This window comes from Lissotriton vulgaris, chromosome 1_1 (assembly GCF_964263255.1).
Source record: "Lissotriton vulgaris chromosome 1_1, aLisVul1.2, whole genome shotgun sequence".
Taxonomy (NCBI): domain Eukaryota; kingdom Metazoa; phylum Chordata; class Amphibia; order Caudata; family Salamandridae; genus Lissotriton; species Lissotriton vulgaris.
Genome location: NC_141685.1, coordinates 1,303,688,458 through 1,303,832,636, shown reverse-complemented (window position 1 = coordinate 1,303,832,636; position 144,179 = coordinate 1,303,688,458).

Below are 144,179 nucleotides of genomic sequence, written 5' to 3'. Positions count from 1 at the left end.
AATGGCTCCCAGGGCTGGTTTGAACTGGACTAGGCACAGGGACACCAAGTGTGCCCCAGATGCAGACATTCAGGCAATTTGGAAGTGCACCCACCCAGCCCCAATACACTGAATCCTGTCTGGGAGGTGGTCACCCCTTCCTGTGATAGGATGCCTATTGTCCTGCATTCCCCTGCTCGAGCTTGGTCCAGCAGCAGGAAGGCAGAAATGTGTCTCTGGTCAGCAGCAACCATATTGTGCTGTCCAGGTCCAGAAGGCTGGTACCCCATGAAGCTCACTTTGGTAGGGTGGAATCATACCTCCTTATAATTACAAGGTGTTTGATACCGAACACAACATGTTTTATTGCAGCCATTTTCGAGATAGCATTTTACGCGAGCATATAATGCACCTCTACCATATCTCTGACTGTGTCACAGACAACCCGGGAGAATGGTGTCCAAAGGCTTAGGGGTGTCCTGCTCATGCAGGGACACCCTCTCATGTAAAACCCAGCACCCTGCCTTTAGGAATATTAAGGCCTGCTAGAGGGGTGACTGATAGGTTTTAAGTGTAGTGGCATATAGATATAGTAAACCTATATCTAAAGTAAGTGGTGCATGCACCATCTTACACAGGCTACAATGGCAGGTCTGTAGTTCCATTTTGCATGGCCTCTCATGGGTGGCATAATACATGCTTCAGCCCATGGGAGGCCTCTGGGGTACCTATGCCCTGGGTACAGATGTACCATATACTAGGGACTGACAATGGTACCACAGTATCCAATCTGGAGTGTACCTAAGTACATGACATACCATTTTAGGGAGAAAGAAGATAGACTGGGGCCCTGATTAGCAGGATCCCAGTCCGACTAGTCGAAAACAGTATAAGATCAAGCAAAAAGTAGGGGTTACCATAAGAAGCAGATCCTACTTTCCTACAGATTACATGTTGGCTCAGGAGTTTATACACCATTCTACCTCCCCGGTCTCTTCCCCCCTCTTTTATTTATACCCAAACGGGAGGGGGGGCCTGTGTGCCTGCCTAGAGTATAGGGCCTTGACTAAGGTGACCATAAAAAATAAGTACCCACTCCCATTAATTTCGGTCTTGTTAGATCAGGTGAAATCGGCCAAGATTTACACAAAGTTGGATCTCAAGGGGGCCTATCACCTCATGCTAGTCAGAGACGGAGCCAAATGGAAGACGGTCTTTCGCACCAAGTTTGGCCTATTCAAATATTTTTTAATGCCCTTCGGGCTATGCAATACTCTATCCGCATGTCAATTCTTCGTGAATTAGATATTACGTGAATATCTGGATATTTTCTTTATATTCTGTACAGACAATATATCCTGATATTCTCTCAGTCTGAAGAACAGCACATAGAACATGTTAAGAAGGTGCTAGACACCCTGAGATCTAATCACCTTTTTGTAAAATTGGATAAATGTGTATTTCACACAGCACAAGTGGAGTTCCTTGTTTTTATTCTGTCACCTGATGGAATCCATATGGATTCCAAGAAAATTAAATCCATTGTGAATCGGCCCAGTCCTACTTCAGTAAAGGAAGTACAGTCCTTCATATGGTTTGCAAATTCTTATCGACGCTTTAAAGATCATTTTTCAGACGTCATAGTCCCTATTACTTCTCTACTATGTAAAGGGAAAATATTTGCCTGGTCGGAACAAGCAGAATTTGCGTTTGTAGCATTAAAAACAAAATTCACATCAGAATCTATATTGAGACATGCAAACCCTTTACTAACCTACTATTTAGTGGCAGATGCTTCTCAATATGCTGTGGGAGGGGTAATATCTCAGAGACGAAAAAAACAGTATGTCTATATCCCATTGCCTACTTTTCCAAGACTGTCCCTCCAGCTGAACAGAACTATACCATTGGGGAAGGAGAGTTGAAGGCCATTAAACTGGCTTTTCAGGAAAGGAGACATTACTTGTTAGGTTCTACCAATAGCATTAAAATTTACTCAGATCAACGGAACTTGCAGTTTTTTAAATCTGCTAAAGCTCTTGCAAGGTGTCAAATTAGATGGGTATTATTCTTTAGTGAATACGATTTTATCATCACTTTCCATCCTGGGACACAAAAAGGAAAGGCAGATGCCTTATCCTGTTTGGGAAAGAAAGAGTTCTCACTGCCAGAGAGTCACATACCCATTATACCTGCACAGAAGATCATCTGTGTGGGAAAGAAAAACTACGATGAATCAACGCTCTTTTCCACTGAATTAACGGTTTACTGTCAACAGGAGATTGCACAGAAAGGGCTTTATAATCCTCTTCGGAGTGTGAGAGATGGGTTGATATATCATACAGAGAAACTAATAATTCCATCACACAACTTACAGCAACAGGTGTTACACTGGTGTCATGAATCCTCGTTGGCCTGCCACCGGGGGTAGAAAAGACATTGCAGACATGTCAAAGATGGGCAAACCGAATGTACCAATTAAACACTAGAACAATACTTGGGTTGTTTATTGGGAACCACTCACAGCACCTGGCTGCAAGCTCTCCCTCTAGCTGAGTTGCCTTACAGCAATAACAAACATTCAGCTATCAAAATGTCTCCTTTCTTTTTTCCTTGGGCTATCATCCGAGATTACTACCCTTACATATACCACAGTCTCTCTCTGAATTACCTGCAGTTAAGACACATCACAACAAATGCACAAAGATTTGGGCTAACACCCAAAGAGAGCTACAACAGGCTAAGGATTCCACGAAAAGACAGGCAGATAAACATTGTAGTTCAGCTCCTATGTATGCTATAGGCGATATGGTGTGGTTGAACACCATAAACCTTCAGTTACCCGGACCACGTAAACTACAGGTCCGCTTTTTAGGGCCTTTTTTGGTGGAAAAAAATCATCAATCTCCTAACTTTAGGACTCCTAAACTGAGAAAAATCCTAACTTTAAGACTTTCGGTATTCACAGAAGGCATTTAGGAGTTCTACAGTTAGGAGTCCTAACTTTACTACTCCTAAACTGAGAAAAATCCTAACTTTAAGACTTTCGGTATTCACAGAAGGCATTTAGGAGTCCCAAAGTTAGGAATCCTAAATTCTGTGAATACTGAAATGAGTGAGTGCCTTCTGTGAATACCAAAATGAGTAAGTGCCTTCTGTGAATACCAAAATGGTAGTAAGCTTAGGATTTTGTCTTAAGTTGTTCTGTGAATCGGGCCCTGTGTTTGAGGTGTATACCGAAGTGTCCTGTCCGGACTAAACACTAGTTTTGACTCATGGCACTTATGAAGAGGTGTCTTAAATTTTGATTTGACGTAATGGCAGAGAATTTGGGTGAGTGTGTTGGGGCGTTCTGTGAGGCACATAGAACATTTACTTTCTCAAGTTTCAAAACACGCAATAGTATAGCAGAGTGCAGAAGTTTCTCTAATCCTTCTATGTCTCTTTATTTTGTCTTTCTCAATGCATTAGAAACCCCTATGCTCCACATCATTCCAGGCTGGGTCAACACAGTGAATAGAGTCTTTCTGGTTGAGAGTATACATCAGAAAACCTACTCCTCCCTCAAGTTTAGTGGTCTTCCAGATTTCTGCATCCTTCTGGCTCCCTTGGGGGAATTATTTGTGGTAGTGAAGGCTTAAAATATTCACACAGGCCTTCCTTTTGTGGGAGACAGTAGGGCCATCTTCACTCCTGTGGATTATAGGAAAACCACATAGGTACTTATTAATACTGTGGTGACATTGCGCGATACAGAGCCAGGTGTTCTGAGTGTACGCCTGGAGATGGTGAACTTACAATTGGCCATAGAGACAGAGCTGGCCCTAGACTCTTCAACATTGTTGTTAAATTCACCGCGCCCTGAGGAGCCCAAAATCTCCCCTGTTTTTAGCAGTCGACGCTCATTGTCAATTTTAAGCTGGAATATCACTGGTATTCGTTCAAAGATCTTACTCCAAAGTGGCAGTCATTCATAAATACTTATGATATTCTGTTATTTGAAGAAACATGGGAAACAGCCCCTATTGGTTTTGGTGCTTTTGTTTCCTTTTCTTCCCCAGCATGGATTTGCTTCCTTTTCTTCCCCAGCAACTAACTCAGGGAGACCATCCGAGGGGGTTATCGATCTGGGTAAATCCATTACTCAAAGGAAGAACAGAAGCTCTCGTGGAAAGGGAGGGAAACGTTCAAGTAGTAGTATACAGTGGGGGGCTAGGATTTACACATTGTGAACTTCTATAATAATGATTTTCACAGTATCCCCTCCAAAAACTTTCAGGCTGTATACAATTACATGGTGGAGAAAAAGGTAAACACAGGGTGCCAGTTATACATTTGCCTGGCAGGGGACTTTAACGCCAAACTACCAATTAAAAGCAATGGTCCTATGGCATTGGGTGATATGGGAGGACATACATGGGGTAGAGAGCTAGAGGCATTATTATACCTTTCAGATGTGCACAATGCTCTAGAGCTAGCCGGTAGGAACAGTATAAGGAGTCCAATGTTCAGAGGCAGAAATTGCGCAACGATCCCCCGAAACCTGACTATTAGTCTAAACCATACCTCTATCATACTGACCCAATTCGGTGATCACAGTCTTATCGTAGCAGAGATCGATATTTTAGCCAGAGAAAGCCCTGTATTCACAATAGGCTCCAGTTAAATATACCCATCGTCCAGTAATATGAGAGTATGCTGGAAATTGGCTGACCCCATACAATTCCTGGAAAAGGTAATCATAGAGAACATAGACCTCGCAAGGACCTGTTTAGAACCACATAATGAACAGGGGAAGGTAGTTATTGCCTTTGAAGACCTGTGTGAGAAGATTAAAACAACTCTTAGCAAGCCTCTTAGGCCTGTGGCTCGAAGCCGTTGGGGGTTTGATTACGCATGTTCACTTACCAACCGTTCACTACACAGAGCCCTTTGTTAGAACTCTAGAGATCATGAAGAGGTGACCTGAATGAGGCGAAACTATGAAAACGTGGTCTCATGTAGAAGAAATGAGGTGATCTCCCAGCAGTGAAGGTTCTATCCAACAAGGCTCACACTAATGTTAGTCATTCATTTTGGAAAGCGGTGGCAAGCATGCATGCTTTTGATCAGCCAATGACCACCATTAGCTGTCACATAGAGAGGGACGTGTGGGTGGATCACTTTATGAAAATATATTCAGACAACCCTGTGAAAAGATTTTTTTTTTCAGACCAACTCCCTATCTCATTTAAAAAACTTAAATGCTATTATTGAAGTAACCGTAGGGATCACAGAGAGCACCGGCGGTAAATCTGCAGGCCCTGATGGAGTACCCATTGATTTAATAAAATGTAATCCATCGTTATGGGCTCCTTTAATTACAAATTTTTAGTGACATGACATTCTCTACTATGCCAAGCTCTTGGGTGGACTCCACTATGGTTCCTATTTTTAAAAAAGGTGACCGGGCCAAGCCGGATTGCTACCGCCCAATTTCTTTAATTGACATACCGGCCAAAATCTTTGGCAGCATTATATATAATAGGATTATAGATTGGGTACACAAAAAGAAAATTCTGGACACATGCCAATACGGTTTTCGGGCTGGCATTGGCACGGTGGAGCAATGCTTGACAATTGGCAAGTATACAGTGGCCAAACGGTCCTACCTTTACCTGAGATTGATGGATGTATCCATGGCCTCTAATTGTGTGAAACGAAATAAGCTTTGGTAGCATCTCCTTGGTTTTGAGATGGAAGGGACCCTTGTCCACATACTTGCTGCGCTTTATGCTAATACCTCCGCCAGGGTAAGTTATGGACAAAAAGGCGAATTGTCAGACACAATCAAGACACATCAGGGAATGCAGCAAGGCTGTGTGCTTGCACTGTTACTATTTATCCTTTATATTAACGATCTGACCACTGAGGGGCCGATTAGGATTGCGGTGAATCCACATCCTCCGGGCCGGCGGAAGCCACCGCCGGCCCGGAGGATGCGGATTCACCGCTGCGGTAATTGAAAAGACCCCCCGACACATTAGGATGGCTGGGGGGTCATCGGCGGACGAGAAGACCGTCCGCCGCTTGTCTGCCACGGTCGCCTTCCGACCGTGGCGGAAAACCTCTAATATGGTGGCGGTGTCTATCAGACGCCGCCAGCCATATTAGGATGAGCTTCAGGCTTACGGTCTTTTCTTTGGGGGCCCGTTGTGGGCCCCCAGGGTGAAGGGGGGTGGGGGGTGCGGATGGGGGGTACCTATGGTACCCCCTGCATTTGCATGCATAATGCGGCAGGCTCCGCGCGGTGCATGCATATTTAACTTTGCAACGGGTGCTGCTTAAAGCTGCACCCGCCGCAATGTTAAATATGCGGGGATGTGACCGCCTGATTCCACTGGAGGGACCCGGCTGCCTCTGCGGACGGTCCCTCCACCTCGGGGGTGGCGGACGGATGCAGGTCCGTCCGCCATCCTAATAGGCCCCTATGTTAATAGCCAGTACCCTATACGTCCCAAAGGCAAATGGTATTCCACTTCCTGCACTTCTGTATGCAGATGATGCGGTTTTAATGGCTCATACCCCAAAGCACTAAGAACTCTAGTCAACACTTTTGTGGAGTTCATGTAAAAGTTGGACCTCCTAACGAACTTTGGTAAATGTGAAATAATGACTTGTGAGACCAAAAGATGACATTAAAGTAAAATATCAAAACGTTCTGGTAAGCACAAAAACGTTCTCTTACCTGGGGGTAACTTTTTGCAAAACAGGATCCTGGGTAACACATATACAGCAAATCAGGGAGAAACTAGCTAGATCCTTAGGTACACTCCTTAGCCTGCCACCTCCAGCCAGGGGTTGGCCTCTGGTCTTGGTACTACAAATTTACACTGTGCAATGCTCCCCCACAGCTTCCTATGGGGCCGGCGTCTGTTACTTCAGTAAGAGACTGTTGCCATAACAGTATCCTCTTCAAATTTAATTTGCCACAGTGAACTTGGGCTGTCATAATTGAGCGGCCTCATACAAACCAAACCACCTCTGTTGTGGCTTTCTAACTGGTGGAATGAGGACGCTCCACTAACTAGGGCCATAATCAACGTGGTCTGAAATGTGGCAACGGCATGTCAATCCTGTGGCTGGCCTATGTGATAGGTTTCTCAACAAGATTGGATTCTCACACGCTTTTTCCGACCCCATTTCAAGTGCATCCATCAGTAAAAAAGAAGTTTCAATAAAGCTTTAAGCACAACTGCATAATGAGAGGGCTGTGAAGGAGTCGTGGAAAGTAATGAGTGAGAAATACCGTTCCTGAAATGTAGAGGTTACACCAGTTAGTTACATGAGGACGTGGGGACGCTCCTTTCTATTTAAGTTTAGGGAAGACACAGTAAAATACCCACTCTGTGTCCCAATAGGATACCAGACTAATCTAGATGTGATGGCATGCCCGTGTAGTGACGGTGCCACCCAGTCCATGTTCCACTTTCTCTTTTTTTGTAAATTTTATACATTATATACTAAACATTTTTTGGTCCCACTAATGAGAGCGAATAACATAAGATATAGTACTCAAGCCATTCTCACATTAAAAGACCTCTCAGACGACGAAATCTGTGCTGCTCTAATTTGCTTTCTTTGCACTGCCGTCCGATCGCGCAGAACTAGGAATTTTATTTAAAACATGAGAGGTTGTAGGGATTATAACTTGGAAAGGTAATTTGGTGATATTTATAAAGGATGAACTGTTCTTAATGTTTTCTTGTTTAAACCTTCACGGTTGCACCGTCAAATTACTAGTTATGAAATGCCCTGAACAATCAAGAATAGTAACAGGCTATCCAACCATTGGCGGCCACAAAGTAGGCTTCTCATAACGGAACTATAGTGCCTTGGTTACAACATTCAAGACAACTCTGATTAGCCACCAGGGCAGGGCATTGAGACACCTGATTTTGTCTTTTAAGTATCAAATTGTATTCATTTTAATGCAAGATAATAATTGTATGTTTTTAATGTGTACTTTTATGGTACAACCGAATAAAGATATTTTGATTTACAATACTACAGGTATTACACACACTATATATGCAAATTTCCTGCCAGGGTTATCACTGAAAAATAAAGAAAACTTTAATAAATTCTTTAGAACTATAGTACTAGTCTGAGTTCTCTAGTCCTAATAGCTAAATCGTTCTTGCAAAATATAACATTAAGTCCAGGGCTCTGGGTGCATGGTTCAGGGTTTGTAGGTGGTATCAGAGAACTGTTCAAAATTCAAGAAATGCCAGTGGATTGATGCTGCAGGGGAATCAGAGTGTCTCCCTATAAAGATTGAGAACTCTTTCAACTTTGGGATCTTACAGCAATAGTCTTGCTAGTGTTGCCTACATGGTCAATAGACGTGGATTTGGAAGTATACCATTAGGTGATGGAGGGGGTTTGATCTGGCTGTAATCCGCAACAAAGAAATTCACAATCCAATCCCGATGGGCTGCAGTTCACTAGCAGGATGTTCCAATCCAAGTTAATGACCTTTGGATCTGGGTTGCACGGATCAGCAGGGACTGAGGAGTCACTAAGTGTGTATTAAAAACACTATGCCAGTGGGAAATGAAAGTACATTTAGTTTTGCAGTGGAGTGTTATAGCCAAGCAGAGTCATTGCCTCAGAGAGGTCAGTTCCCCAAGACCTTGTTATTATAGCAGATGGTTACTTTCTCGTGGCGAGGGGACTTTTGAGGGCTTTGCTATCTGCTCAGCATTAAAGGTCTCCTAGACTTGTATTCAGGTCCTTTATAAGGCAGTACTTCCAGATGTAAAGTAGACTGACAATAACAGCAGGGACACAGACAGCTGTTCAAGCTTGCACCCAGACTTTGGGGATATGCAGCAAATTGCCCATTGTCTAGGAAGTCCTACAGTTCATACAGATTGGGGTCTTCACATTTCTGCTGCTTTCATTCAGTCATGGCAGTTGGGTAGAATCCTGGTGGAAATCATGGCCCTCACAGTATTTAAAGATTTGGTATCAGCTGATTATTCTAGCTGAGGATTCTTAGGCTTTCTCTCTTGCAGACAGAGTCAGATGTGGATTGCATAGGAATACCCAGGCCGAAAATGCTGTCACAAGTGTGCTGATGAGGGCTTACAATGGTGTGATAGGCTTTCTCAAGGGGCTGACGTGTGTTGTTGCTGGCCAGGCTTTCCTTCCTGCACCTTTCTGAAGAAGCTGCCTGACTACAGAAGGTTGTGTGGGCTCCTGGACAGTAAAATATGCACAAGGATAGTATGGGAGTCAGCCACTTTGTTTCCTGGCAGGCATTCGTAGATCATGTCCTGCCACACAGCCCAGTTTTTACGGTGGCCCAATCATACCTCAGATTGAATCCCCAGACGCCCAGGTAGGAGAATTAATCGCATCTATTAAATGAAGGTTTTACATTGGGGCACGACAGCCTCAGCTCTGAAGTACATATTTTCCCAGAAAGCAATAAATTTGCAGCCACCAGAAGTGCTGGTAATAGGGCCGAGGAGAATTCAGTCTCAAGAAATGATTGCAGGGGATTCTTTTTCCTGGCCCTCTGCTGAGAATCACTGGAGTTGATTAATGGGCAGCCTATTGGTTAGGGACCATCAGGAGAAGAGAGTCTGGGGCAAAACAAAAAATTGCAGGATCCGATATCTGATAGAAACAACTGTTGACTTGCGGCCTGCCATCGCTGAAATTCCTATCTACATGCCTAACAGCCTATAGTTAGCAGCCTAACAAATCCTGAACTGTATTTGTAAGTGTCTCCGGGTGTACTCCAATGATACCGAAAGCAGCATGCTGGGCTTCACAAAAACATCATATGTCGTAAAATAAAAATAAAATTCTCAGGGTACATCTAATTGCATATTTTTCCCTTGTTGAATATGCCTAGGCACTGTTTTGGGCCTCACAGCTCCTCTTTGTGAGTAGGGGCGCTGGCTCCATCGCGATGTCAGAATCGGCATCCTGGAGACATCACTGGAGGCATTAGGTTCACTCACTGAAACACCAAGGCCAGTTTCCTCTCATACACTTCATTGGACACAGATCATCATCTTTTCTCTGGCCAGGAGTTATATATCTATATCTATATCTATATCTATATATTACCTACTGGCGTTCGCCAGTAGGTAGTTATAGTTAGGATTATTTTCAATAGGAAAATCGCAACATTCTATTGGGAATAACTTTGGCGCCGGTTGAGGAATCTGCCTGAAAATTTCCTCAAATTTGCCTCGCGGCGCTCCGGTCCTTCCCTGAAAGTTTGGGGGGGGGGATTCGTCAAGCGGGGGCCGAGATAAAAGGGGGGTCCCAAAACGTGTTTTCCCCATGTTAATTTCCATAGGGAGGTCGACCTCACTTTTAGCCCGAACGGCTGAATGGATTTCCACCAAACTTGGCAAAATTGTAGGGACTGGTAGCCTGATGTGCCTTTGCTATGTCTCAAGATATGTGCTCCAGTGGATTTTGAGTAATTTAGGTTAAAAATATATATATATCTGTAAGCGCGCCCCGGTACGCGCACCGGGGCGCGAACCAGTGCGCTACGCGAGTTCGCGCGCAGAAAGCTGATTGGCTCTCGGGTGTCTGTAAACCTTCCAAACAGTCCGGTGGGGCTGCCATCTTTTGTCTCGGTAGGATCGAGACACAAGAGGTGGCAAAAACAAAGAGGGGAAATGACCAAAAGGGGGCAGGGTAGACCCCCCTGATCCCCTAGGTTTGATGTGGGGGCCATAAAAGGGGAAAACCTTTTTTCATATTTATTTTTCTATATGTTACATGTACAACAAATGTTTGTCTAGTGTGTTGTGATCCCAACCACCCTTTTCCTGATATCTTTCTTCACAGGTTTTTCTTCCAGAGTGGGGAGAAGACTACATTTTGTAAAGGGACACAAGTTTGTGTTTCCAATTATCACGGATCTAGGGTAGGGCGCGCCTTAGCGTGTGCGTACCACCCAGGTCCTTCTCTCTCTTTTTTCTATTGGTCCTGACGAAAACCCACAATCGCAAGAGGTTGAAACATGTAGACCTATGACCTAAATTTTAAATCACATAGCACACGTCGCTATTTTATTAACACTACACGTCTTGAACACCGGAGTCTACTTAATTAGACATAGGTGTCACAGTTCTTTTATTAGGATGTCCAGTCGCTCAGGAATAAAATCTTGAAGTGAGTAGATCTGGCCCCTTTTTAAATCACTTCCACCCCTTTTTTATCACTGCACATATAAACAGAGAAAAAATACCCGCTCCACTCTAATCAGGTGTCGTAGCACACCCTGTTGGCACTCGGCCTTCGGGGTGGGACCCCGAGGATGAAGCATGTCACCAACTAGGTTGGTGAGTGAGGGGTCTTCAAAAAGGACATGCTATGTCCTACGTAAAGGTTGGGCACAAGTCCTTGATTAAGCCTTAAGCTTTAGGCACAGAGACTTTCTCTGTTTTGCCTTTAGGGGGTACTCCTCCATTTGTTTTGTTATAATCTCCTATAGGGGACTAGGAGTTCCCACCTCACATTATAGTGAAATACCCTTACTCTCTCTTAGTGTTTTACTACATGTCCCTCATCTCTGCCATGTTTGTTACTAGGGAACCAAGTTGTGCCTGCATTAATCAAATGTGTTTGCATTGCAGACGCTGCACCTTCAACATTTGGCTCTCCAGCCCACCAAAGACATTAGAACCGTCATCCTCAGCAGCTATCATTTGAACACTTACCCTGTGCATTCGGCTGTGGACATTGCTGCGCTGCAACTGTGATTGGAGTCTTGGTGTGGGAGTATGCCCAGCCTGTGATGTATGAGGGTCAGGTTGGCTCTCCTCTTCTGTTTCAAAGGCAGGTAGTGATGGCACTGAGGTCCTGCGTCTTTTGGGTGCAGGTATTGGGGTTGCTTGGGCCACTTGTGTCTCCTCTCCTGACTGGGCCTGAGTCACCAGGGTGCCATGGCCTTCACCTTCATCAGACTCCTGCGCAGCTGCATTTGTGAAGTGAAACAGTGCAAGTTCAGTTGTTTTGTTGGACATGTATGTCACATTGCGCATTGTGTGGTTTGATTCATTTATTTAGTAACACACAGTGTCTGGATATTTCATTTGCATGTTGTACTTGAAAGCACCTATGCTGTTTTGAACCCTCCTTGCCATTCCTATTGGAGTTGCTGTCCGCTAGTCCCATAATGCATTTGTGTGTAGAAAGTAAAATGTGGCCTGGAGTAGGATTTGCAACACTAAACCTGATTTGACGTATGTTTTTTTATATTTATCATTGAATGGACATTTGCATGCATCTTACCTTGTGAAGTACTGGCCTATGCCGAAGTGTCTATCTCTGAGACTCCAGCTACAGCTTCAGGCTGCAGGGTTCACTCCACCATGACCTTCAGGGGTGTATTGTCTGTTTGGTTAGTGGTTCTCTGCCAGCCTTCTTGGCATCCGCAAACCTGGCAGCAACTTTTTCCTTGGCACGGCTCCGCAGGTCATACCAGCGCTTGTGCAGATCTTCGATAGAATGCTGTGTGGCCCCACTGCATTGATCCTGGATTGTATTCCAAGCCATATTTTACTTTTTTCAGGCTAAGGGACGTGGAGTGACTGCTTCCCAAAGAGATTATCATGGCTCTTTACAATGTCCTCAATGAGGCTTCAAGCTCCTTCTCGTTGAAATTCAGCTTCCTCTTGCGCTGTGCTGCCTTCTCACTTTTTCCAGAAGAAATTCTGGTATCCTTGCATAGGTTCAGTGTGAGAAAATACTTCCTTCTGCTGTGCTCCTACATTCTGCTTCCTCCTCTGTCTTCTCAGTACACAGGTGCCAGCATGGGCTGCATCACTTCCTGATTGTGAAGTCATCATTCTGCATTGAAAAAGCGTCTACTTGCGATTTGCTATTTGCGATTTGCTAAATGCTTATTTGCTTATTTTGCGATTTGGTATTTGGCAATCGCTAACAGCGATTGCGATTTTTACCGATTTGCAAAAATTAACATTTGTGATTACCAAATAGCGCTCCCTTAAAAATCGCTATTTGGTAATAGCAAAATTGAACTTTGATGCATGTGGCAGCAGATCTTTAAACACCTCAAAAGTAATAACGCTATTCTCCATGGGTTTTCATTTCAGGCAGAGTCAGACAACACAGGTGTCACATCAGCACAGAATCCTTTGGGCTGACTAAACTGGGGCAGAGAAAAGGGTTGAGGCCATCAGTCACAGCAATTCTACTCAACCTCCTCATTGTCTTATCCAGCAAAACCTAGGAAACTCCTTTAGCTTGTCCTTGAAAGAGCATATGGTTCCTATGGAATGCTAGATTTCCCTCTTTCTACCAGCCTTGAAGGGTTTAACATCAAAAAAAGGGGTCCTTCAACTGGTAGGCAGGGGGTATTTCCTACCCTTCTAAAGGACCTACCCCACATCACCCCCAACAATCCTCCCTGTTGCAAGAACATCTGTGCATTCTGCAACAAGAAGTGGCAGCCCTACTGCAGAAGAGATCAATTAAGTTGGTTCGAGAGCAGTAAATTGGGCAGGGGTGCTACTCTAAGTGCTTCTTGGTTCGCAAGCTGGTAGGTGGTCTTCATCCAAAGATTTACCTCAGGCTCCAGACCTTGTTGTTTCGAAAGGATAAGCTCAAGGTGTTATCTCTGGCTTAGGTCTTATTTGCGCCGGAAGTTGAAAACTAGATAGTGTCCTTCGCCTTGCAGTATGCATAATTTCGCATACCTATCCTGTAGGCCCACAGGAAGTATTTGCTTTTATGGTAGGGTTAACTAACTGGTAGGTCTATTACTTCAGTTCGGGATGACATAAGCACCTTGAGTCTTCACAGACGTGATGGCAGTGGTTGTGACTGTTCTTAGGAGTTTTGGGAATTGCTATATTCTCATACCTGGATGCGTGGCTGCTCAAATTTGGGTCATTGCAGACGTTGTTGTACCAGACAACAGCATCCCTGCTGTTATAGTTGGACAAATCTAACCTGGAGCCTGCTCAGTGCCTCCTGTTCATAGGGGCGATACTCGATTCAACATCTCTCTCAGCATTTCCTCCGACGATCTGGGACATTTAGGTTATGATTCACATTATTAGGAGGGGTCTCGGATTCAAGTCTTGATAGTTCTACACTTGCTTGGTCTGTTGGCTTTCTGCATTTTCCTGTTATAGTTCGGCAAGTCTCAACTGGAGCCCGCTCAGCGCTTCCTGTTCATAGGGGCAAAACTAGATTCAACATCTCTCTGAGTATTCCCTCCTCATCAGAAGATGTGGAACATTTAGGTTATAATTTACATGATTTGGAGGGGTTTCTGATTCCAGTCCTGATAGTTATGCACATGCTTGGTCTGTTGGCCTACTGCATATTCCTGTTCATGAGTGCTCTCCAGTAGTGCCTCCAGGGGCAGTGATTCTAGCATGGGAGAGACGGGTTCAACACCATACTTGTTTTCTGAAACCCTGCAGCAGACCGAGATTGGTGGTCAATGGGGGAGCACCTTTCTCAAGTGATGTTCTTCTGTCTTCTACCAGGCATTGCCACTGTGGGGGTGATTGCATCAACTATCAGGTAGAGTGCCCGCTGGGGGGAACTGGAGATCAGAGTGGGCGTTGCACATCTAACTGCTTGAACTGAGGGTGATTCGGCTAATGCTCAAAGCCTTCCTCCATTCCTTTCATGGTCAGTCTGTTCGGATCTTAATAGACAATACAACTGCGCTGAGGGATGTAAAAAAGACAGAGAAGTACAGTCTTACCTTATTTGTTGATAAGGGCTGAGGCTCTGTGCCAGGGAACACCAGCATGGGATATGTCTTGTCTCAAACCATATGTCTGGCTCTGTGAACAGAACCTGAGTTGGTGTCATCTTGCCGACCACAAGTGGCATCTTAACCTGAGATGATTCAACACATCTTTGCCCTGCAAGGTACCCGTTAGGTGGACCTTAATGCCACACATACAAATGCGCATTGATCAATGTCTATGCCCTCCAGTATCTATTGCAGGGAGCCACAGGGGACATGTTTAATTTTAAGTGGAGTTTTCTACGTCTGTACTTGTTTCCTCCCAAACCCTTGATTCCATGAGTCCTAGGTGTTAGAGCACCACTGATCTCCACAGGAGCAGAATCAGGCGAAAGCTTCCAATGGCTCCCTCTCGTTACCACCTGTCAACACTGAACAGGTCATACGAACAAGGGAGAAGGGGAATGGGATTGAAAGAAGAGACACTCCTGATTGTTCTTTGGCAGTACTTAACGCCCTTAGTATTAGGGATACTCCTTCAAAGTCTTCTCTCTGCTCTCATGGTGATATCTGTTCATCGTGAGGGAATACCTAATGCACACATACAAATAGAATATACTAAATACTAACAGTATTCTAATTGAACATCACTCATACTATACATTAATATTGCACTATATGCTCCTTAATCAGGAGAATTTTGCTTCTTTTCACTCAGTATAGTTCAATATAGTTTTAACGGTTCATTCACTTTTAGAAGTTTTGCAAAATGACTTTTACACATTTTGTAACAGAAGTCTTTTGAAAGGATACATAGATTTTTCCTAATCACCAACAATATCTACATAAATATTCTTTAGACGTGCCTTTGAAGTCCTTACCGCACCGATGGCTTCTGAGGTTCAGTGCCCACAAAAAGGAATGGAGGAAGGAGAAGGTAAGAAAGGATGACCCGCGAGAGGGAAAGGAACAACGAAGGATAGACCCTTACAAACCGGCGGTATTATTAAGAGAAGGAAACTCCTTGCCGATTCGTTGCTTCAAGAAGTGTACTGGAAGTTCTTAAGTTTCAATTAACCTGCGTGGAGCCAGAACACTTCTATGGCCGGGCCTGCATCTTGCTAAGACGCTAGTTTCTTACGTGTGACCCAGAAACAAGATTTGTATTTATTGAACTTACGTCTTGCTGAGACACTTCTCTCTTAATGAGATGCTTGTAACAGGGTTGCGTCTTGCTCAAACACTAGTCTCTAATAAGAGACCTGGAGACTAAGGTCGTACTGATCAAACTTGTGTTGTGTCAGAATACTTCTCTTCAAGACGAGCTGGAAGCGGACTCACGCTGACAGAGTCTGTATTGCCACTGCTTGCTCATAACCCTCGCACTGTGCCCCAGCCCCCACCAGCGTCTGTACACGCATGCATAGGACCTACCCCGGTCCCTTAAATGAACAAGCCAACACCTGCTTTAGTTCTCTAGTGGTCAGTGTTGGCCGCAGTTTTATTGCAATACATGCAAAATACTGTTTGTCATACATCATATGTAGTTCTTGCCATAAAATATTATTTAGTAATTTGTCATACATGGTCATAAATCATCAGTCCGTGTTTGCTGATCCCATCTGACGTCCGTTCCCTTTGGACTGGCAGTTCGTTCGTTAGTTCTTTTGGGTTGCCTCAGTGCTTGCTTTGCGCGGGTGTAGCTTCCTTCCCGGAGTAAGGACCATACTCGCCACCTTGTTGGTTTCTGTTTTGCCCTGCCAACCGGCGGGGGCTGGCCAGCGAGTGCCATCTCTGTTTGCTACCCCCTTTCTCGTGGGTTGGCCCCTCACCCTGCCGTTCGGCATCCCAGTGTGAGGGTGCCCATTCTTACACACCGCCCGACGGTGTGCCTCCGTAGCAACCATTATTTTCCTTATTCTCCGCCACGCCGCTAGGGAGGCTTACGTCTTCTTGCGGCTCCCCCCTACTGTCCGAAGATGCTCTCCTCACTTTTTGTCTTCGTTTTCTTTTTTTTTCTTTTTTTTTTTACTTGCACCCCACCAGTGCCATTGCGCCCCATAGGTTGCTCCAGAACACTTCCATCCCCTCTTCCGAGAGATGTACTCCATCGCCCGCATAGAGCTCCGGGCGGCCTGGGTGGATGAGTCAATGCCTCACGCTCTCCATCCCGTTGACTCTGCAGAACTTGCTTGTGGCTATGTTTAGTTTCCTCCTGGAGTTCTCTACCGCTCTCCTGGACTCAGACCAGCGCCATTCCCGTCTGCTGATGAGCTCCGACCAAATGACAGCCGTGTTCCGGAATGCTCTGGCCACTTCCGTGAGGTCCCTCTGGATGTCATGGATGAGCGCTTTCCTTCTCCTTCTCACCAGGTCGTTCCCCCCCATGTGGATGATCAAGACGTCGGGGGGCCGGGGCATGTCTGATTGCGCTTTCTTCAGCGCCGCTATCAGCTGGTCCCTTTTCATCCCAGGATTGCCCAGCCAACGGATGCACGTTTCCATTGGCCTTCCTTTCCGCTTGCAGCCTTGCTGCTGCCACCATACCTGCATCCTGGACACAAAAGAGTGGCCCACCACCAGCACCAGTCGCGGTCTATTCCCTGCCGATTTAATGGTCATAATGGTCAATTCTGTGCCGTTGGGGCCGCCCTGGAGCGAAGCTGACTGTCTACTGTAGGTGGGGCCTCACGTATACTTTGAATGCGCGGGACCGCCATCTCCCTATGGCTTTTATTCCCGCCTATGCCATCCCGTGTTGAGCTGCAGACGTGACAGCTCCGATCCTAAATGAGTGTGACCCAAAGGAGGCCGGGGGGAGGCCCGCCTTGCCTAGGGCCAAGCGCATCACAGTTGTGAATTGGAATTTACTGAGGTGGCTGTCGCTCTGGTGTTTGAACAGAGCCCCCCCCCCCCCCTACTGGTCTGATTAACATGAATGCCTGGAGGCAGCAGACTGCACAATATCTCGGATCCTCGATGCAATACATCCGTATGTTGTTCCCTACTCCTGCTTGATCGGTCTTGGAGCGCCGGAGCCGGATCCCCACCTGGGGCCCTCCTGGTGTTATGTCTTCGGCTTGTAGGCAGTCCGCTGCGGGTCCGCCCCTATTCGGGCCACCAGTTCGCTGATCCGGAAGGCCCCGAAGAATGCAGTGGCAAAGGCCGCTCTGAACAGGAAGAGCTCACAGGAATCTCTAGTGACACTAGCCAGGGCCTCCAACAGGAGCGCCAACTTGGAGAAATCTATGGGCCGTCTGCTGTCCCTTCTTGCGCCTTCAGCACGTCTCCAATCTTTCATGGCGCCCTTGACATAATGAGATGCCGCTGGGTCCTGCCCTGCTGCTAGCTTGGTGAAGTGTGTCACTGCTGTTAGGTGTGCCTGAGCCCAAGATCTCGATTTTTTGCTGTTATAGGCCCACAATATCGCGCCAGGATACTTTGTAGTAGCAGAGCGCGTAATAAAATGTTTTATAACATAACATAACATAACAATATGAAACTCTCCACTGCCCTGCTTGTTGCTTCCACATTTTCCAGGTTTTGAATCCCCCCTATCCGCATTACTGTGCTCACATACTTCTTGTACTTTTTGGCTGCCTCAGGGGCGAGGGCCTGGTTTACCAGCATGGTGAGGTCTACTCCCCCAGGTCCAAAAGGTGCGCCGGAAAAGGGGTCATGTCCTGCTCTGCCCCGGGCGCCAGCTGTCTGAATCTGTCCATCTGTGCTATCCACAAGGCATCCGCCATCTCGTTCTCCACCCTTGGTATGTGTCGTGCCCTCAGGTCTATGTTGCCCTCCAACTGCAATTTAACCAGGTGGCGCATTAGTGTCAGTAACTTTGGGCACCTGGCCGCCTTTTTTGTTGATAGTTTGCACCACTCCTTTGTTATCGGACCATATTGTGAGCTTCATATTGCGCAGGTCGTGCCTCCAGATAGCGAAGGCCACCACTATGGGGAATAGCTCGAGGTATGTAATGTTCCCGGTTCTGCCTGACTTGTGCCACTCGGTTGGCCATTGCCCCCTGCACCATTTGTTGCCCAGGATGGTCCCAAACCCTTGGCTGCCGGCGGAATCTGTGAACAGCGCAATCTGTTTGCACGTTACCCATCCTTCTCTCCAGATGAGCGACCCATTAAAGTTTTCTAGAAATGAGTCCCACATTTGTAGATCCTGCTTGACCCCCGCCCCCAGCCTTACATGGTGGTGTTTGTGTGTCATGCCTGATGTCAGCTGGGTCAGCCGTCTAGCGGAAACCCTGCCTGCTGGGATCACCCTTGCTGCGAAGTTAAGCTTCCCTATCAGCCCCTGGAGTTCACTGAGGGTTGCCTTGCTTTTTCCACATAGTTTTTTAATGTCCTCCCTGAACTCCTGCACTTTGACTTCCGGGAGCCTCGAGGTACCCGCTATTGAGTCCAACTCTATCCCGAGGAACGTTATGTTCGTCGTAGGGCCCACCGTTTTGTCTGCTGCTAGGGGGATGTCCAGTACCTTTGCTAAAGATTGGAATGCCGCTATTAGCCGGCCGCAATCGTCGGTCGCGGCCGGGCCAGAGAACAGGAAGTCATCCAGGTAATGGAGTTTCCCCCCTTTTGGGTGCCTGGCGTGAAGGGCCCACTCTAAGAAGGTGCTAAATGTCTCAAAATATGCGCAGGACACTGAACACCCCATGGACAAGGCCTTATCAAAATAGAGCTCCCCCTCCCATTAAAAACCCAGGAGGTGGAAACTGGTCAGGTGGACGGGCAGGAGGCGGAATGCCGATTCTATGTCTGCCTTTGCCATAAGGGCCCTGTGACCCGCTGCTCGTACTAGGTCAATGGTGTCATCCACTGTGGCGTAACCCACTGAACAAGCCTCAGGACTGATCCCGTCGTTAATGGATGACCCTTCCGGGAATGACAGGTGGTGGATTAACCTAAATTAGCCCGGCTCCTTTTTTGGGACCACCCCAAGTGGCGAGATCACTAGCTGTGACCGCATGTGGGGGGGCAAGGGGCCCTCTATCCTGCCCAGCATTTTCTCCTTCAACAATTTCTTGGAGACCACCCCAGGGTACTGGAGGGCCGATTTTAGGTTCTTGGCACTGCCTTGCGGTAGGGTGCCTCTAAACGGGATGACAAATCCTTCCTCAAAACCTTCTACTAGTATCGCTGCGTCCTCTTTGTTGTGGTATGTGTTTGCCAGTTTGCGCAATTGCCTCGTGTTAATGGGGGATGAGGCCAGGTGATATTGTTGGAAACCCTATGGACCCCGCTGCGCTCTTCTGCTGCCTCATTGCTTCTTTCCTTTCTCTTTTTTGTCTCTTGCCTGCTCGCCTTTGCGCTTGCACCCAGCTGCCGGGTGTTCTCCCCCACAACTGGAACAAATGTGTTGGAACTTGCAGGTGGACCCCCATGCGCATTCATTTGTTTCATACTTCCAGCATACGGCTGCCCCTCCCCGTGGTGGCGAGGCCTTCCATGCGCTGCGCGCTCTGCTCTCTAGGAAAGTCCTACTTTTACCCTTTTGGAAGGCGGCCCGAAAGGGCTTCTCGCTCCTCCCTGACCAGCTCCTGGTCTCCTTGGCAATCATCATCTTGTGGATGAAGCCAGACACATCCTCCTCATTCCATTCCAATTCTGGATGGGTCTGCATCTTTAAGCGGAAGCCTTTGTCATACTCTAGCCATGCATCCCCGGGGAACTGCCTTTGTGCATTATGTATGTTAGATTCTTATAGCCATAGGTCTGCCGCGCAGCGCGGGAATTTCTCGACAATTATGCAGGCCATGATCCCAAACGCGTCTAGCCAGTTATCAAAATTTCGTTCCTTCCTTTCTCGCCTCCTCTCCCTTCTATCTTCGTCTTTTTGTCACACGCTGTGAGGTCCAGCCTGTCCAACTGGATCTCCAACAATGTAAAGATGTCTATGAATTCTTTCTTCCAAATCCTCTCCTTGACTGACAGCAGTATCAAGCTTGCTAGCCCGTGGCTCTGGATGTCAATGATGCGGGACCAGGGGAGGGGTGTGCATAGGGTTCCTGTGCTAGAGGGGCGGTGGGTGAGCCGCCGACTGGGCCCCCCAGCCTGCCACTGGGGACCCTGCACCCCCTTGCCCCCCAGGCACTGGGCCTTGTGCCCCTAGGCGTGCTTGCCTAACCCACCCTGGGTCTATCAGGTGCCAAGGCAAGCCCGAACTTTCTCCTTCCCCTGGGTCGCTGTTACTCCCTTCACCCCGCATGTTATGCCCTTGCATGATAAGCGGAGTCATAGCTTTTATGCATTCCTGTACAATGGCGTTAATATGCTCACCACTTGTTGCTGCCGTCTCCATCCCCCCGGCGCTCGGTCTCGCTGTTCTTGGGTTGTCCGCAGGCGGGGGGGCTTTTCTTTTCTGCTGCGTTTTCTCAGTTGCCAAGTCTTGTAACTTGGCTGATGCTCTTCTTGGCCATTTACGCGTTGGCTCGTCTATTCCTGCTGGTGGCCGATTGCTTGGTCCCTCTCCTGCATCCAGCCCCAGGTGTGGCTGCAGCCACTCTGTTCCATGTATCTCGGAGGCCGTCCGGATCCATTTCAGCAGCTCCCCAAGCTCCCTCCTGCTGCTCATGTCGAGAGTGTTGGGAAAGCCTGAGCCTGTGCTCGCTCTTGTCCCGCTGACTTGCTGCTTGCTTCCGACGAGTGGTACTGCACTGTACCGCACTGTACTGCGCTGCTACCCCACTGCCTTCTTCTCTGCGGTCGTGGCTCCGCACGGCCTAGCTTCGAAGCAAGCTACGACCACGAGGTCCTCCGCTAGTGGCTCGGCCTGGTGCTGTAACGTTGGTGGGGCTCCCGCCGCCGAGCCTCCCGTTGACCGCTACTCCGCTGCTACTTTTTTCTGCGGTCCTGGCTCAGCACGGCAATGCTTCGGGGTAAGTGACGTCCACGCCGATGGTCTTTCATTCCCTCCCCTGGTTTGTTGAGTCGGGCAGCACTTCGCCCCGCTCTCCAGGTGATCTCCGTCGGGTTCAACGAGGTTCAAGATTCCAACGCCGTGCTGCCGCCGCCCCGGGTCCGAGATGTGTACTGGACTCGGGCGCGGCTCTTTTATGCCCCCATTTTTGCATACCCGGCTAGCTGGCCCATCTCTCCTATTGGGGGTTTGGCCCCCGCGATGCCCCCATTGGCCTGCGGGCCCGGCGCCTGCTTGGCGCAGCTAGCAGGGGGGTTCTGGCGGGGTGGCACGGACTTTCCCGCTTCAGGGAGTGCCCTGAACCGGTTTCTTTGTAAGGGGGTGGGGGGGGGGCGGCTCGCTTAAGGTGCCAGCCCTTTAAGCCCCCTGCGGGGGCGGCCTCTGCGACAACAGTTTCAGAGCAAAACGCTCAGAATGATAGTCTTCAAACATGAGCCAGGTGAACACTAAGAATACAATGCCATTCAGGATTCTTGGAAATAACTGTGACGGAGAGTATACAGGGAACTTTATTCTCCTCCGGACTTTTCTTGTTGAAGAGCGCAGAGAGGAGCTCTCGCATCTCCGATATTAGAGTTCAATCTTGCAAGCGTTCATTTACATCAAGATCAGTATTAGTTTAAGCTAAACGTGAGCCACCTTAAAATGGTCTTTTGAGCATCAAATTTAGAGATCTCTTCCAGTGGTTAGAACTGGACATTTACCCACCCTCTTATGGCTTAACTTATGACTTGCAAACAAATGATGGACAGAATGCTGAATAAATCATGCATGCACCCCCAGTCAAGAGATCTGGGTGAAATCCATCGTTCTTTTGCTCACCATGCCACCCCAGTTTAGACCCAGCCATATGCAAATCAGTCTTGACCCTGTGCCTCATGAGAACAGTCCAGACCAAATTGTCAAGCCAGGTCATCCCTGGACCGGAAACAAGCATCCCAGGATTGGTTTCTGGATATTACTCTTCATCAGCCAGGCTAGCTTGAATCCAGTCGCACAGTGAGCAAGAGACCCAAGTCTGGGCATAACCATCCCACTTAGGGTGAAGAGTGCTACACAAACAAATGATGGACGGAATGCTGAATAAATCATACATTCAACCCCAGTCAAGAGATCTGGGTTATATCCATCGTTCTTTTGTTCACCATGCCTCCCCAGTTTATACAAAGCAGTCTTGCCACTGGATTCAAGCTAGCCTGGCTTATGAAGGTCTCTAAATTGTATGCTCAAAAGAACATTTCAAGATGGCTCACATTTAGGTTAAACTCTCACGGGATTGAACTCTAATATCGGAGATGTGCAAGCTCCTCTCTGTGCACTACAACAAGAAAATTCCTGAGGAGAGTAGCGTTCCCTGTACTCTCCGTCACAGTTATTTCTCAGAATCCTGAATGGCATTGTATTCCTAGTGCTCACCTGGCTCCTGTTTGAAAAGTTTCATCCAGAGCGTTTTCCACTGAACTGTTGTGAGCAAGCTGTGGTGATACAGACTCTGTCAGTGTGAGCCCGCTTCCAGCTCATCTTGAAGAGAACATCTCTGACATGACGCGAGCTCGAGCAGTACGACCCTCATCTCCAGGTCTCTCATTAGAGACTAGTGCTTGAGCAAGACACAACCCTGTCAGCAATCCTGTTACAAGCATTGAATTGGAAGAGAAGTGTCTCTTAGATATCTGTTCCAGTGGTTAGGAACTGTACATTTACCCACCCTCTTATTCTTTGACTTATGGTTCATTTAAAAACAAAAATTGATGGACAGAATGCAGAAAAATGTGACACATTCACCCCAGTACAGAGATATGGGCCTAAATCCATTGTTTTTTTTGCTCACTATGCCACTATTCCAGTTTGAACCCAGCCCTATGCAAATCAGTCTTGACCCTGTGCCCAATGGAAACAGTCCAGCCTTAACTGCCAGGCCAGGTCCTCCCTGGACTGGAAAAAAGCATCCTAGGACTGGCTTCAGTGTTTCACCCCTCTTCAGCCAGGATAGCTTGACTCCAGTGACATGGAGAGCACTGGACCCACGTCTGGGTATACCCGTCCCACTCAGGTGACAAATGCAAAAACAACAATTGATGGACAGAATGCAGAACATTGTCATACATTCACCCCAGTACAGAGATCCGGGCCTAAATCCATTTATTATTTGCTCACCGTGCCATTCCAGTTTGAACCCAGCCATATGCAAATACGTTTTGACCCTGTGCCCAATGGAAACAGTCTAGCCAGAACTGCCAGCCCAGGCCCTCCCTGGACTAGAAACCGGTTACGGGACCCACATCTGGGCATACTCGTCCCACTCGGGGTGACAAATGCAAAAACAACAATTGATGGACAGAATGCAGAACAATGTCAAACATTCACCCCAGTACAGAGATATGAACCTAAAACCATTATTTTTTTGCCCACCTTGCCATTATAGTTTGAACTGTTGCATTGTCCAGCATTCTGTCCATCAATTGTTTCTTTTGCATATGTCGCCCTAAGTGGGAAAGGTATCCCCAGAGGTAGGTCCTGTGCTCACTACACCACTGGACTCAAACTAGCCTGGCTGATGAAGAATGATGCCCTAAAACCGGATCCAGGATGCTTGTTCCGGTCCAGGGAGGACCTGTCTTGGCAGTTCGGGCTGGACTGCTCCCATAAGGAATAGGGTCAAGACTGATTTGCATATGGCTAGGTCCAAAATGGGTTGGTGTGGTGAGCAAAAGAATGATGGATTAAACCCAGATCCTTGTGACTGGTGGGGAATGCTTGCATTGTCCAGCATGCTGTCCATCAATTGTTTCTTTTGCATATGTCGCCCTAAATGGGAAGGGTATGCCCAGACATGGGTCCCGTGCTCACTAGAACACTAGATTCAAGCTAGCCTGGCTGATGAAGGGAGATGCCCTGAAACCAGTCCCAGGATGCTTGTTTCCGGGCCAGGGAGGACCTGGCTCGGCAGTTCAGGCTGGACTGTTCCCATAAGGAACAGGGTCAAAACTGATTTGCATATGGCTGGGTCCAAACTGGGGTGGTGTGGTGAGCAAAAGAATGATGGATTAAACCCAGATACTTGTGACCGGGGATGAATGTATGCATTGTCCAGCATTCCTCTGTCAATTGTTTCTTCAACTTATGACTCAGCACACATTCTCTAGGGTGTATTAGAGCAATTGTAGCACCATTCCTGACACTGAGGAAGATCCGCCAGAACCGAGCATGTTATTGTCATTGCTCTGAACTGATTGAGAAGGGTGAGGTACATCAAACACCTGCTCCTTTCACGTTGTCTTCTGCTCTATCTTCCACTCTGAGTTAACCTCTTCTACCAAGCAGAGGAGCACGTGTTGAAGCGCAACCTCCAGAGCATCCACCTTCATGCCTGGAGATTGATTGTTTAGGTACTTTCCAGCTCCCACTGGAAGTGGTCAGTGAGATAATTTCTGTTCATCACCTTTGTAAAACATGTGTTGCTTGATGTGCAGAGAGCAGGTTGTAGATCATTTAAAAACATGTCTGTTTGTTTTGTGCTTTGGCCCAGCTAACAGGAGTGTGCATGGGGCACTGTAAAGCGTTACCTACTGCACTGTTCCGCCTTCCATTTCCTCCCAGATCAGCCATTGTTGTTTAAATCACCAATAATGCCCACATTTTTTAAAGAGTTGGTTCATCTTTTTCCTCCCATACCTTTTGCTATGCCTCAGAGTCTATTTAAGCCTCTGTGCAGCTGTCAGTTATGGCTTTTAACTTTCAAAACAGTTTTTGTAATAGCAGTTACTTTGGAAAGAAGTGTCAGCACCGCGTTACAAGCCCTGAGTGTACACCCACCATTCTGAGGCTTCCTCAGGGACACACAACTCCTTCTGACAAGAGCGTCTTTTCTTCCCAACGTGGTTTGTATGTATGTATTGGGATGTACACAGCACAAAACTAGCTGAAAATCAACTATATGATGTACATTATGTTTATTCGAACGGGATGCATTCTATAAGATTGTGTAGTTCGAGTGGGGATTACATAAATACATTTTACACACATTTTAGACAGATGAATATTAAGTGATTTGCCCAGAATCACATGATGATGAGTCTAACCCTAAGAGCTGGATTCACACCTAGATCTTCAGGTTCCAAAGGCTGTAGCTAAAGCTACTAGGCCACATCTCCTCCCACTCTTGTCCCATTACCATCTGCAGCAAGCCATTATCTTACCACTTATTATTATCCACCATAACCCACCAAGGATTAGGAGAGACTGCATTAACTTGATCCTAGATGTGCTACCAGCTCTTTCATCGACAATATCAAAAATTTCATACAGGATTATCAGCTTTTTGTAGGGTACAATGGCAGGGCCATACAGAAGAGCATGTGTTCTCATGGGATAATTATTTGCATCAAAATATCTTGTAGGGCCATGAGATGTTCAAGCTCATTCTACTGGATGAAAACTTCCACCTCTGCCCTGGCCAAGGATGTTCCTCTTACTGAAATTTTTCAAGCAGCAATTTGGGCTTTCCTTCAAAAGTTTGCCAAGCAGTATTGCCTGGCTTCTGAGGTGAGAAGGGATGGTCTTTTCGCACCGTTCAATGCTTCAAACGTTCCTTGCTTAACATCTTTCATACTCTCCGACTAGGAAGTAACTGCTTTGGAATCTATTCAACAGGCGACGAATCTGCTAGTAGTATCCATTATAAGAAAAAGTTACTTCCCTTTGGTAACAATCTTTCTTTCGGATAATCTGTCTGCCTGCAGATTCCCAGTGACACAACCCTCCTCTCTGCTCTGAAGTATGGTCAGGTTTGAGTATTAAGGATCCAAGTTTGATTTTCATTGCACTATGTGGTGTCAATGTCGTTTCTCATTTCAGCTTCAAAAGGCCTTAAAAACGGATGGGGAGCTGACCTCTTTGCACCTGGGTGGACGCTTTTTTGCTCAAGTAATGTCACCAGGATGCATTGAGGGGGAACCTTTACCTCTATTGGCACAGAGGAGCTATGCTAACAATTTCAGATCCAGGCTAGCGCTTGCGGATATTCAACAGGTGAAAGATTTTTATTGAAGGTAAGTAACTTTTTCAACAATAAATTTTACTAGAGGCAGTGCTGTTGCATTGTATGGGAGCAGCCCTAAGGCAGGCATCACGAACAGCAATGGGAAAGTACACATTTATTTGCTATTGGCATAAGCAAATAACTTTTTGTGTCAACATGTTAACGTTACCAACACAGAGCAGTGAAACATGTTTGCAAGTAAAACATGCCAAAAGGGTGCAATGAAATTTGAAACAAAAGGAGGTAGTTTAGTGTGATTCTAAAGCTGCCCGTGTCCATACCTGTACTTCTAGACTTTGCTTCTGTCCTGTTAGCTGTGAGAGCAGCAGGGCTAGGGCAGAAATCAGCAAATATATGCATGCAATTTCTGTCCCCCCAAAGCCATTTTGATTGCTGGCTTTACAACAGCATTTTATGTATCAAGAAGCTTGATTGCGACAGTGTACCAAACCCCTTCCATATACCAAAACACTGATTCACCCTCAAACACGTCTGTCTGATGGAAAATAAAGGGAACGCGCGTACCGCAGCTCCATGCAGTTCCAGCGTGTTTATTTTTGCCAAATGCTGCAGAACTCCCCAACGTGTTTCAGAGCAACCAGCTCCTTGGTTACAGGCCAGTTTACTCTCGCTCCCTCTTTCTTTTTAATACACCATGTGATACATGAACAATCAATGATGTACTCTCCTGTGACGCCTGGATATAGTGAAGCGTGTCGACCATTTTAACCTGCCTTTTTACCTCATCGGTTATAGCGTGCCAATATAAATATTTAGACGCAGATGTATCAAGCCTTTTGCGACTCGCAAAGGCCAAAATTCGCAGAATTTCGGCCTTTGCGAAACGTAAACTGCCTTTTTGCATGTTTTGGAATGTATTAAAAAATCGCAATTTAAGGAATCGCAAAAAACTTGCGATTCCTTATTTTGCCATAGCATTTAAGGAATCACAATTTTTGCGATTCCTTAAATGCTATGTATGTAGCAATTTCAATTTGCGAATTTTGGTTAAGAAATCGCAAATTACCATCAACTTGTTGTTGATGGTAATTTGCGAAGTCTTTTAAAAAAGCACAATTTGTCATTTGTTAAGGTGGCATGTGACGCACACATATGCCCATAGGGCATATATGTGCGCCATATGCACACACGTGTACATTTCAGGGGTGCAGCAGGGTGTCTTTGAACCCTTGAAATAATTCTCAAATTGCAATTAGCAAATTGCGAATTCGCAATTTGAGAATTACTTCACAATCATACCTATCGGCCTCTTGGCCCATAGGAATGCATGGAAAATTATTCCTTATTTGCGAATTCGCAAAATGCGAATTCACAAATAAAGAATATTAAGGAATCGCTAAAAAATAGCGTTTTTTTACATACATTCCATTTTGCGAATTCTAAATAGCGATTCGCAAAAAAACGCTATTTAGGATTCGCAAAATGGAATCTTGATACATCTGCCCCTTAGCCTTTTGTACTATTGCTATCGATTGCAAATCCTTAACAAGTTCTAAAGTGATATCTTAACATACACTTGGGTAAATACATTGCTTTTCAAAGGACTTTCCTGTGTACATCACACAATTGCGTATCAGAGTTCATCAAATAAGCCTTATCAGTCCACCCCCTGTATTGGAGCAGATGATGCTCTGTCCCCAGAGTTCTTTCAGACCAGTTGAGCCCTAGTGTGCAAATGTATGGGCCACTTTGTTGTCACCAGATTTACAACATAAAAAGGAAAGGTGTGTGAGGGGGAGGGGGTGGGTTGTGCTCTGTAGTCTCCCATTATAAACGCCTCCATAGTCTATAGCTTTGTTCGATCTTGAATAACAAATTATGCCCAAGTGGGCTACGGCACTGGATGTCTGCATTCCCACATTTTTAATATCCTGGAAACATAAAAAGGCAAACGGAAACATAAGATCGGTATAATAACATTATTTGTGAATTAATATAATGCATTTCTTTCACACCCTTTGCCCCTACAAAAACCACAACATACACCACACATATTAATAACACGTGTAATTAATTACACAATTTACATAATTATCAATTAAATAATTAATATAATTAAAATTCAATTATTAAATAATTATAATCAGATTACTTCCCACCCTATACCCCTACAAACCCCACAACCCACACCTAAAACTTAATGTAATTGTAAAAATGAATCACTCAATGATCACAATTAATTAGCAGTTAAATCATTCATATTAATAAATAATTAATTATTATTAATTTTCTTCTCACCCTGTGCCCCTTTAAACCCCACAACCTGCTACAGCACTAAAAATACAAATAAACTATTACATTAAATTAAAAAACAACAAAAAATTAACATATTATATTAAAAAAATATTAACCATAATTATGCAAACAATTTATAACATATACAATTAAAATATATACTAAAATGCATATAAATAATTTTAAAATGATATTATTAGCAACAATATTTTTGTAAACGATAGTTACAACATAGATATTTTTAACATCAATATTAACAACATACATATTTTCAACATCAATATTTCTTACTTTAAAAATGATATTGTCTACGATTTTTTTGCACACAATATTGGTGCATCACAATATTTGGCACTTGATATTTTTGCTCCTCGATAATTTTTGGGCGATATTTTGTCTGAATACCAGCCAATCCACCACATTGCCACAGAAGAAGGAGCCATTAGACACAAGGACAAAATGGGCACCAAACGCACACTCAACTGGCTCCACAAAATGGTGGTTGCCGCATGGCCAGCAAAGAGGATTAGAGAACAAAGACAAAATTATGGCATATGATAAACACACTCACTGGCTACACAAAATGGTTATCTCCTGGTGTCCAGCAAAGAAGGGGGCATGGATGGAAAACAAAAAAAAGTTGGCCTGTCATGCCTGAAGCACCTTTCCCCCAGAAAAAAACGTTATGTACCATTACAGGGAAAGGTTTGCGCAAACATATATTATTTACCAAAAATGGACTGCGCTTTATCCACCACTACTAAATCAGCAAGGCTAAAAACAAAAACTAAATACACTTTAAAAATGCCCCAACTATAAATATCCCAAGGCAACATCAATTACCCCTCAAAAACTATTAATGGTTGTAGAAAAATAAGTAAAACATAATATCAACCATGTCACTTATACAAAAACTCACAAAAAATGGTGGTAAGCACATGCAGAGCACAGTTTGTTATGGCTTTGCGCGAGAGCTAAAACTCACGCCAAACTATTGCAAAAAGCTATGTCCTGGGGGTGAGCAGCAGAGCCAGCCCTGGTGGGTGGAGGTCCCCAGGGCAATGTATGGCTCCAGGAGGGGGGCATGTAGCCTTCCATCCTTTCTTGTTTTAGGGCCTCACCCGAGGAGGTGGCAATCCTCGGGGCCTAGACCGGCCCGGTGGGTGGCCACGCGACTCCCCTCCCATTTCTAAAAGATACATTTGGCCCCTGGAAGGTGTGATCCCTGAGGCTCGGGGGATCCATGAGGCCCCCATGTGAAAAATAAAAAGCCCAGGGGAGGTGGTGGTCCCCGTGGCAGGGGGTCCCCCCATTGCCTTGGCTTGGGAGGTGACAGTCTCCGGGGCTGCAGGGGAGGCCATACAGGCCTCCCCACACTAATTTAATAAATAGCACTGGGGAGGCTGTGGGGGCAATGTAGGCCCCCACAATAGTTTACTATTGTTTGCCCATGAGAGGTGGTGATCCCAATGCGTGGGGTGCCTCAGGGGCACACCCCACATAAATAAAAAACACTGTCCCTGGGATTAGGCCCACCCGGGTGCTTCCTATAAAAGACGTGCGGAGCCAGCATGTCTTTTTTGTTTATTTTTCACAGGATCCACCCACTAATTTGCTGCAAACTTTTATGTTAAAAAATGCTTTAACCCCCGGCGGTGTCCCTGTAGGACCCTCCCCTACCATATCTGAGGGGTCTGGATATGCCTACCCTGCCCCCTTTTTTCTCTTTTAAAAAAATTGTTTCGTACTCGGCTTGAAGCAAAGTCCCCAGATGTCTGCCAACACATCCTGTTGAAGTGTTGGCAACCAATCCTATTTCAGGACGGGGACTGTGGATCTGCGATTCCACTGCACGGATCCGCAGTACCCAGATATCAATATTTTTTAAACTTAAATATCACTAAAAATACTGAATGAATGTACACTAAATCACAAAAAGCAAACTTTCTGGATCAACATCTAGCTTTCTGCCAAATTTTGTGTAACTCCAGTCAGTGGTTCGGGCTGTAGTCGTGTTCAAAATACTTATGGGAAGATGCATGAGGAAAATGTGCTTTGTGACCCCCCCCCTCTTCTTTTTGTCCCAGATCACCCCAAAAATTTCCACACAGCAGCTGAACCGACTAAAGCAAAAGTTTTTAAAATGTTGTGGTGATTCATAACGCGTTTCCAAAGTTATTGGCAAAACAAAAAATGCTCTTCCAATGGAAACTAGGTCCAAACTATGTAAATTTATATATATTATTTGTTGACAATAATCAGAACATAGCTATGCACACACAGTGGACAAAGCAGTGACTGTAAGACTGACACAATTACCAATACTCACGCAATGCACAGTTCACATTACATGTGGATTCATGAACGTACACCACATGGAAGGTCTCATAATTGTAAAAAACATACTGCATTATGTTACAATAAACAAATTGTTTTGGGATGGCAATGGGACCTTCATGGTGCACACTCCTATCCCATGACCTTCGTCTACAAATGCAGGTATCTGCTCTCACTGTGCCTGTACTTTTTTAATATACCCTCACAGCAGACCTGTGTGTATGAAGGCCTAGGTATGCTTTGTGAAAAACATCTGATTATGCACCTGCTCAGGACCGGGATGTCCACTACAAGTGGGTCCTCAAGTAGATGCTAAAAAATATTCTCTCTATCACTGGGTTATGTGTGTTACAGGCTGGTGTCAGCACATCTTGTTTTGTAGTGATCTGAGAGTGGCCAAGACTGATTACCAGCATCAATGTTTTGTCAGCCTGCTGGCTGACTTAGTTACATTTGTTCTGGTATTGATTAACCCCGAATTCTATTGCAAAGTCATGAGGACCTGTATGTCAAACTGTCTGATGTTGGTGATGGAATCACTCAGTGTATGCTAGCAAGAACCAATCAGATTGTCGCAGGTCTATGATTTAGAAGGTGAGGGAGCTTAAACAATTGCTGGAAGTGTATTGTTAACAATCATGAAGCTGCAGGGAGGAAATCTGTATTCTGAACTGGGTAAAAAGAAGATTGTATCTTCCTTAGAAATTAATGGAATTTTTAAAAGTTGAGGTGGATAGTCATTTTTCCAGTGGCATTGCTACTGCTGGCTTCACTTTGGGTAAGCTTACTCCCAGCCCGTACAGAGCGTTGTCTGTCTGATGAAGAACATTAGACTGCTGATGACCCCATTTAGGGCCCGATTATGACATTTGGTGGTGTGGGGGCAGGTAGTCTGCCACCACCGCACCTCTGCACCGCCTGGAATTGTTGCCGCTGGCCTGCCATATTACAAGTTTTTTGTAGTCTGGTGGCAGGCGGCGTGGTGGTTCCCCCTGTGGTGCCTTTGTAAACAGCACTGCAATGGGAACGCGACACAAGAGTCCTGCACGGCATGGACTGTAACATCTATGCTGTGCAGGAACTGGTGTGCATGCACACAGCGGGCACATGTTGACCCCCCCTGTGTTGATACACAGGCCACAGAAGGACAAGGGGCCTACTTTGTTTTGTCTACGCCAAGGGTTTTTATGATGGCGGAACCACCACGAGAACTCTGTGGAGAGGAAACTCTGAATATGCTTGGTGGGACCATGGCGGTTAGCCAATTTTATTGCACCCTTTGACTGCTGAGACACCGCCAGGGAACTGTGGTTCTCTGGCGGTGGCGGTCCCAGGGTGGTCCAATCACCCAAGTCATAAAGGGGCGGTGAGACTGCCGGTGCAGCGGTGGCTGGACTGCTATCACTGCACCACCACGAGTCTGACGATCCTCAGACCTCCAGATGCGTAATTAGGCCCTTAGAGTCAACAGTATGATGAAAAGTATTTTCTGTTCTTCAATGTTAGGATAAACTTGGCAGTCATGGACCAAAGAAAGGAGAATGCCAACACCACACTAGGAGAAAGGTTGGACAGTGTTCCTTGAGAATTTGTTTCTGAACAACATCAAAGACAAGTTCCTCTGAAGGCACTACAAGTTTAGTAGATGTCTGCTGTCTCTTAGGCAGCTGGTCATCAAACATTTACTATTTTAATGCAAATTAAATAAGGACCTACTTTAGGGTTTGGTGTGATGGATACTTTGTCCCAAACATCATGGATATCCTGTATTCATGATTACAAGTGCAATAAACTTTAATGTACATGTAAAAAAGCAGACTGAAGATCAGCAAGAATATCCTGACACCCAAACTCTAAATAAGGTCCAATTATATATGACCATTCTTATTAAATAGGATGAGTGGTTTGATGTCCTTTCTTTGAGAGACACTCAACTGAATATTTGCGACAGTGATGACAGTCTGGCAAACTCTAAAGACAGTGGGTGACTCTTTTTTTCAAACCTGTGTGCCAAGCTAAGGGCCTGATTTAGTGCTTTGTGGATGGGTTATTCTGACACAAACATGGCGGAAATCCCGTCCACCATAGTACTAGAGCTCTATTTTCTATGGCACGTGCAATTTGGTGGGCAGGGTATTCATCACATATGTGATGGTTTAAACGTACACAAAACTGTAAATCAAACACTTAAAATGTGGCACATAAAGTACAATCTGCTTTTAATACTGCAGACGTGACATCTGCCACTTTTGGGTCAGAGTATCAAATCCAAAAATGTTAAAATATCCTAATAATATATAAAATATTTTATGAAGTATCATTTTTGCCCTACCCCACTCCCTGCTGGGCCATCTAGCTAGTTATAGTTGGTCAGGCCCCCCACTTGCCAGGATATCTAGCCCTTCTGGTGTGAAGTTGGGATCCTGTTACCTGTCCCTTCAGCCATGATGGGTTCCAGCAGAGGAACATGAGCAGCAGTAGCAGGTAAGTGACCTCATTGGCTGGAAAATGTGTATTTGAATGTGAAGGATTTTTAATCAATGGACTCTTACAAGGTAATAATAGATTCCATCAATTAGGTTCCAGTTTATCCAAGGAGAGTCCTTGGCCACTGTAAAGGATAGGCACCACACTGTCTTACTAACCTGTCTTTCATGATGGATACGACGGGCACCAGTCATGCTTGGTCTGCCTTGAAAAACATAATTCAAGTTTATAAAAAATATAAAAATAATGTGGAAATGACTAAAAGTTGCAGAAACTGAATTCAAGTTTATAAAAAATATAAAAATAATGTGGAAATCACACACTTAAAACGTTTTTTTTCATAATATTTTAAAACTTATGTTTTTGAAAAAAGTGTGTATTTTTAAAACAAGTTAAAATAAATATGATATACTTTCGATACAAATATTCGCTATTTGAGAGAGCCTTAACTCAAACCACCAAAGTAATGTTGACTGTAATAAATTGCATTTATGTGTTCTAATCACATCTCAACTAGAACTCAAATTGAATGCAAGTCACAGGTCAATAGTGTATTACATCTATGATTTATCGATGTTTCTTCAACATATTGTTCTACCATGTGAATAGCATTATCACCAAGTATTTGCACTTCTGTCATCCAAACATGTCCATCAATCACCATAGGCAAGATTGAGAAGGACCCGGCAACTTAACGAACATATGAACTGACCAAGTCCGGATCTACAGACCATGCAGGAAAGACACACCATTAAGAAGTACAGGCTTAACTGTAACATAATAGAGACATTGGATCATCAATTTCAACCCAAATTGTTGCTGAATATCAGAATTCAGATTGTCATTCCACCTATTGTGAAAATCATGGCACTGTTACATTTCTGTGCAACTGGTTCATTTCAGAATACAGTGGGAGACTCAAATGGGATATCTGAGCCAACAATTTTCAGCTGTCTTGAAACCAGGTGCTGAATGTTATGTGCAGATGTATACATGAGTACATCCAATTTCCTACGAATATTGCAACAGTGAACAACATGAAGGCCATGTTTTATGGACTATTAGGCATATCACATGTGGTAGCTGACAAATTTGGTACTCATATTGTATTAAAGCCGCTTTATTGGTACCAAGTGTACCGCTATCAGAAGCATTTCAGCTCCATCATGTAAGTGATTGGCATTGCTGACGTCTGCATCCCCAGTGTCTGTGAAAGATGACTTGATGGTACTACACAACAGCAGTGTCTCACAGCAAATTGCAGCCCATGTCCGACGGAGGGCCTGGCTTGCTGATAAGTGTCACCCATCATGTTTCAGATATGATACCTCTTATGCAGAGGGCAGCCATACATCAGAAGGCTAAACTTAGTGTTTGTGTTCATGTTTTTCAGGTGACTCAGGTTGTCTTAGTCGTACCTGGCTATTGACATCTCTGAAGAACCCAACAACACGAGGGAAGAAGTGTGTTTTAATGAGCGCATGTGCAAATGAGGGGTCCTGGAAGCAACCTTTTGGGCTCTTGAAGGCCAGGATCAGCCTGGACAAGACCGGATGGTTCCTCCTCTACTTCTGGGAAGGTCTGCAAGATTGTGGTGCTCTGCTGTATGGTTCACAACATATTTTTTGCGGAGGAACATACTTTTTATTCCAAATGATGATTATTATTGCCAACCAAACAGTAAGCTTGGAGACATAGATCAGAAAGATTACAGTGTTGAGGAAGAAGGAGCTGACTTCAGGCTCAAACTCTTTGAAAACGTCTTTGCCTGATTGTAAAAGACTCTAATGAAAGTGCCATTTGATGGTCAGTGATTTGAGCATATCATCTTTGTTAATGAAAACCAATGAGATAATTGTTTCATTTTATTAGGTTTGTTGTGTGTTAAAGGGTACTGGTGAGATGTTGCATGGGAGAGAATAATGACACTCATTTTGTTGATAGTACAAATTGCATAATGGCCATGCTTAATGGCCAGTTTCAGTATTCATTTCTTGAGGAGACTTTTAAAAAACGTGTCTACAGTCAAAACCTTTAAGTGTAACGTTTGTCTAATACTCATGATTGTATTATCCTATTCCTTCCTAGATCATGCCATCCAGTCAACTGATGGGGCACTAACAATCCATTGGACAATTCTATGGACTATTTCACAGATACTGACTTTGGAGAGATCTGCGATGAAAGTTTGCCAGCCTATTGGTGGAATGGTGATGCAACTGTTTGCGGGACTCTTCATCTTAGTTATGGAGTGATGCCAATGTACATCAATAAGTGAACCACAAAAGTCCTTCTTACTAAACATTAGGTAAGTGAAAAGTGAAGTACTGTACTGAAAGAGTAATGGATGTAGGGATAATCCTTTTTAAATGAACAAAAAGCTCTCACTCCTCCTCGGGTAGCATGCGTCATAATTGGGCCTCTCCTTGCATCAGCATAGTGAATGCTGTTGTGAGCTACTACCCTCTAGGACGGGAGTTCTTCCGTGTTGGGTTGCTTCAAGACTGATTTGCCTATGGCTAAGTCTAATCTGTGGTAGACTTGGATGCGGCTCAGAGTAATTATTAAAGGCTGAGATTATTTCAAGCATCCCACCCATTGTTTTTTGTTTACTTGAGTGTGACGTCGTATGTCCCATCCTGACTGCGCCACTGGAACCATGGTGCACCCGATTAAAGAGTCCCAACTAGGGTTAAAATGGTCTTGAGTTCCTTGTGTTCTGGTTCAGAAAGGACCTGGCTTGGCAGTTTGGGCTAGACTGTTCTTATTGGAGCACAGTAAAGGCCGATTTGCATATGACTGGGTCTAATATAAAGTGGTGTGGTGTCAAAAAAATGATGGAGTGAGATGCAGCATCAAGTAATTACCAGTGGCCGAGATTAATTAAAGCATCCCACCCATCCCATTTTTCTGTACTACAATGTGATGCCATGAGTGTGATGGTATTGCCAGATATGGGTTCCATTTTAACTGTGCCACTGGAAGCAAGCTGTGCCTGACTGAAGAGCCCCAACTTGGGTAAAACTGGTCTCTGTCTGCTTGTGTTCCAGTTCAAAGAGGACCTGACTTGGCAGATCAGGCAACTGTTTTTACTGGCGCAGGATCAAGGCTGATTTACATATGCCTCAGTTTAATCTGAGATGGTTTGGTAGGCAAAAAACAATGGACTGGGATGTGGCCTATAGTAATTATCTGTGGCTGAGATTAATTCAACTTGCATAACTTGCATAATTTTTTGTACTACTTCGCTGCAGACAATATGAGGTCAGGCAAATGTATTGGTGAGGACACCCACTTGGCCTCCCAAAGTATTTTGAGGAACAATTGCCTATGATATATAAGATTTTAGATCTTTACAATAGGTGGATTGAAATTATTGCATTCACGGGGGACTTCATATTAAAAATTGAAAAGGAGTCATGAAATGAAGAAATTATTATCTTTAATTCCTAGTGTTGTGTATTTTCTGCATCATCTGCATCTACATGAGTGTAAGTACACGTTGTGATTTCTTTCTCCTTTTTCGGGTTTTTGGATGTCCAGCGCATTTAAATTATAGTATTGTTTGGACCCACAACTTGGAGACATATATTAGTTTGACCATTACTTTTTGTGATCCTAAAATATTTATTTTGTGTCTGGGTATGTTGATTGTAAATGGCATTAGCAGTGATGTGAAGTGTATATGGGTTGTGATAAAAATAATTTTATTAAAGTGGATTCCAAGAAGGAGTTACACAGACACATCAATTGAATTGCAATTGTTAATATTTACAAAGTATCAAGAATAAATTGTGCACATTATATTTCATGTAAGATTGTCAGAAAAGTAGTTAACATGGATGTTGGATGAAAAAGTAAAGATTGACCAACAGTTGTTTATAGACATTTTCCAGACAACAGTCTATGAGTGACTGGGAAATGTGTGAACATCAGGTGGATAAGGAGAATTGCTCAGATCTTCACATTAGGACCCCACTTTTTGCGTCTCTTGGAAATAGGTTCCTTGATGTTGTCCACAACCAGATCAGATGAACAACCCATTCTAGGGACCACTGGGGCAGCCTGAGTAGCAATGGGGTGTAATCAGTGAAAAGGTGACAAGTGCTATGAAGGGCAATAGTGCCCGGCTTCATCTAGTGATGCTAGTTGGAGATATGTCACGGACAGAGCTGACACCAGATCGGGTTTGACCATGGAAAGCAGCACCTAAATTGAATACTACTGCAGACAATGTTTTGAAGCCATCATGCACCACTCCAGAATGTAAAGTTTGCAGTCTTAGATGACACTCTGGGATATTATTCAGGGCCCTTATGAGTTGACACAGCTGATCATCCTGCAATGTGGCTCCACCCATCAAGTCTCTGCTCATGATGGTCACATTGTTACAGTCAATCTCTCTTTCAGCAGCAGGTCCTTCCCCAGCCTTTCCCAAGCCACTGTTTGACCGTGACTGGATGGCTTTAGGTTTATTTCCTTATGGCTGCACAGCAGATGTTGTGGATGTGATTGTTGCATGAGGCAGGACAAGGGTGGCCACAGATGTTGGAGGGGTGGAGCCACAGGGGGCTTGTGTGGCCACTGATGGTAATGGTGACAGGGATCTGCTGTATGTTCTGGCTGTTGTGTCCTCTGGAAAAGGTCTGGGATGCTGGGCAGCCAAATCCAGTGGGCCAGGATGTTGGTGGCAAGCGTAGTGTTGCTCCCATTGGAGACTTAAGGTGTTGTATTCTCAGGCAGAGTGGTAGATGCCATTGAGTGGGAAGAATCTGATCGTTAAGCATCACCTTGAAAAGAAGAAAACAAATGAATAATGTTGTCATTTTGTGATAATGATGGTGGTTATTATATTTGGTGCAATTGTATGCTATTCAACTTAGGCATTTTATAGATATGTGTAAAGTCAGACACCTTAGAAATTGTTTTCTTCACCCTACTGATAGAATGAGGGGTCTTCGGTTTTGTGCAAAGTGATATACCTAATCTATCTTGACTGAATTCCTGTGACTTAATGTCGCAGCTGTGATCTCTAGCTTGCTCCCTGCTACTCCTGCCATTTCCTTTGCAACTCCTGACCTCAGAGGAGGTCAATGTTTTGTTCTTTCCGAGGCCAGGGGTCAAAAAGTAAGTGCTAGGATTAGCAGGGAGCATGCTAGATGTCACAGCTACGTCCACTGACTTCTTTCAAATGACGTCCATGATGTCCTCTGTCTCCGTTTATTCTTTGTAGAAGGACATACAATCAGTGTAGTATGGTGCTAGTAGATAATATCTTACATCAAATGTGTTCTCTGTTACATTGTCATTCAAACTTTAACTGATGGCCTTGATATATTGTTTACAGCAAATACTTCCAATGCAGTTTGTTCTGATACTGTTTTTTACCATATGCATAATTTTATGCTGTTTGTTTGTAGTGTGTATTTTATGTTGTTAAGTGTGTGGCAGACTATTCCATAGATACATTTTCCATAGATGCTTTTATGGAACCAATTACTTAGCCGCATAAATTACAACAATTTTCTCGTATTCTGTGAGTTTTCTTTGATAGTGTTGGGTCGATGTAGTGTTATGAGTTGCATACCCTTCACATGATTTTTTAATGGCACTTATGTGGATTGTTAACATTTCATATAGAAACCAGCTTGATGTGTAACTCATCGTGAGATCTGTGATTTGGTTCCACGACGCAGCCTTGGGCTACTGGGCCTCAGCCTTGGAGACTAGGGCTGCTTGCCTCTTCTTTACTAGGGACTGTCCTACTATATGTTAACAACATTGAGCAGAATCCAACCCTTCCAGCAATTGGTTACAGTGTTGGCAATAGTGAGTAATCATGGGATTTGTATTTGTATTTGTATTTGTAGGTATACTTATAAAGCGCAAACCTGTCGGCCAAAGGGCATCCTGGCGCTTGCAATTCGGACAACCACACTTTACGCTGCTCAGACATTTCTAGGGAAGAGATGCGTTTTTAGCGCTTTCCTAAACGGAAGGTAGTCGCTATGGCTTCTCAGAGAGAGTGGCAGGGAGTTCCAAAGTTTGCCCGCTGCTACACTAAACGAGCGGCCACTCATCCTAACTTTCTGGAACCTCGGGACCACAAGCAGTTGTGCCGAAGAAGAGCGAAGGAGCCGCGGGGCCGAGTACCAGGCGAACATATTCTGTAAGGGCACTGGGCCCTGTTGACGTACCGCCTTAAACACCAGGCACGCCACTGTATACAGTACACGCAAATGCACCGGCAACCAGTGTAGGTCCATTAAAGCTAGAGTGGAGGAGCTGAAGTTAGGGCGAGAAAGAGCCAACTTGGCGGCCATATTCTGCACCCGTTGTAACTTCCCCAACAGATTTTTTGGGGCCTCCAGAAGTAGCGCATTGCAGTAGTCTAAACGACTCAGTATGGTCCCGCGAACTACTTCTGGCCTGGCCTGGGCAGGGAGGAGGGGCAGAACTTTACGCAGCATGCGTAGCAGCATCATGCACGAAGAGATGGTCTTATTGACGTGCATGTCAAGTTGTAAATTTGGGCCGAAGATCACCCCCAAATTGCGAGCTGACTCCGCAGCCGACACTGGCTCAGGAAAAGTGGCAGGCCAAACGTTCTCTGGGAGTGTCCACGGGATCCTGTCCATGGAGCAGTAAAGCACCTCAGTCTTTGTGCTATTAAATTGTAGGGAATTGGCCCGCAGACAATCAGCTGTGGCTGCCATACAGCAATGAAATGTCTCCAGCGGGACCGCGTTATTACCTTCCAGGGAAAAGACCAGCTGGGTGTCATCAGCGTAATTAAAAGCCGAGATACCGAAAGATTTTATGAGCTGGACCAAAGGGCGGAGGTACAGATTAAAAAGTATAGGGCTGATGGCCGAGCCCTGTGGAACCCCCTGGCCTACTTTCCGTGGCTCCGATCGAAATGGAGGAAGCGCGACGAGCTGCTGCCGGTTGCTAAGATAAGATACCAGCCAGTCTCTTGCCCCCTCTGTGACCCCGCACTCCTCAAACCTCCTAATGAGGGTCCGATGGCAGACCGTATCGAACGCGGCCGACATGTCGAGCAGCACCAAAAAGGCTGCCCGACCACTGTCGACACGCGAACGGAGATTGTCCAATACGGTTACCAGTGCGGATTCCGTCCCATGCCCGGGACGGAAGCCAAACTGTGTCTCATCGAACCATCCGATTTCTTCCAGGAAGCCTGACAGGGAGCGGGTCACCCATTTTTCCACGATCTTAATAGGAAAAGGGAGCAAAGAGATAGGCCTGTAATTGGAAAGACAGGCAGGGTCCAGCATTGGTTTCTTCAGCAGTGGTGACACGACTGCCAGCTTCCAGCATTCGGGAACAATTGCCAACTCCAGAGACTGGAGGCAGATGGAATACAAAGGCTGGAAAAGTTCCGCCTGAAAGGCCTTCCAGAATTTGGGTGGCAATGGATCGAGCGGAGAGCCCGATGACACTGTGTGTGCCATGCTGCAAAATTCCTCAAAGGAGGGACTGGGAAAAAATCTTAGTTGGGGTGGACTGGAAGGAGTATCCGGAGCTCCCAAACTAAGGACTGGATCACTCGGCTGGGGTCGACTGGGTGACCGGTCCGGAGCTCCCAAACCGGGGCCAGAGACAGCCGGCCGGGGTCGACTGGACGGGCTAACCGGAGCTTCCAAGCCGAGAGCAGGAGGGATTGGGTTTTTTAAGTCATCCAAGATCTTAGCGGTCTTCTCCTCGAAGGCACCTGCCAGGGAGTCACACAGAGCCTGCGACGCAAGGACCGTATTGGCCATGCACGCAGGATGGGTCAGTTCCCTGAAAATTTTAAACAAGGCTTGGGACTTATTGGGCGCAGGGTTCAGAGTGGTTTCTAGAAAGGCCGCCTTAGCCAGCTTAATCTGCGCCTTATAGCTCTGCAGTGCCAGCCTAAACGAGGCCCTCGCTGAGGACGAATACTGCTTCCTCCAAGCTCTCTCGGTGCGTTTGCAGCTCAACTTCAGCTGCCGCAGCTCTTCCGTATACCAGGGGCAGGCCCGGTTCATTCTACCTCGCGACTTGCGAAGGGGCGCAACCTTGTCTAACGTGTTAGTGATGGACCGGCTCAAGATGAGATAGCTTTCCTCCACCGAACTACTCAGGTAGAAGTTGTCTGGTAATAAGGAAGGCAGCGATGATGAGTTAAGTAGCCGGGACCAAGGTCTACCCAATTTAGCCTGTCCGGCGCCAACATCCCCCGAGGGATGATCCCCTATGCAGAGGGCGAAAACAACCAGTGAGTGGTCAGTCCAGTCTTGACATAGGATATCATTGACCACTACTAGTTGTGCGTCGGCAAAGACCAAATCCAGGGCATGACCCCCCCTATGAGTCGCTGATCGTACCAGTTGCTGAAACTGAATGTCGCCAAGAGCTTGACAGAGTGTCGTACACGCACCATCCAACGGGCCACCCTGCCACAGGTTGAAATCACCTAGGACCAACAGCTTGGAGTGGGTATTAAAGTGGTCATATATCAGGTCGACGAAGTCTGATAGGAAGGGTGCCGGGCCCGGCGGGCGATAACAAAGAACGCCCGTGAGCAATGTTCTCTCTCGATGTTTGAAAGAGAATCCCATCAGCTCAAAGCCCGAAACCTCTCTAATTTTAAGCTGGAAGAAACCCAGCGTTTCTCTATAGATGACACCAATTCCACCACCCCTATTCTTCAACCTAGGAGTGTGGATGATTTTGAAACCTGGGGGGCAGGCCATGCCCAGTTCAACCAGGCAGTCCTCCCGGGTCCAAGTTTCAGTTAAGAACAAAACATCAAGCCCCGAAGACTCGATGAGAAAGGCAATCTCTGTGTGGTGTTTGCAAAGCGACCGAACGTTAAGCAGTCCACAAGACAGAGAATGAGACGGAGGTAGGGCAGTAGCCTTCTGGGTCAAGGGCAACTGGCTCGGTCTCAGTTCCAATAGGGTTGCCCGAGAATAAACTAGGCGGGGAGGGAGCGGAGGGCCAGAGGAAGCGGCCCTATGCACGCCCGTTGCGCGAACAGGCGCAAACGGGCTTACCTCTGGCGCACCTCCGGCGTGCCCGCTGCGCGTGACCGCTGCGCGCTTGGTCATCCATCCTTTTATGGTATTAGACCGAGCAGGATTCCGCCTCCTGCGTCCCTTGCCCTTAGCAAGATGGCGCCCGAAGTGCTCCCAGCCTTCAACCCCACCCAAGATGGCGGTCGGACCCGCTAAGCTGTCTGTATCCCGCCGAATGCGGGTGAAATCCAATTAGGGTGCGAGTGAGCCTGACTGATTCCCCGGCCTAAGAAGCCGACACCCAGGTAAGCAGCGCAAATTTAATGAGCTCTTACAGCTCTGTAGCGCGATGACCAGCAGCGCGAGTAAGCTTTAAAATAAACGCAGTTAAAATGCATCAGCAGCAAAGAGCGCGCAGGCCAAAAGTTCTGACCTGTCTGCACCCCTGGTGGCTTAAATAAGCTCACCAAGTGCGGGAGTCCGCCTCCTGCGTCCCTTGCCCTTAGCAAGATGGCGCCTGAAGTGCTCTCAGCTTTCAACCCCACCCAAGATGGTGGTCGGACCCGCTAAGCTGTCTGTATCCCGCCGAATGCGGGTGAAATCCAATTAGGGTGCGAGTGAGCCTGACTGATTCCCCGGCCTAAGAAGCCGACACCCAGGTAAGCAGCACAAATGTAATGAGCTCTTACAGCTCTGTAGCGCGATGACCACAGCGCGAGTAAGTTTTAAAATAAATGCAGTTAAAAATGCATCAGCAGCAAAGAGCGCGCAGGCCAAAAGTTCTCAGGAGGTTAGTGTGGTTATACAGCAGATTTAGATCACAATATACAACCAAGAGTGCATTTAAATAATTCTTCATCCTAATGCTTCTATTTCAGTAAAAGCAGCTACTTTATATCAGTATAGCACACAGATGCACACCAGCTACAAACAATAGCAGTTAACCAAATATACAGGTGTGAGGCGAAGACATCTAGGGATTCTCTGTGTCTCAACCCACACTCCTTTGTAGTGAAGGGTCTATTAGTTATGATACACAAGGCAGTTTGAACACTGGGGCATATTATCAAGAACAGCGATAAAATTATTGCCGCTTTAGTGGCAGGAAACTGCCGCTAAAATGGCGATAATGGGCTTGATAATGTGCCCTTGTGAATTCCTATAGCAGCCCAGGTTAACACCAGAACCTGGACTGCTATGGGAATTCACCTGGAATGCTATGGGAATTCACAAGATCACATTATCAAGCCCATTATCGCCGTTTTAGCGGCAGTTTCCTGTAGCTAAAGTGGCGTTAATTGTATCGCCGTTCTTGATAATATTCCCCACTGTTCCTTAGTTATTTCATAGTCACTGTGACTTTATTTTTGTTATAGGCTCTCACCCATGCTCTGGTCAGCAGCAGAATGCCACAATGGGACTTCCATTTACAGTGTGTGGTTACCAGAGGTCTACAGTGCCACAGTTGAGTAACGCATCTGCACCATTCTGCCCAGCAGGTGCAGGACACTTGGCAGTGTCGTGGAAAGACTTGAGTGTATATCACACTGTTGCCTCTTCATTGTAGATGTTGCGATGGATGTCGTGTTTTTTTGTGAATCTGACGAATCCTGGCATTTTTCAATACCCAACCTACTTATGAGTGAGGATTATGTGTATCACAGTATTGTGTTACTTAGGGTGACCAGAAGGAATCATGTCACCGGGATATCATGTTTCCATTTGTTGACTTTGCTTTTACATATCCTTTCAAATCAGGCACAGCCCGTGCAGGGCGTTATACCGGGGCGGTGACGTCAGGCAGGGGATGGTCAGGGTGGGGGGTTGTAAAATGCGGGATATGGACCATTAGAGGTAAATACCGGAAGAAAATACAAAATGAATTTCGTTGCCCACGCTGCATCACATTTGGCGATGCAGCGTGGGCAACGAAATTCGTTTTTTTTTTCCCGGTACTTACCTGTAATGGTGCATATCCCACATTTTACAACCCCCCACCCTGACCCTCCCCTGCCTGACATCACCGCCCCGGTATAGCGCCCTGCACGGGCCGTGCCTGTTTAAAATCTGATGTGTTGGTCCTGCTTCAGTCTAAATCAATCGAGAAAATACATCCTCCCGACTTTTTTTTATTCTCCCACTTGCCAGCTCTAAAATGTTACCATTAAGTAAATGGGGTAATAACGCGCGATTTCAAACCATCCAATATTATATCGTTCACCGAGCGTATTTGTCTCCTGACAAGCTGAATCGCTATTTTGGACTCACTTCGTCAGCGTGTCCCAGATGCGGCCTCCTAGACTCAGACTTCCTACACGCACTCTGGAATTGCGCCCACCTCGCATCGTACTGGTCAGCGGTCAATGACACGCTGACGGCGGCTACAGGCGAAACTCTCCCCAGGACGTGGGAAGTATGCCTACTGGGACTCTACAAGAGAACCAAGCAGACCAAGCTGCGGGCACGCTTTTGGGACTTAGGCCTCATTACGGCTAAGCGCCTCATCACGAAACGGTGGAAAAGCGCCACTCCACCGCGCCCTGAGGACTGGCGCCGCTCTTTTGGCAACTGGGCCTGTGCGGAGAGTGTTTCAATACACAGGGAGGAGACCGCTGGCCTACGGAAATACCCGATCGCCCAAGACTGGGACACTACCCTGATCGCGTACCATCGAGCGTGCGCCCAGGCCGGTATAGAATGCCAACTCGACGCGGAATAGAAAGGGCCCAGTTCATTGCTGTCCATGTAGGGCACGGAATTTACCCCCCCACCCCCCCCGCTACCACGCCCCCCCCTCCCCCCCCCCTTCCCCCCGGCCGCCTGCCCTGACTGCTGAGATCTTGCACAACGAGAGATGTCCCCTGCCGCTCCCCGCCACTGCCCTTCCCCCCCCGCCTCCCCCCCCTCCCTCCGCCCTGCAGCCGCAGCGACACCACATCCTCAATTACCCCTGCGCAGCCCACACAGGGTGCACCACACACAGCTAGGGATCTAGATACACTACCACACACACAAATACTAGTCCAACAGTTGTTGAAATATTTCTCCCTCCCCCTCTTCTTTTATTTCCCAGTTATATCTTTTGGTTGACGCAGAGATTGTTGTTGCTGTACACGCGCTAATACTCGATCCCCCCTCCCCATTTTCGTATCACACAATGCCAGCTGGATGCTTCCATGTACAGGAGGCGGAAGCCCAGCGACCCACATGACGACGGGGGATATGATCCTGCCCTAGCCCACTACTGTGCTAAACAGGGAACACAACTTAATACAATGACTGTTGGATTTCTTGAACACCCTGGCCCTTGCGCAGTGCTACGAGCCGCGAGCACTGCGGCACGAGACATTTCCTAGCACCGCCACTTGTGAACTAATGCATCTCCACTGGCTACTGTTTATTTTCACTCGTATATAATTGACATGTCATTTTGTGCTGATAGCCAAGTACCGTTTGTAGTAATGATCCATTGGTATGACACTGTGTGACTACTGCTTAACTCATCTGTGAAACTAAATAAAGTTTGGGACCGTTGGTTTTAAAAAAAAAATAAAAAAATTAAGTAAATGGGGTAATATTGTAAATAAGATAGTCCTTTGAAGCCAGATGTAATTTAGATATATTTTGTAGATTTATTGTAAAGATAATCACATCAGTAAATCACAGGTAGATGGTAAGTCCATATGTTGCCCCACCAGGAGCAGCCTCTGCCCTGCTCAGCCTGCACACTCCAACTGCCACTCCACAACTCACAAGCACCCAACATTCCACAACATCATCATACATCCAACATTCCAGACATCCTCAGGCATACCAACACTCACACTGGCTGAGCAGTAGAGAAGGAAACCATAGGCAAGGGAAATGCAGCAGTAGATTATAACACATCCCCCTCCCTAAGGAAACCAAACACATTAAAGGATAATAAGAGATGCATGAAGATACATTGGGCAAAAGAATCAAGAACATACAACATAAATGAAATTGCATGACAATCCAAAATACCCATGAAAACACACACCTCGAATCACAATAAAGAGTTCCCGGAAAGCATTAAAGCTAGACAGTATAATAATCAATCCAACATAGCAAAAGTAAAACCAGGAAACCTCAAAACGACTCATAGGCAGATAAAGCCCAAAATTGCTTCAACCCAAAAACTTAAATAAGTAAGAAGCAGAGAAAACACACAAGAAATTGTTAACTGGAACACAGTCTAAACTAGGATTGCACTTAAGAAAGTACAGGAAAAACCAACCGCCCACAAACCAAACAGTGAGCGTACACGCAGAAAACTTCACGTGGAAGCACTTACACTACGCAGACCAAATCACAATAGCCAAAAGGAAAACCATTCACCCACAACAAGCAGTGAGCGTACACGCAGAAAACTTCATGTGGAAGTACTAACTCTACGCAGACCAAATCACCATATCCAATAGGAAAACCATTCACCCACAACAACAGAAAGTGTAAACGTAGAGAACTTCATGTAAAAATGTCATCTCATACGCAGTCCAAAGCACAAAACATTCTTACACCCAAACCAAAAGAGAAGTGGAATGGTAAACAAAAGTACTTGAATGACTTTTAAGTAAAACAGAAAATGTGAAACCATGAAACCACAAGTAAGTGGTAGATCACCCAAATGAACACAGGAAATGTGAACCAATAACCTAGTACACCCCAAACTCAGGGCAACCCAAAACGGAACGCCAGTCCAAATATGTAAGCATAGATTAAAACAACCCAAACTCTCCTCCTCCCTTTCTATATAAATACAAAAAAACATGCAGAGATGACCCTCCCACAACTGTAACATGCCCTAAAAATAACGTTGTGAACACCAGATGTATATAGGACAAGGTAACAGTAACATAACAAACTAAAACAATAAAACATGGTCACCGTAGTCTACCATTTGATGAGCGATTTCTCACCCGAAAATCCACGTATCTTCTCACCCAAAGTCCAAAAAGTACAGGTCAGATCCAATGTTTCCAATGCAGCAGAAGTTCCACAGTCCCTGTGAAGACGGCAAGATTCTAAATAACGACGAGCGTTTGAGTAACTTGCGATGGCCTTGCAAAGCTAGGGTGTTCTCACCCAAAATCTCCAATTATAAAGTCACCATCAATGGTACTTATCCGGCCACAAAGTAAAAGTTCAGGAAGTCCAATGACAAGAACCGGTACCAGCAAGGACACGAGAAACCCACCATTAATTAACAAAGTCACACGCTGCATCCCTTGATCAGAATGAATGACGAGAAGTGTGGACAACAAAAATGAAAACGGAACACAAAATATCCCGAAGTCCATCGAAGAACAATCCTTAACGTCGTGATCCTCAGCCAAACAAGAAGATCTTTCCCAAGGTGCTAAGATGGCTGCCACAGCGTCGTTCAGCGTCATTATCAAGAGTAGATGGGTCACGTTTTCGCTTCTAACGTGATGACACCACCAACACGTCCGACGATCCAGGAATCACCAACAGGCTGAACAATAGAGGCGACGTCATCAAATGGACGCTTGCAGCGAAAGAGCAAAGAGCTCCGGTGGCCAACCGTCACTGACACTACAACCGGTGAGTAAATGAAGTTAAATGTCCTCAGGCCAAGGAACTACAGTCCCATTTCAGCCAAAACAGGCTGCGAGAGCACAAAACTCACAGGAATCAGATCCGGGGTAAAGTTGTAAAACCGTGCCCGCGCACATTCTCACTGACCCATTTTAAAGGTAAACGGTGCGCAGACACCGTTGTGTCCACTCGCAGATAATTGGTGTACCTCAAATAGTCTATAGCCGATGTCAGATGTCCGATGTACACTCGAGTACTAAATCAAATGGGCTGCCAATCAATTTCACCACGCAGACATCACAAAGGTGTGAAGCGTTTTGAACAGAAGGATGTCCAAATAACCAGCGACAATAAGAAAGTCTGTAACAATACCAATCCAAATTTTAGAGAATTACACACGGCCAGACCCTAGTTCACAGGTCACTGAAAAGCCAAACAAACGCCAAACGCTCTGGTCTGCAGGCTGTCCAGTTGACAAAGGACACTGGCGGGGCTTACCAGAGCGTAGCTTTTGAGATCTTCTTTCTTTAAAGTTCTTACATTAGTTGCAGAAGTTAATCAAGTCCTCAGTTCCAGGGTAATCCAGGGTAATGTAGGGGTAATCCTTCACCAACATGCAGTTCTTTTTCCCTCGTCGCCAGTATTGTAAATAAGATAGTCCTTTGAAGCCAGATGTAATGTAGATGTATTTTGTAGATTTATTGTAAAGATAATCACATCAGTAAATCACAGGAAGATGGTAAGTCCATATGTTGCCCCACCAGGAGCAGCCTCTGCCCTGCTCAGCCTGCACACTCCAACTGCCACTCCACAACTCACAAGCACCCAACATTCCACAACATCATCATACATCCAACATTCCAGACATCTTCAGGCATACCAACACTCACACTGGCTGAGCAGTAGAGAAGGAAACCATAGGCAAGGGAAATGCAGCAGTAGATTATAACAGGTAACCCAACAGAAGTCCTTGTACCTGGGTCTCAAATGTTACAGAAAAACAGTGGTCCTGGACCAATTATTTTGTATACTTAATTAATGTTAGTAGCAGTGTTAATGTTCATAAATCCGAGCTGCTATCAAGTCAGCTCATGGTTACAAGAAACAAGTACAGAAAGAAGTACAGTACCCAATGTGCACCAAACAGTCATTTCAAAACAATATTTTCCCAAAAACGTGGGCAAATATTTATTTGTATATACATAACACAGTAAAAACAACCATTGAATTCCAATGGATCAAAGAAAGGAGGGTTGCTCCGAAGGGAACGTGAAGAAACAGTGGTGCTCTAATGTAAGGAGATTTGAAAAATGGGAAAGGTTCCCAAGAGATTAGATGGCATATATTTACACAATCAAACGTAGGACTGGTGGTTAAGAACCAGTCATCAAAAACCTGGCCAAATACAATGTTTCATATGTTAAATCTACACATATAATTTTTGAAAATAAAAGAGATTTATCTCCTTTAGTAGAAGGAAGAGGGGCACAGGGAATTTTGGTCCAAGTCTGGTTGGGGGAGTTGCGTTGGCGTTTCGACCTGATTTGAGGGCGGAAGAGGGAAATTTCTACCTCAGCCACGTGGGTCTTACTCAAGACAGGGGACCAAAAGGGGGGCAACCCTCAAGGTAACGTGGGTACGACCCGGTGCTCTAAAATGTTGGCATGCATGAGATATGTCCTACCATGACAGAGAAACAACAGCCTGTTCATCAAACTCCAGGTCAGTCTCTAAATCCTCATTTTGAAATTCAAATTAATATGGTTGCTACCCCATATGAAGTTCTGAGAAATCGAGATCTACAATGTGTGCCTTTTACCAATTACTTCTAAACCCAATGATCACTTAAATTCAGCACCTGCTGCCAGTGTATGCGGCTGCATGTCTTTTGACATCTTTGCCGCTTATTGCGTTTGAGTTTGAGTTTGAGTTTAAAAGTTTTGTAGAGCGCTCATACACCTGGCGGTTTCTTGGCGCTACCTGGCTACTGCTACTCAGGGGGCAGGAAGGTTGGGGAGTCTGACCAATTAAGATGGGAAGGATTGGGTGAAGAGAAAGGTCTTGAGGCCTTTACGGAACAAAGGGTACTGAGTGCACGTTCTCAGGGAGGTTGGGAGGGAATTCCAAAAAGCTGGGCCAGTGGTCGAGAACTTAGAGCCCCCCCCACTTCTTCCGTTTGAAACGGGGGACCACATGGAGGTGGTGGGAAGAGGATCGGAGATCTCTCGATGGGGTGTAGTTTTGAATGGCTGAGTTGATGAAGGAAGGGGCAGAGCCTGTCCGGGCTTTAAAGATGGTACAGCCCAGCTTAAATAAGACCCGCTGCCGGACAGGGAGCCAATGCAGGGAAAGGAGGAGAGGTGTTACGTGATGTGATTTTGGTAAGTTGAAACCAGCCGAGCGGCTTGGTTTTGGACCAATTGCAGACGCCTCATGAGGTAGTCGGGCATGCCATGATAGAGGGCATTGCCGTAATCTATGCGAGATGTTACCATGGCCAGAAGTATTAGCTTGAGCGCCTCGGGGGAGAAGAATCGTGAGACTCTGCGTATTGTCCTGAGGGAGAGGAAGGCTGAAGATACCACGGCGGAGACTTGAGAGTGTAGGGAAAGTTGGTTGTTGATTTTGAACCCAAGAGTTTTAACGGAAGATACAGGAGTATTGCGCTACATACAAACTGATAACTGTTCATTTAAAAATCAATAACAAAAAATCAACTTACATTTCGTAACGCTTAGTGAAAAAATATATAAATACACTAAACTTCATTGACCTTGGTGGTGATAACTCCTGTTAATATAACTACCAAGCTGCAAGACAGCGGCTTCGCTCAGTATGTAAAAACCATGATAAAATTGAATGAATTTGTTACCTTTGCAAAAAAAAAAAAGAGGCCATGGGTTGCAAAGGAGCATGTCACTTTTGTGTGGATGGAGCTTAAACTCTGGGGGGCAGATTTATGAGGCCCTTGCGCCACGTTTACGCCGCTGTTGCGTCACGTAAGGCGGCGTAAACGTGGCGCATCCCTACGAACGATTTACAACGTGGCGCATCTAGGTAGATGCGTCACGTTGTAAAGCCCTGCGCCGCTTGTGGGCGTTCCGGCGCAGGGTGGGCGTTCCGGGGCAGGTGCGCCTCGCAAAAGTGGCTGAGTGAAATCTATGAGATTTCACTCAGTCACTTTTAAGCCAATGCTGCGTCAAAAGCCTGCGCCTGCTTGAAGCAGGCGTAGGTCTTGACGCAGCATTGTTAAAATGGGGCACCCCCGAGCCTTGCTGGAGCTGCGTCGCGCTTGCAACGCAACTCCAGCAATGCGCCACATTTCCGGCACAGATGCGTCACGCATCTGTGCCGTTTTTGCACCATGGTGCGCCGCATTATAAATGCGGCGCACCATGGCTGGCGGAGCTGTGGCGCACTGTGGCGCATGTTAACTGGCGCATCCCTGGGGTTGCGCCAGTTAACATAAATCTGCCCCTGGATTTTCTGCTTGGCTCAAAGGTGGCAAACATGGACCCAGCGCTGGTTGGAGGAGTCTTGCGGGCCACCTGCCACGTGAGACAACTGTTGTTTCTACTCTTCATCTGCTTGCTTCCTCTCTACTGGTTAATTGTTGTCTGTAAAGTTGGCCTTTCTTTCTTAAATAGGCCACCTGCTCACTTATCCAAACACTTCATGTATCTCTTTTCTCCGTGGGTACAGTCAGAAGATCGCTTTATTATACCATTGTTCATACTGATGTTTAAAACACGACACATTCCCGTCGTCCCCCCGTTGCACCCCCACCATTCTGCCGGGAGCGACAGAGAGAGGACCATTATTCTACTCCCGTCCCCACAGCCGCACGAACATCTTTTTCGTCCGCAAATATAATTAATTTCCTGTTTAGAGAGAAAACTCTCAAAGCAGGGAGTAGCGAAAGGGGCTAAGAGGCAGCTTGTGCAGTGCCACCTCAAGCCCCCCTCGAGCCGCCAGTGGTTTTGGGAGTCTGTAAACTTGGAGGGTGCCTTAAAAAAATAAAAAGGAATTCTCCGTAGGCCAGGGACAAACCAAGGCAACCGGCCACTAGGCTCACCCTTCATTTTTGGAGGATCCCATCTTGGACTTGCTGAAGGATTCATTTTCGAAATTGCCCAAAGGCGTCGGTAAACGGGAGAAGACAACAAGAAGCTATTTAAGAAAACTGAACATACAGTTTACCGGAAAGTGGTAGGTAGCAAATAAATGGAATTTCGAAAAATCAGACCTCTTATCTATGGCAGTAAAACGTAGGAAAAACTGGTGACAATTGAAACGCTTAATGAACTGAAAGTCACTCTTTTTATGAGATCGGGGAAAACTTAACCCGGAGTTATACCTTCACACCTAGGCTATGCTCACGTAAATATTGGCATACTCACGTGCCTGCATTGCAGTTCACATTGAGTTTGATATCTAGCTAATTTCACTTATTACCCAAGTGAGATTTTAGTCCACTTCACTATCTAAGCTATTTGCAAACATGCTAAACTAGCAATCGTGCTCTGTAAGTAACAACCAGTAACAGAAGACATTTGCAGGGAATTACATGTGGAACTACAGACCATTTTTAGGGAAAAGTCTTGGTAAGCGAGAAGGGAAAGAATTCGGGGCATATTATCAAGGACCGGTGTTAAAATTATCGCCGTTTAGCGATAATGGGCTTGATAATATGCCCTTGTTAATTCCCATAGAAGCCCATGTTAACATCAGAACATGGGCTTCTATGGGAATTAACAAGGGCGTATTATCAAGCTCATTATCGCCGTTTTATCTGCAGTTTCCTGCCGATAAAATGGCGATAATTTTAACACCGGTCCTTAATAATATGCCCCCAGGTGTGGAGTTTTTTAAAATAAAACAAGGGTGCTTTACGAATAGAGGAGACGGCCCAACAAGCAGTTGGTGGTCCGACCGTCGCATTACGATGTGACCGCCAGGCTGGTGGTTGCAAGGTGCTCCTTTACACGACGGCTTGTGCTCTGGCCCAGAAAAAGGGCTGCAGCACAAGCCGCCATGTAAAGGAGTACTTCCTCCACCTTCATGTACCGTGTGCCATGCAACATGTGGTGAATCACACTCGGTGCATGGAGGTGTATGGGGGCACTACATGTGCCCCCTAGGCCCCCTTTACAGTGGCACACAACAGAAGGGGGCTCTTTTTGGGGCCCCCAAATCAGTTTTTGATAGCCTTTTCATGGCGGTTTTTCCAACATGAAAAGGCTGTTGGAAAAGAATATCGTAATACCGATAGTGGTGCCTGTCTTAGCACTACCTGCATTTGGAATTGCGATTCCGACTGCCGCTGAATGGCATCACTTTTCCTGTCGGAGGCGGTGGTCTACCCCCAACAATTTAGGGTCTGACACATGGAATGTAAGCCGGAGGGCTGTCGGTCGGTCAGACCCCCACCGATGGTCTGTTGGTGGCAGTACAGCCGACATCGTATCGAGGCCCATAATGTGGACATTTTAGGGACAGAAAGAGAGTAATTTTGATGCCGCAAGGGGGGGTTGAATGTTTAGAAATAGCATTGAATTAGCGATGCGCTGACTGCTTTTTCATTTTTTTTTAACTTTACATTTCAAATCTGTCAAACTTACCCAGAACTTCCCATCATTTTATATGCTCCAAGTTGTCCAGAATATAGAAATACTGTACTTAGAATAAGGGAGAATACTTTTGATTAACACACACCACTTTAGGAGCAGATAAACATTACACTAAACAAAGAGGTATTGCCATAACTTTGTTTATTCCAGTGGCATAATACTATCTAAAATGGGATGTGTATTCTGATCCTTTACCAAGGTATCATCTCTTTATATTCCTTGTTAACAGCTACCTGGCACATTTGGACTACATCACTGAAGGCAGAAACTTAGGCAATCACATATATGCAGACAATACCATGCTGCACTGTATCCTTCAGGAAGGATCAAGAAACTGTCACCAAGCAGTAGTCTGTTCAAACAACATTTAATGATAAATGCTCCAGAATTTGATGAGGCTAATAGACTCAAAGATAGAAATTCTGCTGACGAGTTTAGTTAATCCAAAGTTTCTTCCTTTCAACTGGTCAGACACCCCTGGTCACTCTTCTAGCTCATGCACAAGGTACAATATCTAGAGGTACTGTTCTAACACAACATCTCCTTGATTGCACTACCCAATGCAGTCATCAAAATACATTCTGCCATTACTGTCTTACTTCATGTGTTGCAGGGAATCACGCACATCCTCGTGGTTGTAATGTTTGACTTGGCCTAATGAAATACAAGTGGCACAAAGCTTCCAATTAAATACTAATTGCAGAGTTCAGAACCATGTAGATAGACTTCATCGGAGGTACTAATGGGACCCAGTACACAAGGTTATCTGGCAGACACTCTCTCTGGGTAAAGTACATAGGTGCTTGGCCCTGCTGCAGGTGCTTCAGTGGCGCTATCAGGACATACTTTCAGATCAGTATAGACTGGGCTAGTTTCTGAATGGCAGGCCTGCAGTTTCGAGGCTTTTTCGGTTGTCCCACCACTCCCGAAGCTGTGCATCATTCAGAGCCCTCTTCTCAGGACTTACTTGTTTCTTCTTCTTGGCCTCATCAGACTCAGTGATGACCCACAAACTTCCTTCAATGTAGGGGAGTGATGCAGGTACTCCGGGGCTTTCTTCGCCATCAAAGACCATCACTTTCCCATGCCATCATTGCTGTCCTTCTTCAAGTGCGCTTCAAATCCCCCTCTCCACCAGTCAATTGGCTCAGAAGCAGCGCTTCCCCTGCCAGGTATTGGAACTTTTGCAGGTTCTAGTTTTCAACCTGGTAAGGGTAATTGGTGAATCAATGAGACCTTCATATCACCACTGGTTTGGAGGGCCTGACATCCTGGTAGAGAAATCGTGCCACAACACTTCAGAGTTTCTGTTCCATCTTTATACTCAAATTGTAGACCATCTTTGTGAATTCCAGCGGTACAGTTTTGTGATTAGTTCTGCTCTTTAGCTACTTTTATGCACTCTTGTTCAGTCACAGTCTTTGTCACAAGTGTGAGCAGAGAGGCGGTGGAAGCATAGTCTCCAGTAAGAAGCAATCCATAACATGAACTCAAAGGTAATGTAGGCCGTCCTACTTAACTACCTGTAAATGTTCTGGGCAAGCTACCCCAAAGTACAACAGCCTTGGAAAGGACGGGGAAACATTCCTAGATTTCTCTTCACACTGACACTTCTCAGTGTCCCTGCCCCCCCCCCCCCCCCCATAAAGGATCCCTGGAATTTTCATGGGGAGCCCAGAAATTCATACTTGTTCTGTGGGCTTACCCTCCAACTTTCATTCTTAAATACCACTAACATAGAGCCAATACAAAATGGACTTCTTTGCGGTTACTTCCAAATGTGTCATGCGTGATCCATATGCATCTTCTACAAACACAATTGATGTTTTTGTATTCAAAATCAATGTTTCACTGGATGGCTGAAGAAACTGACTGCAGGGCACTGGCAAACAATCGTTAAAAACATAGGAGAAGCCAGTAGGCCTCTTTCCCAAAGAGGCAATCGGTAACCAGGCCTGTCCTGGTGAAGGGATCAGTATAGAGGTGTGGAATTGCATAAAATATCTGCTTGTCCATGGGACAGGACGCTTCATACATCTGTTAGTTATAAAAAAAAGTTAATTTGTTTATTTGGTTCCATGCAGTGAGATGACACATTATGGAAGAGTTCTAATTACATAAGAGCTCTGATAATAGCCTCTCTGATTATGCGAGTACTCATATTTTAGCAGTATTTGTATTCAAACAATGCTCTTATTTTGCCACCTTGCTACAAATCTATATATTGGGACCTAAAGTAATGACAACTGATAGTTCCTGGGTTGGAATACCCTTTTAAGTCAGTGCACACATACAAACTTGCATGTTTAATGGTTTTCACAAGCTGTTCTCTAATCTCTTCACACACTGGGGGCCTCATTTATGAGCCCTTGCGCCACTTTTACGCCGCCGGTGCGTCACTTTTTGTGACGCACCAGTGGCGTGAAAAATGCGCCTTGTTGCGTCATATTTACAAAGTGACGCATCTAGGTAGATGCGTCACTTTGTAAACCCCTGCGCCACATTATACCTGCGCCAGGTATAATGTATGCAAGGGAGGCGGATTGACGTAAGGAAGGGTCGTAGAAGTGACACAGTGAAATCTATGAGATTTCACTGCGTCACTTTTAGGACACTGTTGCGTCAAAATCCTGCGCCTGCCTCACAGCAGGTGTAAGCCTGGTGCAGGCCCTTTCACATGGGGCTTGCCCCATGTGAAAGGACGCATTGCTGGAGTTGCGTCACTTTTGTGACACACTCCAGCAATGCGTCACTTTTGCGCTTACAGATAATTCAGAAATACTAACGTATCTGTAACTCCTTACAACATGATGCATCATACATTAAATATGACGCATCAGGAATGTCGCAAGGAGTGCGCACTGAGAAGTGACGCATCGCTGCTTTCACGCAGCGATGCGTCATTTCTCATAAATGAGGCCCTTGGAAAGGTTGGAAATTTACTTCTCACAAGGGCAGAAGTAAAACTGTTTCAGAGTGTGGGAAAAAAGGGGTTGTAAGGAAATTGAATTTGCAAACGCTTTGCTGATTTTACTCAGAATAAGAAAATGCTTTATTCGATTTTAGCAGATTAATAAAATCATAAAAGCAACAATTTGAGAAAACAAGTTCATAAGAATACTTTTAAAAACATTCCATACAAAATGAGGAAAGCAAAGCTAAAATTACATCACGATAAAACCCTTAATGCTTTTTCCCTTTAAAATAACTAGCAGGTTATAGTGTTCCGCTTCCTCAGAATGCTCTTTAAAAGGCTAGTCATAATGCCTGTACAATATTCATTATCCAGTAGCTGTAAGAATAAAAATGCTGGGCGGCATTGCCGCCATGCACCCTGCTTCAGATAAGGCGCAATCCATCTTGCAGATTCCCTGACATAAAATGTACAAAATAGGACCACGTGCGTAGTTGTTTGCAAGGAAAGATTATCGCATGGGCAGTGAACAAGATCCCTAGACCAATCATATATGGTTGGAAAAATTACCAGGCGGGGAAAGCTCTGAAACCTAAACCTGGTCAAAACATATCTATCGAAACCCCCTAAACAATAGAGCAAGTAAGGTTGGATAGAATAACAGGCCAAGGTCATTTGGTGCCGAAGCACAGATTTTTTGTTAATTTCCACTGCTAATCTGAGCAGCTCAAAATAATTTAGGCATAACGTTTTCAAGTCTTTTCGGGATATAGAACGAATAGACTCTGGCTTATCATAAAAATCTGGTCTTTTCAGATTGTTAAATGAGTTTCTGACATAGTTTAACCAGGGAATATTTCTAGCATGGTCCAGGACCATTATATCCTTAATAATTTCACGATTTAAGCCTAATGTTGGCGGGGTCCAGACTCTATGCCAGAGTAAAATGGGTTGTGTTTTAATGACATCAGTAATATGCTCAATTCCCAGTTCACTATGACAGTTAAAAACAGATGTACTCTAGGGGACTGCAAGAATAAATCTTAAAAAAGCCTTTTCTACAACTTGTAAAGAAGTTACATTATAAAAACCCCAGACCCCGCCCCATATGTTGCAATACTTCTACATTTTGCTAGGTACATTTTTAATAGGATCTCCGGGGGCCTTTTTCCCAGTTTTTGTGCGAAGTTCATTATTGCCGCAGTCAAGCGCTTAAACAGAAGAGTCCTATTCTTAACCGCTTGACCTCAGGAGCCTGTGTCCTCAAGTAGTATACCAAGGTACGAGAATGTTCTGGTAGATTCAATTCTATCGCTACCCGCCACTAAGCTTCTACATTTAGTAACCCCCTTCCCGCACGTCATCACAAAAGTTTTCTTTGCATTGAGTTTTAGACCCCTATTGTCCATAAACTCAATGTAAGTGGAGAGTGCTCTCTGTAGGCCTATATTGGTTCTAGCAGTTAACACCGCGTCATCTGCGTAGAGAAGGGAGACAATCTACTTGTTATTACATCTCGGTGAGTCTCTTACATTGGCCCTCAGTTCCTCCTCCAAAGCGTTGGTATATATGGAGAAGAGGAACAGGGCCAATACGCAGCCTTGCCTAACGCCCCTCTCTACGCGGAATGACTTGGTGCACTCTCCCTTGAGGCCATGTCTCACCTTTGCAGAGGCCCCCACATATAATTGTCACAGGAATTGCACAATCAAGGGTTCTACCCTAATATCCTCTAGGATTTTCCATAGCTTACTATTGTCTACGCAATCGAAGGCAGCAGTAAGGTTGACAAATACTGCATACAAACGCCCTGTCTTCGCTTGAGTATATTTCCCTTGAATTAAGATAACATTTAAAACCTGTTTAATAGTGCTCATCCCTTCCCCAAATCCGTACTGGACCGGGCTCAAAATGTTATTTTCTTCTGCCCATGTCTGAAGTTTATTTAGCACTACCCTTTCTGCAATTTTCATAAACGAATCTAGGAGAGATATTGGTCCATAGCACGCTGGGTTCTTCCGGTCCCCTTTTTTAAATATAGGTATAATAATTGACTTGGACCCGGGTTTTATAAAACCCTTTACTTCCTTTGATCGCGTTTAAGCCCATCAGCACTTCCCCGTGGGAAAGCTCAATATCAATCGGTAGAACAGCCTGTTGTGGCCCCTGAACGGCTAGGGTGTCAAGTTGACTTAATGGGTCACCAGCCTTGTAACTATATACATTGGAAAAGAAATTGATCCATAAGTTTTCATTGATTGCGACTTCTAAGCTCGCACTATCACGGTTAACAAAAAAGAGAGCCTTAACTACCTGCCACAAAGAATAGCAGTTTCTGCGCTGTGACGTCTCATAAAGGTTATCCCACGCCTGCTCCTTAATTTCTTTTTTACGTTTTTTCCTGGCAAGATTATAGGCCTTCCTGCAGGCTCTCATTTTCTCACCATCCCTCTCTGAATGACAAGTGTGGCCTTAAGCAGGGAATACGTTTTGGTGCACTGGCTATCAAACCAGCCATTACTCCTTTTTGATGGCGTCTTGCTGGGCATAAACAGAATATTTTGTATAACCTGTGTAATATGCATAAACGCATTTAAAATGTCAACATGGGGAGTGTCTTCTTTTAAACATACAAGGAGCGGGTCTAAGGCCTTTGAGATAATTTTTGTGTTCATCGCTGCTGGGTCTTTCTTTCCTCACCTCAAAGAATATACATTTTGGCGGGCCAACACAATATCTTGGGTCCATGCCAAACTTTCTACAGTGGAGGGGGCATTATTATCAGGTAGCATTAAGTTCATACTTAGTGGGAGGTGGTCACCAAGGCCGTTTGTATGAATCGTAAATTTCGACAACCAGTCAGCATATTGCATTGGAGCAATAATGAGGTCAATCACTGACTTAAAGTCCCGTCCTATGTATGTGGGGCCGAAATCCACGGTTGGGGAACACATCATATTGGCAAACCCGAGGTCAAACTTTTTTTTTTTATTTTTTTTTATTGTTGCATCATCGAACAAGGGTACAGAGTGGATCATCTGCTGGCGTGGCGTCAACATTCAGCCACGGTCAGCCATGCGTGCAACATTTCTGTATATAAACTTGTGTTATTTGGTATTTCCTCCATTATACAGTACAGATCAATCAAACAAGTCTTCAGGCTGGGATACAGGGAATGTGCTCCGTAAGGGAGAAAGGAGATGAACAGTGGGCATGTGAATTCCTGCCTTGGGGGCGTTGGATCGGGGTCTGTACAATTCGCATAGCAGTGTTACCAGGTAACTGGGGGGACAGAACTGTGGGAGGAGCATATAGGCGTTAGCAAGAGCATGGTAGTAGATAACAGGTGTCGAGTATCGGGAAGCAAGGGGTTCCCCAGTATGCACCCACAGTGAGGTAGGGTGGTCAGAGGGTGGAGGCATCTCGTGCAAGCGAGTAGCGGGACGGTAGACATGGGGGCGGGGCATTGACGAGGGAGTGTGGAGCACCGTGCTTCGGTACTGGGGGGGAAGGACCGCAGTCAAGGCCTATGGGCTCGCTCGAGTGGGGGGGGGGTGCGTGGGTGGGTCTTCTGTGTGTTAGGACTGCCGGAAGCTATGAAGGAGCATGGCCCATTCCATAAAGATGGGATGTTTACACGCACCTCTGGCCTCCTCCTCCCTGAGGGCATCCTCCTCCGCCGCCACCCACTTACAGACCGCCCCGGTCCATGCCGCTATGGGGAGACCCTCCGGAGATCGCTAATGCATGGCTATGCATCTTTTTGCCAGCAGCAGCGCCAAGGACACAAAGCGTCTGTGTACCGGGTCTTGTTTAGGGACGTGAAAAATGCCTAGCGCGCTGGATTCCCAGGAGGCCAGGGTTGTGAGGCCAGTGAGATCTGTCAGTGTGTCGTGCACTGTTTGCCACAGGGAGTGGAGGTCGGGACAGATGCAAAACATGTGGCGAAAATCTTCATCGGGTAAGCGACATCTGGGGCATTGGAATTGTGTTGACGGATAAAACTTCTTCAGTCGCGCCGGAGTGAGGTATGCCCTGTGTAGTATATAGTATTGAATGTTTTTGAATCGGGCATTCCTAGAGACGCGTTTCGGGGCCTTGAGCGCCTTGGTCCACTCTGAATCGTGTAGTGCGCGCCCAATGTCTTCCTCCCATGTAGCTCGTAGGGTCATCAGGGGGGCGTGCGAAAGTTCCCGGATCGATTTATACAGCCAGGTGACCAAATGGCGTCCCACTCCCATGTGCAGAATAGTGTGTATTACTGGATGCGTGTCAGGTTCGCCGGCTTGGAGGTTATAGTAAGGACGGAAACCCTCGAGTAGCTGTCGGTATCTGAGGAATTGACCTGGGGGGAGTTCGAATTCCGCGACCAGCCGGTCGATCGGTTTCAGCTGACCTTCCTCAAAAAGCGGCTCCATGTCCGTGATGGCACAATGCGTCCATTCAGCAAGCACTGGAGCAGAGAAATAAGAATCCCGTCTGGGGCAGCCCACCAGCGGTAGTAGCGGGGAGTACGGAGTTCTACTGAGGGATATCCGGTGGATCCGCATCATGCATTGACGCGCCACCGCGACTTGAAGGGGGTATGTACGCCGAGGTTTGGTGCCCGGGAGGAGAAGACAGGTGAGTTCCGGGGTTGTGACTCTGCCGGTCGGGGTAGAAGTCTCCTGGGTGTAGCGGTCCGCCGTCCAATACAATAGCCATTGGAGCTGCGCCGCCAGTAAATAGGACTCAAAGGAGGGAGCTCCGAGCCCGCCTTGTGTCGTGGGGAGTTGGAGGGTTTTCAAGGCCACCCTGTGTCGGCTTGCGCCCCAAACAAGGGTACCCAGGAGGGAGTCGAGGTCCCGGAAGAAGGACCTGGGCGGCACCACCGGTAGATTAGTGAAGTGATAGAGGAGCCGGGGAAGCATCACCATTTTAGCCAGGGCTATCCGCCATATCGTGGCTAGTGGGAGCTTGTTCCAGAAGGCAACAGTCGGGCGAAGGCCAGCGAGCGCTTTACAGTGATTACCGTCGAAGATGTCTGCCGGAGAGTGGTACAGGCGGACACCGAGGTACCGGGGGGCCTCCCCGGACCACGAGAGTCTATGGGTCCCCAACCCAACGTCACGGGGTGGTAAGCCCGGGTTGAAGGGATAGAACGTGGACTTGTCCCAGTTCACGTGGAGTCCCGATGCGTCCGCGAACTCAGCAAGCGCCACCCCGATGGGGGTAAGGTCAGTCTCGATGTCCTGGACGTATATGAGGAGATCATCTGCGTACATAGAGACGCAATGCGTGGCGTCCGCGAGCTGGATGCCCCAATGCATTCCCTCCTTGCGCAGCCTAACCGCCAGCGGTTCGACGGCCAGGGCAAATAGAAAAAGGTGACAGGGGGCATCCCTGTATCGTGCCTCGCTGAACCTCAAATGCAGACGAAATGTGTTTCCCAATCCGTACTCGCGTTGTCAGATCAGTGTACAGAAGGCGCGTGTACGCCATGAGTGTCTGGCCGACGTTGAGACGACGTAGGACCGAGAAAAGGTACGGCCAAGTGAGGGTGTTGAACGCCTTTTCCAGATCCAAAATGAGGCAGGCGGCGTGGGGGAATCTGCTCCATACCTGGTCCTGGGCATGGAAGACTCGGCGGATATTCTGTGAGGTGTTCCTTCCCGGAACGAATCCACATTGGTAAGGGTGGATCAGTGGGCATATGACCTGGGCATATCTGTCAGCGAGGATCTTCCCGAGGATCTTACAGTCTGCTGACAGGAGCGTGATAGGGCGATACGATCCCATGTGAAGTGGGTCCCTGTGGGGTTTGGGAAAGGTAATGATTACGGACTCCCGCAGTGACCGGGGCAGCGTCCCAAGATGAAGGGCCGCCGCGAACATCCGAGCCAATCGGGGGACCACCAGGGGAGCAAACGTCAGGTAGTATTCTAGTGGGAAGCCGTCGAGCCACGGGGCTTTGTTTCGAGACAGGGCACGTAGTGCCTGGGTGATATCTGAGGGTGCTATTTTAGTATCGAGCATTCGCTTGTCAGCATCCGATATCGTGGGTAACGTCAGTGGATCGAGGAAGCGGTCCACGGATGATGGAGAGTACCGGGTCGGGCCCCGTATACCCCTGCGTAATAGTTTTGGAACGCCAGGAGGATCTCAACTTGAGATTGTACTAGCACTCCCTCCGGGATGATAATATCCGTGATTGGTTTGATCTCGGTGTCCTGCCTCGCCATCCAGGCCAGTAGTGCTCCTGTTTTGTCCCTGTCTTTATGGACTCTGGAGGCATAGGCCCTGAAGGTGTATTTCCTGAGATCAGCACAGGCGGTCTGGTATATTGACTTGGCCACGGCTGTGAGCGCGGCATGCTCCTCCGAGTCATCGGTTTGTTTAGTGAGTGTAGTTAGGCGCTGTTCCGAGGCTAGGAGTGTCTGTTCTAATGTGTGGCGAACCCCTGCAATCTGTTTGATGCATTCCCCCGTGCCACCACTTTAAACGCATCTCACTCCACCAGCACCGACGATGCCGTGGTCGCTTTGTGTGAAAAGTAGTCTTGTATGCTGGTTTTGTGTGTGTCTCTGAATACCGGGTCTGATAAGGAGTCCTTAGGAAGTCGCCAAGTGGGGACTGGTGGGTGCGGGGGGCGCCAGGTCAAGCACAAAATGTGGGCGTCATGATCCGAGAGGATCCGAACTAGGTAGTCCAAAGAGGTTACCTTGGGGAGGATTGGTGCAGAGTATAAGAATCTGTCTAGGGGGACCCGAAGGTTGTGAGGTATCGAGTGGAATGAGTAAATGCGAGCCAGTTAATGCAAGTGTCGCCATACATCGGTAAGCGCCCAGTGTGTGGCCCAAGCTCTAAAGAGTTCCGCTTGCCGGGGGACTGGGGAATGTGCGGGGGGTGTGATCGGTCCAAGGTGGGGTCCAGCGTGCAATTGTAGTCACCCCCTAAGACCCATGGAACTGTAGTGAACTGGGCCAAGACTCCTGTGAGGTGGTCCCAGAATTTATCTTGCTCAGTGTTAGGGGCGTAAATGCTGCTCAGGAGGATCCCTTGTCCATCTAAAATTCCCTCCAGTAGTGCATATCTGCCCTCCCTGTCTACCACCCGCCTGAGTGCTCGGAAGGGGGTGCCCGGCCTAACCCAAATTAAGGCGCCGCGCGCAAATGCTGAGTATGTCGTGGCTCAAAAGGTCCCCCGCCATTTGGTTTGTAACCGGCCTAATTCGGTAGTGTTAATATGTGTCTCTTGTAAAAGAGCAATACTAGATGACATACGCTTAATGTAGGAGTAGACGGAATAGCGTTTGCTTGGTGTGTGAAGGCCTCGAATATTTAGTGTGAGGATATTAACATCTGACCGTGGAACTGCCATTACTAAGGTGTCGTGTATGTGATCGGGGCCCCCCTGCAGTCCCCGAGGGCAATAAGGCCATGTGTTTCGTGTGTGCTCCTGCGCGACATGCTTCCATAAGTGCGGGGGAGGAACTGACGGGGATAACAACAGGTAGAACCAAGGGTGGGAAACAGTCCCAATACCGGGGATATATCACCGGGGGTGGCATATCCAAACTAGTGTCCCACTAGGGGAGAAATATAACAGGATTCTGCGGGGGTGGCAGCATGTGTTACCGCCAGGTTTGTGCGCGGATCAGGCTTTTGTAGGAGAAATGTCTATCGCGCGCGAGCGCATAAAGTTAACTGATTGTGCAGTTTTGGCACACAAACATCACATAGCGCATTAAGCGACCAAGAAAAGAGGATACAGCAATTGTCTGTCTGCCCATCATGAAGAGGTACCAGGCTGTCCAGCCAGGGTAGCGTCCATTGTGTGAGTTGCAATAAGGGGGGAAGAGATTGGGCCAAACCCCGACATTGTGCCATCACTGTCTCGGTCTTTCTCAGGGGTGAACAGGTGCAGTTGGCTTTCCAGGTCCGGTGCAAGGGGAGATATGTGTAGCTCCGTCACCGCTCTTAAGGCGTCTCGCCTCTCCTGCATGATTTGCATGAGGTCGGGTGAGCCCGAGGGGGAAGATGCTTGGCTTTTGGAGGGGCCTGTCTGGGTACGCCTCGTGCCTCATCCGCCGTGGTGAAGAATATGGCCTTCCCTTTGTGCAGCACTTTGAGGCGGGCCGGGAACAGCAAGGAGTATTGGAGATCATTCGCGCGGAGGCGTCTTTTAACCTCCAGAAAGGTGGACCGCTGCTGTTGGACTTCTCGGGCATAGTCCGGGAACACCATGATCTGTTGGTCCTCCACTTGCAGGGGGCCCGCTGTTCGGGCCGCACGAAGCACCGCATCACTGTCGCGGAAGTGTAGGAACTTAGCTAGTATGGGACGTGGAGGGAGACCCGGCTTGGGTTTCCGGACGGGGACCCTATGGGCTCTTTCGATAGAGAAGAATGCTGAGCGCTCTGAATCGGGGAGGAACGATCTGGTCCATGATTCCATATAGGTCAGGGGGTCCGAGTTTCAATCCCCTCCGGCAGACCCAGGACGTGGATGTTGCATCGCCTCGAGCGTCCCTCCAAATCAACCGTGCGTTCTTCGAGGGCCGCCACGCGGCGCAGGACTTCCTTCATGTCCGCTTCCTGCGTTTTCACCGCGGGTCGTAGCGTGGCCACAATCTGTTCTCCCTCCTTCACTCTGTCCGCCAGCTTACGATGGTCATCGCGAATCAGGCTAATGTCTGTCGTCAAGACGCCCAATCATTCCTCCATTGAGAGCCGGGATAGTTCAATAGCTGCCAACACCTGGTCCAGTTTCGCTGATAATGTGGGGTCAGGATGTGGCGTGTTGGCTTGTATCCAGGTCCTCGTGTGTGGCATTTTTTCAATGGCCGTTTCAGGGATGGCCGTCATCGGCGAACCCTTTGGCTTCCCCATGGACCCGGAGAAGGGTTGCACCGCGCCTCTATGGGGTCCGGGAACAGTGGGCCGCCAGCTGTCAGTTCATTGGAGTAGGCGACAACCCGGCGGGGGTTGGTTACTCAGTCCTTGTTGGTGCCGGTGTGGTTATGGGCTCGCCCCAGGGGCTCCCCAGGTCCGGAGCGCACCGGAGGTCTGCAGCTGCTGGTGGTCTTAGTGGTTCAATAGGAGGCCGCGCGGGCATCCACGGGCGCGTACCATCAGATAGCTCCCCCTCACTGTCAAGGTTCTCTAGGTGAGGGGGGTCTTCTCGCCGTCCGCAGCATGGCGGTGTGTGGGTGGCTGGTTCTCGCCCCCCCTCGGTGTATGGAGCAGTCTATGTGTCAGCTGCCGGGGCCGAGGGTCAAGTGGTAGGGTCCTGGGGGTCCGGGGCAGTGGTAAGTTGTCCCCGGTGTGGCGTGCCGCCGCCGCAGCTCCGGGGGAGCGCAGCCGCTCCTAGAAGTGGGCTCGCGCCGAGCTCGGCGTCTGGGTCTCCGTAGGCGCCATGTTGGAGTCAGGCGCCCCGACCCGTGGAGCCGCCCGTGGTGCCAGGTGCGTCTCAGCCCTTCTGCCCGGGGGATGATGTGGTGGGTATCTCCCGGTGGGCCCCAGAGGGAGCAGGAGGCCGTTGGGGCACTGGCGCTGGGAACCTCAGGGGGGACAGGCACTCACCGTCTGGAGGAGACGCCGCAGTCTTCAGGAGGTGTCGGCGTCGCATAGGCGATGAGTCCGCAGGTATTCCTCAATCCGTGGTGGCAGGTGGGGCCGGTGCATGAGTCGGGTTAGACACCCGGTTGGGAAGGAGCGCTGGTGGAGTGGAGCTCCGGAATGGCGGCCGCCATCTTGCGCGCCAATGCGCATTTGCGGGAGAGAGCCCAGTTCCAAGCACACTTTCGCGGGTTGGCTGCACTACACAGCCAGGATCTTCGTGGTCGCCGGCTGGCTGCACCTCTCAGGGCTTCCGATCGAGGAGTGGGCACTCAGCGGTGCAGGCATCCAAGGGACGGAGCCGCGGTCGCCATTTTGTGACTCGGCGCACCGCTCCGACAGGAGACGTTTCTACAGGTGCCGCACGCCTGCAACATCCGTGGCTCACCTGGAGGATGTCTCTAGGAGTGAGTGCACTACTGGTGCTTATTCTGTAGGTTGAGGCTCCCGGCGATCTCTGGAACTGGGCGAGATGCTAGCCCGATCGCGGAGCCTCAGCAGAACACAGCCGCCATCGTGGCTTGCTAAGCCACGCCCCCCCCAAACCCGAGGTCAAACATGGCCATAATATCATTAAGCTTTTCACCTCTATCTGTATGTACAAAGTGATTGATATGGCCATTTCATGTAGATGAGTGTCTCGTAGCCCACAGTCCCCAATCCCACAGTCATTCAGACTACAGATACTAGTGTTAAAATTCCAACACCATATCATAATCACATCCCTCCCTTTAAATGTAGCCTGGCTGCTTAAATCATGGGTGAGGCTATTTATAACATCTGCAAATTTTGACTTATCTATATTGTTATAGAAATTTACAACCAGCACCTTAACATGCGAAGGCAAATAAATAGTGACAATTTGATAACAGGCATAACTTTTTAGCATTTTGATATTCTGGACTCTCAACATGTTAGAAATATATACACAAATTCCCCCTTTATGTCTCCCATGTGCTGACCGTAATGCAGGTATATGAAATGTCTTGTAACCGTCCAAATGTATCTCATTTATTAGCCATGTCTCCTGAAGACAGAGAATGTCCAAATTATGAATAAAATCAACCCAAACTTCATTTGTAACGTTTGTTTCAAGGCCGCAAATGTTCCAGAAAACTACTCTGGTAACCCCAAGTGTTCGAACTGCTTGAGTTTCTAGGCCATATACTTTTTCACCCCGACCCTTAGGTTCTACCAGCTGTGATGGGGAGTTCGTATAATTTTCAACTTCAGTAGAGGGAATAGGAAGTTCACTAAGAGCACAGCAATCTGATTCAGGCGAGATCGTTATTGAAGTTACTATTGTGGATAGGTCACCCTTACTCTGGGGTTCTGGGTACACATTAGAATTGAGCTGATTACAGCTCATTTTAGGCGGTATTTTAATACTCATCGAGTCACTGGGATCCTGAAGAGGAACCTTAGCGAATATACTGACACGTGCCCAGCAGTCATTCCTAAATACCCTTTTTTCATCCCCCATGGCCTGTTCAAATGCAGAAATACCCATGGGGTAATGGTTACCATGATGTCAATCCACGTCCTCAAGATAGTGCAAGGGGCCAAACCTATTTTTTGTCTCCAAATTATAAAAGGAGTGGTTGTTAAGGTAAGTGTTACCATACAAGGCAGTGCGCTTTCCTGGCATGCTTGGCCGATAAAAGAAACCCAGGGGGAGAACATTAATTCCATCAGCTCTCAGTTCTTTAGCACTAGCGCGATTTAAAATGTCACGAACTAGAGCCGTGGAACTCAGCGACAAAACCACACAATCCCCATTTAAGGCTTTCCTGCTGGTACCAACCCACGAAACTCGTCTCACCATCTTAAATGTGTCAAACATCTCCTTCACCAAACCAGCCTTAGCACCCAGGTGGTGTATGGTTTTCTTCCTCAGTGTAGCCCATAGATTCTTTATCTCGGTCGATTATCGGAGGGACGTTAGCTAGAACTATGGTATAAGGGGCAGTGGCGGGTGGGAGGTTTAAACTAATGAGGTCTGAGGGGGCCTCTTGCATGGTGAATTCTAGAGGCCCTTGCTGGGGATGGGCATTCGGACGAGGTACCACCCCGACTTTCTTTACCTACACATCCTTCCTCCCCTCTGCCCCCTTCCCTATTCAACCCTTGGCCCTACAAAGAAGGACTTTTCACTCTATTTATGTTTTCCTTACAATTACTTCATTTGCTCCATCCCTGGATATCAAGACAGGGGATCTGCCTAAAGGTTTTATCACCTCCCTCATCTCTGCCTATCACGGACAATCTAGAGGTAACTTCAGCTGATTTGCCCATTATTAAGGCTTGGCCTGCTTCAATATGATCTAATCTCTTCTATAGGGATCCAATAGAAGCCTTAATGATAGTAGTTAATTCTGTAACCAAGATCTTAATTTCCGAGGGAGAATTATTGTGTTGACCCTTAGAGTTACTAATACTTTTTACATAGCTACCCCGTTTTTTTGCTTTGTTGGTCCCTAGATTGTCCTTGCTTTGGCCTGTTTTAGATGTGAGGACAGGACTATTATAACAGTTTTGTGGATAAAAGGTAAAAAACTAGCGGGGGAGCTTTTTTCTTCTTAGTACAAGTTCTTGTGGGAGGTGGGAGTGAGGCAGCGCCTGGATCATCAGACGAAATCTCGTCGCCTCCAATAAGAACACAGCCATCTGTTAATTCAATAAGCGCCTTGGAGGGGTTACTTGCCCCATCAATCATTTTAGGGGAGAGGATAAAACCCTGCTGGTTTCAGCTGATGCCAGTAACTCCTTATCCTTAGTAAGGGCCTCCTCTACACTTGAGATCTGTTTTTCAATGGCCCCCACCGCCCCTGTCAGGCAATTCATTAAAGACATATTGTTTGCATTGGGCTTATTTGTCTGTTGGCCCGGCTTTGAATTGTGTAACTTCCTTTTCCCCATTCTTTTAACTCAACCGGGAACCCTGTCGCAAGCACAAAAGTCCATAAAATTACAAAACAGAAAGTCAATTGAGTCTTTTACCGCAGATCGTAGCTTCTGTTGATATTGACCCCTGAGGACCTGAAGCATGGCCCAACCCAGCCTCTTCCGGGCTGTGACGGGCAAATTTATGTCCCGGCTGGCTGGGTGTCGCAGCTCCTCTCGCGGGACCGCACTGCCTTCAGGGGGATGGAGTTCCGGGCAGTCTGCAGTCCGCGGTCAGGAGCGCCGTGGAGTGGTGACAATAGCGCGACTTCCCCAGTGCAGACCCCGGGCTAGAAGGGCACAAACAGTAGAAATGGTCCGAGCAGGTAAGGGTGTCACACGCTGCCGGAGCCCTCTGGCAAATTTATGTCCCAGCTGGTTGGGTGTCGCAGCTCCTCTCGCGGGACCGCATTGCCTTCTGGGGGATGGAGTTCCGGGCAGTCTGCGGTCCGCGGTCAGGAGCGCTGTCGAGTGGTGACAATAGCGCGACTTCCCCAGTTCAGGCATTGGGCTAGAAGGGCACAAACAGTAGAAACAATGGTCCAAGCAGGTAAGGACGTCCCGCGCCGCGGGAGCCCTCAGGCAAATTTATGTCCCGGCTGGCTGGGTGTCGAAGCTCCTCTCGTGGGACCGCACTGCCTTCTGGGGGATGGAGTTCCGGGCAGTCTGCGGTCCGCGGTCAGGAGCGTCGTGGAGTGGGGACGAAAGCGCGATTTCCCCAGTGCAGACCCGGGCTAGAAGGGCACAAACAGTAGAAACAACGGTCCGAGCAGGTAAGGGCGTGGGGCCCTGTGGTCCCACTCCCCATACTAATAAATGGGGCCCCAGGGGATGTGCTACCCGCAGCCGCACCCGCAGCCGAATATGGCTCAGGAGGGAGGCTGTGCACCCCCTCCCCTTAATTACACAAAGCAGATGGCCCTGTCCACTATTTGTTTTTTCGATCCCACAGGAGTCCTGTGGGATCATGGCAGATAGTGCTGATTTTTTAAAATTTCGGCCCCAGGAGGTATCTCTCTGGGTCCCCCCATGGTTCCCCTATGGTATTTAGGAGGGCAGGGTACCCTGTCCCATGATATCATTCTTTTTTTTAAGTTCAGGACAGGGGACCAAGTCGCCGAGTCCTATAATGGCTGTCAGCAACAATTTTTTCATGTTGTTGGCAGCCGATCAGAACGCTTGCTCCCGCTGGAGTCTGACTCCCACTAGAGCGAATTGGTCCAGGGAAATAAAGCTTCCTGGGCCAAACAGATCCTCTCGTGGACCCAACCATCCAGATATACAAATATTTGTAACTCTTAATTTCTAAAAAAACTACTGAGTGGATTTACACCAAATTCCAAAAAGAACAATCTATGTGCCAAAATCATCCCATTTTGCAGGTTTTGTTGTAGCCGTGCCTAAACAAATCTATGGGAAAAGCATGGGCTTATATATATATATATATATACTGAAAAACCAAAGGTTAAATGGATGTTAGGATTAGGTTGGAGTTGTACCTACATAAAACCATAGAAGTTCAGCAGTTATAGTTATACTTATAGTTATACTTAACTATAACTATACTTATGTTAAGAAACTATAACTTGTGGCCTAAAGTTACTCAACGGAACAAGATATAGTTTCTGCAGATAAGTAAAATTATGAGTATAACTGCTGAATTTCTATGGTTTTGTTTGGGGAGAACATCAACCTAAGCATAAAGTTTGTGCAACCTTTGATTCTTTCAGTGAATAGCCATGATTTTTTAAATGTAAACGAATACATGATTACTGTACGTTATTACAACCACAACTGTGCACGGCCTTTGGGTGATGGGCACCTCCCCCCCCGCATACACCCACCCTCACACTGCACATGGCCTTTGACTGTGCATGGTAAAGGTTTGGTATGTCAGTGGATGTTGTTTTTTTTCCCGTTGGGCTTTGAACCCGCCGATCCATCACAGATTTACACTAGGGACACACTGAGCCCTGCGGTGAGTCTGCAGATCTGCAATTTGGAGCAAGAAAACATTAGTCAATTGTTTGCCCATGACGTGTCCCTCAGAGACCCACTCCATGTGTCCTATGGGGTCAGGACATCTTTAACTTGACCCCTTATGTGCTTTTTCACTTTTCTTCTCAAGAAAGCACTCTTTTAGGACCAAGAGCTACCTTTCTGCCAAATTTGGTGTAAATCCGTTCAGCGATTCAGCCTGTAGCCATGTTAAAAAATTGAAAAATTCTCACAGACATTGCATGTCTTTAAAACTATAAACAGATTTAGAAAACAGCGTTATTCATTCAAGGTCCTTAGAGAAGCAACGGAGAACATACAATGAAAACTAAGACAACAACTATTGATCGAAAAAGAAACAACCAAACAAAAAGAGGAAAAGGGTAAACAGGAATCAGTGAGGTTAGTGACAATTACTCTACTAGTGCATCAAAATTATTTTGTATTATGAGCTGAAATTGGAATATCTTCAGATCAGATCCAATAATAGGGGAAGTCCTAACCACATCCCTACAAATTTCATATAGATGGAGTACTGCGCTGAAGGACCTATTGTTCCACATTCATTACCCAGCTCAATTCTGATAAAGAACTATGGGTCTCTATAGGAGGAAGGCTTGACCATATCACTTCCCTCTCTTCACTAATGCTTGCAACATCCTTTACCAAGATTAACACTGGGATATAGGAATGAACAGAAGAAGATTGAGTTTGGTGAGACTTATTCTAATTGTTGGTAAAGAAAACCTTAAATGAATTGTCTCTTAATGTAGGCAGACCAGTCATTCAAAGAAATGTAGGCCCATTTTGGACACAATTGTGAATAAGATAAAACTGGTATTGATTATGAAATGAATATCAATATATTTATTTTAACCACATATAAATGAAATATGAACGTGAAAACCTCATGATTAAGTAATGAGGGTGGAATGAAATGCCCCATGTATGATTCATTTTCATTTTATTTTGAATTTTTTCATATTTCTCATTATTTTATATTTTTAGACCATTCTGAGATCATTATTATTTTTGTGGTTAATAACAAGAAAAGAATGAATTTGCTGCCTTGTTGAATATCATGTGATAAAAGGTATTGATAAGTAATAGAAAATTCTAAATGATTCAGTTTAACTTCAATGCTTGCTGACAGTATAATATGGCCGCTTTATTTGTAAATTAATTCTTCATTGCAAGAAAATGGTCAGTTTTCTATGTCAACAAATGCCACATGAAACTGAGAGAAAAAGGAAAAATATGGTGTCAAGCATTTAGACATTGGAAAAAGGGTTAACAGCCGAAACGCGTTTTTCTTTTGATATACTAAACTAATAAGAAATGACCCAGAGATGTGGGCGTGTTTCCTCCTCTCCCTTATGGGAAATCCTGAAAACATGTATATATATATATATATATATATATATATATATATATATATATATATATATATATATATATATATATATATATATTGTGCTATGCATTTATGCTGCTATTGTTGCTAATCATCTACCTCATTCCATTATTTATAACTCTGCACGCTTGTACGCCTACAAGCCAAGTTCCCGCTAATTACATCGTACAGTACCTAATCTGATATTCAAGGATCCTTGATATATCTTGTTATATGACATCTTTCAATGTAATCTTTCTATCCTATTACATGCAATCTGGATTTTTAACCAGTTTCCACCCTTCAATACTTCCCAAATTAATTTTTACAACATACAGCACGTGTCACATTTATTAGCACTTGCACTTTCTGAAGCCATTCTCTTTATCTATACTACTATTATAAAGAGAGAGCTGAAACCTTTGAGGCGGGTAATCTCAAGAAGTACAGCACCAATAACAACACCCAATACAGCATTGTAAAGGGGAGTTGCAGCAGATGGACATACAGCTGGCCACCATATACATTAGAAATGTCAAAGAACCTTAGGGGTAAAGTAGTCCCTTGTGGGTGTTGGCGTTATGCTGTCAGCGATGGGCATGTCAAAGTAGCGATGGCGTCTCAAACTACACTTCACATTACTCCTTTGTGGGCGTCACCGTTGTCAGAGGGGTATGGCACAAAAAAAAAAGAAAATTGGGAGCGGATTTTACTGTCGCGCCTATTCACGCTCCATTACTGATAACACTCACAGTACTTGCCTCGCTAACTGCCGACTTGCCGCGCTAACAAAAACAAGGCTTTACTCATTTGTGAGCCTCGGCGTTGTCAGAGAGGGCTGGCCTAACAAAAGGGGCGCGGCTTTCACAAGCGCGGAATTCACTAGGCGCCACATTCACACCTTTGTGGGCGTCACCGTTGTCAGAGGGGCCTGGCACAAAAACAAAAACAAAAAAAAATGTGCGCGGATTTCACTGAGCGCGCACATTCAAGCTTCATTACTGATAACACTCACAGTACTTGCGGCGCTAACAAAAACAAACCTTTACTCATTTGTGAGCTTCAGCGTTTTCAGAGGGTGCAGGCCTAAAAAAAGGGGCACGACTTTCAGAAGCGCGGAATTCACTCGGCGCAACATTCACGCCTTTGTGGCCGTCACCGTTGTCAGAGGGGCCTGGGCCAAAACAAAAAACACAAAATGAATGGTCTTGGATTTCAATGTGCGCGCCCATTCACGCTCCATTACTGATAACACTTACAGTACTTGCGGCGATAACAAAAACAAACCTTTACTCATTTGTGAGCCTCGGCGTTGTCAGAGGGGGCAGGCCTAAAAAAAGGGGCGCAGCTTTCAGAACCGCGGAATTCACTTGGCGCCACATAAATTAGGATTTACTATTACAAACATTGCACACATTACATTTCATCCCCGGACAACGTCGGGACGAGCTGCTAGTGATATATAAACTCGATTAATTATCTTGTTTCTACATAAGATATATGTAAGCTTGTAATATTGTTCAGTACCTCATGAATATCTCAGGCCACTTGGCCATAATGATGTATCATATTAAGTTTGTTTTATTCATTTTTTGGCATCGAGGGGAACAGCAGTGAGAATATTGTAATCAATTATTTATGTTTTGTGCTATTGCAGCTTTTTATTTTGTGTGAGCATGATAAGGATTTTTTCATGTCTATTGTATAAGTGAGGAGTGGCTTACTCTGTACATGCACTATTTAAAACACGCCTCTATGTTGGCATGTCATGTGATCATGACCGAGGAGACCCGGTCGAAACGCGTCATGCCAGAGAGATCGTGATGAAATAAAGAAGCACCTACTTTCACGAGCTGTTGGTGGCCTGTTCCTGTTTTCTGTTCCTCCAGCCCTGAGGGGAAAACTTTGGTAGCAGGATCTGTATATATATATATATATATAAACAGGTGTGCCCATGCACTGAAGCACACTCAAGCCAGCACAGGTTCGAGGAAAACCTTTATTTTGGTCAAACTGCTTGTGGAACCTGGAGTCAATGTAAGGGTGTGGCGCTTAACTCCACAACGCGTTTAGGGCTCTTCCCTTCTCCCGGTTCCACAAGCAGCAATATATATATATATTCACTGAAAAGTTAATGTTTTTTAAATGCTAAATCCTAACTATAACGTGGCTGAAACCAATGGTTTTTTCAGTGAATTTCTAAAGTTTTTTAAATGCTAATTCCTAACTATAACGTGGCTGAAACCTATGGTTTTTTTCAGTGAATTTCAAAGGTTTTGTAAATGATAATTTTTAAATGTATTAATTGTTATATATTTTTTTATACTGATTTACTACATTGATTTTTACTATTTATTTTGAGATATTTAATTTTTAAATTACGTTACATATTTTTAATATAAATGGAATTTATTTTTAAAAAAATATTGAAATCGTAATATTTTTTTTAAAAATTTTATATATTTTTTAATTTATATATATTATATAGCAGGCAATGATATCCTGTGGAAGGAAATTCAAGTTACTGGTAAGTATGGTTAGAATTACTTTTCAGGATCAGTAGTGGGCTGAAAAATGCAGCACTGAGGTCTCTCCTGATAATAGGTGAGTAAATCGGAATTCGTAGTTCGGCTGATTTTAGAGGAATATTTGTACGTTTCAAAAATAGACAATTAGAAACTTTTCTGGTGAAAACCACACATTAGATTCCTATGGAAGGAACTACAAGTTACTGGTAAGTACGCTTAGATTTACTTTTCAGGGTCCGTAAAGGGCTCAAAGATGCAGCACTGAGGTCTCTCGTTATAACAGGTGAGTAAATCGAAATTCCTAGTTCAGATGATTTTAGAGGAATATTTTGCTCAATAGTGAAGGAAGGGGGCGGGCCTAAGGTTACATGTGTGAAAACACGCCCTGTGGCACGTTTTAAGTTGGAGAATTAATTCCTCTTCAAATCTGAGGTCCCCTGTGGGCCAACTAGCCCACCAGGTACCTCCAGTATGCACCAGAGAGCTGCGTTGCTGAGAGGTGTTCAGAGGCCATGCCCCCTTTTTACAACACTCTTCAACGCAGCTCCGTGGTGCTTAATGGAGGTTCCTGGTGGGCTAGTTGGCCCCCAGGGACCCCCAGTATTCAAGGGGAATTAGTTCCCCCTTGGCAAACGCGCCAGGGGGGACCTTTGCAGAGAGGTGCAATGAGAGGGCGTGGCCTCCTCCCCGAACCCGTTTTTTTTAATTTACTTTTAAGGAGGGGGCTGTGTAGCCCCCTTCTTTATCTTTTTGTTTTTGGCCCTGGGTACCCCATCCCCCAGGGCCTGCCCCCAAATTTTTCAATTTTTTAAAAAGTGTTGGGAAGAGGGCAGGGTGGCCACCCTCCCCAGGCCTTTTTCGGCTCCGGGACCCCATCCCCCGGGGCATGGCCTTTTAAAAAAAATAATATCTTTTGGAGGGGGGCTGCCTTGCCCCCCTCATGTGGCCTCTTATTGCCCTGGGGACCCCATCCCCCGGGCCATTTTTAATTTTTAAAGAATAATAATTTGTGGTGGGGGGCCACATGGCCCCCCTCCCGGGCCACTACTAGCCCCGGGGACCCCACCCCCTGGGGCTGGCTCTATTAGTTGTGGGCCATGGGGGGTCCCTATTCCCCCCAATGTCCCAGCCGGCTTCTCGCATCTTGCGGGAGACGGTATTGCTTTTCTACATGGAGAGCCGCTAACATACTGCTCCCCGTGTAGAAAAGCAATCAGCTTTGGTTTTTGGAAGAGAGAGCAGGTTTCCTGCTCTCTCTTCCAAAAACCAAAGCAGTTTGCTATGGTAGGGCGGGAGCCGCGATGCCACTGCAGCCACCCCGGGACACTGCAGGTCCCGGCCCTGGGGGCTGGTGTTCCCCAGGCTCACCACCGCGGCCCCCTCCCAACATTTAAAAGCCCAGGGGAGGTGGCGGTCCCCGGGGTGTGTGGGGGGGCTTGAGCCCCCCACACACGTTTTTTTCATTTATTTTAGTAGCCCCAGGGGAGGCGGTCCCCGGGGCTTGCGGGGGCGTGAGCCCTCATGCATAATGTTAAAGCCCCGGGGTGGTGGTCCCCGGGGCTGGGGGTCCACTGTGGGCCCCCCATTATTATAAAATAAAAGAAGCCCCATGTGAGTGGCTGTCCCCGGGGCTGCGGGCGGGCCGTGAGTCCCCTGCATACATAAGGCTAAAGCCCGGGGGGTGGCAGTCCCCGGGGCTGGGGGGCTCCTCTGGGCCCCCATTATAAAAAAGCACATTGCCCCCGGGACTTGCCCCCCGGGGGCTAATTAGAAAAAAGCAGACTTCTGTTTTTTTTTTCGCAGGATACACGTATCCTTCGCGCATCCCGCGATATTTAAAAAAATAATAATTTTTTTGGGCCTTTGGGGTCCTTGTGGGACCCCCTGAGCAAGCCTAGGGGGTCAGGGTGTTTCTACCCTGCCCCCTTTGCGCCGTTTGCGCACTTGTTTTTCAGTTTTCTTGTGCCTCGGTTCTACTGAGACACAAGATGGCTGCAAATACTTCCTGGTTTGGAGTGTTGACAGACAGTTTACAGCCAATTCGCTCGTGCTCGTAAGGGTACGCATATGATCCTCGGAGGATACGCGTACCCTACTTCGTCCATAGAGATATCTATGATTTTACTTTGGATTTTCTCAGGAACTACTGCACGGATTTACACCATTTAACAAAAAGTGTGATCTGCGAACCAAACTCTACCGTTTTGCCAAATTTGGTGTATTTCCGTTCAGCAGTTCGGGCTGTAGCCTCACTTAAATGTCCCTATGGAAAATTGCATGGGGAAAACACGTTTTGGGACCCCCCTTTTTTCTTGGCACCCGCTTGACGAATCACCCTGAAACTTTCAGGATAGGAGCGGAGCGCCCCATCTTCTTGGAGAATTTCGCGAAGATTCGTCAACCAGCGCCAAAGTTATTCCAAATAGAAGTTGCGGATTTCCAATGGAAACTAGGTCCTAACTATAACTACCTACCTATATTTTCGCTGAAAAAAAACATAGGTTTCAAGCAGGTTATAGTTAGGAATTATCATTTAAAAAACCTTAGAAATTCATTGAAAAATCCATAGGTTTCAGGGGTGTTATAGTTAGCTGGACATTTCACTCATACAAAACCATTGAAATTCCTCCGTTATAATTAGTTGTACTAACTGTAACTCACGTGCTGGCAATCCACTGGTGATGATGTCACATATTACATCATTCATAACATGGTCAATGACTTCACTGATGACATCACTGATGACATCTCAAATGACATCACTGATGACATCACTGATGACATCATCCAGTGAATGTGGTTTGGTTCCATATTTAAATATGTATTATATATATATAGCAATCTGCATTGAAGAATGAGTGGATATATAAAAATCTGGATAAAGGATGTAATAGCAATGTGATTGATTGTTTACTTGAGTAATTTATAGTGTCTCACTAAATATATTGGAAAGTGACTAACTTTTGTGAATATCTCTACTACTTGGTCAGTTGTTTTGTAAACTGCTGCACCAGTGGGTTACTTGCTACGTGAAAGTCTATATTAGTTATTGATTAGTGAAATGATTATTTGCAATGGAGAGTGAATGTGTGTGTGCTTCGGTGGGGGATCTGTGACTGCCCAAAGATATGTGAATAGTTAATTCAGTACGTATATGAGGTTAAGACTACGTATTATAATACTTGTTTGGGTGAATGAATGTCTTTATGGGTGTGGTGATGAGCAAAAACATTTCTCAATGGTACATGTCCAACAAAGTAGAAAAAAGTAAACAACAGTGTATGTGACAGTTGTTGTATATAATTAAGTGTTCATAAAACTCATTGATTGCATGAGTGACTGTATAGATAATTGTATCCTTGTAATAGTGATTTCATAACACACTAAGTATGAGTTACTATTTATATGAATAAATGATGTGATATTTGTATAAGTGTGTAGCTGATTAAATATTAATAAGATACATTGTTTGCAAAAGTGAGTAGCGTGACTGCATAACTGAATAGGATGTGTGCTGGTGTGTAATGTTAATATAAGTGTATGAGTATATTTGATAGTGTTCTATTGGTCATTGACAACATGTATGAGTGAATCTATAGGTAAGTGATGTGTGTGTGGATCTAGGAATTACTGAGTGGGGTTTTAGATACTTGTTATATTTAGTTTTTTTTTTCAATTTTTTTGAGGAGTCGTGCATGCAAAACACACCTTTCTCAACTACTGCGCGGAACATAGCCACCATTTTACAATTGCTCTGCAGGATCCGCATATTATTATTATTATTAAAGGGGTTTGTAAAGCGCCTGGTGACGCCGCCCGGCGTGTCCCCGCGCTGTGGAGAAGAATCAGGGGAGGAGAAGAGGGAGGGGGGAACTATAGGGCGAATAGGTAGGTTTTCAGCAGTTTTCTAAAAGAGGACTCATTATTCTCTAGTCTAATGTTGGTGGCAAGGGTGTTCCATTTGTTGGCTGCTAAAGAACGGAAAGAGCGGCCTCCCATTCTAGCTTTTTTTGTGCGCGGAGTCTTGAGCAGACCCATTCCCATGGAACGAAGGAATCTATTGGGCTCGTAGGGCATGGCTAGATCGGACAGATAGGATGGAGCTTTCTGAGAGATGATCCCATAGCACCAGAGAAGTGCCTTGAATAGGATTCTCTTCCTGATTGGCAACCAATGAAGGGTAGCCAAGGTAGGTTTAGAGGGTGCTCTTCTGGGAAGTCTCAGAACTAATCGTGCAGCAGAGTTTTGTAAAACCTGCAGTCTTCTGATGTTCTTTTCGGAGGTTCCCAGCAGAAGCACGTTCCCGTAGTCTATACGGGAGGTTATTAGTGCCTGAGTCATGGTACGCCTGGACTCTAAAGGGAGAAGATCCAGGGTACGATTGAGAGTTTTCATGACTCCAAAGCACTTCCCTACAATTTTATTAACATGGCTATCATACGAAAGTTTATTGTCAATCCAGACGCCTAAGTTCTTCGCTTCCCGACTGGGAATAGGTAGAGGCCCCAGACAGGGTGGCCACCAGTCTTTGGTCCAGTTAGTATCCTTGCCTCCTATTATGAGTACCTCCGTTTTAGTGCAATTAAGTTTGAGGCAGTGCTTGGTCATCCAATCTGCGAGATTGCTCATGCATGATTTGAAGTTATCAGCATCAGAGGAGGGGGCTTGGGACAGGGAGATCAAAAGTTGAGTATCGTCGGCGTAAGAGACAAGCTCTACGCCGTACGATTGGACCACCTCTGCCAGCGGTGCCATATAAAGGCATAGGGTTAGCGATAGGTGCGTATTTTATACGCGATCGCTATGCGACCCGTACGTGACTTCAAACGCATATGCAACATATACGTATCACACCACACCATGCGCGCGCGTTTCAGCATGATGTCATCCACGTGTTCAAAGTGGTGGGCGCGCGACTTCCGCGAAATGTTTCGATATACAAAAAGATATATATATATATATATATATATATATGTATTGAATAAAAATATTAACGCAAAAAAATAATATTCTTTTAGTTTTAATAAACGTATATTACTTTTAAATGCAATTTCACGAAGTCGCGCTAGGTGCGTGCTGCGTGTACGCACCCAGCGCGAATTCCATGTGACCGAAAAAAAGAAATTTGATTGGTTTATAACACTTACTGTTCTAACTATTGGAAAACCCTACCCATTTTAACTACTCTTCTTAGACCTTCCTTAGGAGAAGACCTGTCCTGAAAAGAATGTCACTTTTTCTTCATTCTAAACCTGAATTCCTTTTTTGGAGACAAAAATGGCTACACCACTGCAAGAATCATCTGATTCTGATGATTTTGTTGCTGAACAATTTCTACCAGAACCTCCCGCATCCGAAAGATACACATCCATCGTATGGAAATGTTTTACTTTTACAGAGGGGCAAAAGAAATGTAATGCCACCAAAGTAACATGCAAGATTTGCCAGGCAGTACTGTCCAGAGGAGATCCAAACGAGAAATACTCCTGTGGCACTGCTAGTATGCGCAAGCACCTCCAATCCATCCATCCTGTGAACTATGCTCACGAAGAAAGTAGAAGACTGCTCCAAAATGCACCTCCACCACCGAAAATACCAAGTACCTCTGGGACATCACCTTCAACATCATACGTCCCCAATTTGTGAAAGTTAGAATGCACTGCGTGAAGTGCAATCGTTTAATTTGTTATGGGGAGCAATCAGTAGACCTAGTTTGCAGAGCAATTGATAACCATCAATGCTAGTTTTTTTTTTATTTCCTCAAAGTTCATGGTTTTGTTCATCCTGTTGACTTTTTTTCTTTTTAAAAAAAAAAGAAAAAAACATTTCAAAAAATTAAAATATATATATATAAAAGTACAAAAAACAAAAAAAAAGTTATTTTCAGAGCTAACTACTCTGGTTAAAGAAAGAGCTACATTTATATGCTAGTTTGTGAAAGTTTACATAAATGTATGCGTACTTCATAAATGACTAAAGAATGCATTTGTGGTATATGGTGAATGTATAACTGGAGAACTATAAGGAAGTGCTGTAGCATGACACTGTAAGCTGTTTAGCTACAGAGTGCTAAGCTACTTCCGAAGCACAGGGATGCAACATATGTACATAAATATGTTCGAAGTCTGTACTTCCCTCTGCACTGCTGCTTAAACTGCAGGCATGTGGTGTTTGTGTAGTGTAGGGGTAGTGCTGGGGGTAGGGTTTTCGGGTTTAGGGTAGTGTAGTTGTGTTTGGAAAGTGTAGGGGTTGTGCTGGGGGTATGTATTAATATTACACTATGACCACCCTAAGCACAATTATCAGTATAACCACCCAAAAATTCCAGGTGAAGTTATCAGCAGAATGCTAGGAAAACGTTTATCAATATTAAATGCTTGTAATCAAGTACAATTCAAATCATCACATGCAGTGTGCCACAAACGAAATTACCACAGCAGTAAGTCTCCCCAACTCAGATTTAAAGTGGATAAACATGTTTAATGTGAAAGACCATAGGCCAACGCTGCAGCTTCTACATGTTTCAACACCCTTCACATACTCAGCAAGACCTTCAAATGGACCCACCGCCCGAACCAAAGAAGACCGTCACCCATGCACTCATCACCAGCAGGATGGACTACGGAAACACCCTCTAAGCCGCAATCAACAAATCTCTACTCCACAAACTTCAGACTGTCCAGAACACCACAGCCAGACTCATCCTCAGCATCCCACGACAAGACCACATTACCCAGCATAAACAAGCACTTCACTTGCTCCCCGTCGAAAAAAGAGTAACCTTCAAGCTGCTCACACACACCTATAAAGTCCTCCACAACACCAAACTCCAATACCTCAATCTCCTTCTACACCCCCAAAAGAAACCTCCACTCTGCTGACCAGGCCTTGGCCGAAATCCTCTGCATCCACAGAACAAGAAGGGAGGCACACCCTTCTCCTACATCATGGCCAAGACCTGAAATAAACTCCCCCTCAGCATCAAATGTAGCCCCATACTGAAAGCATTCAGGAAGAGGCATAAAACCTGGCTTTTCGAATGACCAAAGCTGCACAAATCCCCCCCACACACTCCCCCAGTGCATGGAGACCCTCACAGGTGAGTAGTGCACTCTATACATCCCTGATTGATTGATTGATATGCTACCACAGTGTGTGTTTGAGTGTTATCAACAGGCACTGCCATTGGTTTGGCTGTCTATAACTCTTAAGGGTAGTGAAATGAGCAGTGCTGCATTTTTTAATAAACACAGAATGTCTGAAATTGGCTTGGTTTGGCTTCACCTCTGAGAGCTACGTTCAGGGTACTGGTGAGCTACCAGTAGCTCCCGAGCTACTGGTTGGAGGCCCTGGTATGGATAGTGAGTGGGGAATTGTAGTCCTGAAGCACAAATGTGAAGGTCATTACACCACTACAAGCATAATGCATAGCACTTTAAAGCACTCCATTCCCTAAAGACTGGCTCACTGCATGAGTACATGCTTACTGACTGAATGATTACAGTAATATAAGGATAGACACTGGGTGAATTCTTAATTGGTTGACTTTTACTTTAGTGAATGAATTACTACATAGTACTGAAAGAGTCACTATGGAATTGCAACAGCAGTCACACTGTGTTTGCTGAAGTATATGGATAGTGACTGGGGAATTGTAGGCCTGAAGCACAAATGTGAAAGTGGTTACACCACTACATACATAATGCATAGGAGTTTGAAGCACTGCATGCCCTAAAGCCTGGCTTACTGCAAGAGTACATATACTTATGTAACTGCAAACACATCAACCAACCAAATCATTCCCTTTCGATTTTCCCAAATAACCACTGATTCACAGTGTGATTCTAGACAAATAAGAGTATCCCTTCGACTTTACTGAAAGGATTACTACATGCTACTGAAAGAGTCACTATGGGATTGTAAAAGCAGTCACAGAGTGTTTGCTGGAGTGTAAGGATACTAACTGGGGAAATGTAGGCCTGGAACACAAGTGTGAAGGTCGTTAGACTACTACATGCATATTGCATTGGAGTTTCAAGCACTACATGCCCTAAAGCCTAACTCACTACAACAGTACATGCACTTATGTGTCTGCAAACACATCAACCAACCAAATCATTCTCTCTCAATGTTACCAAATGGACACTGATTCACAGTGTGATTATAGACAAATAACAGTATTCCTTTCAGTGTATAAAGAAAGATTAAAAATATTAGATAAATGTATTAAAACTCAGAGTAATGGAATAAAATAAATGAATACTCAGATATAAATTAGAATACTCAAAGTTTAATAGAGAGTATCTCTGGCATGGGATGCAGGGAAAATAGGGGTTTAGGGTAATGAAGAATATTAAAAAAAAGTTTAAAAAAAAGGAAGTTACTAAAATAATTAGTAGGAAAAAAAAGGGGAATGAATGTTAATACTCATATTAAAAAAGTAACCTATAGAAATGCATTAATAGGAAAAACGAGTTTAAATAAAGCATTTTAGAAATTATACGAAAGTTAAAAAGAATGGAAAGAGGCATGTTTACATAAACACGTGATGTATTAAACAGTGGAAATGAGAACACCTGTCAACTGAAAAACGTGAGTTAAAACTGGGAGGAGCAATAAATTGATCCCATAGACTGTTAAGTAACCGCAAAGTATATAAACCACACCCATGGGATGATTAGTTTAGTTTCAGAGAATCAATACGGGCGAAGAAACTACGAGCAAGGTAATGATTCGGGGCTGCGGAAGTATCTTGAGAATATCTTTCATTTCCTCAGAGGGAACATATTGTTAATGTATATTCAAAAATACATAAAACATTATGTCCCCTCCAGAGGAGTTGGATGAATTTCGACGCAGGAAGGAAAGAATATCGAACAGAGGTAAATTATGTAAATGGGTATATTTTTGATAGTTTTAAAAAAGAAAGCAAAAATATTTAAATGATTATAAAATGTACGATGTTTAAGTTGAAATGGAATTAAATAACAAGTTGACGAAAGAACCATTACAAGAAATGTAGGTTAATTGAGGAAATACTACATGCAAGGTAATGATTAGGAATGATGGTATCATCTTGAGTTTATCTTTCATTTCCACAGAAGGATCATATTGTTAATGTATATTTTAATTTACATTCAACTTTATGATTCTTCAAGTGGAGTTGGATGACTTTCAACAGAGGATTTCAAAGAATAATAAATAATATTATTTTTAGTTTGCAAGTATTTCTTAATGATTGAAAAATGTACTATAAATACACTATCGACGCACAAAGGAAATACTTTGCAATAAAGGAAAATACTCTTTAGCTTCTACAGTGAAAATGGGATAAAAGTATTTATAATGAGTAGTGCTTATATCAATTTTCACTCGTGAAGAACAGGAGAATTATTTTCGCAAGCCCTTTTTAAAAAAAAATAATATAATTGTGTCTTCAAATGTTAATGTTAATGCTTTCAATTTTTAAAAATGAATGTCAAATGTAATAATGACATGAAATGTACATACAAAAAAAAGATGGAGTAGTGAGGGAGTGTTTGTCGTAGCACTTCTATTCTACTTTATCTGAAAGTAAAAAAAGCCCTAACATTAAAATAAAGATGATGGGGCAACACTTATATAATGTAAACTTAAGGAATGAGTGCTTATGATAAAATAAAATAAATGTGGTCCAACGTGTGATACCAATGAATGAAAAAAAGATTTTGCATTTCACCCATGTGATGAATATAAAAGACTCAATAAAAATATTTTGAAAACTTGTGCATTTTCTTTCAAGGATTCTTTGAAGAATTATACATTTAATGAAAGGACAAAGTACTCCACCAAAAATGAGGTACGTACATGGTGAGGGTATCATAACGTCACATAGAAAAAACAAGCCAATCAACATTAGGATCAGGAAGGTTGAGTTAACCACACAACAGCCAATCAAATATTTTTAAAATCTGCGCAAGGAAAGGGATTGGTCGGTAATACGTCTTCTTACAATGCTTCACAACCAATGAAAAAGAGGTGTAGAAAGTTTCTGTTTTTAACATACGAGCAAATCAGATGACCTTGCAAGTACACGCAGGGGGAGGCAATTGTTGCTTACAATAAAGAATAACAATATAAAAAAGGTAGTTTAAAAGAACGCTTTGGAATAAAACACACGCGTGTTTGATTAAATAATGTTTATGAGGTGAAGTGTAATCAGCAATCTTTAAAAAATTTACGGGGAAATTATCATTCACAACGTTAACATTATCGCTGCATTAGCGATCAATCACATGACTTACGTTTCACCACTGTCTGCACCTCATTACTTCACTTGCAAAGTTAAAAAGAACATGTGCGACATTTGCATAACAAGTGTAGTGCGATGCGAATTATTGAGGATGACTTGCTTTCGCAAGACCCCGAAAGGCTTCTTGACGAATAAGTACGCACTTATCTGCCAGACCCCATTTAATGATTAACGAGGCTCTCAAGGCTTAACACGTCAGAAATCATCTCTCGCCACTTTCTGTTTGTCCAGTGCGTGTCTCCTTCTCCTTTAACTCCTTTCTTTTTCATACTAATTGTTACTCATACACTATGCAGCAAATACCCCACAGATGCAACCCCTGGATTTGCAATAGTAATTGTTACTCATACACTATCCAGCACATACCGTACAGATGCACCCCCCTGAAGTTAAAATAGTAATTGTTATCCCTACACTTATATGCACTGACCCTACAGATGCACCCCCCTGGAGTTAGAATACTGGTTGTTACCCCTACACTAACCTGCACTTACCCTACGAATGCACCCCCTGGAGTTACAATAGTAATTGTTACCCCTACACTAACCTGCACTTCCCTACAGATGCACCCCCCTGGAGTTAGAATAGTAATTGTTACCCCAACACTAACCTGCACTTACCCTACAGATGCACCCTGCTCTCTCTTTCAAAATGCAAACCAGATTTACAACACCCTTGCAACACTTTCCAATAGAAGCCCATGTTCATACCAGAACATGGGTTTCTATTGGAATTCACAAGGCCATATCATCAAGCTCATTAAAACGGCGATAATTTTTATCGCCCTGCTTGATAATATGCCCCTTGGTCTGGATTATGAAAGACAGAGCAGTGAAATCTGTTCTCAATTTCAAAATCCAAACCAGATTGCTTTTCCACATGCAAGTTAGCATCTCCCCATGTGGAAAAGCAATGCTGGCTCCCGAAGGACGCGGAGAGCCGGCGGGACCATGGGGGCATTGTGGCTCCCCCCAAAGTCCCCAACATTTTTTATAAGACCCGGTAGATAGGGTCCCCGGGGATATAGAAATTACTGATAGGGGCTATTTTTTTTACAGTAAAATTAGAAGTCACGCACCCAGCGCAGCGCTCAGTGCGGCCGCCTGGTGTGCACGCGCTGGATGCACGACTCATAATCTGTAGGGTGCATGACTCCAGCGCCTTTGGTGCAGAACTTCGATGTGTTTGGGAGCCGGCATTGCTTTTCCACATGGGGAGCTACTAACTTGCTGCACCCCATGTGAAAAAGCAATCTGATTTACATTTGCAAAGAGAGAACAGATTTCCTTGCTACGGAAAGGCTGAATGGACACCCCGGGACATTGAAGAAGCCGGCCCTCCCACAATACATAAAGCCCCGGGGAGTGGTGGTTCCCGGGGCTTTGGAGACCTTGGAGCCCCCCAAGCATTTTTTTTGTAGCCCTGGGGGGTGACGGGCCCTTGAGTGCTCTAGGAGGGGGGGGCACGCAGTGCCCCTTCCACAATACATAAAGCCCTGGGGGGTAGTGGTCTCCGCGGCTTTGGGGACCTTGGACCCCTCCCCCCACCATTTTGTTTTTGTAGCCCAGGGGGGATGATCCCCAGGGCTGGGGGGCCCCTCTGGAGCCCAATAAAATTTAATAATTTTGCCCCCGGTATTTAGCCCCCCAGGGGCTAATTTAAAAAAAAGCTCTGTTTTACTATATTTATGTTTTTTACGGCAGAGTCCGAGCACCCTACACGCACCTGCTGGATGTTTAAAAAAAAAAAAAAATTGTGGGTCCTGGGGGTCCTTTTGGGACCCCCTAAGCAGGTCTAGAGGGTAAAAGTATTTCTACCCTGCCCCCTTTCTACGTTTTGCACACATGTTCCACTGATTTCTTCAGCCTCGCTTCTACCGAGGCACAAATGGCTGCCAACAGTTCCTGGTTTCGAATGTTGACAACCACTTGACTTTTAGCATTCAGCGCGCGATCGGAAGAGTGCGCTTACAATACACTCACGGTGCGCTCATAATCCGTGGAGCGACCGCGCCCATAGATATATAAATGCTTTTAACTGTAATTTTCTCAGGAACTTCTGAACAGATTGACACCATTTAGGCAAAAGGCACAAGTCTGAAGCGAGTAGTACATCTTTGCCAAATTTGGTGTAATTGCGTTCAGCAGTTTGGGCTGCAGCTGTGGCTAAAGGTCCAATGAGAAATTGCATGGGGAAAACGTGTTTTCGGACCCCCCTTTTTCCTCGGCCCCGGCTTGACGAATCACCGTGAAACTTTCAGAATAGAAGCGAACCGGAGCTTACCGTGAGTTTTGAAAATTTCGCGAAGATTCGTCAACCGGCGCCAAAGTTATTCCAAATAGAATGTTGTGTATTTCCTATGGAAAATTGGAAAATAGGTCCTAACTATAACTACCTACTGGCGACCGCCAAATATATATATATATATATATATATATATATATATATATATATATATATATATATATATATATATATATATATATATTTGTGCAGGTTCCATATCCAAGCATACAAAACCACAGTCCTTGTGGAAGTGAAGATACAGACACGGTCCTCAATTTTGTGCTGAAGTTTTATTTTCGGTGCTCAAGCGTCACGACGCGTTTCGGTCCCACCTTGGACCTTGATCACATGACACAGTGTAATCAATCACATGGGTTTAAATGCTTAGTTGAAAATGATGACATCAGCATGGTACCATAGACATAGAAGAGTTCCAATGGAACAAGGACCACAAATGATTTTAAAAACATGATCAATTATGTCAATATTAAAGGTACATAAAACCCTAGTTTAAAAAAGACGTGATAAAGTGCAAGAATAAATGTAAACAAGGTAAAAGACTTTAAATTGCCTTGTCAGAAAAAGTGCTTGTGCAAGTGCATATAGACAGGATTAAAAATAAGGAAAGTGCGCTGTGATGTTAGACAGGAGTCTTTACAATTTTGAGCCCAAAATTGGTTGCATATAACGCGCATTGTAAGTCGCATGTGTTACGGTATGAATACCCGAGCTTTAACATTTTCTATGTGCGGAGCACATATATATAACAGGTTTGGGAATAGCAGTTTAAATACCTGACTGTTGTGAAGTTTAAACATATGTTACAAAGCTTGATTGCAGTGAGTTTTCAAAGGAGAAAAAAGTTTCTGATTACAGGAATTTGGAGCCCCAATAAAACAAAAGAGAAGAGATTAAAAAAAGATTCAGTTACATGGCTGGCTCTGTTATTATGTTGGGTGGTTGGTTGAGTTTGGTAGTACCCGCCAACCAAGAATCATAATATACATACATGAATTGTACCAGTGATATCCTAGTAATAGACCTAATGTTCTGGCTGTACTCAATGTTTTATCGAGCAGCTGTTCACAGAGATATGTTGTATGCACAGTCATACGATCATTTTATGTTGTGCTGTATGCTATCTGTTTAAATAAATAGCTTAAAATGCAAATATCAAAAATACATCCTAAATGTAATATCAATATAAATAGTAATAAAAATATGAATAATAAATAGGATAAAATAGCATACATTGTGTGTGAGCAAGCTGTAACAAGAGTGTTAGCCTCACGGGAATATGTAAATAGGAAAAAACTGTAAAAAACTGTACTAGAGTTAGCGGGCTTACCAACATATTAAATCAATTAGAATCAACCATATGGATGTGCTACTAGATTGTGTATGGTTGAGGCATGCTTACAGGCAAGTTGACAAATCCTCAGTCATATTAAGACCCGTGGGCTGTTTGGTATTCAGCTCGAGGATGTATCTTGTTTCTAGCTGACGCAGTTTTTCTTCGCGGTTACCACCCCTTCTACTGGCCGGTACAGAGTCGATGACAAAGAAACTAAGTTCCCGGCTGTTGGAGTTATGCACGGACTTAAAGTGCCTGGCCCCCGGATATGTGTTATCTTGGTTAGTTATAGCCCTGAGATGTTGCAAAATACGTTTATGTACTGGGAGTTTGGTACTCCCCACGTACATAAGTTTGCAGGGGCAAGATAACACATATACTGCAAACTCTGTTTTGCAGGTCAAAAGTTGTTTTATTTTGTGTTTTTGGTGGTCAAAGGGTGAGGTATAAAATCTCATGTTGGTGCCTTGTTTGCAAGCCTTACATATTTTGCAGTTATAGAATCCACTGTGGGTTTTAGCCAGTCTGTGGACTCTATCACTTCTGGACTGGTTTTAATGAGTTCATCCCTCATGGAACGGCCTCTGCTGTAAGTAATGGATGGGCGCATCGGCAGAGTACCACCGATGACCGGGTCACACAGTACTAGAGGCCAGTATTTACTGATAATAGACTCAATTTTTTTGTGTTGTTGGCTATATTGTAGTATTATTCTAAAGGGGGTGCCCCTATTAGAAGTTTTTCCTACAATTGTTTGAGTACTATCAGATCTACAGGGGACTACCTGCATGTTGGTTCCTGTCTGTAGTAGGGATGAACGTTCTTTAGCCATAGATTTGGTAATAGCTATGTCAATGAGTTTGTCACTGTACCCCCGTTCCCTGAATCTCATAGCACTCAAAGCTGCTGCTCGTGTGCTACTCAATGGTGGACAACCTTGGAGCGAGAATATACATGCGGCCGTCCAGCCGCAGAGCAGGCACCACCCCGCAAGCCTTGGGGGTCACGGCAGTGAAGCAGCAGCCGTACATGGAATCGAGGACGGGCACTCTTGCGGGGTCCATACAGGACTTAATTTGTGCTTTCCCCACCATACTTCCCATAACGCACAGTCTCATCTGAGCCTCCCAATGGTGGGTGTGGCATAAGGAAAATGGAGAAGTTGGTTGGTGGTCATGCACGCCGCTTACGTTAAAGCCCCTGAAGAGAAGCATATGGAGCTTCGAAACGCGTCGGGCAGATCCATTACGGAGCGGCATCTGCAAGCGGATTCCCGTCCTCACCTACGCATAAATTAAGCTGCTGCTCGTGTGCTACTCAATGGTGGACAACCTTGGAGCGAGAATATACATGCGGCCGTCCAGCCGCAGAGCAGGCACCACCCCGCAAGCCTTGGGGGTCACGGCAGTGAAGCAGCAGCCGTATATGGAATCGAGGACGGGCACTCTTGCGGAGTCCATACAGGACTTGATTTGTGCTTTCCACGCCAAACTTCCCATAACGCACAGTCTCATCTGAGCCTCCCAATGGTGGGTGTGGCATAAGGAAAATGGAGAAGTTGGTTGGTGGTCCTGCACGCCGCTTACGTTAAAGCCCCTGAAGAGAAGCATATGGAGCTTCGAAACGCGTCGGGCAGATCCATTACGGAGCGGCATCTGCATGCGGATTCCCGTTCTCACCTATGCATAAATGAAGCTGCTGCTCGTGTGCTACTCAATGGTGGACAACCTTGGAGCGAGAATATACATGCGGCCGTCCAGCCGCAGAGCAGGCACCACCCCGCAAGCCTTGGGGGTCACGGCAGTGAAGCAGCAGCCGTACATGGAATCGAGGACGGGCACTCTTGCGGGGTCCATACAGGACTTGATTTGTGCTTTCCACACCATACTTCCCATAATGCACAGTCTCATCTGAATCTCCCAATGGTGGGTGTGGCATAAGGAAAATGGAGAAGTTGGTTGGTGGTCATGCACGCCGCTTACGTTAAAGCCACTGAAGAGAAGCATATGGAGCTTCGAAACGCGTCGGGCAGATCCATTACGGAGCGGCATCTGCAAGCGGATTCCCGTCCTCACCTATGCATAAATTAAGCTGCTGCTCGTGTGCTACTCAATGGTGGATAACCTTGGAGCGAGAATATACATGCGGCCGTCCAGTCGCAGAGCAGGCACCACCCTGCAAGCCTTGGGGGTCCCGGCAGTGAAGCAGCAGCCGTACATGGAATCGAGGACGGGCACTCTTGCGGGGTCCATACAGGACTTGATTTGTGCTTTCCACACCATACTTCCCATAACGCACAGTCTCATCTGAGCCTCCCAATGGTGGGTGTGGCATAAGGAAAATGGAGAAGTTGGTTGGTGGTCATGCACGCCGCTTACGTTAAAACCCCTGAAGAGAAGCATATGGAGCTTCGAAACGCGTCGGGCAGAACCATTACGGAGCGGCATCTGCAAGCCGATTCCCGTCCTCACCTACGCATAAATTAAGCTGCTGCTCGTGTGCTACTCAATGGTGGACAACCTTGGAGCGAGAATATATATATATATATATTTTTTTTTTCAAACCCTCGGACAAGGGAGGAAACATTGTGATTTTTAGCAAGGAACAGTATGAACAGGAAGCAGAGAGACAACTTAAAGACAAAGAGTGCTATACCATCATACAAAGAACTGAATATCTGAAAAGCAGAACTGAATACCATTCTATGCTAAACGAATGGAGAGATGATGGTATGATTAACATGGAAGAGTAACTTTTCTTGCGATGTGAATCACCAATTTTACCGACCTTTTACCATCTTCCCAAGATACACAAAAACGCCAAAAGACCACCAGGGTGTCCAATTGTATCTTCGATAGGAAGTCTATTAGAAAATACGTCACACTTTATTGATTCATACCTAGCACCGATAGTAAGAGACTTACCTTCGTACGTGAGGGATACACAGGATTTCCTCCGTATTATGGACAATGTTTCTTGGGACTCCGATATGCTTTTAATAACATTGGATGTGGTGAATTTATATACGTGTATAGCCCATGAGGATGGCATGAAGGCGATCAAGTGGTTTCTAGATAAGAAACCAGAAAAATACAGATTACATTCCAATATGTTGTTAAAAATTATATATTTCTGCTTACACCATAACATTTTCCTTTTTTCAGGCCAGTTATTCAAACAAACAAGGGGCACTTCCATGGTCTCATGCTTCTCCCCCAGCTACGCAAACTTGTTCGTGGGCTGGTGGGAGAGGCTTGAGGCGTGGGGTGAAATGTGGACTGACAATATTCTAATCTGGACGAGGTATATTGACGATCTTTTTATTGTATGGCGCAGGGATCGGACCTCTGCTGAGGAATATATCGCCGTCCTTAACAATAATAATCACAACCGAAAATTCACCAGTACTATAAGTGCAACAAGTATTTGTTACTTGGATTTGGAGGTTTTTATACATAACAACACCCTCCAAACGAGACTCTTCAGAAAATCAACGGCAGGTAACGCCGTGTAACATGCGGCAAGTTTCCATCCGAAGAGCCTCATTAAAAATGTCCCCTATGGTGAGTCTCTGCGGCTCAAAAGAAATTGTTCGGTTGAAACTGATTTTAAACAAGCTGAGGCCGATGCTAGCAGAACGTTCTGTGACAGGGGTTACTCCAAGAGCTTACTAGTACAGGCTTCAAAGAAAGCGTCAACAACCAACAGGAGGGATCTTCTGTTGGTAAAAAACGTACCCAAAGTGGAAAACGAGGTGAGAATGATCACCAAGTTTAACACAAAATCGGGAGACCTAGTCCACATTTTTAAGAAACACTGGCATATCTTAGGGACTGACAGCGTTTTGAAAGGGCATCTTTCTCAGCGGCCTTTGATAACGTATTGGCGCTGCCAGTCACTCTCGGATCATTTAGTCCATAGTAATTTTTCCTCAAAGCCCAAAAACTAAGGAACTCTGTAACATCAAAGGGGTTTTCCCCTGTTTACACTGCAAAGCTTGTAAAGGAAGTAAAAAAGTATTAGAATATCCGGGCAGAACAGGAACAGACAGACCCAAGAGGAAAATATACAAACTCCTAAACTGCAATTCAGATTGCACCATTTACTGTCTTGAATGCCCTTGCAAGAAAAGATAAATTGGGAGTACTATCAATCCCACAAAAGGTAGAATCCTGGAACATATGCGAGCAATCATGAATAAGGATAAAACCTATCCGGTTGCTCGCCATTTCGCAGAACACCACAATAGCGATAGGGATCTTGTAAGCTTTTACTGTATCGACCAGGCTAAACGCATGGAGAGAGGGGGAGACAGGGAAAAGGCACTTAGAGTACTAGAATCCAGGTATATTATTGACCTGAAAACTATGACTCCATGGGGCCTGAATAATGATGAGGAATTGTGGGTCCACCTCTAACTGTACACATGGGATCATGTGATGAAATACTGTTATTGTTGCCCATATTTCAACTGTTTACTGATAAGTTACTCATGTATTTAAACCTACTCAAAAGCCGATATCTTTGCATCCCACATGTAGTTTCCTGATCATATAAGTTCCTCCCCACCCATCCCAGCTGCTACTGACAGGCTGACAGTGGAGGATATGTGTGTTTATATATATATATCCACAATCCAAGTTTGGCTGAGCCCGAACCTCTTCCCACGGCGGCCACACAGCAGGGGTAGCTACCCCCAAATATCCACAAAAATCCAGTTGGTTAGGTCAAAAAACACCGAAGGTCCAGACGCGTTTCAGAGTTGCGTCACTCCGTGAGAAATGAGTGACTATACTCCAAAACGCGTCGGGCCTAGTGTTGCAATAAACACAATTTGAACTGAGGCCACTGCTCCTGTGTTTTTTTAACTAACCAACTGGATTTTTGTGCATATATATATATATATATATATATTACCTACTGGCGGTCGCCAGTAGGTATATATAGTTAGGATTTTTTCTCTATGGGATTTTTGAAAATTCTATGTCTAATAACTTTGGCGTTTGTGGACGGAATTGGCTGAAATTTTCAGGAAAATGGAACATTTTGTTTCTGAGCAGCCCCTGACAATTTGGGGGGGGGGGTTCATCAAGGGGGGGCCGAGAAAAAAGGGGGGTCCCAAAACGCGTTTTTCCCATGCTAATTTCCATAGGGCGGTTGGCCTCACTTTTAGCTCGAACGGCTGAATGGATTTGCACGAAACTTGGCAAAATTGTAGGGACTGTTAGCCCGATGTGCCTTTGTTAGGTCTCAATATATGTGCTCCAGTGGATTTTGAGTAATTTAGGTTCAAAAAAAGATATATATCTGGGCGGAGCCTAATCACACATCTGATCTGATTGGCTGTCAGCACTTCATCCAAGAAGTGTTGGCAGCCATCTTGGGACCAATATACATGATAGCACCTCATTAAAAAGCATTGTAGTTAATAGAGGGTTTTAGGACTTTAGTTACATTATAAATCATTTGTTGATGGTACCATACTCGTTTTAGGAATTGTGGTGGGTTCTAAGGTGATTTTACCATGACAAAAAACCTTCTGCTGTGATATCATGAATATTGTTTGAAAGAAAACTAATATCTCATGATTTTCCCACAGTGGTTTGGAAGGGGATCTATAAGCTAAACTGAAAGCATATTTTCTGTAAATTCACATTATCTTTCTCAGTCATGTGAAAATGAAGTCTGACATTCTCAGTAAAACATGTACATCCAACAAGGACAGAGACTGTCAGTTGATTCCTTTGTGTTCTACTGCAGCCTCCTAGAGTGTTCTAAAGAACAACTAGAGCGCTAACAGTCCTACTTATTACAAAGGTATGGCACACCTGAAGCCATCTTGATTGGAATAAAGTGGTAACTCTTAAAACATTTAATTTAAAAAGAAACAACATGAGGGGGTATATTTGCCATAGAAAGTATGATTAGTGCTGCAGAATGAAAAATTAGGGCACATTTTGAGTGACTTCTCAAATCCTTTTCTATTTCATTAAAACATTCTGACATGCAGTCTCCCAAAATGGCCACCAGAGACAAAAGAGCCCAAATGTAGCCCAAATATCACCCAGATGTAGCCCAAGTATAGCCCAATGACAGAATGTCCCAGAGTGTTCTAAAGAACAACTAGAGCGCTAACAGTCCTACTTATTACAAAGGTATGGCACACCTGAAGCCATCTTGATTGGAATAAAGTGGTAACTCTTAAAACATTTAATTTAAAAAGAAACAACATGAGGGGGTATATTTTGCCATAGAAAGTATGATTAGTGCTGCAGAATGAAAAATTAGGGCACATTTTGAGTGACTTCTCAAATCCTTTTCTATTTCATTAAAACATTCTGACATGCAGTCTCCCAAAATGGCCACCAGAGACAAAAGAGCCCAAATGTAGCCCAAATATCACCCAGATGTAGCCCAAGTATAGCCCAATGACAGAATGTCCCAGAGTGTTCTAAAGAACAACTAGAGCGCTAACAGTCCTACTTATTACAAAGGTATAGCACACCTGGAGCCATCGTGATGGGAATAAAGTGGTAACTCTTAAAACATTTAATTTAAAAAGGAACAAAATGAGGGGGTATATTATGCAATAGAAGGTATTATTAGTGCTGCAGAAAGAAAAATTAGGGCACATTTTGAGTGACTTTTCAAATCCTCTTCTATTTCATTAAAAAATTCTGACATGCAGTCTCCCAAAATGGCCACCAGAGACAAAAGAGCCCAAATGTAGCCCAAATATCACCCAGATGTAGCCCAAGTATAGCCCAATGACAGAATGTCCCAGAGTGTTCTAAAGAACAACTAGAGCGCTAACAGTCCTACTTATTACAAAGGTATGGCACACCTGAAGCCATCTTGATTGGAATAAAGTGGTAACTCTTAAAACATTTAATTTAAAAAGGAACAAAATGAGGGGGTATATTTTGCCATATGAATTATGATTAGTGCTGCAGAAAGAAAAATTAGGGCACATTTTGAGTGACTTCTCAAACCCTCTTCAATTTCATTAAAAAATTCTGACATACAGTCTCCCAAGATGGCCACCAGAGACAAAAGAGCCTAAATGTAGCCCAAATATCACCCAGATGTACCCCAAGTATAGCCCAATGACAGAATGTCCCAGAGTGTTCTAAAGAACAACTAGAGCGCTAACAGTCTTACTTATGACAAAAGTATGGCACACCAGAAGCCATCTTGATTGGAATGAAGTGGTAAGTCTGAAAACACTCAATTTAAAAAGGAACAACATGAGGGGGTTAATTTTGCCATAGAAAGTATGATTAGTGCTTCAGAAAGAAAAATTAGGGATCATTTTGAGTGACTTCTCAAATCCTCTTCTATTTCATTAAAAAAAATTCTGACATGCAGACTGAAACATGCACTTTGAATACCAGCAGCAGACGTCCCTGGTGAGCAGTAGCTTTACTACAGTGATCTAATGTGCATCTAGAGTGCTAACATTCAGAATTTATGGCAAATGTGTGACACATCTGAATGCCTTCTTGATGGAACCTAAGTAAACAAGCATTGAAAATGCAATATATCTCGCCCTCGTTTAAGTTAAAGCCATTCTGTTTGTAATGAGGTGGCTTTTTAGCTTTGCTTTTATTAGTGTTTTTTCAACTTTCATGTAAATACCATGCATCTGTATGCATATAAGTATATGTATGCATGCATTTATGTTTGTATTTATATAGATATACAGATGATATATGTTTATATATGTATGTATGTATATATATATATTCACTGAAAAAACCATAGGCTATAGACCATATATAGTTAGGAATTAGCATTTACAAAACCTTGAAAATTCACTGAAAAAAACATAGGTTATAGACCATATATAGTTAGGAATTAGCATTTACAAAACCTTGAAAATTCACTGAAAAAACCATAGGTTATAGACCATATATAGTTAGGAATTCGCATTTACAAAACCTTATTTTACTCACACAAAACCATTGAAATTCCATATAAAGTTAGTTGCACTAACTATATATCGCGCACCCGCAATCCACTGCTGATGATGTCACATATTACATCATTCATGACATGGCCAGTGACATCACTGATGACATCACTGATGACATCTCAAATGACATCACTGATGACATCACTGATGACAACATCCCAAGTGACTGTATGTTTCTGTAAAGTTAAAATATGTCTTACATATTGAAAAATGAGTGGATGTATAAGTGTCTGGATGAAGGATTTAGTAGGTGCATGACTGACTGTATGAGTGAGTGATTAAATGTGTCTCACTGAGTGCATGGGTTAGTGACTAAACTGTCTTAATTTGTGCATCAATATGTCTGTTGTTCTGTAAACTGTTGCATGTGTTGATAAGTAGCTATATGAGTAACTATATGGGTTATTGATTGGTTGCCCAAGTATTTGTATGGGAGACTGAGTGTGTGTGTGGATGGCTGGGAGGTGTATGACTCTGTGCATAGATGTGTGAGCAGTTGATTCACTAGATGTATGGTTTCAAAAGTGCATGTGGAAACAGCTGTATGGGCGGTTGACTGTGTGCATGAGTGTATTGGTGAGTGAATGGATATCTCAGTGCTACATGTCAAAGTAAGTACATATGTAAAACACAGTACATGTGAGAGTTGACATATATAAATAGCTGTGCCTAAGAGCCAGTGAATGTGTGAGTGGCTGTATGGATCATTGTGAACTTGTATCAGGGATTGTATAAGAGAGTAAATATGTGTTAGTATATGTTTGAATAAGTAAAGTTTGTATAACTGTATAGTTGAGGAAATGGAGGTGTGATTGATTCTTTGCATGACTGACTAGGTGTGTGAGTAACTCCATGGATGAGTGACAGTCTGTGAGTGTCTGTTTACACTGATTGTATCTAAGGTTATATTAGAGTCTGAAGAGGTTCATCGTATTATCACATGAATGATATCATCAGTGATGTGATCAGTAATGTCAAATGAGATGTCATCAGTGATGTCATCAGTGATGTCATTTGAGATGTCATCAGTGATGTCATTTGAGATGTCATCAGTGATGTCATCAGTGATGTCACTGACCATGTCATGAATGATGTAATATGTGACATCATCAGCAGTGGATTGCGGGTGCGCGATATATAGTTAGTGCAACTAACTATATATGGAATTTCAATGGTTTTGTGTGAGTAAAATAAGGTTTTGTAAATGCGAATTCCTAACTATATATGGTCTATAACCTATGGTTTTTTCAGTGAATTTTCAAGGTTTTGTAAATGCTAATTCCTAACTATATATGGTCTATAACCTATGGTTTTTTCAGTGAATATATATATATATATATACTAGCAGCTCGTCCCGACGTTGTCCGGGGATGAAATGTAATGTGTGCAATGTTTGTAATAGTAAATCCTAAATTATGTGGCGCCAAGTGAATTCCGCGGTTCTGAAAGCCGCGTCCCTTTTTTTAGGCCTGCCCCCTCTGACAACGCCGAGGCTCACAAATGTGTAAAGGTTTGTTTTTGTTATCGCCGCAAGTACTGTAAGTGTTATCAGTAATGGAGCGTGAATGTGCGCGCACAGTGAAATCCGCGCACATTTTTGTTTTGTTTTTGTGCCGGGCCCCTCTGACAACGGTGACGCCCATAAAGGCGTGGATGTGGCGCTGAGTGAATTCCGCGCTTGTGAAAGCCGTGCCCCTTTTGTTAGGCCAGCCCTCTCTGACAACGCCAAGGCTCACAAATGAGTAAAGCTTTGTTTTTGTTAGCGCGGCAAGTCGGCAGTTAGCGCGGCAAGTCGGCAAGTACTATGAGTGTTATCAGTAATGAATTTATTTATTTATTTATTTATTTATTGTAAAGTTTTATATAGCGCGAACAAGACCGGTGGGTATCAGAGCGCTTCACATAACAGTATGATATAAATGTTAACAAGATGATAACCATTGAATACATATAGATATGAGGTAGATTATTATATAGCTTTGAAGAGTGCTTAGGTAACTAGCTTCCATTAGAGGCATTCATCTACACTACGCAGTAACTACAGAGCCTGCAATACTAACATTTAAGAAACTAGCTTCATTTGAATTATTCTTTCCAGTACGCAGCAGGCAATGCTAACATTTAAGAAACTAATTTCCATTCGAATAATTCTTTTCCAGTAAGCAGCAGCTATAAAGCATGCAACATTAACAGCTGTCGATTTCTGACAACGGTGACGCCCACAAAGGAGTAATGTGAAGTGTAGTTTGAGACGCCCATCGCTACTTTGACACGCCCATCGCTGACAGCATAACACCAACGCCCACAAGGGACTACTTTACCCCTAAGGTTCTTTGACCTTTCTAATGTATATGGTGGCCAGCTGTATAGCCTATGTCCATCTGCTGCAACTCCCCTTTACAATGCTGTATTGGGTATTGTGATTGGTGCTGTACTTCTTGAGATTACCCGCCTCAAAGGTTTCAGCTCTCTCTTTATAATAGTAGTATAGATATGTGCCGTATTTAAGCATATTTCCACTGTTGCACAATAGGATTTCCTATCAGTTCATAAAGACCATTCACAGCCCCATTGGGCTCGCAAAAGGAACTCTGCCTGCTAAAATTTGAAGCATGCCGATTTGAAAGCGTGGCTTCTGATGAGAGGAAGAATCCTTGAAACACGTAAAGCCTACAAGACGCAACTAGGAAAAGGAAAGCTGCCTGCTACCGATGAAAATAAAGGTGCTACCTGACTCTCAGCAGAGTGCGGCCTCATTCTTGATGGCGCAATTTTGGGTGAGATATATATATGCACTTGCACTTTATGATTTTAAATAAGGTAGAAATGTTGGACAGCACAATTACTGACTGAACTCCCCAATTGATGTAACAATGGAATTTTGATGAATAGAGCCAGGATGAATCTTTAGGGGACGTGACTGTGTTAAATTGAATGCAGCGATCTGTCAGATATTACATAGATTCCAGGACGTAATTTTATCTCTCACAATGAAATAAGGATTGCATTTTCTTGATATAGGCACTTGCCTTTTTCTATTAAGCATAAACCCGAGAACTTTTTGTCTCTGCAAATGAGCCAGTTCGCTTCTGTGGATTTGTATATGCACTTGCACTTTGAGAATTTCAAATGTAATATTGAAATGGATAGGGATACACATATGTATATATCTCTTCCATTTATATATTTTTAACATTTTTTACGAATTAATTTTGTACTAATGTTATGTTGTGAGAGGTCCTACAATATGGTATTCACTGTGATATCTATGTACTCTCAACGTTTTAAGATGGCCGCTGCATTTTACCTAACAGTGTTTCCCCTTGAGTCCTTTTTCTGTCTTTATCACCCTACATGGTTGTGAAAAGGGAAACTCATACCAACGCACAAACATCGTGAGCAAGGGAGCGTGACTCCCGAAACGCGTTGATGAGGATGCTTAATAAATAAGCTTTTTGACAAAACCTGTTCGTGAGTGCCTGGATGCTTTTGGTGGAATTGTGGATCTGAAAACTCATTTTGGATATATATATATATATATATATATATATATATATATATATATATATATATATATATATATATATATATATATATATATATATAGATATAGATATAGATATATATATATATTATACACACAAAGAGTTTGCCCTTTTGAATGAAACCGCTCAGCCGGAGTTTTCAGATAAGCGCTTTATTGGAGAAAAGAGCTGCAGTTGACAGGTCAGGGCAGGGTCCTCCTTCTTACTCGTGCCCTACGCGTTTCGTGCTACTTGAGCACTTGATCACGGGCTGTTCTTGTAGGCATTCCCAAAGTCAAATGGCTGGCACCTGTGTTTCTTTACATCCGCCTCACAGGGCGTGGCAGCCCGAACTGCCTCTTGGTATTAGTAGTGCTCAGCAGTCTTCCTCCGGTGAGTGACTCTCGGGGTGCCCAATTAAAAGAAAAATAAACTCCCCAGTGGGTTGAAAACACAGTCCTCCTCCTACAAGAACAGCCCGTGATCAAGTGCTCAAGTAGCACGAAACGCGTATATAGTTAGGATTTTTTCTCTATGGAACTTTTGAAAATTCTATGTCTAATAACTTTGGCTTTGTGGACGGAATCGGCTGAAATTTTCTGGAAAATGGCACATTTTGTTTCTGATCAGCCTCTGAAAATTTGGGGGGGGGTTCGTCAAGGGGGGGCCGAGAAAAAAGGGGGGTCCCAAAACGCGTTTTTCCCATTCATTTTTCCATAGGGCGTTTGGCCTCACTTTTAGCTCTAACGGCTGAATGGATTTACACTAAACTTGGCAAAATTGTAGGGACTGTTAGCCCGATGTGCCTTTGCTGGGTCTCAATATATGTGCTCCAGTGGATTTTGAGAAATTAACGTTTTAAAAAACAGATATATCTGTGTCAGCGTCCCGGATAGCGCTCCAGTGCGCGAACTTTTCGCGTAACGGAGCTTTGCGAAGCGAAGCTGATTGGCTCTCCGGCGTCTGTCAACATTCTAAACAGTCCGGTGCGGCCGCCATCTTGTCTCTCGGTAGGATCGAGAGACAAGAAGAGGAGAAAAACGAAGGGCGAATTTAATGAAAGGGGGCAAGGTAGACCCTTCTTGACCCCCTAGGAATGATGTTGGGGTTATTAAAGGGTCCCGTGGGGCAAATAAAAAAAATTTGATTTTTTGCGGAAGAAGCGCTTTCCGGTTCGCGAATCGGGACGCGAAACGGGATTTCGCCATTTTGTGTTTCGTTTTAATTAAATTACAAGATGGAGGAAAAACAATGTGAGAAATGGGTATAAGGGGGTACGGGAGACGTATCCTGACCCCCTATGTTTTCTGAGTGTGGCTGAGGATGCTCATATATGTGGATACTTGTCTTCCAGCAGCTGCGCGTGAGCGTTTTTTTTTGCTGCGTGACGTCTGTTAACGTTCGATTCGAAGGAAATCAGGAAGTGTTGACCGCCATTTTGACACTGCGAGTAAATATATTGTTAAAAATAATTGTTATAAATTATTCCGTATTGATAAACATTGTCTGCGCCATCTTGCTTTTTTTCCAATGCCACACTTTTGTCGTGCACGGCAGCCATTTTAGCTGCCTTGACTAGACCCACTTTCTGAACGCCGCCGATCCTCAGCATGGCTCCCCACCCTCGCAAGCATCTCCCCCACGCACTGGTCACCCCCGCTCTCTGTCTTATGCATGGGCCATAAACCTCCCCCCATCTGCGCTGCTCTTCCCTGAGAATCACACCCTGTGCCCGCCCAACACCACCCTTTCACCCTATTCACTACCGCACCCTCTGACACTCCTCTTCCTCTGTGTCCGATTGTCCAGGCCAGTCCCAGGCTATCACCTAGCCCTGCGGATGTAGTTTATGGCCCCAACTGTAAAGAATCACCCCTCTTCAAAGGAGTTACAGTAGATCAAGGCCCCCACCCCATGAGATCCGTCACACCACACGTGTTCCTACTATCTGATAACGATCCTGTATTGTGATTGGGGAGGGGATTCTCACTGTAAGGGTGTGTGGGACCGAGCCTGAAGCGGAAGATTCCAGGGATGCCATTTTGTACATCAAAGTCTTCACAATTATGTGTCACATTAAAAATATATAGCACTGCAACAAAGTAGTAGGATTATAACACTTTAATAACTTATAAATATATACATCGCAACAAAAACAGTAAACACCTTAAAATGTTTTTATTAAAACAGAAGCAACAATGGTCAGTAGCGGTCTGTTGTGCGAATAGTTCCAAGGCAGCACAACGTGCTGAGTTCTGGACGGCACCCAGGTGAAGAACCATCCCTTCTTTAAACCCCATGGTGACCAACTATAGTTTTTTCTCTATTTCGTTCCTAGGTGCTGTGTCGGACACTCTGAATGGAAATTAACCAGAACTATAACCATCTACTTCCAATAATATAACTTTTATGCCCAAATTACGCAAAGATTTAGCTAATCTGCTAAAGGGGGGAGTTGCCATTTCTTTTGATAATTTATTCACCCATCCGTAGCCTCTCTAATCTCCATTACAATGTGTTTGTTGCTGTCACTAGCTGATGAAAAACCTAAAGTGACAACTTCCTCATCCTTAATTTGTCTTTCTTCGTTCCTTAAGATGTCATCTGTGTCAACCTCTTCCGAGAATGCTGATGCGTTAGGGATTTCCTTGTGTTTCTTAATAGCATTGGTGTCTGCACACTTCTTTGTCAATTGTGATGTCATCAGTGATGTCACTGACCATGTCATGAATGATGTAATATGTGACATCATCAGCAGTGGATTGCGGGTGCGCGATATATAGTTATTGCAACTAACTATATTCGCGAATTGCTATGGTTTTGTGCGAGTAAATTAAGGTTTTGTAAATGCTAATTCCTAACTATATATGGTCTATAACCTATGGTTTTTTCAGTGGTTTATATATATATATATATATATATATATATATATATATATATATATATATATATATATATTACCTACTGGCGTGTCGCCAGTAGGTATATATAGTTAGGATTTTTTGTCTATGGAACTTTTGAAAATTCTATGTCTAATAACTTTGGCGTTTGTGGACGGAATCGGCTGATATTTTCAGGAAAATGGCACATTTGGGGGGGTTTCGTCAAGGGGGGGCCGAGAAAAAAGGGGGGTCCCAAAACGCGTTTTTCCCATGTTAATTTCCATAGGGCCTTTGGCCTCACTTTTAGCTCGAACGGCTGAATGGATTTGCACGAAACTTGGCAAAATTGTAGGGACTGTTAGCCCGATGTGCCTTTGCTAGGTTTCAATATATGTGCTCCAGTGGATTTTGAGAAATTAACGTTCAAAACAAGATATATATCTGTAACAGCGCTCCGGGCTGCGCTCCGGTCCGCTTACTTTTCGCGAAACGGAACTTTGCGATGCGAAGCTGATTGGCTCCCCGGTGTCTGTCAACATTCTAAACAGTCCGGAGCGGTCGCCATCTTATCTCTCGGTAGGATCGAGAGAGAAGAAGAGGTGAAAAACGAAGGGGGAATTTAATGAAAGGGGGCAAGGTATACCCCTCTTGACCCCCTAGGAATGTTGTTGGGGTTATTAAAGGGTCCCGTGGGGAAAATAAAAAACAAATATATTTTTCACGGTAGAAGCGCTTCCCGGGCCGCGAACTGGGCCGCAAACTGGTAGCGAAACGGGAATTCGCCATTTTGTGCTTCGTTTTAATTAAATTACTAGGTATAAGGGGGTGCGGGAGACGTATCCTAATCCCTTATGTTTTCTGAGGGTGGCTGAGGAGGCTCATATATGTTGACACATGTCTTCCAGCGGCTGTGCGTGAGCTTTTTTTTTTTTTGCTGCGTGACGTCTGTTAACGTTCGATTCGATGGAAATCAGGAAGTGTTGACCGCCAATTTGTCAGTGCGATAAAATATTTTGTTATAAATGAATCCTTATTGATAAACATTGTCTGCGCCATCTTGCCTTTTTTCCAATGCCACAATTTTGTCATGCACGGCAGCCATTTTAGATGCCAGGCCGGTCCCAGGCTATCACCTAGCCCTGCGGATGTAGTTTATGGCCCCAGCTGTAGAGAATCCAGACATGCCAACCCTCCCGATTCAGGCGTGAGACTACTGATTTCAGTGCTAGTCTCCCGCCTCCCGATTTCTGCAAGCAAAAACCCGGGGGCATATTACCAACAACTAGCGATAATTTTTGTCTCTAACTTGTTTAGAGACAAAAATTATCGCCGCACATCGGCGATTTTTATCTCAGATAAACCTTGCTATTAGCAAGGTTTATCGCAAATGCGATAAAAAACGGCCGCAATGCATGAATATCGCTGAAAAGTCAGCGATATTCATGCATTATCGAGCAAATGCTCTTAGCCATGTTATCCACCTCCCATTGGATAACATGGCTAAGAACTGCTCAGGTCAGGTGTTAGCTTTTGGAGATATTCGCGCTTAGCGCGAATATCTCCAAAAGTTGGTAATAGGAGATAGCGATGTTAGGGACTGTTTCCAGTCGCTAACATCTTGGCACGCCCACTTTGCATGTCATTAGTGATAAATATCACTGACATGCAAAGCGGGGCCCAAGATGGTCGCTATCTCCTTTTAGCTGTCACTAACTGGTGTTAGCGACAGCTTGGTAATAGGGAGATAATTTTATCTCCGCTTTCTTGGCTTTTAAAGCCAAAAAAGCGGAGATAAACCCCCTTGATAATATGCCCCACGATTCCTCGGGGGTTTCAGCTGACAAGGCTTGGTATTGTGTTACGTGGTAATTTTTCCAGGAAACGTCAGAGGGCCGATGCAGGGGTTCTAGAAGGGGTGATAAACCATTTAAGCCTCATGAACAAGCGCATGGTCTTTTAAAGATCTGTGAAGTACTCGGGGCGGCGGTGTGTGTGTGTCCTCTTTCAGGAGCGGGCGGGGGCACTGCCAGCAACTTGCCAGGCCAGGCAGTGTTCAACACTTGCATCACCCTTTCTCTGCCTGCTATTGCGCTCCATGCTTCGGAAAGGTAAGAAAAAGAACGTGCATTTGAGTTTGAAATGTCCGATCCTGTAGCAGTACACTTGCAAAGCCCACACATGACAATAACCCGATTCAAGGCCCCATTCACCCGATTTTTTAAAAATATATAGCACTCCAACAAAGTAGGATTATAAAACTTTATTAACTTTTAAATATAACGAACGGAACAAAAACTGTAAAAACATTTAAACATTTTTGACAAAAAAAAGCAACAATGGTCAGAAGCTGTCTTTTGTGAGAATAGTCCCAAGGCAGCACAACGTGCTGAGTTCTGGACGGCACCCAGATGATGTCACCTGGGTGCCGCACTGGTTTTTGGGATCCTACAATGCAGCTCAGAAAAACAGCGTGGGGCGTCCCGGGTGGTGCGGAGGGAGGCCTCGTCAGTAGCGGTCTGTTGTGCGAATAGTCCCAAGGCAGCAGAACGCGCTGAGATGTCGATGGCACCCAGGTGATGTCCAGTAAACTGCCGCACTGGTTTTGGTATCCTACAATGCTGCTCCGAAAATTGGCGTGGGGCGGCCCGGGGGGGGGGCGTGGGGGAGGCGGCGTGAACGGGCCTCCCCAGGTGGCGGCCATCCAGCTGAGTTGCGCCCGCTCTTGCGGCTACAGCGTCTCGCTCACCATGCTGTTGAGTTGCTCCCACTCTTGCAGTGCAGCGATAGGCGGCTGCCACAGGACTCTTAAAATGGCGGACGGCTCTTCGGTTTTGGGCCTGGTCCACTAAAATGGCCCTGGGACACCTTGGAACTCGGACGCTTGCCTGCTAGGGCTTGGGCTCCATTCTCGAAAGCGTCCCCTCAGCCGTGAAGATTCTACAAAAGTCTTGGGGGCCCTCGACTCCTGCAGGCTTCCGGTGGGGAGCGGCTGCCATGATTGCTCGCGGAATGACCACGACGGAGCCACGAGATGGTGGTGCTCTCATGCTGACGCCAACTTCAGTCTGAATCATCCAGAAACAAGGTGGGGCTTTCATCGTTTGGGAAAAAAAATGTTCTAAACCAATGAAAAGTGTTATTTTTAGGTCATATGACCAAGCCTTCCATCTTTAGGAAACCAAAAGTAAAATGAACCAATGAAAAGTTTTATAAACAAGTCACATGACCTGTTATGCGGCATAGGGCTACAAAAAGCGTAGAAAATCCGTTGGCACGTGAGGCGGCGTCAGTAGCGGACCGATGTGCGAATAGGCCGAAGGCAGCACAACGCGCCGAGATCCGGATGGCACCGAGTTAGTGTCCAGCAAGTTGCTGCACTGGTGTGGCTATCCTACAATGCTGCGCCGAAAGTCGGCGTGGTGCGCCCCATTGGCCTGTGAGGTCGCGTCAGTCAGTGGGGGCTGTGAACCTCCCCCAAGATGGAGGCTCCTCGGCTGCAGTGCGGCGCCCCTTATCTTTTCACTCGCCGTCCAACTGAGTTGCGTCCGCACTTGCGGCTACAGTAGGCCGAAGGCAGCACAACGCGCCGAGATCCGGATGGCACCGAGGTGGTGTCCAGCAAATTGCCGCACTGGTGTGGCCATCCTACAATGCTGCGCCGAAAGACGGCGTGTCCAGCTGAGTTTCGGTCACTCTTGCGGTACAGTGACTCGAACGCGCCGAGATCCGGATGGCACCGAGGTGGTGTCCAGCAAGTTGCCGCACTGGTGTGGCCATCCTACAATGCTGCGCCGAAAGTCGGCGTGGGGTGCCCTGTTGGCTTATGAGGTGATGTCAGTAGTGGACCGATGTGTGAATAGGTCGGAACCAGCACAAGGCGCCAAGATCCGAATGGCAAGTCCTGGATGTTGAGTGCCATAGTTGAGAGTTCTGAGCAGTGCTTGTAAGACTGTCTGAAGCTTATTTGCACCTGCTGCTGCTTCACTATTGCCCTGGTGTGGCCAAAGGTCGCACATGACATAGGCGGCCGGCTCCCGAGGTCCGGCGGAACTTTTTTCCTTTTCCTTTTTGCTTCTTGTCCCACAATCCGTTTCATCTGAAGACACGACCAGGTCCCTGAATGTGTGCAGGGGGACGTTATTGATTGAATCAAAATGGCGGCTTGACACAAAGCTGACTCAAGCGTTGCTGTTGATGCTATACAGACAAAAATTGGTTTTCAGTTTGTACATTCTTCAGGATTTTTTTTTCCATCCAAGGCTGATTGAGAGTTTGTAGAAAAATGGCTTCAGATTTTCCACATACTACTCTTCAACATTCTTCCTAAATGTAACAATGTGAGACTCACTAGGAGAACGGCTGTTTATCTTTCCTTTCAAAATGCTGCCAACAATATTTTCTGAATGGAAGACACCATCTTGTAGCATAAAGGGCCGAAAGGGGTTCTGGTCTGGCCGATGGTTGGTGGAGACATTTTGACTATATCTTGGACCTGCCCGGCCTCGCCCAAAATGGCGCCGGTATAAATGGGACTCGTAACTCCTTGTTGTGTACTGGTTGAACAACCTTGATATCACGAGATATGAATGCAGTTTTGATGCTCATGGCGGGCGGGGACGAGAATTGATTGAATATTTCGACATCCCTATTGATATTAAGTTCTGATGTGTTATTGATTACTGTACTATTGAAAGTTCGAATTAACGTCACCCATGGTACTTGCATGCAAATGTATATCTAGATAACTTTTTTGTAAGTGGCCCTGTTGTATTTTAATTACAAAATGTACGTCCACCGATTCCGCAACTGTTAGACACCTTAGTTCTTGCAACCTAATGGCTCGCTCGTTACGTTCCTCTATAATGTAAATGTCTCCTCATCATATACGATTTCAGTTTGCTCCGTGGCCGGCCCACGTGGTTATAGGCCCGTATTTGTATACTGACATTTTCACAATAAAGGTTTTTAAAACAAAACATGGTAGTAGTATTTACATTGGTAAAGTTTTTACTTTTAGTCACTGTTTTCGAATCAGTAAAAGGCAAGTGAAATAAAGCAGTCCAATTACATGACGGATAAAAGGTATAATATGTAGGAACGCAGTAAAGATAAATGGTCAAGGGCAGTTGTGTTTTCCACTCCTGCAACATAAAGTGATCGATAAGAATCTGATAATCAGGCGTATCGGCGACTAAGACAGCAGGCCGAGTCTCTTTTACTCAACGGCTCCGTCATGGAACGAAGAAACACCCTTTTTCTCGAAAAAGGAATATATTTTACTTGCAGGACAGTTGTAAATTTTCCGGGAAAGTACATTAGCCTGGAATATTATAACATATATGTTTTTTTAAAAAAAGTTCGAAATCAATAAAAAGCGTATTTTTTAGGTCATATGACCAAGCTTTTCATTATTAAAATAACAAAAGTAAAATGAACCAATAAAAAGTTTTATTAACAAGTCACATGACCTGTTATGCTTACGTTACGCGCTGCGCGCCGCGCCCCGGATCACGTTCGGGTGCGCTAACGCGGCGTGTCATATAACGCATTACGCGACAACGTAGGTCAAGAATATAGTCAAAATGTCTCCACCAACCAGCGTTCGGAACACAACCCCTTTCAGCAGTCCAAAAAGTTCTGTAAAATGACAACAGAGGGGACAGGCAACAAGAACCATCAGTCAAAGAGGGGAGGGCAAGTTCTTCTCTACCGGGTCATGTTGGGGCGCTACCGGAACTGATCGAATTGGTAGTCTACAGTGTTTCTGGATGTTTCAGACTAAAGCTGGCGTCAGCATGAGAGCACTACCATCTCGTAGGTCCGTCGTGGCCATTCCACGAGCAAACATGGCAGCCGCTCCCCACCAGAAGCCTGCGGGAGTCGGGGGCCCCCAAGACTTTTGTAGAATCTTCACGGCTGAGGGGACGCTTTCGAGAATGGGACCCAAGCCCTATCAGGGAAGCGTCCGAGTTCCAAGGTGTCCCAGGGCCATTTTAGTGGACCACGCCCAAATCTGAAGAGCCGGCCGCCATTTTGAGAGTCCTGTGGCAGTCGCTTATCGTTGCATCGCAAGAGCGGGAGCAACTCAACTACATGGTGAGCGAGACGCTGTAGTCGCAAGAGCGGGCGGTAAACAGCTGAATGGCGGAAGAGGCACAGTGTAGCAAAAGCGGGCGGAATGGCAACTAAAACGGTAAAGGGGCGCCCCACTACAGCGTGTCTTCAGGTCAAACGGATTGTGGGACAAGGCCCAGAATAGAAGAGTCATCAAAAGGCAAAAAGTTCCGCCGGACCCCGGGAGCCGGCCGCCTATGTCGGGGGCGATCTCAGGCTAAACCGGTGCTATAAGACTTGGGGAGGGGGTCGGAGCCAAGCGTCTTCTCCGAGTCCGTGCCATCACACCGCCCCTCGGGGGCCTCCGTCAAGCGGTTTAGGGAGGTACCATATCACATTGTTTTCAAATGCAGTCAAGTCCACAAACGACACTCACTTACTTTGAGAATAGTGAAGCTGCAGTAGGTGGAAATAAGCTTCAGACAGTGTTACAAGCGCTGCTCAGAACTCTGAACTATGGCACCCAACATCCAGAACTTATGCCATTTGAGAATGGCAGTGACATTGAAGCAACTCAGGGACCAAAACCATTAACGTACTTTCACGTATGAAAATCTTACTTGGGGAGGGGGCAGGAGCGAAGCGCCCCCTCCCAGTCTGCGCCACCACACCGTATGTTGAAAATCTGAAGCCATCGTTCTACAAACTCAACCAACCTTGGATGGAAAAATCTAGAAAAATGTACAAACTGAAAACCAGTTTTGGTCTGCATAGCATCAGTGTTGCGTGCTTATCTAGGTTCCTGATCGATACTGTGACCTTATGCCCCTATTCGGCTATAAATCCATTTATTCCCTATATTGGCATAACCGTTCAAGTGCGATTTTCTGAAAAGTCATCTCTGGCCCCACACGAACAGAGCCACATTCCAGCATGACTCTCTGCTACTTCCTTTGCGACCAATTAGTGCAATGACAGTGCAGCAGTCACTATCTGATATTCCTAGATAACACTCCGAGTTCTTCAACAAGATAAAAACTCAGCAAACCTGGAAATCCCCGCTTGCTATGTTTTGATTAGTAATGGAACTCTAATGAGCAACTGATAACTGTCACTTCCTAGTGACATCTTTAATTGACGTCTTATGTCCAGCAAACTTGCGTCAAACCCGGCACCTGTCAGGTATAAATATTACCAACGTTGCCTTAAGCAATGAGAGAGATACGAGCTGTGAGTTCGTTGCCTGTTGCTGATGCCAGCTGCCTGCATGACCCTGTGTTGGTAAAAACTAGCACTCTGTCGCTGCAGCCTGCTATCCTGTGGTGGTGAAGCTGCTGATTACCATTATCGCCGCTACAGCGCGACCTATGGTGCAGTACGCTTGAGGAGCCGTGCAGCCGTCCTCTGCGAAGACATCCAGCCCAGCTGCCCGCGGACGCTGTCACCCCTCCTTCCTCGACGCGCTGAAGAGAGAAGCCGCTGCATTTCTCGTGCAGAGAAATCCAGTCCCGGCGCTTCCGGTTTACCCTCGCGGGTGACTGGGATATCGAGAGAGACCCCTGAAGGAGATACCAATCCTCCATCATTCTATTCAGAGGTATGGTGTTGACTAAACCCTTAGACGAGAATTCTTGAAACAAACCTTGGCAAAACCAACTTAACTTAAGCTACTTACTTACTCCCCTTCTCACGTGTTAGGCTTAGGTCAGGCACACTGGGGTAGGCTTAGTTAGAAGCACCAGTTGAGTATGTTAGCCTAATGTATATATGACTGTATATATGTTTTATTACTTTTAAACCATTGTATGGCTAAGAAACCATATCAATGCTTTTACAGTTCTATTTCGCAATACTTATCTTACTGTACGTACTTTTTATAATAACAGTTATTGCAATTGTGGCAATACATTTCTCTTGTATGAGAAGAAAGACTGTTCAATAAATGTTAACCCTTTATTGATAAACGCCCGTCTCTCTATTCTCTACATACTGTGAAAGTAAACTGCACTAGACTGACTGAGTGAAATCTGTGTCTATTGTTTCACACGACCCTAGAGATCGACTCTTGATCTGAGGAGCAAAGTTGTCATGTTGCACGGTTGTTGGAAAACTGAATCCCTTCTTGTCTGTGCCAGGGAAGCTGATCACTTCCTATGCAGAGAAGAAAGTTTCCAGTGACCTCTGAGCTAGTTGGTAACACAACCCAATTAAGTTTAGCATAGTCAGTGGAGGCCTGGAATATAAGCAGTTCCACGTCGATACTACTGTTTATGTTATTCCAATGCGCAGGGCCTAGTGGGAAACTAGGAACTACACTACATGGCGCCCTAACGTTTGGTAAGGCGATAAACTAACGCAAGACTTGTAGAGTAACTCAGTCGTGCATATTTCACACCCCTTTCTCCCGTAAATACTCCAATAGACGTCTGGAGTGGGTGAAAGGTTAAAATCCGCCCGACCTTAGTAGGAAGAGATTCCTATGTAAAGCTCTGGTTTATTCAACGTTGAAGGATACAGTGTTCCAAAATATTGTGCATCTAATCTTTGTCTCCTTGGAGACCTACTCTGCAAAAACTGCATTTATACAATGTCAGTAGAAAACAACGGCACCACTGGGGCCGCAGCAGATGCGACTCAGCAAGGTCCCGAATACACAGACCCGGATGCTATTATCATCCCGGTCCAGTTAAGAAGATCTATAACTTTAAAACTTATAGAAAACGGTCTGACACCTCAAGGTGGTACAGTAATTTTCGTGATAGAGGCTCACGAGTATCGGCAGACAGAGGTATTCTATTCATGGATAAACTTTCCAGCGGTAAACGCTATAACACAAGAGTTTCACTATTACAAAATAGAGGAACCTCCGGGAGAGTACGCTCCTTTCGAGGAGGTTGAAATCCCACTTAAATTTCAAGAGCACCTGCTCTGGTTTAATGGCGCCCTAAAACACAATGACCACATAACTAGGCTCGGTCCACTAGGTAGACCAGGAGCCACGTGGCCGGTTCTAGCCAGCTACACACCACATCCTGACATTGCAAGAATGTCTAGAGAAGAGCTGTTAGCACAGCTTAACACATTAATAAAAATACATAGGCAATTAGTCCAATATGTAATACGGACTGCAACAGTCCAGCCAGCTATTAATTCACCACAGCTGACCCCTCATCAGGGGAACACAAATAAAATTACACCACAGAACATACAGTCATGTCTTGGTAAAACACCCGTAAAACGGGAACAAATTCCTTTCTGGTTAGCCCAGAAAATCACTCAAATAGAGGCAGTATTTCCTGATACTACCCCTATTGAGAAACACAGAATCTTGACCATCTGCCTTCCTATGGGAATCGCACCACACGTGGAGGACTGTGACACTTGGGGTACAGTCTTTGCTTCCATTTACACAAAAACACACGGTGTTCCGTCTATGGCGGTAATACCAGAAGTGCTAAAACAGATTCAAAATGAATTCGGTCCAGAACCCGCTTTAAATCTAGGTATGAAATTACTGAAAGACTTCAAGCAGGTCACAGCTATAATATTAGCCAACATAAAGGGAGAAGCAGCATCTGTGGCGATTCGCCAGAAGTTGAGGGAAACAGATATAAAAGATCCTGTTGAGCTTGCAAAAATCATAGAAAAATGCTATGAAGAATTAGGTAGAGACAGCTTGGGTGGGAAACCGGTAAAACCCCAACTGCTCGAAAATCCTGAAAAATTATTTATTAAAAATAATTTAAATACTCCTAAAAAGAGCTGGGATGGAAATAAACAATCCACTCCCAAGGAAAAAGTTTTCCAGTCCAGAGGAAGGTCTCCTCGACGGAGGGAGAGAACTCCGACTCGAGAACGCCAGTCTCCCCAACGGGAGCCCTCTGAGAAAAGATATAACCTTAGAAATAGGGATAATATAAAAAAACCTGATAGATATCAAAGTATTGATACACGTCCCTCTCGATCTTTTCCACAGAATTCGGAAAGAAGAGGACGGTCAGACCCAGGAGAGCACACCAAGTCCAAAGACAAGGAACCTGCTCAAAATAAGAAATCTCAATTTCAGAAAAAGAAGGTAGCCAGTATTAGAGTAATCAACCATGCCGAGAATACTGAGGACACAGTTGAAAAACGGGGAGTGGGCATTGACAATGTTGGACAGTGCAGCAGAAATCAGTATAGCGCGCAAGATCTTGATGAGTCATCTGGAGACAGTGGACACGAATGAATACATTCAGGTTGAAACTGCCGACGCCAGACTTAGCGAGCCCCATAAAATATACGAAATAACATTGCGTATGGAGGGTGATAAGACTAGGAAAATTAAGGGTCTATTTTGGGATAAGCTCTCAAAAGGCTATGATATTCTGTTAGCTGAAAAAGATTGGCCCCCAGAGTTTGTCAGGGAGTGCCCTCGTGGCGAAGAAGTGATTATGCCTGCCTTCTCGAATCACATACCGATTCATAAAAAATACACATATGCAAGGAAATGGGCAGTAGCCCAGGCACCTGCATTGTATAAAAATCATGTAGGATGGGATGAGGATTCACCGCCTCACAAAATCCAACTAAAAAGTGAACCAACTGCCCAACGGCAGTATCCCATAAAGCAAGAAGCTAAAAAACAAGTCAGGGAGATCTTAGATCAACTTGAGTACCAGGGGGTGATTGAAACATGCACCTCTCAAATGAACAATCCTTTGTTTCCTGTCTCCAAGCCAGACAATTCATATCGTCTAGTTTTGGACTACAGACATCTTAATACATGTTGCAAAACTTTTGCAGTACAAAACTCGCATAGTGCAGCCCTAATGAATAATATAGTTAGGAAAAAATATAAAACGACATTAGACATTTCTAATGGTTTCTTTTGTCAAAACATTGCACCAGAAAGCAGATACTTGACCGCTTTCTCTGCATTTGGGTCACAGAAAAAATTCTGTCGTCTCCCACAAGGGTTCAAGAACAGCCCAGGACTATTCTCAGCTACGGTAACAGAGTTACTACAAATCTATGATGATGAAGCATTGTCTTACGTAGATGATATTTATCTCACAGACGACGACTTGGATACTCACTTGAAAAGAGTGAACACCATTATACTTGGGTTCGCAGCAGAGGGTTACAAATTCAACTTTAAAAAGTCCCGAATTGCCCATCTGACAGTACTGTTCTTAGGGTACGAATTATCAAGTGAAGGGAAAAGCCTAGCGGACAACTTCTTAGAGAAGTGCGCTGTACTCCAAGCTCCAAAAACGCTGAAGAATTTACAATCCATACTAGGTTTTCTGAATTTCGGAAGAACTTACATACTAAATTACGCAGAGAGGGTTAAACCTCTCTATGAACTAATTAAACCTGATTTAAAACAAATCAATTGGACTCAAAAACACACAGAAATTTTGAGATCACTGCAAACAGACATGTTAGCAAAAACAAAATTAGATACGCGTGACAACACGATCGATCTTGTAATCCGAGTCATCCCAGGAAGATGCGGATTCACGTACCTAACCTCTAATGAGGGAGAAAAGGTACCAATTTCAATTAAATCTCACTTGTACACACAAGCAGAAAAAGCATTCAGTCGCACAGAAAGAACTGTGAACGCAGTGCAAATCGCATTAGCAAATGAACGAGAACTAGCACACGGCAAACGGATTAATATCCTTACAGCGGAATCCGCCTTCGAGGCGCTATTCAGCCCAGTAAACCTGCCTACAGTGTCACTGGATCCGAAATGGATACAGTGCATAGATTCTCTAGGAGCGGAAGACGTGAAATACTATTTCGCCCCGCAATTTGAAGAACTGAATGATTTAGAATATGAAGAAGAATATCCTCTGCCAATCGAAATCTTGCCTCTCCCACAATACGCCTGTATAATCTATACAGATAGCTTTGTACAGCATTTTAATGTAGAGAGCAAATCCTACAATGCAGCATGTGCGATCATTAAAGGTCGTTGGCTGTGCGGTAAATTCAGACCGAAAGTAACAAAAACTGAATCAGTAAAGTACTGTTCGGTTCAAAGAACTGAAATCAGATCTTTAAAGATGGCGCTAGAAAATGCAGAACGCGAATTCCCCACACTTATAGTGTGCGATTCTCATTTTTGCGTCAATTCTTACAATAACAAACTGCAGAGTTGGATCGAAAACGACTACAAAGATGACACAGGTGCCACAATAAAGCATAAATTGCTCTGGAACGAGGTAGCTCTTTTATATAAAGAACTACAAAAGACTCACGTGATTTACGCACAGAGTCTTCAGCGTGATGGCGTTCACGTTGCAGGGAATTCATTGGCTAATACAGCCACCGCGGAAGCAACTAACCCGGCTTCCGTAGCCACAAAAAAGCGTACAGATAAGTACATAGACGGGGAAACCATGATGGCAGTAAAAACGACCGTAAAAGGCGATTGTGCAGCACTACCCGTAAACTATCCACTCAATTATGCATACATAATCGATGCAAACTCCGTTCCTTTTGCTCGAATCCCTGGAGTGGGGGATAGAGTAATTCCAAACATGAACAGGAGAATATTTTTAATAACAGACGCACACATGGGTTTGGGTCTAAGGCACAGAGAGATCAAGGAATCACTGACTGAATTACAATCAGTATTCTGGTGGCCGGGAATGAGTGTAGAACACCAAATATATGCAAACAACTGTGAAAACTGTAATAGGGATCGCAGTAGCGAACCTTGCTACCGGCTACCAGTTAGAAAGAGCGTAACGCTGCCTACACCCCATCCTGCGTCCTATTAATAGTTAAGACGAAAAGCACTTAAAAAATGAGGCCCCCAGCGCTCGGCTGACGCTAGAACGGTTATAAAAGATTTGCGAGTCCATATCGGCATATACGCAATTACCACGTTCCATTCTGACCAGGGTCCTGATTTCAGCTCTCAAGCTTATAAGGAGGCCATGGCCAGCATGGGAATTGGGTTGCGGTATTCTTGTCCGTCGCACAAGTGTGGTAGAAAGAAAAAAACGGGACATAAAGCAATCTATAACAGTGAAGGTATTAGGTTCAGGCGCTGGGTGGGTCAAACATTTAATAAGTGTCCAGACTAGTCTTAACAACATGCCAAGAAATTCTCTAAAAGGTTTCAGCCCATACGAACTATTGTTCGGAATTAGAATGAACGTTCAGGACCTCGATAGTCAGGTGTCAGTGGTACAAGAAGAAAAAACGCACTTTGATGTAAAAGACCGTTTGGCTGTTTTACAGGAACTGAATGAAACAAGAAAATCATTAAGCAACATAAAGTTAAAGCAACAGCCAAGTACCACTGACGAGGCACCACCCGCAACAGCCCCAGCAAGGCCTGTCTGGATTCCAAAGATTGGGGATCTAGTCAGAGAAAAGATCGCGGTTAAGAAGGAATTTGGGCCTTCTTACAGAAAAGCAGTACCTGTCTTGGCAGTCACCGGAACAAGATCAGTTGTGCTACCGCCCCTTGCTGGTAAAAAGGAGAACAGAGTCGTGTCTATCGATCTGGTAAAACCACAAGCATGTGGCCTATAATCAACAGTAGGCCCAGTGGACTCCCAAGAAACAACAGAATACCCAAACTTGCAACAATCCAAGAGGTTCAAACTGAAAGACTAATCACATTCGATCAGCCTGCAGTGCACAATGAAGGACTATGCAATAATGCCATGGAACTCGTGCCTCTTGAAACACAGATTGAAACAGTTCGTCAAGAAACAACACCAGTCTACAATGATGTGGCATCAGAAAGTGCTACCGATAGACAGATTGAAAGAACAATCCCATCAATTGACAGAACTGCCTCTGGTTATTTCATCAACTTCGACAACTTCTCTGAAGATTTAAATGACCCCGAAGTGATGCCAGAAACAAAAAAGTATTCTAAAGAAAATACAACAGGACTCCTTCAACAAATCAAAGAACTATATCTGGATTCACCGTTGATTGAGCATTGGATCATCTCGGGGGTATTCATACTCCTACTATGCCTAATTTTAGTTTTAATATTAGGGAAGTTCATTACAATTGAATGGACACAGCAAGTCAGAACATCAACCTAGTCCTGAAACCACACAGATCATCCCACGTGAAGAAAAGAGAACTGTCAACAGTAAATGTCACAGCAATTCCAATACCTGGTGGGGTAGTATGGGAGAAAACAGACTATGAGATCTATGGTCCGGTCGAAATCCTGAAGTATCCTCATCAACTAAAGGTTTCCTTAAGTGACTTTGTGACACCTAGTACATTCTCTGATGATTGGGACTTTAACAGTATTAATGACATGATGTCTGATTTAGTAATGTCAGCTAGATTCACAGATCATGATTATTTACAAGGTTCATCTAGTTATGAGCAGTTATTCTGTTACACCCACTATGGGGATCATTACTTGCATAAATCTGCACAGCCTAGAAATGTTTTTATGTATAATCAATGGGAACATTGTTCTACACCACCTAAAAGCAGTTCTAATGCATTTTTTGAGAAATTCAAATACTTCTCAGGGTTTAACACCAGTGATGCAGAAACGTTTTATTACAAACTGTTAGATAAAACAGGAATGAAAACAATGCTGACAAATTCTAAATTGATATATTCAGAAGCATTTTATGACAAAATGATGACATTTGGTTTTGATTATTGGAAAAATAATATTGAAACGAAAACAATTTGGGGTACAAAAGATTGGCAGGTGCAAGGCATAGAAGCACTGTTTAGAACCTGCATGATACCAGAACAAATGTTATTTTTAAATGACACTGTACACCAAACATCTTGTCTTGGCCTAGCTAAGATCAAAGAAATGAAAACACCGTCTATTCCAAAGCCAATACCTGAAAATACAACAGCTGATATTGAGTTAGACGTGTCACACATTTTACATTTCAACAGAACACATCCTGATTGGAAAAAGTGGTTAATCTGGCCTACAGACACAAATAGCTGTCAAGATAGGTTCCTGAATAAAACACAGGGTTTAAAAATGACCAGATTAGACCCTAGATACTCCCAGAGACAACATCCAGGGATTATAACAACATACAGTGTAGGGAAACTCTGCCTTGAATGGCTAACCTCGTCCACACTGGCTGAAATTAAGCAACACTTGTCTTTACTAAAAGATGGTGCTGATTTGCGCAATTTCATTCTTGGACCACGCAAACAGCGTCAAAAGCGTTTCATAGCGACCAGTATCTATGCTGCTTACAACGAGGCTTGGAAAGTAAAGCAAATTGAAACTGCTGAAAAAATACGAGAAATTGATCGTATTAATTTGGAGAAATCACTTTCTGTAGTAGACAATGGGTTAATGACTCTGTCTTCCAGAATATATTCTTTGGACAATATTGTATCCTCTGCCTTTGATGTGATAGACAGAGATTTGCTAATGTTACAACATGGCCAGTCTCAATTACGCTCTATTATAGAATTAGGCTGGACGCTGCAAAATCTTCGTTCAGGCTATGTGCCTTGGCGTTTAATCAACACAACGTCATTATTTTCCATTTTTAACCTTACTGATAAACAGATCAGTTTGGCACAGAAAGGAGCAGACTATACAATCTTGAGCATCGAGAAACTCGAGAGATTACCATTGACAATGTCAGAGAGCCCTGTCATTGAATGGATAATACACGGAATTATCACAATTCCGATAACAACTTTCCGATTTCATAAATGCCTTGAGTACATACCTGCTGGCCAATATGAACAATTGGGTAAGGGATATGTAAAATCCGAATGGAAATTACCATACACTCATTCTTGCTATAGTGACAGCGACAAAAATGTATTTCTTAGTGGTGACAACTGTAAACACTCACTAAGCGGTATACTTTTGTGTCAGGGTATTAATTTACACGGAGCATGTGATGGAAATTCAAACAACCTCTCATGCCACCAGCTAGTCACACCTGCAACTCAGATAGAGCCCTTCTTTATGCAACTTTCGAACGGGAGTTACATTCTTAGAACGGATCACAGGTGCTGTGGCCTCGCGCCAGGGAAAAGTTATCTAGTACAAGTAACGTCCATGGTCAAATGTTGTATGCAAGCATTGTTTCCGAGCGGGCCTCCAGACATAGTGACTCCTCTCTGGCCTCGTCTGAATCTCTATTCTATACGAATTGATACATTAAGCAAAATGAAATCTGTGCTTTTACAGACAACAGTGCCTATAACGTCATCTAAAGAGACGTATGATCTTCTAGTCGCAAGGACGGCTACTGAAGTCCATGACCTTTTATCAACAAATTGCCCCGTGCATTTCGTAGAAATGTTCAGCCAACTCCTTAACATGTCTAGTGCAACAAGCATCCCAGGCATATTTAAGACAGTCTTTCTGGGACTGCTGACACCCTTCCAGGCAATTTTGGGAATCTTTCCTAATTTCGTGCACTCCATTTTTGGCGGCATACCACTATTTTTGGGACTCATCGCAGGGATTATATTTTTGACCATCCTGCTACGTTATGGCAAGCCTCGGCTCAGACATAGCTCCCATGGGAATGGAAGAGACAATCCTAGCAATGCGCTACCGGGACAGGATAACTAACGTCCTTGGATTGGCCAGGCTAAGAGATCTAAACATGACCTGGTTCCTTTCATTCAGACCGATATGGCAAAATTGCATTTTACCTGTGCTACGGTGTATGCTTTGCGGCGAGGAATGCGTGTTGGACATCTGTCTTTCACTTCCATCAGCAGTACCAATGGACGTCGATACTTTGCTCAGTCCAATAACGGCTCACGCATTGTGTTGTCCCCAGCGGCTACCAATCCTGATGACGGCATTTGTGGAGACTCCTGTACTACAGCCAAGTGGTAACAGTGGAGCGAGTGACAAAAGCAACATCATCCAGGTACAACGTTCTGTGAGCATTGCTGGTCCTGCCTTCGATGACAGCAATCATTCTCACACCTGCCAAGTTACAGCGCTATCTAATTTGGTTGAACTATCACCTGAATTTGTAGACCAATTCTTTGCGAGCCTGTCTGATACGATGTTCTCACCCATAGAGAAACAATAACTTTTGAAAAGCTTTCCGACACACAGCGTTCCCATGAACTCTGAATTCGGCCTTCAGTTTTGATCAACAAAAACTGCCAAGTGCTTTGGAAATCTATTTTCTTTGAATTGGACAATTTTTTTAAAATATTGACCCTCTCTTTTTGGCACGAATAATTCTTTGCTTAACGTAAAAACTATTCTTAGAGAACAGAAGCTTCACACTTCTATTTCTAAACACATCTAGAGACATAACAGCATAACACCAGCCTCTAGCACACATGTTATTACAATACATTTTTATGTGATGATTTATCTTGCATTTCTTCTGTCAGAGATACTTCATGTGTAATTCCTTTTGCATAATCGTTCATTGATTTTATATGCAATAATTTTTTGAATGATTACTATGCTTTAAAAAACGTACAGTACCTAAAATTCCATGTATTACAAGTACGCCTATTTCGAATGCATTTATGTATTTTGGGGTGGGCAATGTTACACATACATCTAATTGCTTAGTTTTAGTAATTTTGATGGACATGAAAACGTGGAGTGGGTGTTGCGTGCTTATCTAGGTTCCTGATCGATACTGTGACCTTATGCCCCTATTCGGCTATAAATCCATTTATTCCCTATATTGGCATAACCGTTCAAGTGCGATTTTCTGAAAAGTCATCTCTGGCCCCACACGAACAGAGCCACATTCCAGCATGACTCTCTGCTACTTCCTTTGCGACCAATTAGTGCAATGACAGTGCAGCAGTCACTATCTGATATTCCTAGATAACACTCCGAGTTCTTCAACAAGATAAAAACTCAGCAAACCTGGAAATCCCCGCTTGCTATGTTTTGATTAGTAATGGAACTCTAATGAGCAACTGATAACTGTCACTTCCTAGTGACATCTTTAATTGACGTCTTATGTCCAGCAAACTTGCGTCAAACCCGGCACCTGTCAGGTATAAATATTACCAACGTTGCCTTAAGCAATGAGAGAGATACGAGCTGTGAGTTTGTTGCCTGTTGCTGATGCCAGCTGCCTGCATGACCCTGTGTTGGTAAAAACTAGCACTCTGTCGCTGCAGCCTGCTATCCTGTGGTGGTGAAGCTGCTGATTACCATTATCGCCGCTACAGCGCGACCTATGGTGCAGTACGCTTGAGGAGCCGTGCAGCCGTCCTCTGCGAAGACATCCAGCCCAGCTGCCCGCGGACGCTGTCACCCCTCCTTCCTCGACGCGCTGAAGAGAGAAGCCGCTGCATTTCTCGTGCAGAGAAATCCAGTCCCGGCGCTTCCGGTTTACCCTCGCGGGTGACTGGGATATCGAGAGAGACCCCTGAAGGAGATACCAATCCTCCATCATTCTATTCAGAGGTATGGTGTTGACTAAACCCTTAGACGAGAATTCTTGAAACAAACCTTGGCAAAACCAACTTAACTTAAGCTACTTACTTACTCCCCTTCTCACGTGTTAGGCTTAGGTCAGGCACACTGGGGTAGGCTTAGTTAGAAGCACCAGTTGAGTATGTTAGCCTAATGTATATATGACTGTATATATGTTTTATTACTTTTAAACCATTGTATGGCTAAGAAACCATATCAATGCTTTTACAGTTCTATTTCGCAATACTTATCTTACTGTACGTACTTTTTATAATAACAGTTATTGCAATTGTGGCAATACATTTCTCTTGTATGAGAAGAAAGACTGTTCAATAAATGTTAACCCTTTATTGATAAACGCCCGTCTCTCTATTCTCTACATACTGTGAAAGTAAACTGCACAGACTGACTGAGTGAAATCTGTGTCTATTGTTTCACACGACCCTAGAGATCGACTCTTGATCTGAGGAGCAAAGTTGTCATGTTGCACGGTTGTTGGAAAACTGAATCCCTTCTTGTCTGTGCCAGGGAAGCTGATCACTTCCTATGCAGAGAAGAAAGGTTCCAGTGACCTCTGAGCTAGTTGGTAACACAACCCAATTAAGTTTAGCATAGTCAGTGGAGGCCTGGAATATAAGCAGTTCCACGTCGATACTACTGTTTATGTTATTCCAATGCGCAGGGCCTAGTGGGAAACTAGGAACTACACTACATCAGTAGCAACGCTTGCTATCAGAGTGCATGAGTTTCATGCTCGATCGATTGAGCTAGCCGGATCGGGCAATAAAAAGTATAAAATAGTTATGTAAATAGTTATTTAATAAAATGTTTTACCCTGTTTCTTTGCTGGTGTGTTGTATATATTTTTAATATTTGCATAGGGTTTGTCGTTATTTTGGGCGGGGTGGGTGACGGAGCCGAGCTGTCTTGCAGCCCTCATGGTGTGGAGCTCAGTTCATCTCACTATTTTCGTATTTCTCATGAAGGGTTGTTCCTAATATTTCTATTTTAGCGAGGTCAAAAAGAGATCCAATTAGTGGCCTACTGATTTTGCTCGATTCATTTTATTTTTTTACACGATTTTTCACGATTTTTCACTATCTGCAAAGACTAAACAGAGTATTGCGACTTTGTGCTTGTTTGTAAATAGAGAATGAACCAAAGAGAATCAATTGTAAAACAGTAAATGCTTGGATAACAATCAATCAAATGGAGACACAAGCAGGCACGACGGATTACAACGGGGGTAAAGGCCTGCGTTAACTACTCTTCACTATCTGCAAAGAGAGAGTACTACTAAGAGAAAAGAGGGGAGGGGGGCAGCGTTCAAAGCACATCAGCGGGCATAAACACGAAAAAGTTTTTACCTATCACGTACTTGACATTTTACAGCTTTTGATATTTGCTATTAAAAAACCAATGAAATTCACTGAAAAAACCATAGGTTATAGGCCATATATAGTTAGGAATTTGCATTTACAAAACCTTGAAAATTCACTGAAAAAACCATTGGTTATAGACCATATATAGTTAGGGATTAGCCTTTTCAAAACCTTATTTTACTCACACAAAACCATTGAAATTTCATATATAGTTAGTTCCACTAACTATATATTGCGCACCCGCAATCCACTGCTGATGATGTCACATATTACATCATTCATGACATGGTTAGTGATATCACTGATGACATCACTGATGACATCTCAAATGACATCACTGATGACATCTCAAATGACATCACTGATGACATCTCAAATGACATCACTGATAAAATCACTGATAACATCTCATTTGACATGACTGATCACATCACTGATGATATCATTCATGTGATAATACCATGAACCTCTTCAGACTCTAATATAACCTTAGATACAATCAGTGTAAACAGACAGTCACAGACTGTCACTCATCCATGGAGTTACTCACACACCTAGTCAGTTATGCAAAAAATCAATCACACCTCCATTTTCTCAACTATACAGTTATACACACCTTACTTATTCAAACATATACTAACACATATTTACTTTACTCTCTTATACAATCCCTGATACATGTTCACAATGATCCATACAGCCACTCACACATTCACTGGCTCTTATGCACAGTTATTTATATATGTCAACTCTCACATGTACTGTGTTTTACATATGTACTTACTTTGACATGTAGCACTGAGATATCCATTCACTCACTAATACACTCATGCACAGTCAACCGCCCATACAGCTGTTTCCACATGCACTTTTGAACCCATACATATAGTGAATCAACTACTCACACATCTATGTACAGAGTCACACACCTCCCAGCCACCCATACACACACACTCAGTTTCCCATACAAATACTTGGACAACCAATGAATAACCCATACAGTTACTCATATAGCTACTGATCAACATATGCAGCAGTTTGTAGAACAACAGATATAATGATGCACAAATTAAAACAGTTTAGTCACTAACCCATGCACTCAGTGAGACACATTTAATCACTCACTCATACAGTCAGTCATGCACCTACTAAATCCTTCATCCAGACACTTATACATCCACTCATTCTTCAATATGTAAGACATATTTTAACTTTACAGAAACATACAGTCACTGGATGTTGTCATCAGTGATGTCAAAACGTAAGCGCGCCAGAACACGCTTAAAGATATATATATTTTTTTAACCTTAATTAGACAAAATCCACACGTGCACATATCACAAACGTTCAAAAAACACAATATGTCGGACTCCCGTTACGCTGCCGGTTAGCTGCCCGGTTAACGTACCAGGAAGCACCTTTACCGCGAAAAATCACAATTTTTTTTTCTTTTGCCCCGCAGGGAACTTTAATAGCCCCCTCATCAATCCTAGGGGTTCAGGAGGGGTCTGCCTTACCCCTTTCATTCATTTACACCTTTTTTTTTTCCACCTCTTGTCTCTCGATCCTACCGAGAGACAAGATGGCGGCCGCTCCGGACTGTTTACAATGTTGACAGCCAATCAGCTACTCCTCAGACTCCCGTTACACTGCCGGTTAGCTTCCCGGTTAGCTGTCTGGTTAGCTGCCCGGTTCGCTTACCAAGACGCGTCTCTACGGCGAAAAAATCGGATTTTTTTTTTTTTTGGGGCCCCGCGTGGCTCTATAATATCCCCCTCATCAATCCTATGGGGTCAGAAGGGGTCTACCTTGCCCTCTTTCCTTCATTTCCCCCTTTGTTTTGGTCTCCTCTTGTCTCTCGATCCTACCGAGAGACAAGATGGCGGCCGCTCCGGACTGTTTACAATGTTGACAGCCAATCAGCTACTCCTCAGACTCCCGTTACACTGCCGGTTAGCTTCCCGGTTAGCTGCCCGGTTCGCTTACCAAGACGCGTCTCTACAGCGAAAAAATCGGATTTTTTTTTTTTTTGGGCCCGGCGTGGCTCTATAATATACACCTAGCTAACTACAGGCCTCTGTCCCTACTAAATACAGATTATAAAATATTGAGTAAGATCCTTGCGACAAGACTGGCCCAGTATATTCCGCATCTGATACACCCCGACCAGTGCGGCTTCGTACCTAGCAGGAGTACGGCCATGAAGCTGCAGAGGTCCAGCCAACTCATGCTCTGCGAACAAGCTCCTGAGGGAACGGAAGGCTGTATTTCCCTAGACCTGAAGCAGGCATTTGATTCCCTCAGATGGGATTTCATGTTAGCGACGTTCGCGAAGTTTGGGATACCGCCCGAGTATATTGCCTGGGTCCAGTTGTTGTATACCCGCCCAACGGCCCGGGTCCGCACGAATAGATGCATCTCGGCACAACTGGACATAGCGAAGGGAACAAGACAGGGATGCCCGTTATCCCCGCTAGCAGTGTAACGGGAGTCTGAGGAGTAGCTGATTGGCTGTCAACATTGTAAACAGTCCAGAGCGGCCGCCATCTTGCTTTCCGGTTCGCGAACTTGGCGCTTACCACGCAAAAAAAAAATATATATATTTTTTTTTTGGACCCTCCTAGGCCCTTTTAAAACCTCCACATAAAACCTAGGGGGTCAACGAGGATCTACTATGCCCCCTTATGGTAATTTCCCCCTTTGTTTTGGCCTCCTCTTGTCTCTCGATCCTACCGAGAGACAAGATGGCGGCCGCTCTGGACTGTTTAGAATGTTGACAGACACCGGAGGGCCAATCAGCTTCGCATCGCAAAGTTCTGATACGCGAAAAGTTCGCTAACCGGATCGCTGCCCGGAGCGCTGTTACAGATATATATCTTGATTTAAACTTTAATTTCTCAAAATCCACTGAAGCACATATATTGAGACCTAGCAAAGGCACATCGGGCTAACAGTCCCTACAATTTTGCCAAGTTTCGTGAAAATCCATTCAGCCGTTCGGGCTAAAAGTGAGTCCAACCGCCCTATGGAAATTAACATGGGAAAAACGCGTTTTGGGACCCCCCTTTTTTCTCGGCCCCCCCTTGACGACCCCCCCAAATTTCCAGGAGCTGCTCAGAAACAAAATGTGCCATTTTCCTGAAAATTTCAGCCGATTCCGTCCACAAACGCCAAAGTTATTAGACATAGAATTTTCAGAAATGCCATAGGGAAAAAATCCTAACTATATATACCTACTGGCGACCGCCAGTGGGTAATATATATATATATATGTATATATATATATATATATATATATATATATATCCAACGAATATCCAAGTATTGACTGCCTCCACCAGATCGAGAGTTGCGTCGCCTTAATAGGACTCCTTGGATTGAGCCCCTCACTTCGTTCCATAAACGACCACGCCAGGTGAGATTTTCAAAGTTTCTTTATTGCCGCTGCCAAACGCGTTTCGACTACACAGTAGTCTTGATCACTGGTTGTGATTAGAGGAGCGCGCGGCCATTTTAAATAAAGTTTTTTTAACGTTTTTTCAAAATCACATCCGTCAGTGACCACATGTCAACTGACAGAGAGGACAGACTTCATTTACCAATTGAGTACAGGAATAATGCTTATTCATATTTCCTTTAACATAATTATACAAATGGTTAAAAAACGTGTATGTATTCGTAAAAGGTTACTGAGCATGGACAATTCAATGCGTCTTAACTACATGTTGTGCTGCGAGTGTTTTTTTAATTGAAACTTTATCAACAGTGCCAAATGTTGACAAAGAGACAGGGCACTTTGTCTACGCTTATCACCCAGTCATTAATCTGAAAGTAAGAAAATTTAGCCCATGTGGGCATACCCAGATATTATTCGGATTAATTAAAAAATTCCAATTTACTTTTGGGTTTACGGTATTACACATTGAGTTTCATCACAGCTCGTTCTACAGAACATTGCATGAATTAATAAAGCTCCAGTGAGCAAGCACTTTATTTGTCCCTTGTGCAGAGCAAACCACAGTTGTTTTACAGTTAATTCAGTTCATGTTAGTCCTGCTTATTGAATACCTTACACAATCTGCTGTCCACACAATAATTAAAGTGATCAAAATAAATTCATTACAAATGAATAAAACAGACACTCCATATGAGACACTGACGGTGTTAAAGGTGTCTATGTAAATCCTCTTCAATATTAAGACCGTTCGGTTGCTTAGTGTTGAGCTTGATTATATACATGGATTCTAATTTCCTCAACTTGCTCAGTCTGTTCCCCCCTCTTTGGCTAGCTGGAATGGAGTCGATCACACAATAGGTCAGTCCTTTGGCATCCCCACTGTGCATCAGCTCAAAATGCCTAGCTACAGGATAGGCCCTGTCGGCATTTTTAATTGCACGCAAATGCTGCAAAATCCTTTTATGGACTTCATTGATTGTGCTCCCTACATATCGGAGCCCGCAAGGGCACTCGAGGATGTAGATCGCGTAATCAGTTTTGCATGTGTATTTATGTTTGATTTTTTCCGTTCTGTTGGAAAGACCTAGTCTGTATTTAGTACAGTTAAGGCCGTACTTACATGCCTTGCACTTTGTGCATTTTACGAAGCCTTTTTTGTCTAGCCATGTTGTTTTTAACTTGGGTTTTCTGAGCATGTTAGATACCAAACAATCTTTAAGAGATTTAGATTTTCTGAATGTTACTTGAGGTCTTTTGGGGACTTCACTCCCTAGCACGGGGTCATTTTTAATGATATGCCAATGCTTGTTGAGTATTCTTCTCACCTCAACGTGTTGTTTACTGAAAGTTGTTATAAATCTGCATTGGTTCTCTTTTTTAGGATCTTCCGTACTGCCAAAGAGGATTTGTTCTCTCTTTTGCTTAGAGGCTTTCTTTATTCCTTCTGCTATCCAGGTGGAAGGATAGCCCCGTTCTTTAAACCTAGTACTCAAAACTGCCAGTTCTTTTTCTGTTTCTACAGGAGTACTACAGTTGCGCATGACTCTGAGGCTCTCACCATATGGTATGCTGCTCTTGAGAGCCATAGGGTGAAAGCTTTTAGCGTGCAACAAAGTGTTGCCACTGGTAGGTTTTCTGTACAATTTAGTTTGGATTTTTCCTTGTTCGACGTACACTGTTAGATCTAAAAAATTGACACTATCTTTGCTAATGGTGCTAGTAAAGGATAGATTTAGTTCATTTTTCTGAAGCTTAGCTATAAAAGACTTTGCTTCAGATTCAGATCCTCTCCACACCAAAAATAAGTCGTCGATAAAACGACTCCAGTGGACAATATTCTCCTCCCATTCCTTTTGATACTGCGTCCGGACCACCTGCTCCTCCCACCAGCCCATATGCAAATTAGCATAGCTGGGGGCGAAGCAGGTGCCCATGGCAGTACCACACGTCTGGTGGAATAGTTGACCATAGAATAGAAAGTAGTTACTGGTCAAACATTTTTCCACCATCCTCAGGAGCATTTGTGTATGTGACCACAGACTAATGGCTCTCGTGCCCAAGAAGTGTCTGACCGCACGAATGCCATCTTTATGTCTGATGCTTGTATACACTCTGGTCACATCGATAGTAATCAACAGGTAATCATCTTCCCAGGGTGTGTCGTATATTTTTTTCAAAAAATCCCCAGTGTCTAACAAAAAAGAAGGTAGTGTTTTTGTCAGTGGATTGAGGAAGGAGTCAACAAATTTGGAAGTGTTTTCTAGTGCGCTGCCTATTGCTGAAATAATAGGGCGTCCGGGGGGATTATATAAATCTTTGTGCACCTTTGGGATCAAATAAAATACAGGTGTAGTGGGCATGTCAATTTTCAAATACATTAACTCGTCATGCGTTAATAAGGAAGAGTCGTACCATTGTTTTAGCTCTATGTTAAACAATGCATGGCTATCTGTCATACTTTTTTCTTCCACACGTACATAGCAGGCTTTGTCATCTAGTTGTTTATAAGCCTCAGTTAAGTATTTCTCTCTATCCCAAAGGACTATGTTGCCCCCCTTATCTGCATTGCGCACTATGCAATTATTACACTCCAACAGTTTTCTGATTAAAGCATAATATTCTCTCTGCTGTTCATTGCTTGCTGTGTTTGGATTTAAGTTCTTACCCAACTTCTTTAGTTCATTAAGGACCAGTTCGTTATAGACATCAACTGTATCCTTTGTTGTTGAAGGTGTAAAACGTGATCTTGGTCTAAAAGAAGTTGGAGCATCTTGATATATATTGATGTCTTCCTCCTGGGCAATGTTGTCAGCAAAGTCCTCAGGTTCCAAATCTTGTGCTTCCATATTCATTGCTCTTAGTTCCATCATTAAGTCCATGTCTTCCACTCTAAGGTTGTTCCCAATTGCAGCCTCCACCTGGGGAGCCTCAGTAGTCCTTTGCCTCGGGTTTACAAGGAAATGCTTTTTAAGTTTGAGAAGTCTTATAAACTTAAAAAGATCAATTCGGGTTTGCACAAAATCCATATCAGCTTCTGGACAAAATGAAAGGCCCAACTCTAAGATCTTTTGCTCTTTCTCTGATAGTTGGATGTTCGTCAAATTGATAATTGTCATGTTGTTAGTGGCATTCGTTATCACAGTTACTTCTTCTTCTGTTTTTGATAACCTCTCCCGGCGTTTCTGCCCCTTCCGCCGGTTTGCCCTCTGCCTCTTCCTCCTGGTGGTTCTTGACTTGCATTCTGTGTTGGTGGCCTTTGACGCAGATTGTAGCGTCGCTCCACGTTTAAATAAGCCAATTCATCGATCACGGTTGGAATTTCTTCAGGTGTAGGTCTATTCGTTTCACCTTCCGTGTCGTAATCTGAGCTGGTGACACTGCTGAGATCAGATGCAGCTTCTGTTCCTTTCTTCGATAGGTTGCTGGCTTTAGCTTGTTTTTGCTGCCTGATGGCATCGAACTTCTTGGCAAAAGTATATATCTGCCCTCGCTCGTAATCTTGTTTGTCACGCTGAAATTTATGCGTTTTGCGTTCTTTTATAGAGATTTCCAGTTTCTTCAATCTCTCTTTGCTTTCAGCTTTGAATTTCAAGATGGTAGCCTGGTCTTCCTCTTTACTAAGGTCATTGAGGATTTGCTCTATCTCCTCCAAAATCTTCTTCCTATCGATATCGGCATATTTTATAAGAATGCCTAGCATTCTTCGTGAAGAGTCATTATTATTTGCCGCCCACTCTTTCAGCATCTCCGGGTTTGGATCTTCATAGCTTGGAGCTACCATTACCCGGAGTCCTCGCGGTATGCGTTGCACTTCCAAGTATCTTTGGAGTGATTTCGATTCCCACCACTTGGATAACTCCGATCTTTGGAGTTTTTCCAATCGTCTTAATTTTGCCATCAGATCGTTTTGTGCATTTCCACTTGTGCCTGGTGCCGTGTTGTCACCCGCGGGACCTTTCTCGTCCGTGAATACTTGAAGCGCTGCTTGTTCGCGCTCGTTAACCTCAGCGGCATCCATGTTGTGGTGTAACAGCGTACTCGCTGTAATCTCATCCGCCAAACGCTCACCGTGTTGAATCACGAGCTCGTGAGGCTTCACTCTCTCCCCCGCAGGATGCTTCTGGGTTAGGCTTATCCGTTCACCCGGTTATGTCTCAGAGCTGCAGGCAGCCGCCTGCAGTGCTCGAGGCAAGTCCGAGATACCGGAGCTTTCCCGTGAATCCAGCCGTTACTTCTTTTTCCCGCGATGAGGGGGGGGTGGCAGTACAAACGTATCCAACGAATATCCAAGTATTGACTGCCTCCACCAGATCGAGAGTTGCGTCGCCTTAATAGGACTCCTTGGATTGAGCCCCTCACTTCGTTCCATAAACGACCACGCCAGGTGAGATTTTCAAAGTTTCTTTATTGCCGCTGCCAAACGCGTTTCGACTACACAGTAGTCTTGATCACTGGTTGTGATTAGAGGAGCGCGCGGCCATTTTAAATAAAGTTTTTTTAACGTTTTTTCAAAATCACATCCGTCAGTGACCACATGTCAACTGACAGAGAGGACAGACTTCATTTACCAATTGAGTACAGGAATAATGCTTATTCATATTTCCTTTAACATAATTATACAAATGGTTAAAAAACGTGTATGTATTCGTAAAAGGTTACTGAGCATGGACAATTCAATGCGTCTTAACTACATGTTGTGCTGCGAGTGTTTTTTTAATTGAAACTTTATCAACAGTGCCAAATGTTGACAAAGAGACAGGGCACTTTGTCTACGCTTATCACCCAGTCATTAATCTGAAAGTAAGAAAATTTAGCCCATGTGGGCATACCCAGATATTATTCGGATTAATTAAAAAATTCCAATTTACTTTTGGGTTTACGGTATTACACATTGAGTTTCATCACAGCTCGTTCTACAGAACATTGCATGATATATATATATATATATATATCCAGTTACCACTCGAAGGTGCTTCCAGGCACCAGAGAGAGTGACGGACAACTTGATTTTGCTGATACTGCTAGCCGCAATAGCGTTTATTTAATCATTTCAAAAGTGCAACTCGAACATGACGCGTTTCGGCCAATGCAGTGGCCTTGATCAAATGAGTGTGTCGCAAGTAAGTGACATTTAAATAAAAAAAAATCCTATTACCATGCAACATTGCGTCCGCTGAGAGCATAAACATAGAGGAAATGCTCAATTCAATGGGAATATAAACAGAAAGCGCACTGGGTATTAACAAACTACAAAAATGATGAAAATAACATCAACTCACTGGTATATAATCAATGTGAATCCAGTATTTGAAAAGGAAATGTAATTGTAGCATAAAAATGTATATCATGAGTCGAGTGACAAAAATAGATTCATTAATAATAGAAAATGTATGTGTCAAATTACCAATATACTGAAACATAATCAACAATGCACAAATGCAAATATGCTGTACGTACTGTTTGAAGAGAGGACCAGAATCAAACATAAACTAAAAACTCATGATTTTAAGAATTTCCCAGGATTTCCTTGAAAGTCGCCTTCTTTAAACCTGTGAGTTAAAATTAATAACTGTACAAATCCTTAGGGCCATATGTAGGTAATCTACATTTACTGATTCTAAAATACAGAATTTTACAGATTCAGTATTTTAGAATTGGTAAACGCTATGTAGGAAAAAAATTGGTAAATTTGACCGAATCGGTAAATTTCGGTAATTACCGATTCGGTATTTACTGATTCGGTAATTCCCATTTATTCCTATGGGAATTAATGAGAATTACCAATTTGGTAAATACCGAATCGGTAATAGGGGGAAGACTTACAAGGTGGCAGGGTGTCACATTGACACCCTGTTGCACCCCTGAATATTGTGGGTGCACATGTGGCACACATACATGCCCTTAAGGGCATGTATGTCTTCCACATGGCACTTTTGGAAGAGCACCAATTTGCTTTTTCAAAGGTTTTCGATATTTACCACCAACTTTTAGTTGGTGGTAAATACCGAATCCTTAACTCAGAAATGCACTCACTAGAGTGCTCCCTACATTAAGGATTCGGTAAATTACTGATTCGTAAATTACCGAATCCTTCAATTTGGCCCCTACATCTCAAATGCCCAATACCGATCGGTAACGGCCGAAATTCGGTCATTTCGGCCCTTACCGACCGGTATTGGGCTACCTACATCTGGCCCTAAGTCTTCAAATACATATATATAAATATATATAAATAAATATATATATGTATATATATATATATTCACTGAAAAAACCATAGGTTTCACACCAGTTATAGTTAACTGGAAATTTTACTGTCATAAAACCATTGAAATTCCACGTTATAGTTAGTTGGACTCACTATAACTTGCGCGTTCAATGCACTGCTGATGACGTCATATATTACATCACTCATGACATGGTCAGTGACATCACTCATGACATCACTGATGACACCATCCAGTGAATGTGTCTTTCTGAAAAATAAATATGTTTTATATATGTATATGTAAAGGTCGATGGAAGAATAAATGTTTAAATAAGTGTCTAAAAAGATATTTTTTTTTAAATAAATTGATTGGTTAACTGGCTTATTAAGTGTATCTTAGTGAATACATATATTAGCGAGTAATGGTTAAATATTTAAATATATGTAGCAGTGTTTCACTTTGTGTATAAGTGGCTGCATGGGTTGGTGAGTAGCTACATGTGTGTGTATATGGGTTATTAGATGTTTTTTTAGTATCAGTATGAGTGTCTGTATGGTTTGGTGGGGGTATTACTTAGCACATAGATGCATCAATGACTGAATCACTGTTTGTATGTGTTTTGAAGACAGCATATGTGCAGGACTGTATGGGTGGATGAGTGTGTATATGTGTGTGTTAGTGAGTGAATGGCTGTCTCACTAGTGTCTTTATCAGTAACAAGATATGTTTTAATCTAGTATATGTGAGTATTGATGTATATAAGTGAGTATATGAGAGAGTGAGAGATTGTAAGAGTTCCTGTTTAAATAAGTATGTGTTTCTATAAGTGATTGTTTAAGTGAGTAAGTATGTGTAAGTTTCCTTAGAAGTAAGGTGGTAGTTTTGTATAGTTGTATATGCAAATAAATGGATGTTCAATAGTTTATTTGCATGTGTGAGTAACTTTTGGATGACTGTCGGTGTGTAACAGGATGTATAGGTGTATCACTACATATGATGAGTGAGTATATGTATGAGTGGCTATGTAGAACTGTTGGTGAATGAGTGGATGTTTATATAGATGGTGTAATTTCTGAATTGGTTGTTGTAACTGGTATGGGTATCTCCATTTTTTTGAAAATGTTAGTTTCTATTTTTGAATATGTGTTTCAAGGGTTACACTACACTGAAAGGAGGTCTGTCACTCTGTCACAAGGATGGTGTCATCAGTGATGTCATGAGTGATGTAATATGTGACGTCATCAGCAGTGCATTGCACGCGCAAGTTATAGTGAGTCCAACTAACTATAACGTGGAATTTCAATGGTTTGATGACAGTAACATTTCCAGTTAACTATAACTGGTGTGAAACCTATGGTTTTTTCAGTGAATTTAATAGGGTTTTTAAATGCTAATTCCTAACTATAACTGGTGTGAAACATATGGTTTTTTCAGTGAATTTCTTAGGTTTTTTAAATGCTAATTCCTAATTATAACTGGTGTGAAACCTATGGTTTTTTCAGTGAATTTCAAAGGTTTTTTTAATGCTAATTTCTAACTATAAGTCTCACTTTATAAGTAAGACTGTTAGCGCTCTAGTTGTTCTTTAGAACACTCTGGTACATTCTGTCATTGGGCTATAGTTGCGCTACATCTGGCTGATATTTGGGCTACATTTGTATTTTTTAGTCTCTGGTGGCCATCTTTGGGCTACATTGGGCTACATTGGGCTACATTTGGGCTACATTTGGGCTGTAACATATATATAACCCAATGTAGCCCAATATATATTTTTTCAAAGTTAATTTTCTTAAAAGCCACTGGAGCATATATCTTGAGACATAGCAAAGGCACATCGGGCTACCAGTCCCTACAATTTTTCCCAATTTTTTTAAAAAATGTTTATTTTTTGCCCTGGAGCGCTCCCGGTGCGCGCCCGGTGAGCGCCCCGGAAAGCGTAGTATTTTGAAGCGCCCCGGTGCACGAACCGGGAAGCGTCCAGTTAACGCCAATGTCGCGAACGAAAACATGAACGTGACGTATCGCGTAGCTGCGTCCGCGTGATACGCACTGGGCAAGTAGCGTAAGCGCGTCGGGTCATGTGACCTGAAAATAACACTTTTTATTGGTTCATAACAGTTTTGGTTTCATAATGATGAAACCCGTGGTCATGTGACCTGAAAATAACACTTTTCATTGGTTCAGGATCTTTTTTTTTCCAAATGATGAAAGCCCTCACCTTTTTTCCTTATTCTACCTTTGTGCTTTGAGAGAGGTAGACCAGCAGTTATATCAGTCGAAAATGGCTACATTAGCTGCAGCTGCTGGATCTTCTGGACCACCACCACCACCACCACCACCACAAGGACCTCCACAACTTCCCAGTGGTGGAGATCAAGAACAGGAGGAGGATGAGGAGGAGGAGGAGAGTAGATTCGTCCGAGAGGACAATATTACCTACAAACCTAAAGAGCACATCATCTGGCAATTTTTTTCAATCCCCAACGACAAAAAAAAAAGTAAATGCACCTAAGGCAACCTGCTTAATCTGTCATCAAGAGCTGTCAAGGGGGAATCCCAACAAAAAATACTCTTTCGGCAACCACACGATGATCAGACATATGCTTCGAAAGCATCCAAATAACTATGCTAGGGCAGAGGTCAGGGAACTGGCCAGAAACCCTGTCCAATCTTCTGCCAGCACCTCCCAAACTAATGTTTCCACCCCATCGGGACCAGAAGTTAGGGAGATATGCTCCACCATACAAACCAAATTTTCCAATTTTAAAATGGTTTGTATTTTTTGTGGACAAACAATATGCTATGGAGAGCAATGCATCACACTTATGCTTGGGATAACCACAACTGCCCAAGGAAACATTAATTTGTTCCGCTTTTTTTTTTGCTCCTGTTGAGCCCTTTAGAATTCCCTGTTTTTTGTTTCTCCCCTTAAAAATTACAAAAAAAACAAAAAATGTTCAGAAAAGCCAAAGAAAAAATGTTAAAAAACCAATTAAAAAAATATAAAACAATAAAAAGAATAAAAAAACAGTTCTTTTTAGAACTACCTCCAATTTCTAAAAAAAAGCTACATTTTTTTTAAACTCTGTCATTCTTTTTTCCCCATGGTACGCTCCCCGGTGCGCTCGCCGATGCGCGTCCCGGGCGCTCCCCCCGCGCAAATTGAAAAAAAAATGTTTTTGCCAGCGGGGCCCTTTTTTGGCCCTCACAACAAACCTAGTGGGTCAGAGGGGGTCTACTCTGCCCCCTTATGGTCATTTCCCCCCTTTTTTTTCCACCTCTTGTGTCTCTATCCTACCGAGACACAAGATGGCGGCCGGTCCGGACTGTTTCGAATGTTTACAGACACCCGAGAGCCAATCAAGTTTTCCGTGTGCACCTCGAGTGTCGCGCCCGCTGCGCTCCCCGGTGCGCGTACCGGGGCGCTGCCATAGATATATATATTTTTTTGAACCTAAATTACTCAAAATCCACTGGAGCACATATCTTGAGACATAGCAAAGACACATCGGGCTACCAGTCCCTACAATTTTGCCAAGTTTGGTGGAAATCCATTCAGCCGTTCGGGCTAACAGTGAGTTCGACCGGCCTATGGAAATTAACATGGAGAAAACACGTTTTGGGACCCCCCTTTTATCTGGGCCCCCACTTGACGAATCCCCCCCCAAACTTTCAAGGAAGGACCGGAGCTCCGCGAGGCAAATTTGAGGAAATTTTCAGGTAGATTTGTCAACCGGAGCCAAAGTTATTCACAATAGAATTTTGAGATTTTGCATTGAAAAAAATCCTAACTATAACTACCTACTGGGGACCGCCAGTAGGTAATATATATATATATATATATATATATATATATATATATATATATATATATATATATATATATATATATTGACTTAAAAACCAAAGGTTACAGGGACGTATTATAGTTAGGCTCAGATTTCGCTTGTACACAACCAGTGAAATTCAGCAGTTATAGTTACCTGAGCTAACTATAACATACGCCCCGCAATGCACTGCTTATGACCTCGTATATTACATCACTCATGACATGGTCAGTGGCATCACTGATGACATCTCAAATGACAACACTGATCCCTGCAGCCCAGGGGAGGTATCAGTCTCTGGGGCTGTGAAGGGTCTGCGTGCCCCCTCCATTAATTAAAATTAGATCCCAGGAGGTGGTGGCCCCCTGGGCCTGTGGGAGGGTCCACGCACCACCCCTCTGCATTTATTCAGGTGAAACCCCTGAGAAGTGGCAGTGTCTGGGTCTTGGGGGATTCAAGAGGCCCCCCATTCGAAAAGAAAAGAAGCCCCAGGGAGGTGGTTGTCCCCGGGGCAATGCGGGAGGCCTTATGGGCTCCCCGCATTCAAATACAAAGGAGCCCAGGGGATGTGGTGGTCCCCAGAGCAATATTAAGCCCCAGAAAGGGACTCTCTGCGCCTCCCTCACTTATTAAAAAAATGCCTCCGAGGGGGATAATTAATGAAGCATCCCGCAGAAAATTAAAATAAATTATTTTTTCAATCCTGAAGGGTCCCTTTGAGACCCCTCCCAAGAGGTTCAGGGGGTCAGGATATTTCTACCCTGCCCCCTTTTCTTTTTTTTAACTTTTTTCTGTGACTCCGCTCAAGTCATGTCTCAAGAGGGCTGCCAACACTTCTTGGTTTGAAGTGTTGCCAGCCAATCAGATCTCAGCATCAGATCAGGAGGGGTCGCAGATCCTCTGCGTCCCTATATATACAATTGGACATTTCTTTAAATAACTCCACAACTACTAAATGGATTTACACCGAATCACAAAATGGCACTTTCCTTAACCAACATCTACCTTTCTGCTAAATTTGGTGTAAATCCGTTCAGCACTTCTGTCTGCATATCTTTGAACGCAGCTGCAGGAGAGTGTATAACCCGTCTGGGGAAATCAGAATTCAGGATGGTGGAGCAGAGTCAGAGTGCTGTTCCTCATAAGGCAGATAGATCCAGTCTTCCACCATGTCTGTGACTGCTTTTTAATAAAGCAATCTTTTTTTTAATGCAGCCCGTTTTCCTTAAAGGATATAAAAAGAAAAAATGAAACTTTGCAGTTTCATTATTTAAGTTTCGGCAGTGGTCCATTGTACCACTGTCTCTTAAAAAAGATTTGTTTTTCATTCTCAGAGGGGAAGGGGTCTCATTGTGGACCTTTTCCAATTTGTGAATGGGTTAACACCCCTTCAAGAATTCGGTAAATTATAAATGTTTCGGGACTATAATTTTGTCGCAGAACATTCATATATCCCATTCAGATTTGGTATTTGGAAGGGATGCCCTAAACAAGCTGCTTCCAAAAAACGAATCACAAACACAAATTCTTATTTGTTAACATGTTACTGAATCGCAGTTTGTGTTTTGTACTTATGTAAAAGCATTTCTGAAGTCGGAAACAGCCAGATCCACCACTTCCGACTGCAAAAATGCATGTGGACCTCAGTACTTTATGAAACATTATATATACAACACGATCAAATCCTGGAATAATGCATAAGTATTTTACTTTTGAATTGGATACTTCATCTACATTAATGGTGACCATATACTATATTTTATACGTGGCTAAATACTCTACATAATATTATTCTGGGAATTTGCATACATTTTGTACTTCTAGCAGTGGCGGCCAGTAAGGTACATGTGTGGCAGGGCAGGGTAGTGGGCGGGGAGGGAGGGTGGGGGGGAGGTTCAAAAAAGAAAATTTAAGAGTGTGGCTACGCGTCGGAGGAAAATGGATGCTTGTTAGAGAGGCTCTGCAACTCCGTAACCTTCGTCGCTGATTAATCCTCCAAATTTATCCGTATCATACAGCGGATTATGATGCCAGCATTCCAGTGATACTAGAGGTGTGCTCGGTTACAGCGAAGTAATCCCACCTACGGAGCACACAGAGAAAGGCATTGGGGCCTAATCCTGCCGGAAGCCACGATCTCGAGTAGCAGACTGAGCCACGTAGAACTAGAGAAAATGAGCGGGACCGGGGAATCAAGGTGAGAAGCAGGATTCATCAACAGGCAATAGACTTGACACTAGAACTACAGCTCCGAAGCACCCCAGCCGAAAATAGAGGTCATTGATAAATGGAGCGTGCGCTGCAAATGCAGGTTTTTAACCAGTGATGACAGTGCACCATAACGCCTATCGGGTAGGCGGCAGTCCCGACTGGGAACCCGTTGAATGAGTGCCTGCGGCAAAGGGTGCTGAGTGAATGCAACATCAAGGCACAGATCGCCCATGGGCAGCTGATCACTGGTGGCATCGAAACCTGTAATATACGTCCAGCTAAGGTGAGCCCCTGCAATATGGGCGAGCTGTCTTGTTGTGGCAGTGGAGAGCATCCACCCCCTCTAACAGCCAGGAAAAAGGCTCCGACAGCGGGCTGACACCGGGGGAGCTTCCCACTTACCTCTGTCGCAATTCAAGTGAGAAAACCTGTAAACAACTTCCTAAACCAAAGGTACACATAAAGCAATAATCCGTGATTGAAAAGGTGACAGCCAGGACCCAACACCTGCAGAAATATAGGACATACAAGCAGAGGGAGACCCACTAAAGATTGCATATTCTTTGCAAACCCCCCGATAGAACCCCAACAGGCCACATTGGGCACGCAGTGGCTGTGTTTCACAGGCAGGCAGCGAGCAGCATCCTGGTGGGGCGAGATACTACACAAGAGAAGGGTTCTCCCCACATGTCTTTACGGAGAGAGATTTCTGGTAGAAGAGGGACTAAGAGTACCCACCTAACAAAGCTCTTTAGATATGCCACGTCAAAGACCGCAGACACAGATGCAGCAACCAAAGCTGAGACAATGGCAGGATCGAGGCCAGAAACAGATGACCCCACCTTAAAAGACATTATGGAGGCAATCACCAGAGTGCGTACGTTGCTTGAGAGTAAAATGGACTCAATAACGAAGGAGGTCACGCTCATCAGGGCGGACCTTCAAAAGATGAACGACAAGGTCAAAACGATGGAAGGGATCATGACAGACCTCTACCAAGATTCCAAAACGCTGCAGCTACAGATTAGAAACCTACAGGCAGCAAACAAAATGATGGAAAGTAAACGGAATGATTATGAAGGAAGGTCAAGTCGCACCAATGTTAAAATACTCAGAGTAACAGAGCGTGCGGAGGGGCCTACACCTGACTTCTCCTTCAAAAGCCTAATCACTAACCATCTGCAACCCAAAAAGCTATCTAACTGCTTCTCTGCTGAAAGAGCACACTGAATCTCTGGAGGAAGACTGAAACCGCCCCCGCCTCCCCCCCCCCCCCCCCCGCCACCCCAAGACCACTGTTGGCAAGGCTTTTCAATTTCAGAGATCGCGAAACTGTCTTGCAGACCGCATGCACTGCCCAACGGATCAAATTTGAAAACAGTGTGGTAACTTTTTTCCTCGACTTCATAGTTAACGTACAGAAACAGAGACGCTCTTTTTAGGGAACTAAAAAACTCCTTAGAGACAGAGGTCTGAAGTATTCAATGTTGTTCCCCGCAAAATTACGGGTCAAATCAGAGGGGAAGCCATGGTTTTTTGATACCCCGGAATTGGGGCAGGAGTGGCTGGATGGATGGAGGCCGGTCAAAGGAAATGGCTTCCACCACAGAAAGGAGAAATCCCCCAGAAGACAAACGGGATTGTATGTGTGATTTAGGCAATCATCAGAGGGAAATAATCCAGAAGAATAGGCATGAGATAATGGCCCGAGATACAGAAACTGGAAACTGGCTAAGTGACTTTCAGTATGAAACCTAGCGTACTGTTTAAACATGTATTTATTTGAAAGTGTTACAGCGGTGGATGAAGGTGTAGAGAATCCACTCCCTCACTACCTTAAGCATAGTTTAGACATTGGGCGATAGACACTCTGCCTAGTTGGGGAAAGGGGCAGTTTTAAGCCCAGATTGCAGGGAAGTGGGGAGAGGGCAGGGGTTACAGTTAGGTTTAAAATATAGTTTAGATGACACCAATTCAAAACTGAAGAGGAGACTAGGCATTTTTTTAATGTCCTATATAGTCACACACGCCCTAATCCGACTCGGAATATTGCTCGCAAACGAGGAGGGGAGCACTGCCCACTTGATAAGGTTCTGGTTACAGGGGTGGGAAGACTCCAACAAGAATGGGTCCATCAGTAAAAGACGGAATTAGTCTATTGTCCTGTAATGTTAATGGTCTGCGGGACAAGCTCAAAAGGGGCATAGTGCTCCAGTACATAAAAAAACATTCACCCAATGTGGTTGTTCTGCAGGAAACGCACTTGATTGGGAACACGTGTGGGGCCCTGACAAGATCGGGTTATAAGCTAGTGGCTCACTCAGCGTTTATCACCGGATCTAGGGGAGACGGTGTAATAATCAGGAATAGCTTCCCGGTGGCAATCAAACACACATGGACTGATAAACAGGGTTTATACATGGCAGTATCGGGGAGATGGGAAGGTAATACTCTCATATTAGTATCAGTCTATGTCCAACCGGGCCGCCACACTTTAGCCTTAATGATCTGGGGGATCTGTTGCTTTCCCTACTGAAGGACTGGGTTCTTTTGGACCCAGCGGTGCCAGGGCACAACACCTGAAACCTTCGTGGGTAACCTGCTCCGGCGTACAAGTCACAGAGACACGGGACACTTCCTTCGGCGTCAAAGAGTCAAGGTTTATTTACTGCAGGGAACACAGAAGTCACAGGAAGTACATCGAGTGTAGTTCGGGGAGACTGCTTCAAATTGTATTTGTGGATCGCTCCTTTTATACAGTTTTTACCCATAAGATAACATGATACACAATAGTTTACAACCCGGTTCCCACATGTCGCTCTCAGAGGGGTCGCTTTGGTCACTTTGAAACACACAAGGTCCGGAACATAAGTGCGGAAACATTTGGCGGTTCCCAACTGTAAAAACCCATCTTCCCACCATTAGCAAATTCCAATCAGCAATAAAGTAGATCAAAATAGGAACGAAGACAGGTGCAGAGGAAGACGGAGACAGTGGGGAGATCGGAAAGGGTGTAAAAGGGGAGGTATCGAGAAGCACGAGATACAGGCATCAAAGGAACGTGCCTAATGAGATGCACGGCTGAGACAATAAGTCCGTGCGGCAAGATGAGCCTCGAGCGGCGCCATCTGCCTTACAGCAGCAACCCCCTCGTCATAAAGACACTTTCAAAGGGCATGTGTCTTCCGCAAATATCTTGGGAGTCCCAGGGTCGCGAAGCGGACAGCGTCCGTTCGCTGACTACTTGAGGGCAAGAGACAAAATGGATGCCGTATCTAAGATGGAACCCGTGGGTACAGATGAAAAACCCACATAACAAACGAACGGTTTAAGTTAGCACAGCGAAACTGCGCACACTTACTAAACTCGTCATTTGCGGTTCATAGATACCAGACTCGACCATATTCGTGCGAGTCGAAAACACCACTTACAATTGTCACGGAACCTCAGACGCTCCTTTTGCCCTCATGTAGGCAAGCACTAGTCGGAATCATATTCGATATTCATCAGACCACCAAGATGTCGTTGTAGCATAGCTCTGTCCGATCGAGTCCCCTTGGTAACAGATGGTTGTCTCATACACGTTGTAGCACAGAGGCCACATAAGGCAGGACCACACTGCACACAAAGGCAACACGTGAACAGGAACACTACCACAACCCCGATGATCGTCAGAATCTTCCAACCCCAAGTCGACACCAGGCCCCAAAACCAACCAAGTAGCGTCCAATCCCCTACATCCACGTGTATGGATTCGGAGATCTTATGCAACTTCGAGATGGCTTGATAGACAGTAGGAGCATTATCTGGTATGAAAATGCAGCAGCTCGAATGGATCACTTTACATACCCCACCGCGATCTGCTAAGACGACATCTAAAACCATACGGTTTTGTAATGTCATAAGTCTCTCCGCCTGAAGTTCTGTGGTGATATTACCAAGGGCACTGGCAGTAATATTAGCTGTCGATTCTACCACCCGAGTCAATTGTCTCAGGTTCCTACTATTAACCATAGGTCCCCAAAACGGGAGGAAACCCTTGAAAAAGTCTCCTGCCTCTTGACCGGCAGTGTCCTCTTCGCTAATTACGCCTCGTACAACTCTAGTCTTATGATAATCGGCATCTACAGTAAACGTCGGAGGCAACAGATTTGCAACGAAACATGAGCCCATGAAGTCTGCGGGCAACCATGTGTATGCACGATCATGACAGATAAAGTATGTACCCTTGGCAGCCAGAAACACAGGGGACGGGGACATTGGCAGAACGTAACTTTCAGTGCAAGCACTTACTCCAAGTGAGGCTTGCGAACCACGACCCACAAGACAAAGATCACCAGTGTGGGGTACGACCCATATTGGAGACGAGCTTCTAAGCTGCTTTTCATTAGTGAACATACTATATTCCCCTCTACTTAGGACCCTATAGGCTTGTACCTCTTCTTTAGGGATAAGAAAAGGATCATGGATCTCGTCTTCCATATCCTCTATTGCCATCGATAGCAGCCTCTGATACGAGGTAGGACCAGAGTTGGGGGAACGTTGTTCTTGAGTGGGGTGGAAACCCAGTGCGCTTCGAAACATTGTTTGGAATGCTCGAGCTGACCCTTGGGAACTATACGGTAATACCAGATATGGAATTCCCTTACCCGTAGTATGTGGCATCAACCCACACACCCAACAATTAGTAGTGTTAACCACTAACTGATGCTGATGGAGGAGCTGGATAAAGGAATTGTTGCGGAATTCTACACGTCTAGCCTGTTCGTGTTCCGGTAACATATGAAAGGAATGGGGAGAAGCAGTAGAAGTAAGGTTAGGGTAAGGAGTAGGAGTAGGAGTAGCAAGTAAGAAGTAAGACATAGCGTAATACACCCCACCCGCCAAAAATGCAGAAGCAGTCAGAAACAATACAAACAATTGGAACATAAAACATTTGGTACGACT